The following is a 144,179-nucleotide window of genomic DNA, read 5'->3' on the forward strand; positions in this document are numbered from 1 at the left end:
GGTTCCCAGGAAGACATAGGTCAGATTGTTTTAGCCTTTAACGATCTCCACGAGAAAATTAATTTTATTCTTGAGAAGGAGTCGCCCAGTAGGACACCGAACTACTTAGATCTGACGGTATCTATAGTAGATAATCACATAGAATATGACATCTTTAGTAAATGTACGTTTTCGGATAATATTATACCTGCTCATTCGGCACACCCACTAGCGCATAAAAAGGCATTTTTTCATTCTAGTTTACAAAGAGCGATGTCGGTTCCTTTATCCGCGGGAGCCTTGGAACACGAACTGGTAACTCTTGAGACAATAGCCCGAATTAACGGATATGAGCCCGAAATTGTGAGGCGGCTCTATAACAAGAAAGTAAACAACAACAGAACGAAGACAGCTTCTACGTTACGTACCGTGCCAGATGTTACTCCGTCTGCCGTAGTACCTATTCCTTTTATAGGCAAAGTTTGGTAAAAAATTGGGCGTCTTTTGAAAAATCGGGGATTTAAGACAGTTTCTTCCACTAATAATAGTCTTCAGAAGAATCTGATTCATAGTTTAAAAAAGCCCAATAAATTTTCATTATCGGGAGTATACAAGATCACATATGGTGACTGTCCGAAATTTTATATTGGCCAAACAGGAAGAGCCTTATTAACAAGGTACAAGGAAATATTCCGACTAAAACTGGAGATTGCGCAAGTGGTTCGACATTTGCTGAACATTTAGTGCAGTTGGCTCATGCACCCAACCCCCCCCCCCCCCCCCCCAAACATTCAGGTCTTGCATTGTGAAGTAAAGGGTAAACGGTTAGACATTTTAGAGGAAATGCAAATTTTTAAACATGTACTACATGACAAAAACAACCTTCTTAACGACCGACTGCAGCTGCGAAATAGAAGCTTCTTTGAAGATTTACAACCATTATTTCATCCACCGTAATGTTAATGCGGGGTATGCTTTACCCTTGCCAACATATGTCTGTACTCCCGTAGGTTGAATAGCTAGTCATATTAGTTTGACATAGTAAAAAATTTTTGGACCCATCTATCAAGGTGTCTATTAGTTATAAAGGAATATTCAGTCACCGAATTAATATTTCATTATTATACAGGGTAGCAGAGTAAATGGTTAATCTTTGGCGTATTGTACACGTTGAACATGCACACAGATGGTCAACCGATATTCGGTATGAAGGTTCTAGAGTTAAGAACGGTTTCAACACTTGATTTAATTAGTGGATAATAACTTCGTCGGTCAATAGCATGTACGTGTAGTAACCGTAATGACGATCACCAAGTCACTACCCCATTATAGAATATAGGTGCTACCACATAATCCTTCAGTATGACCGATTGTGGTCAATATTATGTGTACATAATAGCAGTGATGCCACCACCTAGTCATACACAACTTTTTATTAACATAATTAAAGGCAGTCATATCCATATAAGTATCACGGGAGGGTAACGCCACCTTGCTACAATCTTCTGGATACGAAGTTTTGGTTCAGACTTAATGACGTTTAAAGATGTCGTTTGGAGCGTTGTTCGCCAAATCACATCATAATTTATTCATTTTCCCGTTATCTTCCCATAGTATAGACTAGTTCTTTAAGTACATATTGACCTTTGCAGGTCAATTATTTTAAGTGTGTTGACCGGAGCGATGTTCGCTAAGTCACACTTTAAATTTAATTCCGCTGTCATTCTCTAAGTTCAATAGCAGTGGTCACCAGGCCCGAATGAAGATGGCAGTGTTCCACACACAGTTCTTACAGTATGCGTGTGGATCACCTCCATGAAGACAAACTGAGTACCGCCATTGCCGCCACATTATCCCCTACTTAAGTGTTTTCTGTAACTCATTATCATAAATTCGTCATGAAGCTCAATCAGGCACGTGCATTGGTTTATTTTGACTTGATTCTTGACCATTTCAGGTCAGATATACTAATCTTGAATAATGACCATCTATTTTATATGACCCGTATTTCCGGATGTTACAGATTAGATGTAGACTTGTTCGTAAGTTCGTTCATGACCATTTGTGTGCTAAGTCAATGGGATGTTCATACGTTGTAACCATAGCTAAGCAAATGCTTAACTTTTACGTCTCAAAAAAAATTTTTACACCTAGACATAGTAATGACGATATTGGCTTTATATTATCCTCCCCACTCCTAAGTACTTTTAGGTGAGTAAACTTCGTGCTAAAGCACAAAATTTTCCTAGACAGGCCATACGTAGTAAGCACGTCATGTCTTCCTCATATAAGACAGTCGATCTAAGTACGTTCTGCACAGGGTAACATATACGCCCTTTTCCTCAGGTGTACCTTTCTTTTATTTCACTTTACTAGCAAATTCAAAGTCAGGAGTTAGGTTCCCGTCTTGTTCCAACAAGTACCCATCACACAGTTTATGCGCAGGAGCAAGGTATTGTATCCGCCTAGGCGGGTCTCATGACGCTACGGTCAGTTCCAGTACGGCATTCGTGGCTGCCGCATTGCGGTCGCGAAGTGCGGCCGAGGCAGTTTCACAAGGAGACGGCACGACGGTGAGGTGAGGAGGAATCTCTCGCGATGCTATGTTCATGTTTATAATTATTATATGTATAAAAATTGAATGTTTCCCAATAGTCTATGTTATTCTGATTAAAAACCCAATGTTCCTCCTCATATACTTTACAATGAAAAATGGAAAACCCACAGCCATGAATTGTATTGTTCGACAAAAAGAAAATAATTTTTATTCAGTAAAGTAGCTAATTTGATAAAGATACGTAGGTTTGGGAAATTTTCTGAACAATTGGTGGAATAACAAAAGAAAATGATACAGAAGAAAAAAAAGTGCCAGAGGAGGAATCGAACCCGAGGCCTCTGGCGTAAGACTCCCAGACTTAAACATTTACTCCGGGCGGCTGCTCGGCAATAGACTAATATTATATACTCATACGGCGCCTAAGAAACATTGGATCGATTTTTCTCGGGATTTCCCGGGTAGTGCGTCCTAATACTTTAACCACGTGAGGTGTTAGGGGTCGTCTTTCACCACTCAAAATTTCGGACAAATCCCCGACCCCACGGTCGTGCCGTCTCCTTGTCAGATAAGTTTTTACAGTCTGACGATAATGTATGGTCCGCAGCTCGTGGTCGTGCGGTAGCGTTCGCGCTTCCCGCGCCCGGGTTCCCGGGTTCGATTCCCGGCGGGGTCAGGGATTTTCTCTGCCTCTCGATGACTGGGTGTTGTATGCTGTCCTTAGGTTAGTTAGGTTTAAGTAGTTCTAAGTTCTAGGGGACTGATGACCATACATGTTAAATCCCATAGTGCTCAGAGCCATCGATAATGTATGGATTTGTTGTTTTAGCTTGACGATGTCCACTATGGACAAACGGTAGTTACTTTTATTCTGAAGAAGGTTGGATTATCCCGACTGAAACCTAGGTAAATCTAGGTAAACTTTGTACCGAGGCAGTTGGTTTTTAAAATTAAAATTAATATTTATACAGTAGCTGACAGGGCCGCGAAATGTTGAAAATATTTAAGTAAAATATTGTGGTTCCTGTATCTTTTTATGCCTTCGTTCCTTCAGTGTTAGTAATTTAATCACATGGACTGGAAATTTGCTAGATTTTCGACTCTGGTTTATAACAAGATAGATATGATGCCCTCAGCCGTACCTCCCCTTATCACCTTCCTTCTTAATCAGATCTATTTTTAGTGCGGCTCTGTCGACTAAGAATCACTCTACCTATCGAAAGGTCTATTTTGGCATGCTCCTCACAGAGGAAATCTGTACCAACGATACACCAAATCACCACACCTTCGACCGCCAGGCACGGGCCTAAGGTCGCCCCATTTCCCAAGTTCACTAATATTTGAGTCTGTATCCCGACATTTCTTGATCTTGTGCTGACTGCACTTACTATCTTGCAGTTATGTACAGCGAACACGGGAAGTTTCGATTGTTCAGGTATCTGTTCACACAAGCCAGCTGAGGTATCATTAACAGAAGCTCCTGAGTGTGTAAAAATGATTATGGGAAAACCTGTCACCTGGGCCTTTATAGTAGCTTATGGCACCATTGGGTATTCCTTTTGATATTTGTTTATATCTTCACATACAACATCTTGGATGTCACTTTCACCGCTGTACTGGAACAATCCAACATTCTCTTCACTGCCCCCAACATTGTGCATGTAGCTCCTCTGTAACACGGTGCTATCGGAATTAGTTTGACATATGGTGTTCGTTGACAACTTCTGTAATCACAGATGTCTGCGAGCTCTAGTCTGTGTGAACGGCCAGCTGTGGCGGTGAATTAGGATCCTGATTCATGGTGGACAGTTAGCACTGGAATTGTAGCCAAGGTTGACGCTCCACTGGTTTCTGTTCTGTCGATTACGATTAGTCCTGTTGTTGTTTCCATTTCCAACCTGCTTTTGGTTACCGTTTTTGTCGGGATATGCACCCTTGCCGTTATTTTGTGATGGGAAAGTTGCATTTCGTTGTAGCAGCTGTGGATTATGCACATGCGCAGTTACTCAGTTTACGTAGTTCTGGCTCTCACATTTCATTCTCTCCTATCAATAGCTCTTAAAGATGTTCATTAGATACATGAGTAACTTTCTCTCGGTTATTGATCCGCAGTTTTACCTTCAATTTTCGAAGAAGGTCCAGTTGATGTATTGGATCATCTCAGTATTTAGCCTCAGTAATGTGCTTTTTAAAACAGCGTCACAAACTACCGTTGCTGGCTTGAGGTTGAAAACCTTCTTTGACAAACATTCTCGCACTATCCGCAACAAGTAATTTGTGATGTATGTTTCACATGTATCCTTGTCGTCGGTAGCCCACATCACTCCATCATCATAGGTGTCTGTCCACGCATGTGACAAAATTACCTTGAAGCTTCTTATGAAAACTACTGGATTAACTGTCCTTTTCGTTGTGGAGAATATTAGATATATCGCTGATTAAAAAAGTTTCTCTTCCAGAACCATAGTTTTGTGTAAGATTGTGGTTGGAAGCGAGTCATGTGCTGAATTACACACGCTAACAAAAAATTTAATTTTAAATACTTTTTTACTTTGATAGCTGATCGTTATAGATTATTATGAGCTGAATCCAAATCTAGCCTTAGTTCTCTTGTATCACCCATAGGTTTCGAGCAATATGCTTTTTATTATATAGTATAAAATTCTATGCTATACGGTAAACGGGGAAATTAATGAAAAACTTTGTTATAACATAAGCATGGTTTATATTTACAGTAAGATACTTAAAACAATGATGTATATTAATAGAGATTTCACTTGTCAGCTGGAATTGGTTTGTATTTTCTGTCTCTGTTTTCATTGAATCTTCGTGTGTAGCTTTTCCTACGATGAGTCGCTTGCTGAACTTCTCGGTGATGTGACCAACCGTAGTCTCCCACCATGTTGGTGTTCCACCGGCCTTGATAGCGTTTTTGAACCACTTCAATGTCCTGGTGATAACGCTCTCCTTGCTCGTCACTAACATCATCCACTATTGTCCGGAAAGTATTCAAGGTGACTGTTCAAAAAGTGAACTTACAGGCTCGTTAAACATCCTAAAGTTTTAAACTTCTTTAACATTGTAGCTATAATAGAAACAAATTCTTGGTCTTTTTTATGTCCTAAGATCTTCGTAACGACTTGCTTGAATGATACCCATGCTTCTTTCTCATTTAAGGTCATTGTGGATTCAAAGTCAACATCAAACATCAATTTCTAATGTCAGGTCCGACAAAGACGCCTTCTTTTAGTTTAGCTTCTGAAAGGTGTGGAAACTTTTGGTTGAGATACTTAAAATGGCTCATCTTTAGGTAAAGACTTTACAATCTGTTTCATAGGCCTAACTTTATATGTAGAGGTGGTAGCAGTATGTTTTCTGGATCTACAAGTTTTTGTGTAGAATGTCCTTCTCACCAGATTTTAAAGACTCACTCACAGGCCAGTTCTTTCTGAACCAGTGTTGATCCCTAGCCCTACTGTCCCATTCACATGGGAATTTGGTACAGCCACCTTTTTGACCAAGGAGCATGCTTGTTACTTCTAGATCGCCACATATCATCCAATCATGAGCAGAAGAGCCTATTTTATTTAGCACTAATTCTAGGTTTTCATGATTTTCTTTCATATGTACAGAATGTCCAACAGGTATAGATGCACACATGTTACCATTGTGTGATAAAACAGCCTTTAAAATAGATTTGGATGAATCAATAAGCAGCCTCCGGTTTTTTTTTTTTATTCGATACCAAACTCATTCATCAGACTGGGAATGTCTGAGCAGTACACTAAATCACCTTCTAGTTGAAAAAACTTGGAAAATTGTTGCTCTCTCTTTCTATACATGTATATGCTGGTTACAACTGCCAATAAATTCTTTTCTTTTAATCTAGAGCCAAGCAATTCAGCTTTTTCTTTGGTTAAGCCCAGATCCGTAACCAAATCGTTGAGCTCGGTCTGAGTAAACAATTTGGGCTCTAGACATTCTGTATTACGTGGGAATTCATCATCGTCTGGTTCATCTAAATCAGACTGTAAATCAGAAAATACTACTGTTGGAATAGAATATAAATTATCTGCTGGTTCAAATCTACATCATGCCCTACTGGTCGGATGGCAGACAGAAGGTTAGGGAAGCTTATTATCTTCTTGTTTTTCGATTTATGACCAGTAATATCAACACTGCAAAAGTAGCAATCATCAAAATGATTTATTGACTCCCTCCATATCCCAGGAACAGCAAATCGAAAACCGTTTTTCTCCTTTTTGGACCATTTACTCAGATCTTCAACACACACATAACATACCTTATGTGGCGCCCAAGATTTAAATTTATCACCAAGTTTCAAACCAAAGTGTGATAGATAAACCTTTTTCACGAAGTCTGTAAAGTTTCCTTGGTGATTTTTAATCACAAATTCACCACAAATATAACAAAAACTGTCAACAGGGTTTTTACAACTTACAAACACAATTGGACATTGTATTGAGCACATGTAGAGGAAATGGAAAAGTGAGGTTAGGTTGACAGTAAACAAAACACCATCTCTTAACACAAAAATAGAGTTGACCTTTATTGCCTGTAAAGGTTTTTCAGCAGTGCTACCAGCGTTATCTACATTCATTACACCTCCTTTTTAAATTAATTTAACTATATAAAAGCTGTTAAATTCTTTAAAAATCGCTTAATTTAATAAATTTAACTGTGAAATGTGAATAAATGGTAGGTAATACAGTTTTTTAAGTATCATATTTGAATTTCCCACGCTAAAAGACATTAGAATAAGGAATTTTAGGCAACAAAGTTTTTCAATCGTTGGCCTGTGTTATTGTTAGCAGATGATTGACATACACTTCCTCTCTCAAAATATGTGTCGGAATCGATGACTGTTATCCGTGGAGACCTGGTAATCCATTCTGGCTGTGATTCATCACTCCAGCTCTTTTCTGGACCTCAATAACAGATTCCACGGTTCCCTTATGTCGTTATTTCATTTGACAAAGTCAGGTCCAACATTTTTCTTCATCTCATGCAAGTTTTGTTTTAACTGTGCATCTACAGAGAAACGAGCTGAAGACGAATATGCTATTGCCGCTTGAACACTTTCGTTTACGTTATGGTCAGCCTGCTGTTCCTTACAATAGTGCAGTGCCTGTGTTATTCTGGTTACGATGCAAAGTTCCTTTGGACTTGCTGGTACTGTGGCGACTGCGGCCCGGATCGAATCCGCCCGGCGGATTAACGACGAGGGCCGATGTGCCGGCCAGCCTGGATGTGGTTTTAGGCGGTTTTCCACATCCCCCCAGGTGAATACAGGGCTGGTCCCCACGATCCGCCTCAGTTACACGACTCGCAGACATCTGAACCCTTTCGCACTATTCCATGGATTACACTAGTCGCAGACAGTTGGAGTACATTAATTCCGTCCCGGGGAGTGCGGGGTGGCGGCAGGAAGGGCATCCGGCCACCCCTTAAACTAACATTGCCACATCCGATTAACCATGCCGACCCTGCGTATCTGTGGGAAAAAAGGTACCAGCAAAAGTACTGTGGCGACTGCAGCCTTTATGAAATATATTAAATGTATTCGCAATTGCAAATGACAACCATCAGCTGTAGAATGGAATGACGAAAATAAACATTTGTGACTGACCGGGACCTGAACCCGGATTTCCCGCATGGATGACATGTGGCAGTTTGGGTGTGGCCGTAGGTCGTGCACGGATAGCTAAATGGTAATGTACTGCTCGCGATAAGCGGGAAATGCGGATTCGATTCCCGGTGCGGCACAAATTTTCATTGTGGTTATTCCACTCTACAGCTGATAGTTGTCATTATTCGCAATTGCGAATACATTTAATGCTGTTCCTTAGATCTAAAACAACCATCCAAGTCTGCCTGAAAGTGTGATGTTCAACGCGCACAACTTCAAAGAAAAACTCTCCTTATTGGTACTAATATTACTGACTCTTTGCGAAAAATACTGTACTTTACTATCGGTTTGGTCCTGATTCTCTTTGAATTTCGCTAATTCAGTAAAAATAATCTGTTTGTTTAGGGAAAACTGGTCTTAAGCTTTTCTCATCTCAAGAAACTCTTCAGCTATTCCGTTTGCGCTTATTGTCATTGTATCTTGTTGGGTAGTTAAAGCTTCTACTTGACTAATTGCTTCTGTTAAGTCGTCTTTTTCTGGAAAAGCTTTAACTCTTTTCGATATTTCCGTTACATTAGTGACCATATCATTCTGCTTGGGAACTACACTCCTGGAAATTGAAATAAGAACACCGTGAATTCATTGTCCCAGGAAGGGGAAACTTTATTGACACATTCCTGGGGTCAGATATATCACATGATCACACTGACAGAACCACAGGCACATAGACACAGGCAACAGAGCATGCACAATGTCGGCACTAGTACAGTGTATATCCACCTTTCACAGCAATGCAGGCTGCTATTCTCCCATGGAGACGATCGTAGAGATGCTGGATGTAGTCCTGTGGAACGGCTTGCCATGCCATTTCCACCTGGCGCCTCAGTTGGACCAGCGTTCGTGCTGGACGTGCAGACCGCGTGAGACGACGCTTCATCCAGTCCCAAACATGCTCAATGGGGGACAGATCCGGAGATCTTGCTGGCCAGGGTAGTTGACTTACACCTTCTAGAGCACGTTGGGTGGCACGGGATACATGCGGACGTGCATTGTCCTGTTGGAACAGCAAGTTCCCTTGCCGGTCTAGGAATGGTAGAACGATGGGTTCGATGACGGTTTGGATGTACCGTGCACTATTCAGTGTCCCCTCGACGATCACCAGTGGTGTACGGCCAGTGTAGGAGATCGCTCCCCACACCATGATGCCGGGTGTTGGCCCTGTGTGCCTCGGTCGTATGCAGTCCTGATTGTGGCGCTCACCTGCACGTACATATAGAGAATATCTATGTAGTGTTTCTAACTGCTGAAAGAAATCATTAGAAACTAAATCTTTCTCTTTAATAGAACAAGATGGCATCTCTCCACGTTATCAGTGGTAATAAGTGTAGTAACATGACTTCGGACACAAGCGGGAGGATAGTTAAAAGTTATTGCATGATATTGCCTTTATTCCATGTGAGGAATTTTGTATGGCGGGAAGCCACAGCTATCAGCTACTGAGCTCGGCTAACCTCAAATTCCAGATGAAACGAAGTATAACATTTTCATTAATATTGTATAATGAAATTATAACACTATTAAAACACATTTGAATTACAACTAGGTCACTTATACTGTAACATTCTGTAGAATAAGTGAATTAAGTGTATTTTTACCTCTTATTCTGTGCTAATTGCGTATGAAGTTCAATTAGAATTAAAGTATATGTATTTCATTAAGAGTGCCTTGCATACTTCGCACATAATGTATTGCAGCAACCTAAGTAAGAACTATGTATGAACTCGTAATACCTTAAAGCTACACTAAAGTGTGTTCAGTGATCAGTCATTGCAGTACATTTAGTTCTTACTTCATTCTTCGCTTCCGTCTTCTCCTTCTTGACTGCAGTGACATGTTATTTCCTTGAATTAATGTTATATGAAAGTGCAGTAAGGGAAAGCACTTTTGTTACTTTTAAGGTGGCAATGAAGATGTAAAGTACGTGTAGAATATTCATCGGAAGTTGGACGATACCTGTCGATTTCAGCTTATTGTAGTAAAAAGAATAATCCTGATGAAAGAGTTGTACTCCCAAACGGAATTAAGAAAGGCTTGCAGCATCCACCATCCCTGTGTCCTTTCCATTTTGACGTAAACCGAGTTGAAATGTTCAGGGACGCAAACTGTTATTAGTTACGAGGGACGCATACCTTTCATAAATAGCGATGTATTCTGCAATAATCAGAGCTCAGAGCCTTGTCTTTTCTTTCACGAAATTCTCATTTTTCTGTCCACAGATGCAGCTCTACATACAGTGCAATTCGCATTTGTAGTATGTCGATTACACAACAATTAGTTTTCATACTACAGTCATATAGACTTAAGTCACCGAGAGCTAGTTACGAAGTCAATGCTTTCCCCACGTACACACTTTCTAGAAATAACTGTAGTGTTATTTCAAGGAGCTCCTACGGCCGCAGGCACTTTTCTGTACTGCACCGTTAAGCTGAGGAGTAGCGCTTACCGGAGTTTTTTGATTTCGTTTATGTAGCACACGGAACAGTCCAATATGGGGCTCTCTGTCGGCCCGGGAAGCGTGCACAGATGGTTAAGTGATTCAATCGACCGCTTGCGGTAAGTGGAAAATCTGTGTTTGAGGCCCGGTCCGTCACACTCGAGACCCACTGCGGCTGATGTCAAGAATTTCGGCTCAGAAAATAATTTGGAATAATGTGTCATATAGCTGCTGACAGTCAAATCGTATGTAAGTATCATAAGCCAACGGGCCAAATAGTCTAGATTCCTTATGGTGGTGTCATAAGTAGAGATCAAGTAATCTTGCAAGCTCACAAGAAGATGTAGATAAGACAACGAAGTAAGGAGAGGGAGAATGACATAGGGTGGTTGGTTTGGGCTGGGAAGCGGGCAAGGATAACCGAAGTGGTAAAGACAACTACTCGCTATAAGCTGGGAAACTGGATTCGAGTCCCGGTGTGGCACAGAAATTCATTTGTCACAACTTGGTATAAATCTAGTAATAGATTGCAACCGACATTTGCGTTTGGAATAATTAATCTATAATGTCTTAACTTAATGACCATTTATCCTATTTCTTACACTTTTATTCCATTTGTCCCTGGTTTTGTGGGAATCGTCATTTCTTACATTACCATTCCATTTCATTTTCAACCTCTTTCTGTAATTTAAGATCTTAAACTCTTCGCTTCTTTTCTTTTAAGGTTTTCCCACAGTTCATAATTCACTCCCGTGGATTGCTGTTTCCAAAACATACGATCCGCAACTTTCTTAACTTGAGACCCACACTTGCTAGCACTTCACTTCCTCTGTTTACCTCTATTAGCCTGTCTTCTTGAACAAATATTCCTTATTCGCACATTATATTGCTACAGAGAGGGGAGAATTTACCTACTTTGTCCACAGTTTGGAAGTTATGATTTATGCTGATCTCATTTCTGCTGCTCCTTGTTAGTTTCAATTCTCCTTCCATCTTCTTTGCTCATTAGACTGTTTATTTGTCAACAAACCTTGTAATACTTGTTCACTGATATCCTTTTACCTCAAATTTTAATTCACCTTCAGATCTTTCTTTTATTTCCTTCATTGTTCTTCGATTTACAATTTGAACACAAGGAAGTCTGCACCGCTGCATTACCCACTTTTTAAACTCATTATTTATCTTTGGGTTTCAATATTTATTGTTTCTGCATGGTTTTTATACAAACAGTTAATTACCTGTCTTTCGTTACGATGTAATCTTATCGTGCTGATGATTTTATGTACACACTAAGCGTGCCGTACACGTGTGTACTTGTTACCTGTCCTTTTAATGATGCTCTATATCCCATTACAACATCACAACAGTGGTAGATATAAGCTAGTGCTAGGATATTGCTTAGACACAAATCTAGTTATATCGCGGGTCCCAGCACGTACAGAACGATCGAACGTAGTATTTCACACGATTTTACAGTAGTGTATAATTCGTATGTCATCTTTTCCCAACATGGGTTCCTGTTCACTAGATTATCAACGCAGTGCCCCATGCAAGTGAAAGGCATTTCTAAGAATAATTTAGAAACTGCCTCAATAACACGAGTGGCTGATAGATTCTGTTTGAAGAAAAAGGAAAGGTCTGCAGATTTACCATACTTTCTCATTTGGTGAACGTTGAGAACAGCGAAAGCGACAGTGTGTCGGGTGTTCGCTTGTCGTTGTATCAGTCGAATATTGGCGAATGGTGATTTATTGGATTTAAAATGGTAAAGCATCTTGTAAGATCAGTTAGTTTGAGGCCCACAGGTAGGTAGGAACAGTTCTACAAAGTACTTAAATGAATCTGAGCCAGTGGAGAGGACGATTCATACGTATGCGCTTGATGGCATAAGAGCATTGAGGATATCCTGACTAGTTAATAGATCCAAGCCTTGAAGTGACCCACAAATATATTTCGTGAAGCCACATCTGGGAAATAGGCCAAGAAACGCAATTTCTGAGCAGAACTATAGCTCGGCGGTAATTTGGTCTAGAGAGGCACTACTGCGAATTACTTACGTGACCTTACTCATTGCTTGAAGGACGTAAAAGGAAATGATTGTCTCTTGAGGACTTAGGAGTGGATGAATATTACCACTGATTTCCTTGGTAATTTCTAATTTTTTCTTCAGTTAGCCAAAATCAGATTTCAGTGTTCTGATGTGCACAAAGTTAAATAAAAGGTAAAATGATTCCGAAAATCTTCGAGTAATAATTCAGTCCATCAACTAGGCGTAATATAGGTACAATAAATGTTAGTCCATTTGGTGGTCTACTAGTCTCATGTAATTCACGCAAATTATCAAGGTTGTTTTTAATCCATGCGACATTATTTGCTGGCCAAAGGAAAACAAATGAAGTTTTAGGCAGATACTCTAGGTTTTGTTATCGTTGATATATGTATTTATGTCTATTGCATTCAATATGTCATGTTTTTTTCAAGATCATGATTCATTTTAACACTTAACTTGCGATAATTAACCAAGATTTATGGACACCTCCACTCATTCTAAGACCATTCGTTAATTAGGAACTGGTGAGTTTCGGCACTCGTGACAAACCTTGAACGTCCCGTATCTCGTTGCAGACGGCTCCGCTAGAGTAACGTCGCCGGCCGAAGTGGCCGTGCGGTTAAAGGCGCTGCAGTCTGGAACCGCAAGACCGCTACGGTCGCAGGTTCGAATCCTGCCTCGGGCATGGATGTTTGTGATGTCCTTAGGTTAGTTAGGTGTAACTAGTTCTAAGTTCTAGGGGACTAATGACCTCAGCAGTTGAGTCCCATAGTGCTCAGAGCCATTTTTTTTTTTAGAGTAACGTCAGCTAGAGTAACGTCAGCTGTGTCATGTAAATATAATATTATTCCCCGAGCGCCCTAAGTTCTTAAAATCGAAAATAAGCCCGCTTACACCGCCAGGAGAGGTCCGGTTCCAACTTGAAAGGTTTGTTTTCGTAATAATGTACAGCCTCTGCAGTTGTGCAGTGTAAATGTAAATTCAAAAGTAATTTAGGAAAAGCTGCTTAATATGTGCTAAGATTCTTCGTCTTTGGGTAGATACACTTCGGCATACATCTGTTTAAAACAGTTAATTTTATCTACGAAAATAAAGCAATTTACGTAATTGTGCGAGATGCATATGACATGGAAAAGAGTTGTTGCTGTGTACTGTGCATTCCTCCGTTTATGTTACGTCACCTATTGTTGCTACTGTTTATCATCCGCACCGGTTGCGTCATATAGACTTCGGGGTTAACCTTTTGGATATTGAATTCGTTTACGACGAAACTAAATTGTTTTCAAAAGATCATTACTATTATCACAATTTTGTAAGGGTCTAATAGTATTCAAATAAGTTATCAATAATTGCTGTTTCTCAATTAGTAGCATTAATCTCTTGGTGGTTACAGGTTCCTCACGTAGTCCACCCAATACACACATATGTTGTGCATTGTTGTATATATTGCTGATGATAAAAGTGGGACATGTACGTAAGAAAAGCTAAATATCTGAAAACTCCATGTTGTAGATAGTACCTTCCGTCGTCAAGAAGCTGCTTCATTACTCGCTTCGAATCGAATAAGTAAATTAATTGACAGAACGACACAGCAGTAACTACATAAGTCTGTAAGCATTATTATTATTATTATTATTATTATACAGGTTACAGACGTAGTATTAACAGCCAGAAGTCGTCCAGTTCGTACCAGATCAGAAGTTAGGGATCCAGCAATCATATGATTCAGAAACAGTAAGCATAGTGCAAACATCTGAACATGTGCGATTTTAAATGGGGTTGCAGTATGCAGGTCAAGCAAGTGCCGAGACTGAGAGGGGTACTGCAGGGGAGGTATGTTTTGTAGCAGGTGTGTACCCTCACTGTGGATAATTAGTTCTCTTGTTGTGAGAAGGTGTTGTAGGTAGCATTAGCGACATTTTCCAAGAAAAGTCTTTCATTCTACAGTTCAGTTATCTGCTAAAGTCGGTCATAATGTAGGGAAACGGGTGAGTAACAGACGGCTGGCGGATGGGGTGAAGTGTGGTGGTGGTTCTAGCTAATGCCTGATTGCACTCAGGAGTTGGGAACCATTGGTCCTCCTCTTACCCCTACACGCGCAATTTCTGTACTAACTTCATCAAATGTTTGTAAAAAATTTTCTTCCTCCCACCCTCTCTCTCTCTCTCTCTCTCTCACGCACACACACACACACACACAAACACACACACACACACACACAAACACACACAATCGAGTGCACATGCACACAGAATGAATTAACCAATGCGGTACTATGTTAAATTAGGCTAGATGAACGCAGACCTCTCTAGAAATCAAACCAAACATCGCTTTCATGTACTAAAGTTTCACTTCTATTGAAAGTGGACAGACGTGTTCACAGGAAATACACCATCAGGAAATATTATTACATTTCTCTAGCGTTTGTGAGACTGCAAATAAAGTCAATATCTAGTGACCATTGTAATACTTTGTCTACAGGTAATACAAGAACACACTTCACAAGCTTGAACTGGTTTTTATCACTTATTCAAGAGTAACGTAAACTGTATTTTGAATCATCGATTGTCTCTTTAGAGCGAATCTCCGTAGCGTTTTATAAAATATCGTATTACCCTATTGGGTTCTGTTGTTTATTTGGTGAAGGAAGCTATACGGTAGGTAGAACGAGAAATAGTGAGTGCTTGCACGTAACATTTTGACTGCTGTACCTTACTGCATTTTTGTTGATACCATCTTGTTTAACTTCAGGTGGGAATTCGATACAGTGTCGTTCAAAGAACTAAATACAATATTAACGAGTATCGGATCAGTTTTGTGACTTAATTCAGCTGTTCCGGACGTGCGTAAAATTAACTTTGAGAGTATTCTAAAGGAGTGTTAAAAAACCGTACCAAAATGCAGAAAGAGCTGAATAAGACTGACTATTGGTGAAGGAACTGACAATTGAACCTTACCTACATACTAAAGATGTACCTGAAAACCTCTCTTATCTTGTACACGCTTCTCCAGAACCACTAGACGAAATCCCATGTGCTTTCTGCAAGTAACTTGAGAATAGGTTGGAGCATCATATAGGCTTTATTTTATCAAAATCGGGTAACGGAAAAAAAGATATCGTAGTGGAAAATGTTAACCATACTAATAATGCAAATGCGAAAGCAACTCTCTCAGTTACGTTCTCACGACCAACGGGCGGAAGCGATTCCGATGAAAATTGTTATAAAGATAGCTTGAACTCAGAGGAAGACTAGCCTAGAAAGTGTATAGCACAAATTACTTACTGATTAGTAGAATATTAAGCAATTGAAGGAAAAATATTTACGCTTTGGAAAAGCTATTTACTCTTTCACTTTTGATCTTCATCATATTTGTATAAATGCTTTTAATAGTTGATAACGACCGAGGTGGCGCAGTGGTTAGCACACTGGACTCGCATTCGGGAGGACGACGGTTCAGTCCCGCGACCGGCCACCCTGATTTAGGTTTACCGTGATTTCCCTAAATCGCTCGAGGCAAATGCTGAGATGGTTCCTTCGAAAGGGCACGGCCGACTTCCTTCCCTAATCCGATGAGACCGATGATGTCGCTGTTTGGCCTCCTCCCCCAAACAACCCAACCTAATATTATACACTCCTGGAAATTGAAATAAGAACACCGTGAATTCATTGTCCCAGGAAGGGGAAACTTTATTGACACATTCCTGGGGTCAGATACATCACATGATCACACTGACAGAACCACAGGCACATAGACACAGGCAACAGAGCATGCACAATGTCGGCACTAGTACAGTGTATATCCACCTTTCGCAGCAATGCAGGCTGCTATTCTCCCATGGAGACGATCGTAGAGATGCTGGATGTAGTCCTGTGGAACGGCTTGCCATGCCATTTCCACCTGGCGCCTCAGTTGGACCAGCGTTCTTGCTGGACGTGCAGACCGCGTGAGACGACGCTTCATCCAGTCCCAAACATGCTCAATGGGGGACAGATCCGGAGATCTTGCTGGCCAGGGTAGTTGACTTACACCCTCTAGAACACGTTGGGTGGCACGGGATACATGCGGACGTGCATTGTCTTGTTGGAACAGCAAGTTCCCTTGCCGGTCTAGGAATTGTAGAACGATGGGTTCGATGACGGTTTGGATGTACCGTGCACTATTCAGTGTCCCCTCGACGATCACCAGTGATGTACGGCCAGTGTAGGGGATCGCTCCCCACACCATGATGCCGGGTGTTGGCCCTGTGTGCCTCGGTCGTATGCAGTCCTGATTGTGGCGCTCACCTGCACGGCGCCAAACACGCATACGACCATCATTGTCACCAAGGCAGAAGCGACTCTCATCGCTGAAGACGACACGTCTCCATTCGTCCCTCCATTCACGCCTGTCGCGACACCACTGGAGGCGGGCTGCACGATGTTGGGGCGTGAGCGGAAGACGGCCTAACGGTGTGCGGGACCGTAGCCCAGCATCATGGAGACGGTTGCGAATGGTCCTCGCCGATACCCCAGGAGCAACAGTGTCCCTAATTTCCTGGGAAGTGGCGGTGCGGTCCCCTACGGCACTGCGTAGGATCCTACGGTCTTGGCGTGCATCCGTGCGTCGCTGCTGTCCGGTCCCAGGTCGACGGGCACGTGCACCTTCCGCCGACCACTGGCGACAACATCGATGTACTGTGGAGACCTCACGCCCCACGTGTTGAGCAATTCGGCGGTACGTCCACCCGGCCTCCCGCATGCCCGCTATACGCCCTCGCTCAAAGTCCGTCAACTGCACATACGGTTCACGTCCACGCTGTCGCGGCATGCTACCAGTGTTAGACTGCGATGGAGCTCCGTATGTCACGGCAAACTGGCTGACATGACGGCGGCGGTGCACAAATGCTGCGCAGTTAGCGCCATTCGACGGCCAACACCGCGGTTCCTGGTGTGTCCGCTGTGCCGTGCGTGTGATCATTGCTTGTACAGCCCTCTCGCAGTGTCCGGAGCAAGTATGGTGGGTCTGACACACCGGTGTCAATGTGTTCTTTTTTCCATTTCCAGGAGTGTATAAGTGCTACGTGATACGATTCAAAGTAATGGCCACAATGCTTATACAATCTGCCGCTTGTTTAAGCCATACTTTCACACTATTTGTTGCATTATGTTCAAATTGAATAATGCATAGCTACTTCAGTAGCATTATGCATAGTTGGGCACTCCTGCCCAAGCGAGTCTGAACGCACTGCTCGGCTGTGGTGCCGCGAATGGTAACACCTCATGTGTTTGGACAGCTTGGAAGGGGTAAAAGGGGAGTAGCGAGGTGCACATCACGAGCTATGCTTACCCGAACTGGCAGACGCGTGAGGGCAGCCGAAATTATTGCATGTGCAGTAGCTTACTCACCACCAGTAGTCATAACAAAACTACTGATAAGTCAGGCCAGCTGCATGTAGCGGGTGGTTGTAAATAAGTGTAAATTACAAGGAAAATCTGTTAGTGCTCAATTGCGCTACTGAAGTTAAATCACCCAAAAAGGTAAGGAACTTCAAAGTGTGAAGTAACTCTCCGGAAATATACGAAGTGGAATGAACGCGTAAAACTAGATGCATGAAAAACAGAAGCAAATCCTAGATTTCTCAGCAGACTCTCAGGGAATAGATACGCATCCATGAAGGAAATGGCTAACAAAACACTCGACCGCTTCTCGAGTATTACTTAATCGTCTATAATCCTTCTCACTTAGGTTTAAGGGGGGTAGGATGTCAAACGGGCCGACTTGGAGCAGGAGAGGCACCACAGGACATTTTAATTTCTACTGTCTATACTTTTGCAAATAAATTCAAAAAACTTTATCAGCATGACCAGAAAGGATTGAGGACTCACACTCATAGCAGTGGAAGTCCAAAAACGTAGCAAAATTCCTTTTTTTCACATGTGAAATTTCATCATTTTTTCTCTTACTAGTGGTTGCATTTTTTTCTGTAGGTACACTTTTCTTCCAAATTAAGAGAGATTCTTCGATGAATTTTGCACAGCATACAAGCAGTACTTACAGGTGTATGAAACTCTGGAATTTTCCAAATCTATTAAAAACTGTGGTAAAAATTGAGATAATTAACTATAAAATTTGAGTTTTTTCTAAACAGGAAATTTAAAATGTAACAGTTCATTAATTTTTTCATAAATTAAATAAACTCGAGAGTTTCAAGCACATGTAACTATAGTTTGTATGCTGTGCAAAACTCATCGAAGAATCTCTCTTACTTAGGAAGAAAAGTGTACCTATAGCAATAAATGCAGCCAGTAGTAAGTGAAAAAATGAATTTCACATGTAAAAAAGTGTATGTTGTTACGTTTTTGAGCTTCCACTGCTACGAGTATGAATCCTGAATGCTTTCAAAGTTTTATGAATTTATTTGTAAAAGTATAGACAGTGGAAATTAAAATGTACTGTGGTGCCTCTCCTGCTCCAAGTCGGCCCGTTTGACGTTCTACCCCCCTTAATGTAATACATTGTGGAAATCCAAGCATGAGAGATGCACTTCGTCGGGCTTCGTTTAGCAGTTCTGAGAACGCCATAACCGATATCCTCATCAAACTGGAGTAGCAAACGCAACAAGAGAGGTGTTACGTGTCACAGTGAAGTTTTACGTTAGAGTATCGAGAGAATTTGTTCCAAGAAGAGTCAGACCACACATTAATCTATCCCCATATACATATGTCGAAATCACCGTCAAAACAAACTTAAGAAATTTTTCGGAGTGTTTCCAGAATGAGATTATCACTCTGCAGCGGAGTGTGCGCTGATATGAGCGTTTTCGTCATTTATTCTTTCCAAGCACCATTCGGCTAAGGAACCGGGATGTGGGGAAATCGTAATGGTACAACGTACCTGAAGGTAGCTTGTAGAGTATAGGTGAGGATATGTTTGAAAAACTGTCACATTCCCTTGAAGCAGTAATGTAAATGTTTACCGAAACTGTTTATGGCAGGGAACTTTATGATTAAAGTAATGCACTATAAATTTCGTTGCAAGACTACTAAAGAGCTCATAGAAAGTGTGGGATGTAGAACAAAGTTTCTGTGGTGTGTTGGCACACTTTCTCAGCGTCTTACGTCTGTAGCAGGTGTTACCTATTTCGGTGCCTGGTCTGTGCGTGCAAATGAGCCGCCCAAACTGTCAGGGCCTACCTGCCACTCCTCAAACACAGCGCAGTGCGCACGCAATGATCGCCGAGATAGCGGCAAGGCGAAACCATTCACTAGGCTCTCTAATTGCAGACTCATTGCTCGTGAGCTATTAACTGGCGGCACGCAAACTCACTCAACAACAGCGGGGCGTGTTCACTGACGCGCGAATGGAGGGGAGAGAGTGAAAGGACACAGATAAACCCAGTCCGTCCATCATTCCCTTAATAAGATCGCTGATAAGGAACTAGAAGGAAATTAATTTACCTGCCACGATCGTGTTTCGTAGCCTAATGGTTCATGCTATAGCTGCTGATGAAGACGTTCAGGCTGTAGTTACATACATCCCGTCTTCACTAACGAGGACAATTTCTGCCAAGCTTTTACCTAGCGCAGCATTTTCTTTGTAGTATTTTGTCTCACATTCATCTGTACCTTATCTTGGAATACTACCATAAAAAATCGCACAAAAGCGCAACTCGTCTGAGTTCTTTGAGGAAGGAAAGAAGAAGGAAGGAAGGAACGGAGATTCGTTTTAACGTCCAGTCGACATCGAGGTTATTAGAGACGGAGCACAAGTTCGGATGGCGTCAAGGATGGCGAAGGAAACAGGCCGCACCCTTTTAAAGGAATCACCCCCGCATTTGCCTTGAGTGATTTAGGAAAATAACAGAAAACATAAAACCTGGTGCCCGAACACGGGTCCATTGTGATAATAACTTCGCCAACCCGGTCGGGCCTTTGAGGGAGCGAGAGTTGACATTACGCATGCTTAGAAGAAAGATAGTTATTAAAATCAACTTCCCTCAACTCAGTTAAAACGCAACTATTTGATTTTCATTTCAAATACTGGCACATGCTAACTACTAGGACCAGACTGCTCAGGGTATATTTGGACACTACACCATATCAAAAACATTTATATTTGATAGCACCTGGTCCAGCACTATCATAACGTCAAGCTCAAAATGGCAGCTAGAAGCAATATCCAGAGGAAAATAATCAGTGGTATATACAAATTTAAAACATCGTATTTTTCCTGCGCATGCAGTGATGTAGAAGGAACGTCATCAGTCTGTTCAGAAGTTCTTGCACCAGGAACTATAGACATGTATTTTAGCACACGGTGTACATCCAAACTACTGATGACACACAGGTAACTTTATGTAAATGTGCACTTAATTTTTTTTTATTTTTTATGGTTGCTAATGTAAATTTACAGTCTGAAAGACTCCTACACTCTTATGTTTCATCTGAGTACTTAACTGGTGTGACTTCGTTATCAATGGGCTGAAAATATTCCAATGCAGAAAAAGTTTTACCTATGAATGAACAAAACACGACTTGACTTCTCATGATAAAATATTGGGAAATAGGCTGAACTTTCATACAACACGGCAGTTATATGGGGATCTTGAACAAGTGTTTACGTAATTCACAGTTACAACTAATACATTCAAACCTCATAACACAATTCGAAATTGTAATGCGTTCTATCTTGTGGACGAAATGCTTGCTGTGCTGATATATACAGCACTTAGTATTGCATAAACGTATTCGTTTATTTGATATGTATGATATTTACTGCTGAAATTACTTAACCTGTATTTGAGAAACTGAAGTTGATACGGATGACACTGTAATTGTCTATCTATGACAAGAGACTGAGACGTATAGTGAAGACTTTCTGTATTTCACGTGGGAGGAGACAGAATGAAAATGTCCTAAACGGTTTAGGAAATGTTCAAGAAGAACAAGTTAGCTGAGTCATCCTGTATATTCTATACGAATCACTATAAGGTATGTGGCTGAGGATTATTTTGCTGTGCTACACATTATGGGCTCATACCTTTTTTTTTTTTTTGGTCATCAGTCTACTGACTGGTTTGATGCGGCCCGCCACGAATTCCTTTCCTGTGCTAACCTCTTCATCTCAGAGTAGCACTTGCAACCTACGTCCTCAATTATTTGCTTGACGTATTCCAATCTCTGTCTTCCTCTACAGTTTTTGCCCTCTACAGTTCCCTCTAGTACCATGGAAGTCATTCCCTCATGTCTTAGGAGATGTCCTATCATCCTGTCCCTTCTCCTTATCAGTGTTTTCCACATATTCCTTTCCTCTCCGATTCTGCGTAGAACCTCCTCATTCCTTACCTTATCAGTCCACCTAATTTTCAACATTCGTCTATAGCACCACATCTCAAATGCTTCGATTCTCTTCTGTTCCGGTTTTCCCACAGTCCATGTTTCACTACCATACAATGCTGTACTCCAGACGTACATCCTCAGAAATTTCTTCCTCAAATTAAGGCCGGTATTTGATATTAGTAGACTTCTCTTGGCCAGAAATACCTTTTTTGCCATAGCGAGTCTGCTTTTGATGTCCTCCTTGCTTCGTCCGTCATGGGTTATTTTACTGCCTAGGTAGCAGAATTCCTTAACTTCATTGACTTCGTGACCATCAATCCTGATGTTAAGTTTCTCGCTGTTCTCATTTCTGCTACTTCTCATTACCTTCGTCTTTCTCCGATTTACTCTCAAACCATACTTTGTACTCATTAGACTGTTCATTCCGTTCAGCAGATCATTTAATTCTTCTTCACTTTCACTCAGGATAGCAATGTCATCAGCGAATCGTATCACTGATATCCTTTCACCTTGTATTTTAATTCCACTCCTGAACCTTTCTTTTATTTCCATCATTGCTTCCTCGATGTACAGATTAATATGAGCACTTCGTTCTTGATCGTCCACTCTTATTATTCCCTCTTGGTTGTTGTACATATTGTATATGACCCGTCTCTCCCTATAGCTTACCCCTACTTTTTTCAGAATCTCGAACAGCTTGCACCATTTTATATTGTCGAACGCTTTTTCCAGGTCGACCAATCCTATGAAAGTGTATTGATTTTTCTTTAGCCTTGCTTCCATTATTAGCCGTAACGTCAGAATTGCCTCTCTCGTCCCTTTACTTTTCCTAAAGCCAAACTGATCGTCACCTAGTGCATTCTGAATTTTGTTTTCCATTCTTCTGTATATTATTCTTGTAAGCAGTTTCGATGCATGAGCTGTTAAGCTGATTGTGCGATAATTCTCGCACTTGTCAGCTCTTGCCGTCTTCGGAATTGTGTGGATTGTGGTGTCACCGCCAGACACCACACTTGCTAGGTGGTAGCCTTTAAATCGGCCGCGGTCCGTTAGTATACGTCGGACCCGCGTGTCGCCACTGTCAGTGATTGCAGACCGAGCGCCGCCACACGGCAGGTCTAGAGAGACTTCCTAGCACTCGCCCCAGTTGTACAGCCGACTTTGCTAGCGATGGTTCACTGAGAAATTACGATCTCGTTTGCCGAGACGATAGTTAGCATAGCCTTCAGCTACGTCATTTGCTACGACCTAGCAAGGCGCCATTATCATTTGCTATTTATCTTGTGATGCATGTACCGTCAGACCGATGTTCACCAATTATGGATTAAAGTTAAGTATTCCAACAGATACGTACTATTTTTGCTAGTCTCATATCCCTGACCTGTTCCAGACCTCACGCCATCCTGCGTGAGCTTAAACGTGTGCCTTTCGGCTACCCGTCATGGTGGATTGGCTGTCTTGCCAGTCCACAACATGGATGATGCTTTTCCGAAAGTCAGATGGTATGTCGCCAGACTCATATATTCTACACACCAACGTGAATAGTCGTTTTGTTGTCACTTCCCCCAATGGTTTTAGAAATTCTGATGGAATGTTATCTATCCCTTCTGCCTTAAGTAACCGTAAGTCCTCCAAAGCTATTTTAAATTCCGATTCTAGTACTGGATCCCCTATCTCTTCTAAATCGACTCCTGTTTCTTCTTCTATCACATCAGACAAATATTCACCCTCATAGAGGCTTTCATTGTATTCTTTCCACCTATTTGTTCTCTCCTCTGCATTTAACAGTGGAATTCCCGTTGCACTCTTAATGTTACCTCCGTTGCTTTTAATGTCACCAAAGGTTGTTTTGACTTTCCTGTATGCTGAGTTGGTCCTTCCGACAATGATATCTTTTTCGATGTCTTCACATTTTTCCTGCAGCCATTTCGTCTTAGCTTCCCTGCACTTCCTGTTTATTTCATTCCTCTGCGACTTGTATTTCTGTATGCCTGAGTTTCCCGGAACATGTTTGTACTTCCTCCTTTCATCAATCAACTGAAGTATTTCTTCTGTTACCCATGGTTTCTTCGCAGCTACCTTCTTTGTACCTATGTTTTCCTTCCTGTGATGGCCCTTTTTAGAGATATCCATTCCTCTTCAACTGTACTACCTACTGCGCTATTCCTTATTGCTGTATCTATAGTGTTAGAGAACTTCAAACGTATCTCGTCATTCCTTAGTACTTTCGTATCCCACTTCTTTGCGTATTGATTCTTCGTGACTAATGTCTTGAACTTCAGCCTACTCTTCATCACTACTACATTGTGATCTGAGTCTATATCTGCTCCTGGGTACGCCTTACAATCCAGTATCTGATTTCGGAATCTCTGTCTGACCATGATGTAATCTAATTGAAATATTCCCGTATCACCCGGCCTTTTCCAAGTATACCTCCTCCTCTTGTGATTCTTGAACAAAGTATTCGCTATTTCTAGCTGAAACTTGTTACAAAACTCAATTAGTCTTTCTCCTCTTTCATTCCGAGTCCCAAGCCCATATTCTCCTGTAACCTTTTCTTCTACTCCTTCCCCTACAACTGCATTCCAGTCGCCCATGACTATTAGATTTTCGTCCCCATTTACATACTGCATTACCCTTTCAATATCCTCATACACTTTCTCTATCTGTTCATCTTCAGCTTGCGACGTCGGCATGTATACCTGAACTATCGTTGTCGGTGTTGGCCTGCTGTCGATTCTGATTAGAACAACCCGGTCACTGAACTGTTCACAGTAACACACCCTCTGCCCTACCTTCCTATTCATAACGAATCCTACACCTGTTATACCATTTTCTGCTGCTGTTGATATTACCCGATACTCATCTGACCAGAAATCCTTGTCTTCCTTCCACTTCACTTCACTGACCCCTACTATATCTAGATAGAACCTTTGCATTTCCCTTTTCAGATATTCTAGTTTCCCTGACATTCCACGTCCCGACTAGAAGAACGTTATCCTTTCGTTGATTATTCAATCTTTTTCTCATGGTAACCTCCCCCTTGGCAGTCCCCTCCCGGAGATCCGAATGGGGGACTATTCCGGAATCTTTTGCCAATGGAGAGATCATCGTGACACTTCTTCAATTACAGGCAACATGTCCTGTGGATACACGTTACGTGTCTTTAATGCAGTGGTTTCCATTGCCTTCTGCATCCTCATGTCGTTGATCATTGCTGATTCTTCCGCCTTTAGGGGCAATTTCCCACCCCTAGGACAAGAGAGTGCCCTGAACCTCTATCCGCTCCTCCGCCCTCTTTGACAAGGCCGTTGGCAGAATGAGGCTGACTTCTTATGCCGGAAGCCTTCGGCCGCCAATACTGATTATTTATCAAAATTTAGGCAGTGGCGGGGATGGATCCCGGGACCGAAGACGTTTTGATTATGAATCAAAGACGCTACCCCTAGACCACTCATACTTATCCGTTGACAAATTGTGCGAAGGCAACCATCTGTGCCTTTATTACAAGTATTCATCGATGTAATCTGTGCGGTAAGTGCAGTGGTCCGTATTTATGATTCTGCGAATAGTTCTGTCTTACTGAACGGACTCGTTTTTAGAGGTTGGGAGTGGTGAGCTGAGATTTTAGTAACTGACGAGGTTGAGGTGACTAGCATTTATTGAAAAATTATTTTTGCAGCAGACACAGCAGTCTCGGAGGCTGCAGTGGAGATTCCGCCGTGGTTTGGGGACCCACCAGCTTCGAAGGCGACGTAAGGCACCAACGATGTCCAGCAATGGCCACAGATGCTTTCCTGTACCTGAGATAGATGTAAGAAATACTGCCCACTTACGATGTTAACACACTTTCAGTACTATGGACAACACAAGATTTGAAGTGAATCTCAAAAGATTGGATAACTTTATATCAAAAGTATCCTAAGGAATTTTTCGTTTAAAATGTCGTAAATTCAACTGTATAGCTTTAGAAAGGAAATTTAAAATCGACATATCCCCATTTAAAACAATATTTTTTTAAAACTGACCGCAAATGCAAGAGTAAATCAAAACGTTAGACCCTACTGATTTCATATCCACACTAAAAGTGAATGATTAAGATCAGTCCTGGAGTTTTCCTTTAAGAGATATCCACATTTAAATAAGGTAAGTGAATTCATAATTTATCTAAATCATGCTCGTCGACAAGAAATATCCACAATAGCATTTACGACGTGTGTAGCAAATAAGCAATTCAGTTTACCTTCACTACAAGAGACAACTCACTATACGTGAATACCATAGCCCAACCACCACTATAGCTGTACGATGCTACGTACTATGTTCTCTATACGCCAAAGCATCAGCAGACCAACTAGTTTATTGCATCAATGACCCTGTATACTATTGTTGTTGTTGTGGTCTTCAGTCCTGAGACTGGTTTGATGCAGCTCTCCATGCTACTCTATCCTGTGCAAGCTTCTTCATCTCCCTGTACTTATTGCAACTTACATCCTTCTGAATCTGCTTAGTGTATTCATCTCTTGGTCTCGCTTTACGATTTTTACCCTCCACACTGCCCTCCAATACTAAATTGGTGATCCCTTGATGCCTCATCACATGCCCTACCAACCGATCCCTTCCTCTAGTCAAGTTGTGTCACTAACTCCTCATCTCCCCAATTCTATTGAATGACTCCTCATTAGTTATGTGATATACCCATCTAATCTTTGAAACGTCCCCTTAAAACAATTCTACATGACTGTGCTTAAACTGACACACAATATTTTTTAGCGCAACGCAATCTGACTTTCAATAATCTCTACAAAAGAACGGCCCTGACTAACATTAACCTATACCTTTCACAAATCACTTACCACACAAAAATCTTCGTTACTCGAACTACTGCAATACAGCGAGCGCCACAACTGCCAGCTAAATAACAGATTCAAACTACGGAAGGCACTAACTACTGATAGGAATAGTTGGCAAATGAAAGATTTTGATAGAGAACAAACAATGTATTTACCTTAATAGTCATAATATATATAGCAGTTCATGACATCCAGTCTTACAAATTTCAAAACTCCGCCATTTCTCTCCCCCACATCCACCACTGCTGGCGGCTCACCTCCAACTGCGCAACGCTACGCGCTGTTCACATCCAGCTGCCCCACACTACAATGGCAGACAACAATGCAAACTAGCCACAGACTGCACACAGCACAGCCAGTGATTTTCATACAGAGCGATACGTAACGTTGCCAATAAGAAAACATAAACAGCCTACTTACATAGCCCCCATGCTCCCCACAAAAAAATTTTGCAAAATTGTTTTGGGCAGTGGCCAATAATGATTTGATAAAATTTTTCATAATTACAATAACAAAGATATCAAATGCACACACTTATTGATACAATGTTGGTCAAAAGCTAAAATTTTCTCACAGTCCATAAAGACAGTCCTGATCATTCATCACAGTATAATTGCAGTGTTTTTCTCAAAGTCTGAGCAGTAAAAGAAAATGCACACGGAAGTAGTGGATTTCCATGCAGTCTTGAAGAAGTAGTGTTGTCCTTCCAACGGAAAGACGGTGCTGACTCTCGATATGCAGATAGGTAATGCGCCACAACAGAGCAAACCCACCGCAGAGTCAGTCGAAGTTTTGAAGAATATTGGTAGGTAGGTTATCACAGAGTAGACCCACTGTAGTCCTGGTAGAGATTGCGGTATTGGTGGGCCACCAGAGGTGCAGACGCACTGCAGTCCTTGTAGAAATAATGATACTGGTGAGTCAGCAAAGGTGTAGACCCACTGTAGTCCTTCCATAAATAATGGTATTGGTGGGTCAGCAAAGATACAGACCCACTGTAGTCCTTGTAGAGATGGCCAGCAGCCATTTGTTGCGACTGTGCAGCTGCACAATCACCATCGAAGAGTCTTGCAGAGAATACAGCAAGTCCATAAACCACCACCTGTGCACGCACAATGTTTTTGGAATTGTTCTTAGAAGTCTTGCAGACAATATAGCAAGTCCATAAACCACCACTTGTGCACTCACCAAAAATTTTTTTAAAAATGTCCTTAGAACCAGCAATGCTGTTATCCAGTCCCTTGCTGAATTATCAACACACATGCAAGCACTAACAGTCCCATCTTCTCACATACTGTGCATATATTATGACCAACAGAAGCGTGTGCAGTGAAATGTAGCTTCCAAGTTACTTAATTTGATGTACTAGTGTCAATTATAATTTTATAACATGAGAATACAATCACAAAAGTACAAAATACATCATTAAAGAACATAACAATACAGATAACATTTGAAGTAAAACAGGCTTTACAAAAGAATAGAAATAAACAGATACATCAGTGTTACAGGAATTATGACACAAGTAAATATATAAAATAATGAGAATAGTTTTCGAAACATTAATTTCACACTTGAGCACAGAAACAGAACAGAATTAATAACGTCTAAGCACCTTTACAAAGTGAATAACATATTATTAATGCAAATTATATTTGAGGATAACAGTATTCCTCATCATAGTGAATGTACCTTAGTACTAGAAAAATTCTACAACATAAATCGTATTAGCTAAAAACATAAAGACAGGAAAAACACAAATATACAAGAGTACACAAACACATAGCAAAATAACACAGGGGGAAAGGACATGGTTTGTTTTACTGCAGTATCTTGCAAACAAAACTTTCTTTACTTCTTGCAGATCTCCCTTCGTTCTTCATTATTTCAAAAAGTGCTATCTATACCTGCTTTCTGTACTTTTTTCATAAAACTTCTCAATGCATATCTTCCAATTCATCGCAACTCATTCTCTTATATAGTCTACCCCCTCTTAAGCTAACTTAAATCTACTGAGCTCAGATGCTAAACTAAGGGACGAGGCAATGCAGCAGCACAAAACAATTAACACAAACATCAATGACAAAAAATTCAAATTGGCAAAGCAATTGTAATATTACAACTAATATAAGGCACTGTGCAGCAAACAAGAAAAATAAATCAGTAGTAAAACTGGCTTAACAGAGTAATGTAAAGTGAAATTTAGTAGCACTGTGCCTGGCAAACAGCAGCAGCAAATGCAATAACTTATATCTAAACATGACATAGCTCAAGCAGAAAAAATAGTACACTAAAGACAACAATGCATATAAGGGAAATGTATATTCACATCTTAATGTTCATGTAATTAAAGTGGTGCACCACAACTTATTCTACCAATAAAATTACCAAGTACTATTTATCGTCCATGTTTCACTTCCATACATGGCTACACTCCATACAAATACTTTCAGAAATGACTTCCTGACACTTAAATCTATACTCGATGTTAACAAATGTCTCTTCTTCAGAAAAGCTTTCCTTGCCATTGCCAGTCTACATTTTATATCCTCTCTACTTCGACCATCATCAGTTATTTTGCTCCACAAATAGCAAAACTCCTTTACTACTTTAAGTGTTTCATTTCCTGATTTAATTCCCTCAGCATCACCCGACTTAATTCGACTACATTCCATTATCCTCGTTTTGCTTTTGTTGATGTTCATCTTATATCCTCCTTTCAAGACACTGTCCATTCCATTCAACTGCTCTACCAAGTCCTTCGTATATATATCGTAATTATTAAGTACCTTACCGTGATCAAGAAAGTACTATAATGTAACGTACTGTTGTGCTACGAAAAAGACTGTCTCATTGTAGCTATACCACAAAAGTTACTACTAAAACATGTTTTACTTTCTAGAATAATTCAGAAAAACTGTGCAGATATAAAGCAGAAACACCGCAAAAGCAACAATGTAAATTGTGTCACACATTAGTAGCGTCGTGATATAATCATGTAGCTGTCAAAGAAACCAAATACTAAGTCATCTTTAATCTCACAAAAACTACTTCAAATAAGGAATGTCTTTTCAAGTAAACCAAAATGTTGCATTAAAATCTCATTAGCAGTATATGTTCTAAGTATGTAAGCCTTACAGTCGTTACGTAATCGTGCAACTAATAAGCAAGAATGTACACACACAGTAACACTGTGTCCTCTGTTCACTATCACAATGCAGTGGTAATATCTGTTTAAATAAGTTCTCTTGGTTCTTGACTGGATATTTAACTTCAGACATTGTTGAATGTTAACAGATTCTAAGTCTGACAAAGCATACTAGTAATGTAAAGTGAAAAATTTTATAGCCAAGACTAAGTTAAAAAAAACAACAGATTATCTTTCAGTAAACGGTTTTACATGTGAAATGTGGTGTAAACCTTTACTCTTCCTAGTACGCAGAGTTTCAACTTCAACGTAATTGTCATGTGGTATACGTCTGATTTTGTAAGGTCCATTGTAAACTAGAAAGAATTTGTGACTCAAGTGTTTCTTCTTATGTGACAATGAATGAGCTTTAATGAGAACTTTATGACCAATGTATAATTTCTTTGCATTTGCTTTACCATTTAGTTTTCTCCTTTTGTCTGCCGCAGATATTATATTTTTAATAGCCAAATCAATTATGTCTTTGTGTCGAAGTTTACGTGTATTCGGGAAAGGTACAAACTCTCTGATTCTGTTAGGTGGTTCTTCATTTTTCAGTACTTGAGTAGGTGGTAAAGCAGTGGAGTTATGAGGCATTTCATTCAGCACGTTTTGAAATAAGTGTAAATATCTGTCCCAATGCTGCTGCTTTCTGTGACAATAAATTCTGCAAAGCTTATTGATTTCTTTCATAATCCGTTCGGAGGGGTTACAATGTGGTGAGTACAATGAAATAAAAACAGGTTTGATTTTATGGTTCTGAAGCATGCGTTCCCAAACAGCAGATCTGAATTGCGGTCCATTATCTGAAATGACTTTACTAACGTGTCCAACTTCATGTAAGAAATTTTTAACAAAGGCGTTGGAGACAGATCGTCCAGTGGCTTTACGTAACGGAGTGAAAGAAACAAATTTTGAAGTAAGTTCAACAGCGACTAGAACGTACGAAAATCCATTCGATGTTCTGACAAGGGGTCCCAAGAGATCAACTGCAGCAAATTCTTTTAATTTAGAAGGAATGATAGGAAACAACGGAGCATGATGTGAGATAGTACATGGTTTCGCCTTTTGAAAAAGTTTACAAATAGACAAGACTCTTCGAATTCTCTTTTCCATATTGTTAAAATAACAAGTCGTTCGAAGAATATGATAACATTTTCGTGGACCAAAATGTGCGTAGCTGAAATGAATGTACCAAATGAGCTTATTAACAAAATCGTCTGGAATGCAAAGTACCCATAGCTTGTCATCAACAGTGCAGCGTTTGAAGAGTATGTTGTTTCTAACCAGATAATAATGCCGAATCTGAGTGTTCGTCTTTTCATGCCATTTACTTGTGATGTCTTTCCAAATCGGATCTTTATCTTGCTCATGAGCAATGTCCTTTACAGATGTGGTGATGAAGTTTTCAAAGGCGACTTTCTGAACGTAAAGAATACTGAAATTTTTCTCGAGGTTGTCTTCTGTGTTACTTTTCTCAAGCCCAGCCGGTGCGCGTGACAGTGCGTCAGCAACAATGTTCACCTTGCCGGGAATGTAGACTATTGTGATGTGGAATTCTTGCAGAAACAATGCCCAACATTTTAACCTGTCATGATTTAATTTTGAAGACATAAGAAATTGTAATGCACGATGATCACTGTATACTTTTACGTGCTTACCAGTAAGAAAGAAACGGAATTTGTTAAATGCCCAAACGATAGCCAAAGCTTCTAATTCAGTAATGCAATAAATTTTTTCAGATGTTGTTAGCACTCGGCTAGCAAAAGCAATGGTTTTCAGAACGGTAGTGTCATTTTCTATGGCTTTTTGAAATAAATGGGCACCAAGACCGACTTTAGAACAATCCGTGCTAAGGCAGAAATCTCTTGATAGATCTGGATGAGCTAGTATTGGCGCATTAAGTAGCGATTCTTTCAGAGAATTGAATTCCAACTGTTCTTGTTCGTCCCAGTTCCAAATAGTATTTTTTCCAGTGAGAGAACAAAGTTTTGGTGTAATAAGAATTTGCATATTCAGAAAACGACGGTAAAAATTTATGAGACCTAGAAAACTGCGGACTTGTTTTTTTGTGGATCTAACTGGAATGGCTCTGATTGCTTCTAACTTTTCAGGATCCGGCTGAATGCCTTCAGAAGAAATAATTTGTCCCAAAAACCTCACCTTTGACCAACCGAATTCAGACTTTTCCAAGTTAACTGTAATTCCAGATTCTGCAAAAATACGTAACAAACTGTTGAGGATGCGATTATGTTGTTCCCATGAAGCTTCTGCTATTAGGATATCATCCACATATAAGGTGATGTGACGTTTTAAGAACTCAGGTAATATGGAATTCAGCCCACGAATGAACGCTGCTTAAGAAATGTTCAAACCAAAAGGAAGTTTCCGAAATTGATAGCAAACGCCGAAACAAAGAAAAGCTGTGTGCAAACGCCGAAACAAAGAAAAGCTGTGTATTTTCTACATTCTGGATGAAGTTCGATCTGATAAAAGCTGGATCTGAGATCAATAGAAGACAACACTTTTTTACACCATTAAAATTTTGAAGAAGTTCTTCCAACGTTTGCTGCCTATCTGTTTCAGGAATGATGATAGTATTGATTTGTCTCGAATCTAAGACAAGCCTGATCGATCCATTTTTCTTCTCAACAACATGTAATGGATTGTTGTATGAGCTTACTGCAGGCTCAATAATGCCCTCGTCAAGCATAGGCTGTACTTCTGTTCTAACACGGTCCCTATAATGCGCCGGAATTACGTATGGTCTAACACAAAATTTAGTATGCTCACGAACACGAAATTGGTATTGAAATCCCTTGATTGTTCCTGTTTTGTGATTAAAAACTGTGGAATGTGCTTGTAAAATCTCAAAAAGGTCCCGCCTATCAGTGTCATTACAATTCTCAATTGTTTGAATTTTATTCTGAATTAACTCATTAGTATCAAATATGCCGTCGATATCATCCCTGTCAGTACTTGCAGAGTGATTGTTAGTGTCTAGTTCCGTAGAAAATTCCGAACTGTTGTCTAACAGAAGGTAAAGCCGATTAATTTCCTCGTCATGGTTTGAGAGCCAATCTTCAAATTTCAAAGCTATTGACTTACCTTCTTTCTCTAAACTTATTTCACCATCGTGAAAGTTTGCTTTGTATTCATTCAAAAAGTCTACTCCCAATATAATTTCCGTCGACAATAATGGAACAATAATAAAGTTCATAGAGAAGCTGTGGCTTTGACGAATTCTAAGTTGGTTTGTTGGCGTACATCTACACTTTTTCCAAAGATTTCACCTTGTAATTTAATCTTACGTAACGGAAGTGTGGGACAATCGTTCGATTTGTTGCATTTGCTAAAGGCTGTTTCACTAATTACTGAAATGGGACTGCCAGAGTCAAGTATTCCGTAAATTTTACGTCATTTACTGTAAAGTGAATCACAGGATATGCAATGTTGTTATGTTTTACGTCGTGTTCCTGGAGTAAGATGTCCCTAATGTCTTCCACTTTTATGTAATTACTAGCTACGGCAGCTGCGTCGTCAGTTTCATACGTACGTTTTGTGGCTGCCAGCGGTATGAGTCATTGCCTATTGTCTCTTTGTTGGCGCGCGTCGTTATTGGGGTTTGGAGACCTAACTTCAACAAATTCACCTTGTCGAGAGGGCCATGCCCTGTTTAAATCCCGCCAATTCTGATGCAATTCAGGTCTGTCGTTACGATCATATCGTCTGTCGTCATGTCGGTAGATTCCACAGTTTCTTTCTTGACAGTCACGTGGTGGAGAATTTCTCCCTGAATCGTAACTGCGCGCTGAACTGTTGCGTCTGATATTATTCTGTCTCCCTTGATAATAATAGTTCTGGTTACCATATTGTCTGTTTCTATGATTGTCTCTGTCATATTCATTACTACGGAAATGCGAACTTTCTCTGTAACTATTACTCTGCCAGTGGTTGTCATACAGGTGGTGTCTGTTTCGGTCACGATTTGTGTTGTGAGAATAGCCTCGTCGTTTCCAGTTATTATTTCTTTCATCGCGGAATTGCGACGGATGTGACCTGTAATTGTTATGTTCCTGTTTTCGCGTTCCGCGATTGTCAGTGTCAATTTCTAATTCTTGTAAGAGTCCCTGAAAAGCTTCAATGTCGTCTTTGCAACGTCCTGCCAAAATAATATGTCGTAAATGTTCAGGTAATTTGATTAAGCAAATGCGGATGAGTTCTGAGGGGCTGTATGGGTTTGACAGGTACTGATTCTTGTGCAACATGTCTTCAAAATATTTCACAAGACTGGAAAATTCGGATTGTTCGAAATGTTTCATCATTATGATGCTATGTTTTACTCGGTCTTGTGTAGCTTGAGACCAATATGCTGAGAGGAAGGCATGATAAAATTCTCCTTCACTGTGACAATCGTGAATGACCGATCGCATTCTTACAGCTGGTTTATTCTCTAAGTAGCCACACATAAATTCTGATCTGTGTTCTAACGACCAGTTGGGAGGAAAACAATGAGAGAATTGATGGAGCCATGCTTGTGGATGAATGTCGTTGCCAGAATTCTTAAATGTTTTGAATTTACGTGTAGTAATGAACAGCTTATAGTCAAAATCATCATGTCGGCAAGTCGCATGTCGGTCATTGTTACGTCGTTTCTGTGGTTACATCACAAAATTCGGTGTACCTTGCCAATTTCTTTCATAATTTCCGAAGTGCCCTGTGTTATTATTTTGTGGCTGTTCAGTATTTCTATGTCCCTCTTCCCGTATTGGAGCGCGAGTGTCCTCTGAAATACGTATTACCTGTATCAGCTGATCTTGTACTTCCCGGATTTCTCTTTGGTGTTGCGTATTAATTTGATTCTGATTTTGTTTGAATTTCCTAATTTGTTCACACTCTCCTGTGTCATTAAAGACTACCGGTTTTGTGTCATTCAGATTATCATCTACCTTCGTAGATAAATTATTTAGCTGATCCGAAAGTTCAACTACTTTCTCTGATAATGAACTAATTTCCTCCATGTGTCTTTCTGAACCAATTTTCAGAGTATCTACTGTGTCCTTTAAGTTTTCCTGAGTTTTTGCAAGTTGCGTAATCGAATCGGTAGATGCAACTGAGTCAATTTTAGCTTGCAAGGTCTCATGATTTTCATGATCAATAGTTTGCAGTTCTTTTATGGCTGCTTCGTGATTCTGTAATGCATTTTCATGTCGCGAAAAAATAGGTTGAAAATGCTCACAAATTTGTGTTTTTACGTCATTACAGACTTTTTGACATTTCGATTCAATGTTGTGGAACTCAGTAGTTAAATCTTCACGTGTTTGTTCGAGAGTTTGTTCCAATGAGTCTAACTTTTGAAGCTTTTGCTGTGTTTGTCTCTGATTTTGTTCCATTGTGTCTAACTGTTCCTGTGTTTGTCTCTGGTGTTATTCCGTTGTGTCTAACTTTTGAAGATTTTTTTCCATTGTGTCTAACTTTTGAAGATTTTGTTCCATTGTGTCTAACTTTTCAAGCTTTTGTCCCATTTGTTGCATTAATTGTAATAACAATGCACTGGTGTCTGAAACATGTTCCTAAGTGCTATTCAGCAATGCATTCGAACCGCCAATATTCGCATTTTGAAAAGCAGAAAATGTGTCTTTACTTATTTGAGAAAACGGCGATGACGCAAAACCTGAATCTACAGTATTTGCAAGATTGTGTCCTGTCATTTCAGATTCCTGAGGCTAGCTCTTGCCGACCGATCGAACGATAATGCTTCCCTGTTCACTAATTGTTTCACTGCCTACACCATTATTTGCAGCCCGCTCCATTTCCCTATGTACAATTACCAAATTACTACTTTGAACATTAGTTAATTCATTACACGGTGGCGCTAACACACTGTTTTCATCTTCACTGTCATTTCTCAGTTTACTTTGGAGCCTAGTATTACGTTTTTCACACGACACTATTGTCACAATATTTCACACGATAACACAGAAAAGCACAATTTGAAGAGCAAAAATAAGAGAACACATTAACATAGCACCGAAAATAATATCAAGTTAATTGCAGCTGCGAAATACTTGGTGCAAATCTACATGCATGCCAGAACTGCTTTACTGTACAACAATGAAAGACAGCAACTACAAAGGAAATTTTCTCTACAATTACGCGCTAGCAATAAACAAAAGCTACACTAATTACACAAACTACAAGAAAAAATCAGATGATTCCAGTGAGGTATCCTTGGCTAAGGGTCGACATATGAAACGTCCCCTTAGAACAATTATACATGACTGTGCTTAAACTGACACACAATATTATTTAGCGCAACGCAGTCTGGCTTTCAATAATCCCTACAAAAGAATGGCCTTGACTAACATTAACCTATACCTTTCACAAATCACTTACCTCACAAAAATCTTCGTTACTCGAACTACTGCAATACAGCGAGCGCCACTACTGCCAGCTAAATGAAAGATTCAAACTACGGAAGGCACTAACTACTGATAGGAATAGTTAGCAAATGAAAGATTTTAATAGATAACAAACAATGTATTTACCATAATAGTCATAATATATATAGCAGTTCATGACATCCAGTCTTACAAATTTCAAAACCCCGCCATTTCTCTCCCCCACATCCACCACTGCTGGCGGCTCACCTCCAACTGCGCAACGCTACGCTCTGTTCACATCCAGCTGCCCAACACTACAATGGCAGACAACAATGCAAACTAGCCACAGACTGCACACAGCACAGCCAGTGATTTTCATACAGAGTGCTACGTAACGTTGCCAATAAGAAAACATAAACAGCCTACTTACGTCTTCAGCATTCTTCTGTAGACCACATTTCGAAAGCTTCTATTCTCTTCTTGTCCAAACTATTTATCGTCCATGTTTCACTTCTATATTTGGCTGCACTCCATACAAATACTTTCGGAAACGACTTCCTTACACTTAAATCTATACTCGATGATAACAAATTTCTCTTCTTCAGAAACGCTTTCCTTGCCATAACCAGTCTACATTTTATATCCTCTCTACTTCGATCATCATCAGTTATTTTGCTCCCCACATAGCAAAACTCCTTTACTACTTTAAGTGTCTCATTTCTTATACTATTGTAATACCACCATATCAAAGCGTTAACTCAGACAACTCATCTGGTCCAGAATGAGATATTCACTCTGCAGCGGAGTGTGCGTTGATATGAAACTTCCTGGCAGTGTGCCCGACCGAGACTCGAACTTGGGACCTTTGCCTTTCGCGGGCAAGTGCTCTACCAATGAGCTACCGAAGCACGACTCACGCCCGGTACTCACAGCTTTACTTCTGCTAGTGCCTCGTCTCCTACCTTCCAAACTTTACAGAAGCTCTCCTGCGAACCTCCTGGTCCCGAGTTCGAGTCTCGGTCGGGCACACAGTTTTAATCTGCCAGGAAGTTTCAACTCATCTGGTATTCACAGTGAAGAAACTGCTGATCAGCGAACCATTAACAGTTTGTCATGTTATGCCCGAGCCGCACGACGCTGCTCCTGAGATGAACATGAAGGTCTGACTCACATCAAGGCACAGAGCTGACAGACAGCTCTTCACATGTAAAGTGAAGGTGGAGGGGGAGAAAGGAAAGGAAAGGGAAAGGATTATTGAAGTCAGCTGCATCGGGACATTATGCGGAATCAGCGGCGACGAGTGAAAATGTGTGCCAGACCGGGATTCGAACCCGGAATTTTGTGCTTATTAGGCAGTTGCGTTAATCACTGTTCCATCCAGGACACAGTGTTCATCACAACTGCGCCGGCTACCTCAGCACGACTCGCGGCGACACACACTCCCACCATGCGCCACCTACCTGCAATCCCTGTCCGGTTCCCATATGCTTCCTACTCTGAGATACCCACAGGAGATCGGACTTACATGTGCAGCCGCAAGGAAGAAGGCGGATCCATTGTCCTTCTAAGAGAATCAGTTATATGAGTACACAGTGTCTGTTCTTTCGGATGTATCATGCGGGAATCTCAGAGTAGCAAGCATGGAGGAAATGAGACGAGACTGCTGATAGGTGGCGCTCGGTTGGAATTTCGGTCGGCCGTGAGTCGTGCAGGCCGCGCAGTTGTGATGGACACTATGTCAGGGGTGGGGCAATGGTTAACACACGCCAAGTAAACAGGAGATACTGGGTTCGAATCCCTGTCCGCCATACGTTATTACTCGTCGCCGCTCATCCCCCGTAACATCGCGAAGCAGCTAACTTCAGTGATCCCTTCCCTTTCCTTTCCTTTCCCCCCTGCCGCCTACAATTTACATATAATGTATCTACATCTACATGATTACTAAAAAAAATGGTTCAAATGGCTCTGAGCACTATGGGACTTAACATCTATGGTCATCAGTCCCCTAGAACTTAGAACTACTTAAACCTAACTAACCTAAGGACAGCACACAACACCCAGCCATCACGAGGCAGAGAAAATCCTTGACCCCGCCGGGAATCGAACCCGGGAACCCGGGCGTGGGAAGCGAGAACGCTACCGCACGACCACGAGATGCGGGCACATGATTACTCTGCAATTCACTTTTAAGTGCTTGGCAGAGGGTTCATCGAACCACAATCATACTATCTCTCTACCATTCCACTCCCGAACAGCGTGCGGGAAAAAACGAACACCTAAACCTTTCTGTTCGAGCTCTGATTTCTCTTATTTTATTTTGATGATCATTCCTACCTATGTAGGTTTTTGCTCAACAAAATATTTTCGCATTCGGAAGAGAAAGTTGGTGACTGAAGTTCTGTAAATAGATCTCGCCGCAACGAAAAACGTCTTTGCTTTAATGGCTTCCATCCCAACTCGCGTATCATATCTGCCAGATTCTCTCCCCTATTACGTGACAATACAAAACGAGCTGACCTTTTTTGCACCCTTTCGATGTCCTCCGTCAATTCCACCTGGTAAGCATCCCACACCGCGCAGCAATATTCTAACAGAGGACGAACGAGTGTAGTGTAAGCTGTCTCTTTAGTGGACTTGTAGCATCTTCTAAGTGTCATGCCAATGAAACGCAACGTTTGGCTCGCCTTCCCCACAATATTATCTATGTGGTCTTTCCAAATGAAGTTGTTCGTAATTTTAACACCCAGGTATTTAGTTGAATTGACAGCCTTGAGAATTGTACTATTTATCGAGTAATCGAATTCCAACAGATTTCTTTTGGAAATGATGTGGATCACCTCACACTTTTCGTTATTTAGCGTCAACTGCCACCTGCCACACCATACGGCAATCTTTTCTAAATCGCTTTGCAACTGATACTGGTCTTCGGGTGACCTTGCTAGAGCGTAAATTACAGCACCATCTGCGAACAACCTAAGAGAACTCCTCAGATTGTCACCCAAGTCATTTATATAGACCAGGAACAGCTGAGGTCCCAGAACGCTTCCCTGGGGAACACCTGATATCACTTCAGTTTTACTCGATGATTTGCCGTCTATTACAACGAACTGCGACCTTCCTGACAGGAAATCACGAATCCAGTCGCACAATTGAGACGATATCCCATAGACCCGCAGCTTGGTTAGAAGACGCTTGTGAGGAACAGTGTCAAAAGCTTTCCGGAAATCTAGAAATACGGAATCAACTTGAGATCCCCTGTCGATAGTGGCAAAACTTCGTCCGAATAAAGAGCTAGCTGCGTTGCACAAAAACGATGTTTTCTGAAACCGTGCTGGTTACGTATCAATAGATCGTTCCCTTCTAGGTGATTCATAATGCTTGAATACAGTATATGCTCCAAAACCCTACTGCAAACCGACGTCAATGATATAGGTCTGTACTTCCGAAAGAACAGACACCACGCATTCATATAAACGGCTTCTCGCCTCTGTCGTGCTCCGCGTGTTCGCCACTGAGAACGCTATCACGACAGCCTAGAAGCTAGTTGCCAATCAGTGTTCCAGAAGTGAAGCGTCCGCCAAGCAGATGCGCCAGTTCACCGGAACGATGGACATCCGGCACATTACTTCATTGACTCCACATCGACAACGCTCCGCAGGAGTTCGTTATCGAACTTTCACCATAAATGACGCTTCTAGCGTACATTAAATGAAATATCACCGTAATTTCTTTGGGGTTCCAGAGTTCAATTTGCGAGAGCAAGATAGCGGGGCAGGTGGCAGAGTTTGAACTAACATACAACGTGCAGTATGTTACACCCAGCCACACACACACACACACACACACACACACACACACACACACACACACACACAACGCGGTCGCGCGCGCTTGCGTGCGCACGCACGCACACACAACGAATGCATGGACAAGCATCCCGCCGCTCTCCTTGCTGCAGCCCATCTGCTAAAGTCTGAGGAAAGGCTCTAATCCATTCATGGCCACGAGTGCTACTTAATTCGAGGCCTACTGTTGCAACAGTTAAACAGACTCGTCTCTACTTCATCATGGTGCATTAGTTTTCCAATTTCTAATTAATGCTAACAATATCCTTAGTAAAATTAAATGCAAAATTTGGAAAACATACGAGCCGTGCTGCGTCCCGCGTTGGTGCTGTCTGTAGGTTTCCGTCCTCTGATGGAGGCCAGACGGTATCGTTTAGTTGGCATGGTTGCGGTTGTTTGTCTTCTTTTCTTGTTGACTGGCGCCGCTCGGTTTCGCAAGCGTTGCCTGTCCGCTAGTGACGGCAGCGGCAGTTATCGATATGTAGTAAATGTTGCCCTGTCTTTGGGGCGCCGTCGTTGTTTATCCGGTTCGTGTGAGTGGGCCAGTTCGGTTGGGGACTCAGGAGGAGCCAGGTCCGTACACTGCCACAACAAGCCGGAACCACCGGCGGCACGCATGGACTGCTGGATGGAACGGCTGTGGTCACGAGGGTCTACGACCTCATCGTAAACCGGATCCAGCAAGCTTTAAGATGAGTTCATTTCAATCCAAGTAGATAAAGCTCCACCATTCTGATATCTCGCGATTCTCCAGTGACTTGGATTCATATTGCTACTCGTAGTGTTGCCAAGCCGAAGAGTAGCGAGTGGAGTGCTTGGGGAAGGCGGATCTGATTAGCTTTCCTCGACTTCTTATTACTATTTACTGCGTTCGTCTTGTTACAATTTGTTAAGTACAACCAGCGGTAAAATTTCTAGACTGGTGGGCACTAACACCCCAGTTACCTGTCCTGGGGGTTAGTGTATGTAACGGGCAGTGTACGTTTCCTCGCCTTGCCGCTGCTGTGCGGTAAGGTGTGTAGTTTTTACAGCTTTCTTGACTGTAGGCCGGTTATTGATTCTTCTACTCTGGTGGTAGTGATTCCTTTCCCGTTCCGGGCGCTGTAAACACAGTATTCTGGGGACGTAGTGCAGACCGCCGGTTCCAGCTTTGGCGCGTGGTTCCGTCGTTGCGTTTGGTTTATCGGACGTCAGGTAGCTTCAGCAAGATTATGATTAGTCATTCGTTAGAGTGCCACAAGTCTGAGTTACAATCTTGTGAAGTGAATGCAACTCTTGGCTGCCTATCTCATCGCTGGCGAAAGTGTTTGTTGCCGGACCATCTCAGAGGTCGATTCCTGAGCACCGTCTATGGCCCCTTGGTTCTTGTAAGACATGTGTGTTCTAAAAGGAGGTCTGATGGCCAGTAGTTCAGTGTAACGTTCCTTCAGTCCACGCCTTCTGCAGGTATAATCTCCCTCAGTACACTTTAAGGAACTTACGAGCTGGCCCTTGTGTTTTATTATTGTATTATTTATTGTAACGCCTACATTAAAGGTTATATATGTCTAATTAATAGTTCTGGTCGCCTTCTGGAATAAATCTAGCAGTGTAGTGTTCAGTGGATGTTAAGGGTTGTGTTACAAAGTCTACCATCATTTTATTTCACCAGTTTTTTGATCAGTCGCTCGTTTTTATAATTAACCTTTTATATTGTATTTGCTGTTTTACAGCAGGTTTCTAAGTTTTTTTATGTTATTGTCGTTCTTGGCGGGTAAGGCCTTCAGCCGTGATTGTGGTCATTTGCTTTAAAATTCTAATTTGGTATTTGTATTTTAGCAGTTTGCCTTAAAACTTTATTTACTGCCATTCCTGGCTTCTGATGCCTTCTACTCTGTTTGTGTCGACTAATCTTTAATATTTCAGTACCTGTAAGATGTAAATTGGAGTGAGTTCTTAAACAGTTCTTAATTTATTGTCATTCCTGGGGTGTAAGGTCTTCTGCTCGGATCACAGTGGCTTGCTATTAAAACATTATCTGCTGTATCTGTATTTAATGGGGATTTGATAAATTGTAACTCACTGAAAACATTATTATTTACACAGCTGTTTAAAATGGTTCAAATGGCTCTGAGCACTATGGGACTTAACATCTGTGGTCATCACTCCCCTAGAACTTAGAACTACTTAAACCTACTAACCTAAGGACATCACACACACATCCATGCCCGAGGCAGGATTCGAACCTGCGACCGTAGCGGTCACGCGGTTCACGCGGTTCCAAACTGAAGCGCTTAGAACCACACGGCCACACCGGCCGGCACACAGCTGTTTACTCCATCATTAATAACGTGTGGTATTTTTATTTTTTGTTGTGTCTGGAATTACTGGTTCAAAATAAATTGTGTGTACCTGTAAAAGGCAACCAATTGTAACTGATTACGACCCCGTCCACAATCCTGCCTTCCGTTGACTGCGAGGTTTCAACGTACTAATAACACATAAATTAATATCACTTCCCAACTTCTCCTACCAGATCAGGATCCTGCTTAGCATTATGCTTCTTTTGATCCATTTCAGCTCTGTACAGTTAATCCAACACATGCTGAGGTGACAACCTTTTGCCCGGTAGCAACTCGTCGTGCGTGAACGCAGGTCGTTGTAAGTCCCCTGCAGAAACACTGAGCCATACTGCCTCTATAATCGTTCGTAATTGAGAAAGCGTTGCGCGGTGCAAGAATTTGTCTGCAAACTGATGTCTTTATTATGCTCCATAAATGTTCGATGACTGATATCGGGCAATCTGGGTGGCGAGATCATTCGCTCAAACTGTCCAGAATATTTTTCAAATCGAACGCGAACAATTATGCCCGGTCACACGTTTGCATTGTCATCCGGACCCGCCAGGTTAGCCGAGAGCGCTAACGCGCTGCTTCCTGGACTCGGGTAGGCGCGCCGGCCCCGGATCGAATCCGCCCGACGAGGGCCAGTGTGCCGGCCAGCCTGGATGTGGTTTTTAGGCGGTTTTCCACATCCCTCTAGGTGACTACTGGGCTGGTCCCCACGTCCCGCCTCACCTAAACGACTCACAGACATTTGAAGCACATCTGCACTTTTCCATGATTTACACTAGACGCTGACAGATGGGGTACTCTGATTCTGTCCCAGGGGGCACGGGGTGACGGCAGCAATGGTATCCGGCCACCCCTTCACATTAACATGCAAAATCCGATTTAACCACGCCAACCCCGCGCACAATGCAGGACAAAGGCGCAAGCGGTAGAAAGTTAGACACATTGCATTGTCATCCATAAAAATTCCACCCATGCTTGGAAACATCATGAATGGCTGCAAATGCTCTTCAGGTAGCGGAACATAACCAATTCCAGTCAATAATCGGTTCAGTTGGACCAGAGTGCCCTGTCCATTCTATGTAAACACATCACACACCATTAGTGAACCACCATCAGATTGCACAGTGCCTTGTCGAAAGCCTGTGTCCGTGACTTTGGGCTATGGTTTTTCTGTCTTGTAGGGTCCAGCAAGTACGGTCATGAGCAGTAGAGGCACCTCAGGCCATGTTGTCCGTTGCCATACCCCTTTAACGCCAAATTTTGCTGCATTGTCCGAACGCATACGTTCTTCGCACGTCCCTCATTGATTTCTGCCGTTATTTCCGCCAGTTCTGCTTGTCTCTTAGCACTCAAAACTTTACGTAAATGCCGTTGCTCTCGGTCGTTACGTGGAGGCGGTCGGCCACTGAATTGCCCATGGTGAGAGGCAATGGCTGAAATTTGGTATTCTCTGCCCACTGTTGACGCTGTGGATCTTGAAGTACTGAATTCCCTAACGAAATGCAAAACAGAATGTCTTACGTTTGTAGCTCCAACCACTATTACGCTTTCAAAGTCTGTTGATTCCCGTCGCGCTGGCAACCTTTTCGCTTGAGTCACCTAAGTACAAATGACAGCTAAGCCAATGCACTGTCCTTTTACACTTCGCGCACGCGATCCTACCGCCATCTGTTTATGTGAATATCGTTGTCCCACGACTTTTGTCTCCTCATTGTAAGTTATCTATACCATTAACAATAATATGTATATCTTTATGGCTCTGTATCTTCTAAAGTAATTGCTATAAGAGGTTCAGGGTAGGCATATCTGTCTCCACGAGGCCTCTAATCTGATGTAGTTAGCCTTTTCATAGATATTGTGCTTCATGCCCTTTATACAGGGCTATTACAAATAATTGAAGCGATTTCATAAATTCACTGTAGCTCCATTCATTGACATATGGTCACGACACACTACAGATACGTAGAAAAACTCATAAAGTTTTGTTCGGCTGAAGCCGCACTTCAGGTTTCTGCCGCCAGAGCGCTCGAGAGTGCAGTGAGACAAAATGGCGACAGGAGCCGAGAAAGCGTATGTCGTGCTAGAAATGCACTCACATCAGTCAGTCATAACAGTGCAACGACACTTCAGGACGAAGTTGAACAAAGATCCACCAACTGCTAACTCCATTCGGCGATGGTATGCTCAGTTTAAAGCTTCTGAATGCCTCTGTAAGGGGAAATCAACGGGTCGGCCTGCAGTGAGCGAAGAAACGGTTGAACGCGTGCGGGCAAGTTTCACGCGTAGCCCGCGGAAGTCGACGAATAAAGCAAGCAGGGAGCTAAACGTACCACAGCCGACGGTTTGGAAAATCTTACGGAAAAGGCTAAAGCAGAAGCCTTACCGTTTACAATTGATACATGCCGTGACACCCAATGACAAAGTCAAACGCTTTGAATTTTCGGCGCGGTTGCAACAGCTCATGGAAGAGGATGCATTCAGTGCGAAACTTGTTTTCAGTGATGTAGCAACATCTTTTGTTAATGGCGAAGTTAACAGACACAATGTGCGAATCTGGGCGGTAGAGAATCCTCACGCATTCGTGCAGCAAACTCGCAATTCACCAAAAGTTAACGTGTTTTGTGCAATCTCACGGTTTTAAGTTTACGGCCCCTTTTTCTTCTGCGAAAAAAAACGTTACAGGACACGTGTATCTGGACATGCTGGAAAATTGACTCATGCCACAACTGGAGACCGACAGCGCCGACTTCATCTTTCAACAGGACGGTGCTCCACCGCACTTCCATCAAGATGTTCGGCATTTCTTAAAGAGGAGATTGGAGAACCGATGGATCGGTCGTGGTGGAGATCATGATCATGGTGGAGATCATGGCCTCCACGCTCTCCCGACTTAACCCCATGCGATTTCTTTCTGTGGGGTTATGTGAAAGATTGTGTTTAAACCTCCTCAACCAAGAAACGTGCCAGAACTGCGAGCTCACCTCAACGATGCTTTCGAACTCATTGATGGGGACATGCTGCGCCGAGTGTGGGAAGAACTTGATTATCGGCTTGATGTCTACCGAATCACTAAAGGGGCACATATCGAACATTTGTGAATGCCTAAAAAAACTTTTTGAGTTTTTGTGTCTGTGTGCAAAGCATTGTGAAAATATCTCAAATAATAAAGTTATTGTAGCGCTGTGAAATCGCTTCAATCATTTGTAATAACCCTGTATTGTGACTATGGTTTCAATATGTCCGTTAGACGGCCACATTGTGCCGCAGCAGACATAAACGTCCACGGACAGCACCTCTTGCTTCCGGTCCAATTCATCCTACCTCAACAAAGCAGACTGCTTAGAACAGGCATGTGAAGAAGACTTTCGTCTGGAACAGCAGCGTGCTACGGCCTCGCTCCTGATGTCTGACGTCTGTGCTCTCTGAAGCACACGCTGAGAAATCACGCCCATTAACTTTTCACACTCAGAAGTTCATTTGCCACAGTTTGGTGCCCAAAGCGCCGTACCGTGGACTATTCGGAAGGCCTTCTACATACAAAACACATTTCTCTATACCAGGCAATGCTACCTTATGTCTAGTGGTATAAGTCAGATATGGCCTCCAGGGTTCATGTCATGGTCGCCATATCTAAGAGGGAGTAGAAATGAGGAAGCGCTAATGAAAAAAAAGAAAGATCGAGGCAGATGAATAATGGAAATGAAGAAAGCAGGAAAGATGGCAGTGGTTCCAGACTGAAGCGCCTAGAACCTCTCGGCCACCACGGCCGGCGACAGATGTCAAACTAACTTTGTACAGGTAAACACCATTTTGCGAGCATGTAAATGTTTAGAGTCGCACTTCTCTGTTGACAGGCCAGTGTATTAGTATTGTTCGTGTTCAGTGTCTTTACCAGACCAGGTGTGTTATATGTGGAGCGCGAATAGCGTCCAGTGTTGAGTCATTACTGTAAGCGAGACGGAGATGCTGCATACTCGCATGAGGCAGTGTTATTAACAACTCACTAAGTTTGAAAAGGATGGGACTTGTCCGATGCTGGAGGACATGGGATCTTGAGGGTAGACATACTCATTGTCAAGGTTTCGGTCGACCACCTCTGTCCATCACAAGGGAGTGTCGCGTATTGTGAACCAAGTACATAAGCTCTTCACTTCCGTAGCATGCTATCCGAGAGCAAGTAATGGTCTCCCTGCACAATTCTGTGTTATCCAGCACCATTAGTCGAAGACCAGCAGCATCCCAGCTTGACTACTATCGTGCTGAGTGGACTGACGTAAGCGCCACAACACAAACGGTTGCGTTTGGCTTGATGCCGTGACTGTGGAGCATGAGCTGCTGGTCAGTGGCGGAAACATAGAACTTAATGATCATACTTTCGATGATCATACTGGGCGAGTATGGAGCGACATAAGGAGACATATCTTTCTTCCAAGGTTTTGGTAAGACACAGTGCTGTTGTTCCAAGTGTCATTGAGTGGGAGTCATCGGGTAAATTTGTTATGGCTGGTGGTGACTGAGGGAACTCTGACGGTACAACGGTACGTTAAAAAATGGTTCAAATGGGTCTGAGCACTATGGGACTTAACTTCTGAGGTCATCAGTCCCCAAGAACTGAGAAATACTTAAACCTAACGAATCGAAGGACATCACACACATCCGTGCCCAAGGCACACAACGGTACGTCACGGACATCCTACAGTTTCGTCGATTCCCCTCATGTGGCGGTATCGTGGTGCAATGTAGCAACACGACAGTGGCCCTACAGCCATGGCATGTGTCTGTATGAACTGCCAGCTTGATGCTGAGGTACTCCTCTCTGTCACAGGCAGAACATGTGGCGCACCAACTCGGCCGTCAACTCCGTCCCAGTCCCAATATGTAGGATATAAGGGATCATTTTTCAACATTTGTCGGCCGGCTTGCCTCAATACAGGATACAACCGCTTTATAATATCTCTCCCAAACGAATCAATGCATGCATCCAAACCTAGGGGGAGCAACGTGAAACTACCGAGTGTTCATACCGCCCTTTTTAAATTCAACTAGACATTGTAATCGATGAAATAGTGTCACACACCCTCTAAACCCTTGATCTTTCATTTAGTTTCCTCCTCCCCTTCTGCTTGGTGCACCTTTTTTGTCAGGAACAAAAATTGAAACTATAGTCAAAAGGGAACTCATTTGTTTTCACAACATTTAAACAACAAAAGAGTATTAGAATGTATATCTCTAACTGAAAGGCTCTTCAGAGGACTGTTTATCACTATAAAAATTAAAATAACAGGAACTCTGAGTATTTGACGCTGCTAACTTTTTAATTGCAATCACTTTAACAAGAATAAAATAAAATTTATCGAAAGTTTAACTATTTTTGTGTCTAGTGGCGATTAGCTTAGTGAATAACACTCTTTACATGCTTACGTTGCTGTAAATTACTTAATCACTCAGTGAAGACTAAATTTTAGGACTTGCTGGCTTTCAGTATTAGGCAGAGCAAGTTTACAGAACCTACTTTGTCTCACAGGTGCTCAGAGGTATTAAAAAATGAGCTTAGTTTACTAAAGGATCTCCGTAACTCAACTGTGGAATCCCGTGGTTTGGACAGTTACCCTTAAATTGTGGAAGACACTTTCATCACCGTATTTTGCAATGGATCGTAAGAATTCTACTGGTCTTGATAGACTGCTGGAATAACACCTTGGCCGGCCGGTGTGGTCGATTGGTTCTAGGCACTTCAGTCTGGAATGGCGCGATCGCTACGGTCGCAGGTTCTAATCCTGCCTCGGGTATGGATGTGTGTGATGTCCTTAGGTTAGCTCGGTTTAAGTAGTTCTAAGTTCTAGGGGACTGATGACCCCCGATGTTAAGTCCCATAGTGCTCAGACCCATTTGAACCATTTTTTGAATAACATCTGGACAGCACCAACCTGCAGTAAAACATTTTGGCGTGCTATTCTTAGACACTTACATCTCTCTAGTGAATACTATCAAATCTTTCGTGTTTGGTCTCCAGCTCTTCCTTGCTAACAATGTACCACAGTCGAGACGAAAAAAAAAACTGAGCTCTTCGTCTGTTCCATCCACACCATACATGGCACGAAAATCACGCTGAACAGCTGTTACTGACTCACACTGAGCAAAACGTAGAACATAAAACACTTTCTGTTGTCCGGACACCATTTTTACTAGAACTGAAGTTGGCGGACATTGCTGCTATCTAGCGGAAATCATGTAAGACTCAAGAGTCTGTTGTTTCAAACAGTACGTTGTTCACTCATGTTTACCTCAAATAACTTAATAGTTATGTTTCTTTTTTTTAAGCGAATGATTCTTTTTGATATACCATGTATGTCAGACAAGTGCGTATGCGAGCAAAGCCATGGGTAAAACGGTCATCTTGATCCTCTGCGAATATTTTAATCAAATTTAGTACACATGCTAGTTAGAATCTGGAAAGAAATACTTTAGGGCTAAGAGCCACCAGCCTATTCTTCGGGTGCATATTACAACTTGGAGGGAGAAGGGTGACGAGAAGGTGGACAAAGATGGGAAAGAGGAGAGGGGTACAGGTAGGTGGAGGAGGAGGTGGATGGAGAATGGAAAGAGGAGGAAATGAAAAGGGAGAAGGGAGGAGTAGGTAGACAGAGATGGACCGTGAGAGGGGAAGTAGGGAGATGGATGAGGAGATGGGGAAAAAGAGGGGAGAGGAGAAGGTAGAATTAGAGGGAGGAGAGGATGAACAAGGTCGGAGTAGGAAATGGAAGGAGAAAGGTGAGGGGAACAGAGAGAGGGGAGAGGAGGAGATCGGCAGAGAAAGAAAAGGAGGAGATGAGCAGGAAGAGACGGAGAGAGGGAGAGAGACAGAGAGATGGGGGAGATGGAGTAGGACAGAGTGTGGGAGTAGAGGAGGTGAGCAGAGAGGCACTGAAGGAGAAATGGATAGAGAGAAGAGGGAGGAAGGGCTGGACTAATAGAAGACTTGAATAAATACATACCTGGGCAATGCCGGATACTCGGATAGTACATAAATAAATATATTGGGAATTATCAGTAGAAAGTTGTCGTAGCAAATGAAACAAGCAGTGTAATGTTTGTGGCACCCACCCGACAGCAGTGCGGAATTTCTGCATACGTCATCAGCTTTTGTGCTGCTGCGTGAGAACACGATGTGTACCTGTTGTGGGAGACAGAGAGGCGGTCTGTGGTGCCGTGTCTCAGCTTACGTGAGCCTCAGCATCCGTGCTGAGATCGTGCTTTGGCCGGCAATCGAACACCGCCGCTTTTCCTTTCAGAGCGGCGACGCCTGTGGCGGCAAATAAATGGCGGGAAATGAAAAGCTAACATGATTAGTGCACACGGAAACTTCGGAGAAAGAGTGCTGAAATAACACAGATAGCGGAGTCCGCATCGGTTTGTTTAATTAACTCCGTTCTCGCTGCCGCGGGAGGGGAGAAACAAAAAAAAGGGGGAGAGAGAGGAAAGAGAGGGAGGAAAGGCAGCAGACAGAGACAGTCAAAAGCGTTCCGGTTGTCTGCCGCTCTTTAATTATACAATGGAATTCATTTGTTGTTCTTCCGCACAGTAAAAGGGACCTCGGCTGAACCACAGCAATGGCGGCAGAGCCCTGCCATGCCTGCAGGCTGGGAGCTGACCCTTTCCTTTAGTATACTGTTAGATGTTACCACTCCCACCTTCCACTGCAGGCGCTGTACATGGCGGGCTCGACCCGGAAACACAAACTACTGTACGTTCCACAGGCACATCTCCTAATTTTGCCATCCCTGAATTTAATTTAATAAATTCATATCTCAACTTTTCTACAGAGCGATGTACCTGATGTTGTCACCGGAAAAGCGAATGTTAGGAAAAAGGTTTTCTGTCTGCCATGGTATCAGCGTCGATGTCTGTAAAAGGGAGCAATTCCCAGCAAAAGAGTATATAATTTTTCGAAGCCGTGCCAACGGTCTTGGCACTTTGGTGACACCGTTTCCCGCCTGATCGCTGAAGTTAAGGAACGTTGGGGTCTGGCAAGTATTTGGATAGGTGACAGTCCGAGAGAGAACCAGGTGCCGTTGGTTCGAAGAACATACACTTTTTCGAGGTAGTCATGACGTGTAATGCATGCATCCTACCGCTTCGAAAGTGCGTGGGTACCTTGCAGGGGTACCTCTTGGAGCAAATGTTTTGGTTGTGAATGCTGCCACTTTTGTTCCATAGTATTCAAGTTTTCCTCGCTTCTGAAATGCTTGCCTCCAAGCGCTTCTATTCACCGTCCGAATACATGAAGGTCACTCGAAGCGAGGTCTTGTGAGTAAGGGAGGCTTTCGAATCAGTCACATTTCGTTTCGCCAATTGTCAGTACGTTTGAGTAGACAGAATGGGGTCGAGTTTTGTCGTGTGGCAGCACTAGATCTGCAGACAGAAGCGCAGGAGAGCAGCCATGGTGCATGCATGGTAGCTCAGCTTTTTCGGTCGAGAGGGGGGAGGGGGGTTAGTTGCCCTATGTAATAAAAAAAAAAAACTGAGTGAACTGATCAACGATGAAATTGAACAGGTGTCATGGAACGTTCGCCCCAACAAATTCAAAGAACGATAACAAACAAAATGAGATTTTATAAAGAAGAGAGGTAGAGGCTTAATTAGTGAGCAAAACGTCCTCGGTCTCTGGTATGAAACGCAACACTGCTTAAATTCTGATTAATAATCAGGACTGGCGGCCGAAGACATCCGGCCAAGAAATCACTCTCGTTCTGCCTACGTCTCTGTCAAAGAAAGCAGAGGAGCCGCCAGAAGTTCACGGCTAACTCTTGGACTTGGAATGGGCAACAGTCTCTAAAACGCTAAACAATCAACGATAATCAATAGTCTGAGGAGGCAGAAGGCACTTGAAACCACTGCATTAAATACTCGTAATGTGTATCTGTAGTACATGTGGGCAGTTATTCAAAAGGTGTCATGATAATCTCTCGACAGGCAAAAGATTCCGGAATAGTCCCACATTCGGGTCTGTAGGAGGGGACCGCAAGAGGCAGGTGACCATTGGAAAAAGACTGAATAACGAGAGGATAACGTTCTACGAGTCGGGGCGTGAAGTATCAGAAGGTTGAACACAATAGGGGGGATAGAAAATCTCAAAAGCGAAATGCAATGGCCCAAACTAGATACAGGAATGGTCAGTTAAATGGAAACGTGATAAGCATTTTTAGTCAGACGAGTATAGGGTAATATCGACAGCAGCAGAAAATGGTATAATGGGAGTAGGATTCGTTATGAATAAGAAAGTAGAACAGAGAATGTGTTACTGTGAACAGTTCAGTGGTAGGGTTGTTCTTATAAGACTGGACAGCAAACCAGTACCGGAAACGACAGTTAAGGTATACATGCCGACATCGCAAGCTGAAGATGAACAGATGGAGAAAGTATGTCAGGATATACAAAAGGTGATACAGTTCGTGGAGACGAAAATCTAACAGTCATAGGGGACTTGAATGGAGTTCTAGGGGAGGAGTAGGAGAAACGGTTACGGGAGAATATAGGCTTGTTACAAGGAATGAGAGAGGAGAAAGAATAATTGAGCTTTGTAATAAATTTTAGCTAGTAATAACTCAAGAATCACAAGAGGAGAAGGTATACTTGTAAAAGTACGGGTGATACAGGAAGATTTCAGTTAGATTACATCATGGCAGGCAGAGAGTCTGTAATATAGACTCAGACCACAATATAGTATTGATGAAGAGTAAGCTGAAATGTTAGAGGTTAATCAGGAAGAATCAGTACTCAAATGAGTGGGACATGGATGTAGTAAGGAATAATGAGATACGCTTGAAGTTCTCTAAGGCTATAGATGCAGCAATAAAGAATAGCTCAGTAGGCAGAACAGTCGAAGCGGAATGGACATCTGTAAAAAAGGCAGTCACATAAGTTGTAAAGAAAAAAATAGGTGCAAGAAGGTAACTGCGTAGAAACCATGGGTAACAGAAGAAACACCTCAGTTAATCGATGTAAGAATGAAGCACAAAAATGTTGAGGGAAATTGAGGAATACAGAGACACAAGTCGTTGAGGAATGAAATAAATAGGAAGTGCAGAGAAACTAAGACGAAATGGCCGCAGTAAAAATGTGAAGAAATAGAAAAAGAAATGACTGTCGGAAGGACTGGCTCAGCATATAGGAAAGTAAAAACAACATTCGATGAAATTAAATGCAATGGTGGAAACATTATGGGTGCAACGGGAAGTCCACTGTCGAATGCAGAGGAGAGAGCGGATACGGATAGGTAGAAAGACTACCCTGAAGGCCTCTATGAGGGGAAGATTTGTCTGATGTGATAGAAGAAGAAACAGGAGTCGATTTCGAAGAGATAGGGGATCCAGTATTAGAATCGGAATTTAACTTAGGAGGACTTAAATGCACATAAGGCTTCAGGGATGGATAAAATTCCATGAGAACTTCTAAAATCACTGGAGGGAAATAGCAAAAAGACGACCATTCACGTTGGTGTGTAGAATGTATGAGTCTGGCGACATACAATCTGACTGTCGGAAAAGCATCATTCACACAATTCGAGGAACTGAAATAGCTGAAAAGCGCGAGAATTATCCCACAGTTAGCTTAACAGCTCATCCAAGTTGCTGACAATAATATATACAGAAAGGTCAAGAGAATTGAGGATGTGTTAGATGACGATCAGTTTGGCTTTGGGAAAGGTAAAGGCGTCAGAGAGGCAGATCTGAGATTGCGATTGACAATGGAAGCAAGACTAAAGAAAAAGCAAGACAGGTTCTTAGGATTTGTCGGCAATGTAAAATGGTGCAAGATGTTTGAAATTTTGAGAAAAATAGCGGTAAGCTATAGGGAGAGACTGGTAATATGAAATACCTACAAGAAGCAAGAGGAAATAATAAGAGTGGACTACCAATAACGAAGTGTTCGGATTAAAAATGAGTATAAGAGAGGTATGTAGTATTTTGCCGCTAGTGTTGAATCTGTGCATCGAAGAAGCAATTATGGAAAAAAAGAAAGGTTCAGGAGTGGGATAAAATTGAAGGTGAAAGGATGTCAGTGATAAGATTCGCTGATGACATTGCTGTCCTGAGTGAAAATGAAGAAGAAATACATGATCTCCTGAATGCGATGACAATCTAAGGAGTACAGGATACTGATTGAGGGTAAATCGAAGAAAGACAAAAGTAATGAGAAGTAGCAGAAATGAGAACAGCGAGAAATGTAACATCAGGATTGAGGGTCACGAATCAGATGAGGTTAAGGAATTCTGCTACCTAGATAGCAAGGAGGACATCAAAAGCAGGCTAACACTGGCAAAAAGAGCATTCCTGGCCAAAAAGTCTACTAGTATCAAACATAGGCCTTAATTTGAGGAAGAAACTTCTGAGGCTGTATGTTTGGAGCACAGCATTTTATGGTTTTATGGTAGTGAAATATAGACTGTGGGAAAACCGGAACAGAAGAGAATCGAAGGAGTTGAGAAGTAATGTTAATAACTAAGTATATTGGTAAGGTAGGGAATGAGGACTTTCTTCAGAGAATTGGCGAGGAAAGCTGTATATGGACATGACTGACGTGAACAAGATGGTGGGTCATCTGTTAAGACATCAGGGAATAAGTTCCGTGGTACTAAAGGGAGCTGTAGAGGGTGGAAACTGTAGAGAAAAACGGAGATTGGAAAACGTCCAGCAAATAATTGATTCGTAGGTTGCATGTGCTACTATGAGATGAAGGGGTTGGCACAGGACAGGAATTCGTGGTGGGCCGCATCAAACTAGTTAGAAGACTGGTCATTTACTTCTGACGCAATGGTGAAGGTGATTTTTTAACAGACTTGAGCAAGAATTATTGATCACTGTTGCGCCCTTTAATGTAATGCTCTAACATCACCTTTTGCATCCCGAAAGAAAGTCAACTTGACTTTTCGTGAAGAGGGTATGTGCAGATAGAAATTTTTTGGTTTCGACGAAGAGCTATGGCGCCTACGTCACTGGTCGTTTTGGTTTCAGGTTCATTCTAGCACTGCCAGGTTTAGTCTCCTGTATCTGTTCATCGACTTAATGATCTCTCTATTCAGCAGTCAACTGACTTAGTAACAATGTGGCGGGGACTTTCTTCAATCACAGCAAATCTGGGATGTCTTGAACTACCACTTACATCTAAAATAGTGGCTGTTTTATGTAAGGGATTACTCCTGTCTTCCCTCACACAATTTTTACACTTTTTTTTATTCTTCCTTACACAGTGCACCCGACCAGGGCGTGGAGTTCTTCCACAGACGTTGCGTCTGCTTCACCAATCGCACACTTTCTGCTGGGACGCACCCGAAAGACAGTAATGTGCTTTTCACCTTGCGATGCCGGTTCAACAACTTCACTATTCGAAAAAGTGTCACAGATGGCTGTTCTAATGTGTGATGAGTCGATAAGGGGGTGAAACTCTTTGCATTGACACAGCTGCATTCTCTGTGATGTGACAGATTACTGTTAACTGTGGGTCAGTTGCCGAAAGGCAAGGATAGCTCTCGCCAGCTGCCAGACACATTTTAACATTTCAGTATGCACTTGAGAATAGCTACAAAGCCTAAATAATGATTGTGTAAGTAAATGAACAATTAACAATAAAATGGTGGAAATTTAATTCAAAATAGCTGGTGTATTTTTTAAGTATTTTATTCCATTTTTATGCTATTCGTTTCATCCTACTTGTAATGTAATTGCTGAGAGCGTACGTCTGGATCACACCATCGTTTGGTAGGGTCTTATGTACTTTGGAATGGCTGGAAAGGACAAGAATTGAAGTGTACGGCATTTGACAATGCAGAAGGAAGTTGTGAGTTAAGTGGCGTAATGCGAAATGAAGATAGTTCTCCGCAGAAATGAAGAGGAACGAAATGGGTGCTAAACACAAACTACAACAGAGGACAGAATGTCAAGGTATGTCTTAAGAATTCAGGGATAAATACGAGGTGTTTCTCCAAGAAGTCGTCTGGCATTTTTTCAGATGTTTCATCGGTATTTGCAGTATCGCTTTTGGAGTTGAACCGTGATTTATTTTCAAAGAATATTCTTAAGAATTTATGTTATTTACTAGCGATTCATCAAGAACATTAACACATTTAATCACACTATGTAAGCATGGAAGTAGTTGCCAGTGATTAACTGATGAAATCATAACCAAATTCTTTTTAACAAAGGGGAATTTTATTCACTTTAATCGTGTCTAAAAGCATTTTTTAAAAGAAACAGATTTGAAATTATAATCAGAAAGCACCCTCTAAATATCAAGTTACAGTTTATTTAGAGGAAGAAAGAAACAAGTTTGGACTATATGAGCTTTCGGGCAGAGGACCTTGCCACTCCCATTTGACACGGCTGTAGTTACGACTGCTCACAACAACCTCTGAAAGACTACACTGGTGCAAATTTGCAACACACCAGAATACTTTAAACTAAAAGTTTTAACAATTTACACAAGCACACAAACTATGCAGCCCCGTAGGAGGGATGGAAATGGTACAAAACACTAAAAATTAAAATATTAACTTTGCCACCGAAGGTGCAACTTGATTTTAAATTCTAAGAAAAGTCTTACGGTGAAAAGGTGGCAACTTTATGTACTAAAATGGTGATTTAAATAAAAGCCCACAAAATGCAATCTCATATAAAATTCTACAAGGTTGGCCAAACAAGTCAAGATGCTCTACAGTACACAGATACCGCCGCTCAAGATGATAGACAAGATCAAAACATATTTCAGGAATTAGGCCGTTACACTCCAAGCAATAAATTCGTTAACACACCAAATCCGACAAACATGACAGAGATAGCTCCGAACGACAGACGAACACTAACTGCCTAGCAAATGCGGACGAGAGACAGACGAGCAAGCTAGGGACGAGAGACTGACCAAGAAAACAAGTAGAATTTAACAAGAGTAAATCACACAACATATCACCAATCACTTAACTTCTAATAAGCTGCGATTTCTCGAGAGACCTGGCGCAGCACCCCCAAATCACTCTCACGAACCGTCCGCTGCCAGCCGCTTCAAAGGACGAGGAAGGCGCGCCGATCTCCAGTCTCACGGCGTCGCAGCTCGCAGCGGCCAGACTGATGTCGTGGGTCGACTCCTGTTGCTCTCGTGTCGATCGCGAAGCCACTACCCCTCGCTATGCGGCGCGGCCCACGGGACTCATGCGACACCCCCGGGATAACAAGGCCGTCCAGCAGTGTTAGTGACGTCAGACTAAGCGGCCCATAGCCGACGCAGCAGTCCACGGACACCTCCGTACAGACGCGCCTGATGTTAACGATCTTCCGTCCGTCATACAGAAAGGAGCGAACTATAATTCGAACCAAAGACCAAACCATATATATTCTTGTAAACAACATAAAGGTTCATAACGAAATACCGATTACATATACGGGCAGGTGTTTATCTTCAGTACCAGAATGAACATCAAATTGTCAGGTTTTCTAAATAGAAAAGCACTTTGTTAGTAACAGACAGCAATAATGAGACTTGCAGGTGGTGATTTCTACGTGGAAAAGGAAATAAGCTGTAGAGAGATTGAAAATAAGTAAAGAGAGCCTCAGCCTTTTGCTCACATTCTTACAAGTAATGCACTTGGTTGTTTTTCGTTTCCTTACCTTTCATAACATTTTTAATATTGTTTCAAGAAGTGTATCTTCAATAGCAGAGTGAACTTCAAATTGTCAGGCTTTTCTTAAAGGAAAGAGCAGTCCCTTAGTATCACAGTGCAAGACAGAATCTTGTGTTCAGTGATGTCTATGTTAAAAGGAGAATATTTGATATCTATCTTTTGTTTCCATTCTTTATTACTGGCGATACACTTGTAAAAATTCTTGAAAAGAGCTGTCACCATGAACATATGAGTAAATTCACAATAGTCATGTGTTTTATGAGACAAAGCGAACTCTTGTTACCTTTTTGTAAACGAAAGTTATGAGGGTTTTGCTATGTATGGCAGTGTTTAAGATAATTTACTTTCAGTGTAATAGCTTGAAAATGTTAAGTCCTGCTGTCCGTTGGCATTTGTCACCACCTGTATGCGAGTTTTAAAGCTAAGTAGTGTTCTGACAATTATAAAGTAGTGGCAAAGTTCCTCAATCGATTAAACTTATTCCTGCCCGTATATGTAATCGGTATTTCGTTATGAACCTTTATGCTGTTTACAAGAATATATATGGTTTGGTCTTTGGTTCGAATTATAGTTCGCTCCTTTCTGTATGACGGACAGAAGATCGTTAGCATCAGGCGCGTCTGTACGGAGGTGTCCGTGGACTGCTGCGTCGGCTATGGGCCGCTTAGTGTGACGTCACTAACACTGCTGGACGGCCTTGTTATCCCGGGGGTGTCGACTCATGTGGCGACGTCACATGGGCCGACGCTCAAGACAGGACAAGTTGTCTTGTGTCTCAGTGCGCGACCGACCAACCGATCGATCCAACCGCCAATGTCCATTGCCTGAGCAAACTCGAGCAGACAGGCGGCCTAACGCGCAGACCCATATGCAGGAACTAAGCCCCGACCGGACGACCACTAGCTGAGTTCTCTTACTGGCGGAGTGGAAAGACGCTCATTTTGCCGGCTTTAAAGGTTGATCCGAACGAAAGACGTACTAGCTGTGGTGTCATCGCCAGACACCACACTTGCTAGGTGGTAGCTTTAAATCGGCCGCGGTCCATTAGTACATGTCGGACCCGCGTGTCGCCACTTTCAGTGATAGCAGACCGAGCGCCACCACACGGCAGGTCTAGAGAGACTTACTAGCACTCGTCCCAGTTGTACGGACGACGTAGCTAGCGATGCACACTGACGAAGCCTCGCTCATTTGCAGAGCAGATAGTTAGAATAGCCTTCAGCTAAGTCAATGGCTACGACCTAGCAAGGCGCCATTAGCCTTACATAGCTTGTATCTAAAGAGTCTCACTTGTCTCATCAAGAACGATGTATACAACAAGGATGGATTAAAGTTAAGTATTCCAGAAGCTACGTACTTTTCTTTATAGCATTCATTACGTATCCTGTTTCAGACCTCACGCCCATCTGCTTGAGCTTAGCGCGTGCCTTTCGGCTTCCTCTCATTGTGTCTAGGCTGTCTTGTCTAGACACAACACTAGCACTCTGGACAACAGACAGACACTAACTGCCTCACAAATGCGGACGAGAGACAGACTAGCAAGCTGGGGACGAGGGACTGACCGACTGACGAGGTCATAGCGCCCCTTAAATGCACGTGAACAGGCAACCTTTCCGCTTTCCCACCAGAGGGAGACACCAAACCTGCGATTGCCACAGCGGCGCCACCGACAGAAATGGAGGGCGACTGCTTCACACTACGCGGTACGGCGCGCTCTTCAAAACAGCAATTTTTACCACGGCTCAGGAGTTTGTACCAGCAATCGGCCCAAAGAAATACTAATCATCATGTCTTTCATGCGACGTCCACTGTCAACGTAAAGCGTCGATTTGTTTCCCGACACCAATACAACGATTTTTAAAAGCGGAATGTTGCGTATCTACTCGATAGAGCCGTCCCAAACTAGTAAGGTGCCATTTTCGTTTTATCGGTATTTATTAACAGGGACAGTAAAACACAAAGAATAACCAGTACTCCAACAGCGACTCGCATGCTGCCTTGCCTTGCGCCGATTGCTACCGCCATGCAGCAGCGCTAGTCATTTGCTACTGCAGTACTCGTTATTTATCGTGTTTTACTGTCCCTGTTATTACGTACCGATAAAACGAATATGGCATTAGACTAGTCTGGGACGGCTCTATCTAAAGTGTGCATAGCATTCCGCTTTAACAATCGTTATTTTGGTATCGGGAAACATACTGATGCCTTACTTCGACACTGGGTGTCGCTTGAAAGAGATGATGAGCAGCATTTGTTGAGGATGACTCCAGCTACACATTGTAAAAACGAAATTTCAACCATCTGTCGAAACATGAGACAAAATGCGACAGGCAACATCTAAGAAGCGCCGCCTGGTGTAATTAAGGTTATCGATTGTAATACTCGATAATAAACCGACGGGTACGAGAGCAGAAATCGTGTCGGGGAGCATCATGTCGGTGAAGTGTAAAGAAACCCCCCCCCCCTTGCCTCTAAATAAAAAGTATAAAAATCTAGGAAAAATGGTTGGATCCACTACACAATCATCGGCATTGAATAACGTGTGTCTTACTTTTCATGCTTCCGCTAACAGTACGGTTCTTTACCGAATAGTATAGAACATGTACAGAACTTTGTCTCTACATGGATATTGTGCATTGTGCGAATGATACGATACCTTTCTTTTGCATCTTCCGCACTATGTAACACACTAACCAGATCTTTTTCCTACCTTGACACTACAGAATAATCTTTGATTCCCATTTGATGGATGTGAAAGAAGCATTGCGGAGATTGGCACAGTTACCTAACAACACAAATTTTTGGCACATTTGGACAAATCAAGTAACGCAGGTGTGGAGCTAGATTCACTGTTCCTAGAAAACGGAAACGCTATCGAAAGTGTACCACATCAGCAATCTGTAATCACTGTGTGATCATACAGGGTGCCTTCTCAGATTTCTGTTGACTGTATGAGCTGTTGACTGAAAGAATACAGTGCGTTACACTGGATGGACAGTCTTCAGTAGTAGCAGAAGTAACATCGGGGGTGTCTCGACAAAACTTGATATGATGTCTGATGTTTTAAATACGTATAATATATTTATATATTTTTAAAGAGGTTGTCATTACTAGGCTCTTCCGCAGATAACATATCGTCGTCTAACGATGCGACACTACAAATGCTACCTGCCCTGTCTGATAAAGGTAGGATCAGTAGCCCTAACGTGATAGATTTTCTCACCACAAACTAACACGGCGTATTCTGATTGACGAACAATATGATGATTTCATTTAATCTGAACATTGTACATTTCTTTTATTTGCTTAAATGTAAACGAAATCAGTGTAATCTGTAAATATATTTTTGTATACAATTAATACATAAAGAAGAAAGCGTTGGGCCCATTGTAGAGACCTAATTGGCGCTTATTTTGTTAAGATCGATGCGCAAAATGAAAGCAAGATTTCTAGAGCTGCGACTTAACTGGGTCGAGGTGGGCGGAAGGGAGGTGTCGCTCTGTTAGCGAAAAAAGTGATAATTTTGCTGAAAACAAATCATTTCTTTGTAGTAATTTTCGGAGGGTGTAACGTGAAGAAACTAATTGTAGTACAGCGACACCGTAAGCGCTTTCAGCGTGCAGAGACAGATGAAACAAAGCAGTAGCCGGAAAATTTTCATAGAAAAATTGTTTCAGTGAAATAAAAGATTTAAGATCAGACCACATTTCTTTCGAAGTTATCAGGGAAAGACAGAAGACAATTGTGCAGGAAGGTGCAAGAATTTAAATTCGGCAGAAGGTCGACCCAGGACAGGAGGTTATTACGGCGAAGACTCAAGACGTTGAAAGTAATCATAAAACGCAAGTATACGCTACACTAGGAGAGACTCTATGTGACGTAGATAAAGGCGTTGATTCCATTGGGAAAAGAGGAGATACTGTGAACTACAGCCGTAGTGTGGACTATATTATGAAAGAGACTGTTTGTTCGTATCAGTGTTTAAGAAGACGTCCTGTGAATAGATAAACAGTTGTTAATTTGTTTACTGCGAGGATCAAAGCAAGTGCTGTATTTAACAATGAAATATTAATGAACTGACTGTAAGATAGTCAAATACATCGGTATGTGTTCGTTCATTGTTGTGCTTCGAACTGTGTCCAGATGTCGACCCAGGACGTTTCATTCCCATTTCCCTCGGAAGGATTTTTAAAAAGTTTTATCAACAAAGTTTATGAATCAAGAAGATTCACCGAAGCAGCATTTAGTCATTGGCGTTTTGTAATTAATTTCTTCATTTATGAGTTTTGTCATTGCCACCTTCTCGCAGAGTCGGAAACAACTTCCATAAAATCACTGACAGTTTATCTCAGAACTAAACATTCTGAAGATACACAAACTGGTGGTAGACCACAGTAAAAGATACTAAGCGTAGGGACACTGATATATGGTAATAATAATGAAACTAGGTAAATGTATTGCATTTTACATTCGAACAGATTCTCACTCGCAGCTGAATACTGGGCAGGCTTAGTTAACTAAAATAGGAGAATTTTACCAGTCCACTAGCATTGCTTACGTAGGTTCTGAAGAAAAATTCGTGTTCAGTTCAATCAAGACACACTGCGGTGCTTGTTAGTTAGACAATCAGCCCGTTGCGCGCGGATATACAAGCGGTATATTAGAGGTGGTTCACATAACAGTTGCTCCGCTTGGTTTCCAAAGTCCAAACGAGAGAGTGATGTAAAAATTGGATATGAGTTGGCGGTATGCCTCGAACCCGAGCCAAAGTCTGAGCAGTGTTGTACGCTATCATCTGTGCTATGAGAACAACGGACTAACAGTATCTGACGAGCCGCTTGAATTTGCTTGCACAGCGGCCTGATTGGCTAACCTCAGTGCTAACTCGGAAACGGAACTACTTACCAAAATGTTTTTCTTAACAATTATTCTCAGCACAAATTACCCTAAAACACCATTACGACCCTTTCACCCTTTTTTTGACCATCTCGTATTAACATCAGCACAGGGCAGCAGTAAACCTACGACAGGTGCTTCATGTTAGTTTCTGAAAAGTCATTACATTTATGTTCAAATAACTCAATAGAGTCAAAATATTTAAAACAGTTAAACATTTTTAGTTTTAAACTACAAACTCTGCTTTAGCTATAATGACGCACCAACGTCCAGTTAAGACCGAGAAGTAATTTTTCGATTTAAATAGTTATAGAAATGTTACTGCGATTCGTTATTTGTACCAACTTTCATGTACGTGTGACTGTGCTTAAGTGTATATGTGTGGAATGAAGTCACCTGTCGGAGACCAGAGATGAAATGAGGCTAGGTGTGAGTAGGTCAGGAGGGAGTACTGAGTTACTTTGAGAAAGACCAGCAGTGAAAGCTGTTCATTCTGTGTGTGTTCACTGACAGTGAACTCTGTCCCATTGTATTCAAGTGGGCTTTAATATACTACACGTCTACTTTTACACTACTGGCCATTAAAAGTGCTACACCACGAAGATGACGTGCTACAGACGCGACACCTAACCAACAGGAAGAAGATACTGTCATCTGCAAATGATTATCCCTTCAGAGCATTCACACAAGGTTGGCGCCGGTGGTGACACCTACAAAGTGCCGACCTCAGGAAAGTTTCCAACCTGTTTCTCATACACAAACAGCAGTTGACCGGCGTTGCCTGGTGAAACGTTGTTGTGATGCCTCGTGCAAGGAGGAGAAATGCGTACCATCACGTTTCCAACTTTGATAAAGATCGGATTGTAGCCTATCGCGATTGCGGTTTATCATATCGTGACATTGGTGCTCGCGTTGGTCGAGATCCAATGACTGTTAGCAGAATACGGAATCGGTGCGATCAGGAGGGAAATACGGAACGCCGTGCTGGATTCCAACGGCCTCGTATCACTAGCAGTCGAAATGACCGGCATCTTATCCGCATGGCTGTAACGGATCGTGCAGCCACGTCTCGATCCCTGAGTCAACAGATGGGGACGTTTGCAAGACAACAACCATCTGCTTGAACTGTTCGACGACGTTTGCAGTAGCATGGACTATCAGCTCGCAGACCATGGCTGCGGTTACCCTTGACGCTGCATCACAGACAGGAGCGCCTGCGATGGTGCACTCAACGACGAACCTGGGTGCAGGAATGGCAAAACGTCATTTTTTCGGATGAATCCAGGTTCTGTTTACAGCATCACAGCATCGTGATGGTATGGGGTGCCATTGGTTACACGTCTCGGTCACCTCTTGTTCAAATTGACGGCACTTTGAACAGTGGACGCTACATTTCAGATGTGTTACGATCCGTGGCTCTACCCTCCATTCGATCGCTGCGAAACGCTACATTTCACCAGGATAATGCGCGACCGCATTTTGCAGGTCCTGTACGGGCCTTTCTGGATACAGAAAATGTTCGACTGCTACCCTGGTCAGCACATTCTCCAGGTCTCTCACCAATTGAAAACGTCTGGTCAATGGTGGCCGAGCAACTGGCTCGTCACAATACGCCAGTCACTACTCTTGATGAACTGTGGTATCGTGTTGAAGCTGCATGGGCAGCTGTACCTGTACACGCCATCCAAGCTCTGTTTGACTCAATGCCCAGGCGTATCAAGGCCGTTATTACAGCCAGAGGTGGTTGTTCTGGGTACTGATTTCTCAGGATCTATGCACCCAAATTGCGTGAAAATATAATCACATGTCTGTTCAAGTCTAATATATTTGTCCAATGAATACCCGTTTATCATCTACATTTCTTCTTGGTGTAGCAATTTTAATGGCCAGTAGTGTACATCATACTCCGCAAGCCAACCTAATGGTTTGTGGCGGAGGGTACTTTCGGCACCACTATCAGATCCCTCCAACCCTGTTACACTCGTAAATAGTGCGTGGGAAGAATGATTGTGCGGAAGCCTCTGTATCTCGAATTTTCTCCTCGTAGTCAATACGCGGGATGTATGTGGGGGGGAGGGGGGGGGGAGTAAGTAATATGTTGTCTGACTCCTCCTGAAAAGTGCTGTCCCAAAATTTCAATAGTAACTCTCTCTGTGATGCAAAACGCCCCTCTTGTAGCGTCGTCTGCCAGTGGAGTTTGTTTAGCATCTCCGTAACGCTCTCTCGGCAGCTAAACGATCACATGACGAAACGCTCCGCTCATCGTTGGATTTTCTCTATCTCCTCCATCAGTCCTACCTCGCAGGGATCCCAGATAATTATCAACATTCAAGAGGAGCCTTATAAGCCACTTCTTTCGTGGATGAGTTACATTTCCTTAAGATTCTTCCAATTAATCAGAATCTGAGGTCTGCTTTCCCACTATCTGTTTTATACGGTCATTTCACTTTAGGTCGCTCTGTATCTTACGCCTAGATATTTTATGGCCGACATTGTCTCCATCTGTTTGTCATTAAAAGTGTAGCTGTACAGTAGTGGATTTCTTTTCCTATGTATGCGCAATATGTTACATTTATTTACGTTCAGGGTCAGCTGCCAGATCCTGCACCAACCATCAATTCTGTGCAAGTCGTTCTCCAAATTCTTGGTATCTTCTGGCGTTCCTACTTAAGTATAGACAACTGCATCATCTGCAAATAGCCCGAGAGAGCATCCAACGCTTTCTACTACATCATTTATATATATTGTAAACAGCAACGGTCCTATCACACTACCCCGTGGTACCTTTACATCCGTCGATTTTGTTCTGTTAAGAGCGACATGTTGATTTCTGTCTGCAAAAAGGTCTTGGATTCACTAGCCTACTGGTGATATCTAGGCTCTCGGTCGGTATTATTAATCTCATAAGTGTTATCCAGTTGTACAGACAGACACAATTAATCATATAATTAACTACATTTTGGAAAAGTTGAGAAGTCGCAAACAGACAGGTACTGGTTGTCTTTTGGTGCATTTATTCCTAATGACATGTTTCGGGCTCTGCACTTCATCAGATTTCCTGGTGCAAACAACATAACAAATAACTAGTTACACATTTTTTCACACCAAATGTTTACAAGAAAGTCCCAAATCGAACTAAGTGGTAGAACCAATACGTACCATACTTTGACAGCTTGCTCCCTACTTATACGGTCATGAACCAAATGGTGTTACATATAATTTAAACTTGGAAAATGGGAATGTTGGTTAATGGCTACGAATGTTGAGAATGGCTACGAAAAAATGCTGCTTCAGTGCGCTCGCATTTGCTAGGTAAACCACCCGATGACTATTCTTCACTGTATTTACTCTTTGTAATGTGTATAATTCCTTAATTTTATCAGACGGAGTATGCAAAAAAATTAATTGGGACTTTGACAGGCGTTCATCATCGGGCATATAGGCATACACAATTTATGTAGCTTAATTTGATATTTCAGGATAGGTGTTTTAGGTTTCACTATAGTAACTTGTTTTTCTTCCAACTTCTCACGACCAACATTCCAGTTTTACAAGTTTAAATTATGTGTAACGCGTTTTGGTTCATGAATGTATAAGTAAGGATAAGGTGTCAACGTTATTTTTGCTATGAAATAGTGTCCTATCAACTGTACGAATAATAACGATGGCATACCACTACTGGTAGTTTCACGCCGACATAAGTAATACAACTGATCATTTTACGACCATTTTATTGCGACTATCAGGCTGTTAGTTAACGCTGCTGTTGTCTTCAGAAGTGTCCCGTTATGACAACCCTCCTCGAATGTCTATAAATACATGTTTCAGCCTAAAACGTAGAGAAAAAGTATTAAACCATTTTGTAAGATTAGAGGCTAATTTATGGTGCTCTTCAGAATTAGTTACGGTAAAATAAACGTTAAGTCTGTTGGAAACATTTTGGCATCTAGACTGTATCGCCAAATAAAGCATATAGAAAACGGTAGTGAGATCAGTTCAGGAGTATTGCTACAGCCTATTGAGTCCTTATGAAGAAGGTATCGCAGCAAATACCGCACGAACACAAAGAAACGCTGCGAGGATCATAACACAACGGAAACATTCATACTAGAGTGAAACAGAGATACTTGGAAAACTTAAACTAGAATATTTGTAGTAGGCCGATGTAGTGCTAATAAAAATCTGTTCTGTACATTTAGGGAACCAGTATGCGAGCAAGACAGTGCCGAAATTCCACTACCATACCGGCATATTTCGCGTAAAGATCATGAGGACAAGATGGGAAAGGTTTTGGGCGGGTGCTGAGACATACTCAGGGTATTTCAGACATGCCACGCAACCAGTAATTCTCGCAAGCAATGCATCTGATGATTTTGGGGTGAAATGAGTTTCAGACAAAACTATCAAGCCAAATAGAATGGTCAACAATAAACTCCCGAGAGGCTCCTGGAAAACGGAGAGCACGAACTCAGTTTCAGAATTTCGAAAGGGGCTACAGAGTGGAGCAGCAGCTATCGTCGTAGGAGAGATGGAGAGGAATAGAAATGATTAGTGAACAAGTAACATAGCAAACAAAAGATTTAGTTAAGTTGTGTTTCTCCAAACGTATGAAGACTCGTCACAAATAATGCATCCAGAACTGAAGTCCATCTCTCAGTGTAGACATGGATGAGATTTTCTGCACTACGGCACGAACTACGGCGTCAGAGCCGTGACTGGACGGGGTCTGTGTAGCGTCACGTCGCTATGTGGCTCTGAGCGCGAGTGGGCTGGGTCGCAGCCGCTGCCAGTTGGCGTGTTCCATTGGGTTCACCAGATCCCGCATGACCGCTATTGGCGTTGGATGGAAACTTGCAAAAATGGTTCAAATGGCTCTCAGCACTATGGGACTTAACATCTGAGGTCATAAGTCCCCTAGAACTTAGAACTACTTAAACCTAAATAAGGACATCACACACATCCATGCCTGAGGAAGCGTTCGAACCTGAGACCGCGCGGTCGCGCGGTTCCAGACTGAAGCGCCTTTAACCGCTCGGCCACACTGTCCGGCGGAAACTTGAGTTCCGTTGTCAGCTGTGATACGCCAGTAGGGTAATATTGATACGTAATACCATAACGTTACTTAAGATACTTAGTCCAAATAGGTTTATTGAAATTTACGGATTTTTGGAGAAATCAGTAAGAAATTCTTTTTGGAACGGACAAATTGAGCAACATTTAAAAGCACTCCGTCTTCAGGCCACTAGTGGCCTACCGGTACCATCCGACCGCCGTGTCATCCTCAGCAGAGGATGCGGATAGGAGGGGCGTGGGGTCAGCACACTGCTCTCCCGGTCGTTATGATGGTATTCTTTACCGAAGCCGCTACTATTCGGTCTGAGTAGCTACTCAATTGGCATCACGAGGCTGAGTGCACCCCGAAAAATGGCAACAGAGCATGGCGGCCCGGATGGTCACCCATCCTAGTGACGACCACGCCCAACAGCGCTTAACTTCGGTGATCTCACGGGAATCGGTGTATTCACTGCGGCAAGGCCGATGCCGAACAACATTTAAGGTGAGAGGAATAAAGTTGGCATAATAAATATTGTGTCGGCTACTGCGGAAGTTAGCACTGACGCAAACAAGGAAGGTTCAAATGGCTCTGAGCACTATGGGACTTAACATCTGAGGTCATCAGTCCCCTAGAACTTAGAACTACTTAAACCTAACTAACCTAAGTACATCACACACATCCATGCCCGAGGCAGGATTCGAACCTGCGACCGTAGCAGCAGCGCGACTCCGGACTGGAGCGCAGAGAACCGCTCGGCCACAGCGGCCGGCTGTGACTAATAGTGAACGTTGTGGATGCTTGCCTCGTCTCCAGACATGGAAGCAGCTTCATCAGTCGATAGCATTAGAGTGGTGAAATTTTTGTTTTCTAGAAATTATCTTCATTTAACGCCTCGTAATCAGGGATACTTTGTGAAAATAAACAATCGTCTGATTATTTACAGCTGGTACCTCCACTCATTCTGGAGACCAGTGCTATTCCTCACGTAGGAAGACGTGAATCGAAACTATTTATAGAAAGAATATCTTCTGTCGTCTCCAACATTACATCTTCTTTCTTACGTCTAACGGTCGGTAACATCTGATGACTATGGCGAATTCGTGTCTCCAATCGCTGAAAAATACTGCGTAACCGATATGGGCGATCTTAATATCTCTCTGTACAAACCTGCTCGGCCCGTAGGTAGTTCTGGCCACAATTTTAAATTATCGTAAGTATACCAAATTCTCCTCAGTTATAGTATTGCGTTACTGCATGAATAACATGAAAAATCTTTGAAAATCCATAAATTCTTATAATATTGCATAGAACTACAATTTTTCGACCTGAGAAAGGGTTTTATGTTTTCGTAGTGTAATAGTTGATCATGGCGCAACGAGTTCCCACGTAAGTCGTTAACTGTAGATCGTCTTCGTCGGTACACGTCAGTTTTGACGGTCTCCCAAAGGTAATGTCTATGTCATCTATGTCTGTCAACTCAGGAGAGCTGATGGGTGAACAGTAGGAACTTTTCGACTAGTCCACCGTCCAGGTGTAGTGTCTTCCGGGTACGATATGATATCTAGAAGTAAGACAATTGATCTCCGGGCAGGCTTCGAATTGTAGGTAGAATCTTTGTCCGAAGCATTTCAAGGTACGTCTGTTCAGCTATCGTACCCTTGAAGAAGAAGGAGAAAGAACTAATCAAATCAAGTGACGCAAGACTAAACAATACATTATGACACGGCGGATACACTGGGTTGTCAACATAAACGTAGGGATTTTCCGGAGTCTAGTAATCAAAATTATGGCAACCTACAACAGCGTTAAATCTGCACTGCGCCTCGCCACTACTTTTCCTGAAAATTGCCGAGTTTCGCCAACCGTGTGATCAGCCCAATCTCAGTATTCAGTCCTTTGATCCAGGTCGTCAGGATTCATAACGTTTTAGCATTCTCGGAATGAATACGTTCCATTTTGCACACAGAAGGAACCATCTCGCTTACGATAGCTCCCTGGCCGTAGATTCTTGCGGTTAGAAGATAAAAAGTTATGCCCCCACAGCACTGGAATTTTTGCGGTTCGTGACCGGCTCGACCTTGTCTTGAGAACATTTTAGAGAGTTCCATCGGTTTCCAATTTATCACGACAACAGGCAGCAGTTCAACATGTTATCGTGTTACATATTCTGCCATTGCCGTTGTAACTTGGGAGTACTCTCGTATTTATTGAACCAGTTTTCAGTACAGCCCTTTTTTCCGCAAATGATGTCCTCTTGCCAGCCATTGTCTTCTGCTGTATTGTCTCGCAGTGCCACCCCCACCACACACGAATCAGGGGTGCTATTTGCCAGCGCCGCCTACGCAGGATATACCTAATTGTTGCAACACAGTCTCACATGAGATTAGCAGGTGGAGTAATTTTGTTTCTAAATTACTGAATTTGTACATTTCTTGCCTCCTCATCTCATCCACTCCCTCTCCTTCTCCCACTCCTGTCACCCTCTGTATTTATCGATACATATATGGAGAGTCCTATACACACTCATGATCATAAATTAAGGATAACTACAGAATGTGGTGCCACACAACGTGGCACTACACAAAAGTGGCTCTAATAGCATAGGGACATAGGGAACACACACGACACTGATCTGTAAGTCCAGGGTATTGGTGATAAGTTGACAAAACCGCCCCGAAACACATGTGCCACAAAACGCCACTGTTTCGTGAGCATGTACCCCGGCATCAATATGGTATATGATCACCATGCACACGTACACAAGCTGCAAAACGGCTTGGCATGCTCTGGATCTGGTGGTCGAGCAGCTGCTGTGGTATAGCCTCCCATTCTTGCACCAGTGCCTGTCGGAGCTCATTAAGTGTCCTAGGGGTTTGAAGACGTGCAGCGATACGTCGTCCGAGAGCATCTCAGACGTGCTCGACGGGGTTTAGGTCTGGAGAACAGGCGGACCACTCCATTCGCCTGATATCTTCTGTTTCAAGGTACTCCTCCACAATGGCAGCTCGGTGGCGCCGTACTTTATCATCCATCAGGAGGAAGGTGGGACCCACTGCACTGAAAAGGCGGACATACTGGTGCAAAATGACGCCCCGCTACACCTGACCTATAACAGTTCCTCTGTCAAAGACATGCAGGGGTATACCTGCACCAATCATAATCCCACCCCACACCATCAAACCACGACCTCCATACAGGTCCCTTTCAAGGACATTAACGGATTGGTATCTGGTTCCTGGTTCACGCCAGATGAAAACCCGGCGAGAATCGCTGTTCAGACGATAACTGGACTCGTCCGTGAACATAACCTGGGACCACTGTTCGAATGGCCATGTACTGTGTCCTTGACACCAGGCTTTACGGGCTCTCCTGTGACCAGGGGTCAGTGGAATGCACCTTGCAGGTCTCAGGGCGAATAAACCATGTCTGTCCAGTCGTCTGTAGACTGTGTGCCTGGAGACAACTGTTCCAGTGGCGGTAGCAAGGTCCAAAGCAAGGCTACCTGCAGTACTCCGTGGCCGTCTGTGGGCACTAATGGTGAGATATCGGTCTCCCTGTGGTGTTGTACACTGTGGACGTCCGGTACTGTAGCGCCTGGACACGTTTTCTGTCTGCTGGAATTGTTGCCATAATCTAGAGATCAGACTTTGTGGGACACGGAGGACCCGTGCTACGACCTGCTGTGTGTGACCAGCCTCCAGTCGTGCTAGTATTCTACTCCTCATAACGTCATCAGTGTGTATGCTTTGAACGATTTTCAACACACAGTCACCATTAGCACGCCTGAAAACGCCTGCACACTTACTCGCTGCACCGTACTCTGACATGCACCAACACACCTCATTGTATGTGGACTGCTGCCAGCTCCACCGTGCGACGACCGCAGGTCAAATGCTCCGCATGGTCATACTCTGAGGTGATTTAAACCCGCAAACCGCCCACCAGAGCGTTGTTTCACCATGTATCAGCATTTTTCTTAGTTTATGAACACGAGTGTAGAAAAACATACGGCCAGCTTCCGTTAAATCAGAGATGATATTTACAGATCTTAATATAGCACTTAATGCTTGAAACACATTGGAACAAATTGTTTTTAATATTGCTCTTGGCCTGAAGCTTAGACTATAATTGTACAACACATCAACTTAAATGGACAGCCTCAATAGATAGATATATTTTGTAAACATCTAGTAAGAGCATCAATTCCACTTCCAAAAACAGATTTTCGCAGTAAATTCCTTCCGTTTACGTTACTTCATACGAGTACAAAGACAGGTAAATGTGCAGCGCTGGCGGTTAGTGTTGAACTTAGAGCAGGATGCAGTCTCGCTACGTTTTACGGGTACTGACTCGGCGTAGGCAGGCTCCATTAGGCGGCGTTGTACCGCCCCGAGCGGCGGAAGGCGTGGTTTATTAAAAGTTGGCCTCCCAGCGCCATCTCCTACGCGCTTTTCAATTGGTCGTGACAGTAGTCGATATATCGAGTCAAAAACTGCATTAAAACTTCAGCGGCCTTCACCGCCCTCAGGCGCCGAAAGCTAACTTCATTATTAATTACTAGACTACATAATATTTTCGCAAAAGTTTCACGGCAAATTTCATCATTTATGTCGAATCCGCCAAGAATTTCTGCTTACAGAGAACTGTCGTCCCGAGTTCTATTTATTCCGAAGAGATGAACCACCGAAACTTCGACGTTATTCATAATCAGAGCCAACAACAAGCGAGTTTGAGAATTTAACCAAGAGTTTTCTTTTTGAGTCGCTGATGTCGTGTACACACTGGGTACATTGGAGAATTGAAAATAGATGGCAATGTGAGATTAGAACTGGTGCACTGAGGGTTCTTTTATTAACTTGATGATGGAATGTAAGTAGTTCATCGGCACATGTGTACATGGATAGGTTTTGATATGTGATTTTGCGAGTGCCAAAATATGTACATAAATGGCACGATCTTCTGACTGCGTTGCCTTAGAAGCTTACGCCTTTTACGCGACCAATATACTGTAGACCTTAGTATTTGACAAATTTGGAATAGGTAGGCCTACCAGTTTCTAAGGGTAAGAGGTCTTAACAGACGAATTTACAGTCAAATAACAAATGAAAAAAGTGTGATATAACTACGCACAAAAAAATTCAAATTTTTTTCCTTGGCTTGTATTCCGAAATCATTCTTCTTACCGAATTTTATGTTTCCAGGTCAACAGGAAGTACGGTATGGGTTTTTACGAGTGAATTTGCGCATAACCAAATATGTGACGTAAAAGGCCGTACTTTTAATTGCATTGACTTAGAAGCTACGGTTTTCCACACCATCAAGGGACAATTACTTTAAAAGTATGTTGCATAAATTTCAGCTTGATATACGTACCCGTTCCTGAGAAAAAGGTTTCATAACAGTCGGATGGACAGACGGCCAGCAAAGTGATCCTATAGGGGCTCCGTTTTTACCGACAGAAGTACAGAACTCTACAAAGCACGAGCATTGTCAGTGGAGGACGATCATCATGAAAGGAGAACGTAGATCCTGCCTTAGCTGTACTTAGCCTACTGCGGCGTTACTAGTACCAGGCGAATAAAACCATATTCATGTGGTAGGGCGGCAAGTAAATACACGAGTAAAATGGAACAACTGTAAGGCCACTACAAAATCGGCCGGCCCTAGTGGCCGTGCGGTTCTAGGCGCTACAGTCTGTAACCGAGCGACCGCTACGGTCACAGGTTCGAATCCTGCATCGGGCATGGATGTGTGTGATGTCCTTAGGTTAGTTAGGTTTAATTGGTTCTACGTTCTAGGCGACTGATGACCTCAGAAGTTAAGTCGCCTAGTTCTCAGAGCCATTTGAGCCACTACAACATCCAGTTATCTAAAAGTATATACATACTTAGCTTCTAATAAAATTCGGTCAAAACTCACTTTTCTATTGTTAAAGACCAGTCACAGGACTGAAATACATTGAATGAGTCAAATATACGAAAACAATTAGGAATTTAAAGTGTGTACATTGTAAAAGAGTGGAGACGTAACATTGGACTTTCACGAGAATGTCATCCACATAGTCTTTGTAAGTCCTTCTATATACAAGATGGCTGCGGGACCTTGACTGTCCAGTGTAAAAAGTAAGATCACAACACTTTCAGTCGTCTAAACTTTAGACGGCTGAAGGTGTTCTGATTTGATATTTTACCGTCCCTAAAATATCAAAGCCACGTAAGTACGAGTACTATCAGCTTACATCCTAAAGCATGCAAGTGGCTGGCAAGAATAACATAGAGAATCACGGCAATGAATATTGGAGATGTGTTAGAAGACGATCAACGTGACTTTAGGAGTGGAGGCACCGTCACAGGCAGTTTTGACGCTGCAGACAGCAGGACTTAAGAGAAGCCGGCCGCGGTGGTCTAGTGGTTCTAGGCGCGCAGTCCGGAACTGCGGGACTGCTACGGTCGCAGGTTCGAATCCTGCCTCGGGCATGGATGTGTGTGATGTCCTTAGGTCAGTTAGGTTTAAGTAGTTCTAAGTTCTAGGGGCTGATGACCACAGCAGTTAAGTCCCATAGTGCTCAGAGCCATTTGAACCATTTGAACTTAAGAGAAACCGCCGTAACTGAATTGGATTTGTTCACCTAGAAAGTGTTTCGACAGTTCAGAACTGTGTAAGATGTTTGAAATGAACAGAAAAATATTCATAAGCTACTAAGCTACACAGGAAGACGGGCAACGTGTAGTATGTAAAGCAAGGAAACCAAAGCGCAGCTCCACGCTCTAGCCCTCAAATGCCTTCCAGCGGCTACGTCTCAATCAAGTAGCTACGTACTCGGCAGGGTGCAGCCCGGTCCTCCACGTAGCAGACAAATGTGCTGATCACTGAGCTAGGGAGGTGGACATAACACACAGGGTACTCCATGAGGTCTGAGCCATGCTGCGGCTCGCGTTGGTGCTGTTTGTAGGTTTCCGCCCTCAGTTGGAGGCCAGACGGTATCGTTTAGTTGGCATGGTTGCGGTTGTTTGTCTTCTTCTCGTGTTGACTGGCGCCACTCGGTTTCGCAAGCGTTGCCAGTCTGCTAGTGGCAGTAGCGGCGGTTATCGATATGTAGTAACTGTTGCCCTATCTTTGGGGCGACGTCGTTGTTTTTCCGGATCGTGTGAGTGTGGGAGTTTGGTTGGGGACTCAGGAGGAGCCAGGTGCGTGCAGTGCAAGAACACGCCAGGAGCGCTGGCGGCGCGCATGGACTGCCGGATGGAAGGGCTGTGGTCACGAGGGTGCACGACCTCGTCGTAAACCGGATCCAGCAAGCTTTATGATGAGTGGAAGCTCTTTGAAGCCGATGACGTTAACGAAAATAGATTTGTAGTTTCAACCTGACGTGGGACGTGTTGTTAATTCTTGGCTTTAATGCTGCACAAGTGTTAAAGAATAAGTACTGTGTAACAGTATTTACGGAATACGGGTTCGATTTTACGCTTTGGCGTATTGTTCCACCGTTGCACTTGGTATATCGGACGTCAGGTAGCTTCAGCAAGATTATCATTAGTCATTCGTTGGACTGCCACTAATCTGAGTTACCATCTTGCGAAGTGAATGCAACTCTTGGCTGCCTATCTCATCGCTCGCGAAAGTATTTGTTGCCGGACCTTCTTAGAGGTCGATTCCTGGAGCACCGTCTGTGGCCCCTTGTGTTAGAAAGTTTACCATCATCTTATTTCACCCGTTTGGTGATCAGTTGCTTGTTTTATTTAATTAACCTTTGCTATTGTATTTGCTGTCTTACAACAGGTTTCTAAATTTTTTATATTACTGCCGTTCCTGGCGTGTAAGGCCTTGAGCAGTGATTGTGGTCAATTCCCTTAAAATTCTAATTTGGTATTAGTATTTTAGCAGTAAGCTTTAAAACCTTATTTACTGCCGTTTCTGGCGTCTGATGCCTTCTGCTGTGTTTGTTGTCACTTACATTTAATATTTCAATACCTGTAAGTTGTAAATTGCAACGAGATCTTAAACAATTCTTAATTTATTTCCATTCTTGGTGCGTATGGCCTTCAGCCGTGATTGTGGTCACCTGCTTTAAAATTCTAATTTGGTATTTGTATTTACACAGTAAGCCTTTAAAATCTTATTTACTGTGTTTTCTGGCGACTGATGCCATCTACTGTGTTTGTGGCGACTTGCGTTTAATATTTCAATACCTGTAAATTTTAAGTTGCAGCGAGTATTAAACAATTCTTAATTTATTGCCATTCCTAGCGTGTAAGGCCTTCTGCCCAGATCACCGTGACTTGTTTTTAAAACATTATCTGTTGTATCTGTATTTAATGGTGATTTGCTAAGTTTCAGCTCTCTGGAAAAACAATTATTTGCGCAGTTGTTTATTCCTTCATTAATAACGTGTGGTATTTTATTTATTGTTGAGTCTGGAATTACTAGCTTAAAATAAATTCTGTGTAACTATAAAGGGTCACCAATAGTAATTGATTACGGCCCCGTCCAGAATCGTAACCGAATCCTGCCTTCCCTTGACCTCCAGGTTTAAGGGTAAATATTCAGGGATATGATAGCAAAGCTCACTTGAAAAAAAAAAAATCATGTGGACATATGCTCTATTCCGAATGGTCTCCGAGGAAGAAATTTAACCCAATTATTACAAGGATTTTTTGTTTCACTGAGTACCATTGGATACATAAAGATCTCATAGGAGATATTGAAAGTATTTTAATGAAGTATATAAACTGATAAGCGAAAACATTGAGACCACCATTATAACCAGCAGCTTAATAGCTTGTTTGTCCGTCTTTGGAACTGTTCTGCGCATCAGGGATCTGACAGTTTTTTGCTAGGTTTGTGGATGTATGTGACATTAGATGCCTAAGCACAGGTCACGTAATTCGCGTGAACAACCGGCTACGAATTTGCGGTGACGGCGCCCCTTAGCGACACAGATGGGTTCCACAGATTGCTTCTCAAATCCTGTAGCACAGTTCTGACTCCAAGACACCGACAATTATACTGCTGAAAGATGACATCGGTGGGGGGACATCAAGCATGATGGGATGCAGTTGGTTCGCAGCTGTAAGAATGTCTTCGATTACTACCACAGGTCCCATAAAATGGCAGGGGAATATCTCCCACAGCATAATAAAGCTCCAGCCGGCCCGCGCCCGTGGTGCGCTGCACTTTTACAACCACCGTTCACCTCATGACGGCCTTTGTAGAGACCACCATCGACCTAGTGTATGAAAAATGTGACTCACCAGAAGATCTGATACGTTTCCATTGACGGTCGAATCGCGATGGTCCCCTGCCCAGTCGTAACTGACGATGTCGTTGGATAGGCATGTGAACACATAGGGGTGGTCTGCTGCGGAGCTCCATGTTCAACAATGTACTGTACCGTACGTCGAACGATGTGCTCCAAAACGCTTGTGCGTGCACCATCAATTAGCTCTTTCGGTAGGCATGCCACAGATCACCACCTATCAGTTTATAGAACAGATAAGCCTCCGAGCCCCACGTTCTGTGAAGAATCGTGTGCGTCCAACCATTTTGCGGATAGTGGTAGTTTCACTGTCCTGTCTCTTTACGTAGATGCTCACGACATTAGGACGTGAGCATTCGATCAGCTTCACCGTGTTCGAGATTCTCCTGCACAGGATCTGCGTAATAAGAATCTGCCCTTTGTCAAAGTTGCTTATCTCAATGGATATCCGCTTTTGCAGCTCATGTCTTCACTAGGATGTCTGCTCAGTTTATTTACTTTTGCTACCGCGTCATGGGCCTGCAACGCCACCAGGCAACATTCAAATTCGCGGTGGGCTCATCAGCGTAAAAAATACATAATACCTGTTCATTGTGATAGTTATTCTATTTTAATAAAAGTTATATTCAATGAACGTAATGAAAATTAACCTGGGGTAATACTGACCACAGTCGTACACAGGGTAAAAAACGATGAATTAACTTAACTGTGTTGTAAATATAAAACGGAACATTAGAAGATAAAAATGAATCAGGAGGAGAAATTTATATATTTTAAAGATAATATTTTTTCAAAATAAGGGAGATATATTTCCATTGTTGTTAAGCTGTCTTATTGACCCCAGTGGTACTAGGAAACGTAGAAGAACAGCCGTGGAAAGAACACTAAAAATAGATGTAAAAACAAGCTAGAAATAATATTTTCTTCGTTGCAGGAGTTTCGTATAAGTGCTGATAAAAGTAAAACTCATCATTCTATATCGATGAATGTTACATTCAAGAAACAACAAACAATTTTAATTGGGGTCATATTGACCCCAGCTGCATTCAGTGCAAAAATAATGAAAAAATTTTAATGTATTGTAAATATAAAACTAAACAGAATGTCATTGGACAAAATGACTCGGAGACGTAGAATGATATATTTTGAAATTAAGTTTATCTCGTACAAAACTAGTGTGTTAACAACTGCCCTACATCATAAATCTATGCGGACGATAGTTATCTTTTTCTAAGGTCAGTCTGACGTTGACCATGAATATCGAAACCAGTTACTGAACTGAATAAGTGAATTTCCGATCGAAGACTGTTTTGGTTTCCATTTAATCACATACAGTAAATCGCTGTTGCCTTCAAGGTGACTAGTTGCATGCAAATGGCATTTTGTACATTACTGCTTACAATAGATGCGAACACAAACATAATTGTATATTTTTTAAAGTTTGTAAATACATTTCCACTCAGTTTTGTTAATTTTACGTAAAGAATATGTATTAACCAATTTAAACACTTTCTCTGCCGGCGATATAAACAGACTCTTTGGATCAAAGTGTATTCTCTGTCCTTTGTTTGGCTATAAGAGTAATTCTAAGCAAGAATCTTGTCTAGTCAGTTGAAGATGTTGGACATGATTCGTGCAGACTTATTGAACAGTCGAAGTTTTATAGCTCATTTGAGAAGATGAATACCATATTATTGTGTAAGTTTTGACGATGATTATTTGAAAATAGTGTTAGTTATCCTATTCTTTCACAGGTCACCCGATTCTGTTGTAGCGTTGTAAAATAACTCAAACATTGCGTAAACTCCAGAGCATACAATAATCTACCAGATGTAGACTGGGATCTATATTTATTCACTGCTAGGGGACAGACAGAGTGTCTTGAGACGTAGCTGTGCACGCGCTGTCTGAAATCTGTCCTTTGGGTAAGTCTATTTCTAGTAACTTCATAAATGGGGAAGAGACACACTGTTTGATAAAAACAAAAATCCAGAAAAGGCAGAGAAGACGGTTCCGAAAATAGTGCTGATGTGCCAATAGGGAAAAGGTAGTAAAAGTTCGCCCACCTGCAGTGGGAGCAATGGGATACGCAAAAAATTTCCTCCAACGTAAATAGAGAATAATATTTCGGAGAATCATAGCAAATCATGTTCCTACGTAAAATCGCTAAGCAGATCGCGAGCTTCTATGCAGTCACTCGTCATCAGTCTGGTACTAAAATAGAAGATGGTACAAGGAAAGACCAAGCCTAAAATTTGGCATTCACGCAGGAAGTAGTACAAAATTATTACCGGTTGATGGCAGTATCAACTCTGAAATAGATGACAGACAAATGAGTATCCTTGCCGTTCAAATGTCGCTGAACGTCGGTGGGAAGGAATAATGCACCAGAATATGATGGAATTTCAATTCGTTTTTACAGAGAGAACTCATACACAATGAACTTGACACAGTCTTCATATCTACACCGAAAATTACGGAGAATGGTCGACGCAAGAGAAACGGAAAAACCAACGTTCAAAGAAACAGCTATACTGATATCAGATATTGATATAGGACAACGGGAGAACGTCCTCGACGTGCTCGTCTGGAGGACAGAATTGTATACAAGCGTGACGTGGACCATTGGGATAGAAACAGAAAGTGGATAAGCTTGAAACGCAGTGTTACGAAATAATGTGAAATATTAATTGGTCAGATATATAATGAAGACATACCAAAAACGAATATGTGAGAAGTCATCTATGAAATAAAGAGAAAGTTTATTGGGCTTTTTTTTTACATTTTTAAAATTTTATTTAATTTTTGGTGTCATCTGTCTCTTTTCTGGCAGGTTCGATGCGTACAGTATGACTTGCACCATACGTCTTCAGCTATTTGTTGGATGTATTCTGATCTCTGACTTCCCCTACATCTTTTATCCTCTACAACTCCATCTAGTCGCATGGAAGTTATTCCAACCCCTCAGGACTATTAGATTTTCATCTCTCTTTACGTAATGACCTCCTATCTGTCCAATATCCTCACTACCTCTTCATCTTCGGCTTGCGACGTCGGCATGTATACATGAACTATGGTTTTCGGTATAGGTTTGGTGTCGATGTTGATGAAAACTACCATATGACTAAACTGTTCACAGTATCACAGTATCTGCCCTACATTCCTGTTCATAACGAATCGTATTCGCGTTATACCATTTTATGAAGCTGTTGATATTACCCTATACTCACCTGACCAGAAATCTCGTCTTCTTTCCATTTCCCTTTACTGGTTCTCACTGTATTTAGACGGAACCTTCCGTAGCATTTCCCTTTTCAGATTTTATCGCTTCCCTACCACCTTTAATTTTCTGACAGTCCACGCCCCGACTCATAGACACTTATCCTTCCGTTCATTACTCAATCTTTTTCTCATGGTTATATACCCCTTGGCAATCCCCTACCGGAGATCAAAATGGGGGAATAGTTCGGAATCTTTTGCCATTTGGGAGATCATCATGACAGTTTTCCATTACAGGCCACATGTCCTGTGGATACACATTACGTGTCTTTAATGCAGTGGTTTCCACTGTCTTTTGCATTCTCATGCCGTTGATCATTTGTGATTCTTCACCTTTAGCGGCAGTTTCCCACTCCAAGGACAAGAGAATGCCTTGAACCTCCATCAGCTCCTTGGCCTTCTTTGACAAGGCCGTTGGCTGAGTGAGGGGTGATTGTTTATGCCGGAAATCTTCGGCCGCCACTGCTGATGACTTTTATTCAACATTTAAGCGGTGGCGGGGCTCGACTCCGAGACAGAGAACGTTTTGAATACTAATCAAAGGCGCTACCCCTAGACCGTGGGTACTTACCATTATAATTACAGTAATTCGAGTTCATAGAGAGGCCAATCAACAATGCTGGTTCTCGTGTAGTATTCACGACTGGAACACGAAAGTGAGGAAATGTCAGTGGTTCAGAAGGAATCCTGCGTCACGCACGACATGATACCCAACTCGGGGTAAATACTGTATCAGTGCGAGACCATGTAAATTATTTACAGAAAATACATTCTTGATTTGAGTTAAAATATCTCGTTTATCTGTTCGGTTCAAAATGGTTCAAATGGCTCTGAGCACTATGGGACTTAACATCTGTGGTCATCAGTCCCCTAGAACTTAGAACTACTTAAACCTAACTAACCTAAGGACATCGCACACATGCATGCCCGAGGCAGGATTCGAACCTGTGACCGTAACAGTCTATCTGTTCGGTCTCTTAGTAGGTATCATTTACACCTTTCATCTACTTTTTTCCTGCCTCTTTTAAAAACAATTTCATGGTCGTGTAGTAATTCAAATGCTTCTTTTAAAATTGCATTCTGTGACAATCCCGGTGTGTGGTAATGTATAAAAAAAACAAAAAAAACTATTTAGTTTCTAATCTACAAGCGTTTATACATATGTCAAATGGTTCAAATGGCTCTGAGCAATATGCGACTTAACTTCTGAGGTCATCAGTCGCCTACAACTTAGAACTACTTAAACCTAACTAACCTAAGGACATCATACACATCGATGCCCGAGGCAGGATTCGAACCTGCGACCGTAGCGGTTGCTCGGTTCCAGACTGTAGCGCCTAGAACCGCACGGCCACTCCGGCCGGCTATACATTTGTCCTCCACGTTTTCAAATGCTTTAGTATATGATTATGAGTAAAAATATTCTTCATGATTCAGAGTATTCAACTTTCCCCATATAACTTCAGAGCCATTACAATCTTTATCACTTACATCAAAACCATTCAGTTAACTATAAAGCTTATTGTCTATTTCAAGCTGAGGATTTTTTCAAATATTTCCTATTCTCCATATAATCATGATTATAAACACCTTATCTCTGCGGTTTATTATTTTCAATTTCATGCTTTGATAATTCTGGTGATATACTGCATAAAATTAAAAACATAGATTTTAGATGTTACCCAATTGTTGCGTACTACGTGGCGACAGAGTGTGTAAATGTAACCGGACAAACTATTCATTCTTCAGTTTCAGATTACAGATATTGTGTCGGGGTAGCGTCATTTGGATAATCAAAGCAGGTGAGTTTGTCAACTGATGCGTGATTCTTCTGATATATTTAATATATTCCAATGACATTCTTTTTAAGAGCATGTTAGCTCCTCCTATGAGTATTTATTCCACTGTGCGTTATCTTACAAGATTATTCAATGAACATCAATGTAATATATACAGCTTTGTTTTTAGACCATAATTTTGTTCTGTAATACAGCCTGTACGACTGACAAAAGGTTATCCCTTAACTTTAATAGAACACAGCGCATGAAATGAGTGACACGAAATTCTATGAAAGCTGTTTTAGCTACACAAGATAATCAGCAAACGTTTGAATTCTAGACGTACTTGAGTGACTTTCTGGAAATTATTAGATTTATGATCGTGTGCAGAACGACATGCTGACATATGAGTGGAAGGCCAGGAACGAAGCGCTCGTATTAAAAATGTTGTAAGACAGGGATGTAGTCTTTCGCCCGTATTGTTCAATCTATTCATCGAAAAAGCAATGACGGAAATAAAAGAATGGTTCAAGAGCAGGATTAAAATTCAACGTGAATGGATATCGATAGTAAAATTTGCTGATGACATAGCTATCGTCATTGAAATTGTAGAAGAATTACACGATCTGCTAAATGGGATGAACAGTACAGAATATGGTTTGAGGGTAAATCGAAGGAAGACGACAGTCATGAGAAGCAGCAGAAATAAGAACAGCAAGAAAATTATCAGGATTGGAGATCACGAAGTAGATTAGGTTAAGAAATTATACTAACTGGGCAACGACATAACCCAAAACGGCAGAGAAAAGAGGACATAAAAAGCAGACTAGCACTGGCCAAAAGGGCATTCTTGGCCAGGAGAACATCAAACACAGGTCTTAATTTGAGGAAGAAATTTCTGGGAATATACGTTAGGAGCCCAGCATTGTGCAGTAATGAAACATGAAGTGTGGGAAGACTGGAACAGAAGAGATGTGCTGCTACACACGATTGCTGAAAAATAGGTGGACTGGTAGGTAATAAATGAGAGGATTCTTTGCAGAATCGTTGAGAAAAGGAATATATGGAAAACACTCACAAGAAGAAGGGACATGGTGTTAGGACATCTGTTACGACATCCGGGAATAACTTCCAGAGATGTAGAGAGTAAAAATTGTAGAGGAAGACGAAGACTGGAATAAACATAGCAAATAATTGACTACCTAGTTTGGCAGTGCTGCTGTGAGATGTAAAGTCTGGCGCAGAAGAGCAGTTCGTGGTGGGCCACATCAAACCTGTTAGATGAATGATGACGCAAAAAAATAAAAAAGTTAGATGAATGAAGACGCAAAAAAAAAGGTGAATTCCACCAAGTTGTGCTCTTGGTATGAAAATTTAGGACACCTCTGGGAACTGACAGAGTTATTGTGGCCCGTAAAAGATGATAAAATAATGAAGCAGGACAGTTTTCTAAACTTATGCCGACTGATGCTCTACTGTCTCAGTATTTTAAGTGAAGAACTCTTGTTGTTGTTCTCCATCACGAGAGTCGTGGTCAGCTAATCGGGGTCAATCAGAAAGGAATTGCAGCATTCACTAAGGGACAAATAGACAGAAGGAGGAATATAATTTCGTTGTCTTCATTAACATTGTACCAGAATACATGAAATGTATTCAAAGTTGCGAATATGGAAAAACATCAGCTGAATAATGAAATGACTTGTGCCGGGCCGAGACTTGAACCAGATTTTCCCTTTTATTGCGGGTGGCTATCCGAACATGACTCACTGCCAGACCCAAATTTCCATGTCGTTAACCATATGTCTAAAGCCTGTACGCGTACATCCATTCTATATACTCCCGCAAAGGACTTCAAATTCGCTTGCCCTGTGTCGGCGGATTATTATGGTACTGCAGTCCCTGTGTTTTTCCGACTGCAATATCTACAGTACTAAAATGTGACAACTATTCTGAAGTGAGCTTTTCCATTACTCCCGGACAATTAAAAAAAAAAGAGAATGATTATCATGAGTTTTCAAAACGGGGTTGAAAGAATTGACAGCAATTAAAACAAATCGAAACAATTCGATGAATTGTGTATATAGTCACTCTTTCTAGGACGAGTACCTTCAATTCAGGTGGTACAAAGAACCTGAAACGAAAATGTAATTTCGAACCACCAGATATTTTACATTTCGGTTCCATGAAATTACGCAAAAAGAACAAAACACTATTGATCTATGAATGGAAGATAGCAATTGGCACTAGAGATGATCACGTTTTTCTGAAGTTGTTGTGCAGAAAACCATCAAATGCAAATCATCTGCATAGAAAATGTTCGTCTGAAAGCAGGACACCAGACTTTCGCCACGTCCACAATGTAAGAAAATGAAATCAATTAAAATCCATACAAAATGTATCTGCATTTACCTCTGTTCTGTTTTAAATCCTACTGACTTAAAGTAATAAGCACTCAAGGAATTAGTTTGTCTGTGTTTGTTTGTCTGTATACAAAGACATATTTTATCACTACTGGAAGTGAGAAATAAAAATTTGGAGCACTTTATCAAATCGACGAAGAATTCTAATTAACTAGCAAATTTCATTTTGTTTGAAGCTAATAATACGCTACCGTTAAATTAGGGCAGTAGTAAATACAATCATGTCCCAGAAAACAATGAGTGCTAAAAATGAAAGTCCCTGAATAAAACGGATTAACACATAATGATAATTAGGAAGCAAACCAGGCCAAAACGAATTATTACTCGTGCAGCTACAAGTTCTAAGGACTATCTAAGTTGTTGATCTTACGCAGACGATGCCAGCGATGATTCACATATTTATTTAAAGGTTCCATGGAACCCCGTGAGCCAATTCTACTTGGTCAGAGAACGAGTCAGTACAAACTACACAGATTGCTGTGTAGAAAATTTATAAAAAAAATCACATTATTAGTAAATCTTGATAAATCGATATACGACTAAACGACACATCGCAGACAAAGTTCACTGCTACTGCGAGACACTTCTGCAGGGAAAACAAGTTATGTTTCACAGAGAAACCAACTTTGATACCACTACTTTGGAGCTATCAGTTTTTTTCAGTTTCTGGCAGTCCACTAAAAATGCAACCTGCTGCCGGCCGGGGTGGCCGAGCTGTTCTAGGCGCTTTAGTCTGAAACCGCGCGACCGCTACGGTCGCAGGTTCGAATCCTGCCTCGGGCATGGATGTGTGTGACCTCCTTAGGTTAGTTAGGTTTAAGTAGTTCTAAGTTCTAGGGGACTGATGACCTCTGCTGTTAAGTCCCATAGTGCTCAGAGCCATTTGAACCATTTGCAACCTGCTGATCTGTTCAATCTTTCCTCTACAGTGTTTAAAGAAGTCCAACAGTAGATCCGCCTAGTGTTCACTGAAGGAATCTTGGGGTTACGATATTGCAGTGCCTTTGTTAAGATGAACGATGGAATGTTCCTTCGGACATGAATGCTTATGACGCAGGAACGGCGACATTTAGATGTCTAGGCCTGGCCGTGGATCGTGCACGGATATTGAAAGCGGTTAAGGTGACCGCTCGTGCAAAATGGGAAATCCGGTTTCGAGTCGTATAACGGCACAAATATTCATTGTCGTTATTCCCTTGTACAGCTGATGGTTGTTCGTGTTTACAAAGGCGAATACATTTCGTGAAAATGCTAGAGATTATTCTGAATCACTATTGTCAACAACAAATCCCGCGGTGGGATACATGTATCCAGTCAGTCCAACAAGTTCCGATACTGGATTAATACAACCAGAGAAACGTTAAGATGGTGGTTTCAACGATTCAGGTGTCCTACATAGCCTTCCCTCACATACGTACAACGCGCGGAACGTTCACATAACCATTTAAATAAAACTGTGAGAAAAGTCCCTTTTTTGGGATGTTCAACTCAAAGCGTTGAGATCTCGTGTGAATTTCTGTGCTATGTCGTTTTGTGGCGGATTTGTATTAATAACTTCGTCTCAGCCCTCCCGATGATTTTTTTCTAGAAAGGAATTTTTTGTGTTTTGCATTTCAGTACTGTCACGGCAGATATCCACGCGCCGTATTTATTCCGAAGTCATTGTGTGCGGGGCATAATTTGAACACACACATTTGATTTTGGTCCACTGCGATTTGTGATAAAACAACTTTGACACCATAAGGTCGAACATCCAGTACATAACACTGGCTACTAGCACCTATTAGCACTATAACAGTGGTCCACACCAAGTTCGCGTAATGACTCCGCCAATCAGTCTACCACACCGGCATCTGCGAGATTAAGCGACCAACAATACCGTGCTTTGTGCGTTAAAGCGCCGCCCGGGATTAGCCGAGCGGTCTGAGCGCTGCAGCCATTGACTGTGCGGCTGGTCCCGGCGGAGGTTAGAGTCCACTCTCGGGCATGGGTGTGTGTATTTGTCCTTAGGATAATTCAGGTTAAGTAGTGTGTAAGCTTAGGGACTGATGACCTTAGCAGTTAAGTCCCATAGAATTTTACAGACATTTGAACATTTTTTTGCGTTAAAGCAAAACATTGTCCTTCAAGCGATACGTCGGTCTCGTCCCTGATTGACTCGCTGAAAATCTATGCCTCGGTACAGAATATGTCTTTGCAGGGTGTTTGCGATTTACGGACAAATGGAAGAAAGTCAGTACTGGAAGTTATGAAAGTGACAGACAGCTTTCGACAGTAGAAGTGGGTCTTGTTATTTCTCTCAGCAACTGACAGACAAAGCATTCTGTTATGATTTAGCTATCGGCTGTAATGGACAGGCGCGGGTAACGATAGCTGAACTGCAACCTGAAAATTGTAATGCATCAGAAAAAATGTGTAGATTGTTCCAGTCTCTTGCTGACATGGGTTCATTCGCAACAAGCACACAAGATGACAGTATATGAAACAGCACTATGATTGAGTCTTTTCACTTCACATTTCATCCTATTTGAATATTAATTTTGTATGCGAGACCCTCTTGCGCACTTTCTGATTCAGTTTTCAACGGTTTTGCGTTCTGATTGCATGAGTGATTAGAGGTAGCTTGTAGCAACGTGGGGTAAGCACCTCTGCGTAATTCATTTCATTATTGTAGCAGTTTTTGCCATTAAAGGCGTCTAATCGTGACCATGAGAACTCATTTTCGCTCGGGTAAAAACAGGAGATATCACTCGCTTTGATAGAGCTATCGGTCACTCAGAAGCCAGTTCCTATGGTAGCAGACCGCACATACGGTCAGATGGTCTTTTTAAGGATTGTTGTTCTAGCTCAGCCTCCGCAGACAAAGAGCGGCGGAATGTAAGACTGTTTCCTCTGTAGCAGAACTGTAAACTACTGGGGGAAGGGGTGAGAACTCTGCTTGTTAGTAACGTCTGAGTCGTCAGCTGTTCACTTGGCGTTACTTGCTGTGTGTGGTTTCCAGACGCGTTTCTTCAAGAAAAAGAAATAGCCACTCGTGTTCCTGCAGCTTTCTGAACTGTATCTTTCTCATAGGAACGTTGTGAGAAGTCCTAAGTTTCCAAAATCTCCTACAAACAAGTCTGAAGGTGGGAACATTGGTTTCCCACTTCCTCATGCACATATATCGTTTATGGATGCAGTTTAACCATATGGTAGGAACTAGGGAACGGCCTTCCAGATCCTTTGGAGGACCACTTAGGCACTTTCTGGGATTGGCTGGAAAAGATGATGTGGGGTGTCATTCCGAGATCTGGAGGAGAGCTACCAAAAGCTAAGAGAGGCATTCGTAATCGTATTCGCATTGGTATGTGTTTTGTGATTCGAACTTCTACAGCCGGCTGGAGTGGCCGAGCGGTTCTAGGCGCTACAGTCTCTGCGGTCGCAGGTTCAAATCCTGCCTCGGGCATGGATGTGTGTGATGTCCTTACGTTAGTTAGGTTTAACTAGTTCTAAGTTCTAGGGGACTGATGACCTCAGCAGTTAAGTCCCATAGTGCTCAGCGCCATTTGAACCATTTGAACTTCTACTTGGCGGTGATACCCTGGACTCCGCGCTCGTATTATGACTTTCTCTTGACTTCGGCCCTGAGTCAAGTGTTCGAAATTTCACTTTGAACTTACTCAAAAAATGGCTCTGAGCACTATGTGGCTCAACTTCTGAGGTCATCAGTCCCCTAGAACTTAGAACTACTTAAACCTAACTAACCTAAGGACATCACACACATCCATGCCCGAGGCAGGATTCGAACCTGCGATCCTAGCGGTCGCGCGGTTCCAGTCTGTAGCGCCTAGAACCGCTCGGCCACCCCTGAACTTACTCACACCGTGGCCAGTGATCAGGATGATGATGAGATCCGCCATTCGCAATCACACCACATCAGCTGAGCCCAGCAACAGCTAGCATCTGAGACGGAGCACAAGCTCAGATTGTGTCAAGGATGGGGAAGAAAATCGGCTTTACCCTTTCAAAGGATCCATCCCGGCGTTAGCCTAGAGTGATTTAGGGAAATCATGGAAAACGTAAATCCGGATGGCCGGACGAGGGTTTGGACCGTAGTCCCCCCCGAATGCGAATGCAGCTTGACTTGACGGGAACCACCTCAATGGCAGTCACGATAAGATAGCATCTGCAAAGCACATTTCCGACTTCGGAAATCGTGTTCTATTATGTATAAAATACATATTCACGTATTGATATGCAAGATTTTCTGCAGTCTAATGGTTATTCCAGAGGCGATTTTTCTCGTGTCTGTTTAGCCGATGAGTTAACTCATTGGGTTGGGTTCGGTTGTTTTGGGGAAGGAGACCAGACAGCGAGGTCATCGGCCTCATCGGATTTGGGAAGGACGGGGAAGGAGATTGGCCGTGACCTTTCAAATGAACCATTCCGGCATTTGCCTGCAGCGGTTTAGGGAAATCACGGAAAACCTAAATCAAGATGGCCGAACGCGAGATTGAAACGTCGTCTTCCCGAATGTGAGTCCATTGTGCCTGCCACTGCGCGCACCTCGCTCGGTGTTAACTCATTGGAATTCACCCGCCTAGTGATGTTTTTTTCTGATCCTCCATTTATTTATTGGTCTCTTGTGTATACCATTGTTATTCATAACAATTTTGGGTAATTTTAAAGTTTTTCAGCCACGGTTTAAAGCTTAATTCGTGTCCTTCATTTGGCTGAACACCATCACAACCGTAACTGCCCATCATGCTGGTTGCGAACCTAACACTTATTCATATCCTTATCATTGTTCTATTTTAGTTATGTAAATTCATTCTTTAATTTGGTTTATAACTTCGACGTGTGTATGTCCTGAGTAATTTTACACGCTGTCTGAATAAATATTATTTTACCAGATGAAACTCTACAATTCAGCAAACATTAAAGTAATTTAATGAGCTGGAATGCGCAGGTCCTACAAACATAAACTATAGGCGAGGCCTCTCACAAGTTCAGGAACTTAGTAAATAACGTTTTCCGATGAGTGCTTCAGCTAACCTTTCAAGTAGCCTGTTAGCTTCACAGGGTAATCTATCATTTTATATGACTTGAAGTGACAGATTCAGCGTCAGTCTCATCGGCACTCCCACGGAGCACCTGACGAGCAAGAGGTCATGTTCACAGAACACCCGACTTCTGGCATGTAGATCACGCGAAGTTCCCAAGCCGGACATGGGGGAGCGGTGTAGTGACAAATAGAAGACGGCACTCAAGTGTGCAAGGAACTCGAACGGCTTTAGGTGCAAACTGCGTTCCTGTGTTGTCTAAACTGCAACAACATTCAATTCACAAATAGTGCTACAGCATATGTAAGTTTTTAGGCATTATACCTATCGCCATAGATTCCAGTTCTGGCGAAGAGCGATGAAGATTTGCAGTTCATAGCTTGGATTTTGTTTACGCTTGAGGCGAGATTCATCGTAGTGGAACAATACGCTGCTACAATAACCACGTGTGGGCCGATGCAAATCGTTGTTAGGCACCATGTGTGGGACACTGCGGTTTACGAACCCGTAGAGAATAGACACTTCAGCCTGTAAATTAACACAGTCAACCTTCAATGGGTCAAATTAACCGCGTTACTAGAGTGCATTACTCTTGGAGACAAGTAACGTATGTGGTGTATGCACCACCAGACGCTACCACATTTTATACCACTCGTTTGGAAGTACCCGTTAAGAAATTTAATGAGATATGCAGAGGTCGTGAAGGTGCGCTAGCAAGACCTGCCCATTCACATGAACATACTATCTCAAATTTCTCGCTCTGGTAGCCCAAACCCGAAGGCAGACAGGTAAGTTCGCACGCGATCGAAATCCTTTCAGTTGGAGAAATGAAAGATATGTAAGCCGTATCGAGCACCTCCAGCAATGTCAACAGGTGACTGTCAGAGGACACTTCGGTCAGTATCTCAGTAAATATTTCCACTACAACAAAATTTTTGCCATGACCACAGTTCTTATTGACTGTGTTACACCTCGCACGTTTCACCGTTACGCCATTTTCAAACGATCTCCATTAAAGAGGGTTTACATGAGAAATCTGTGGTGGTATAAAATAATAGTAAATACACGATGACAAACGAATGAAAATTATCGCTTACCAAATACGTGACACACAATGTTTTGTGGCCCAACAAATAGCAGGAATGAATCTACCCTACACGTATAGATACACGTGTGTCGTCAGTCATAATGTTTTGAGCTATACGTGCAAAATGATTAGAATGTACTGACCAAAGCCTTAGGCCGAGAAGTCCGCCAGATGGAACTTAACGCATGACGGTTGTGATATATGATATTATGGCATTTCAAAAATAATTCATATTTGGTGTTCATCATACAAGAGTGAATAATAAATTTCCAGGTATCAAATTTCTAATAATATAAATACAAATATTACTTAAATATAAGGCTGTAATCGGTAGATGTGCAAGCTGCAATGAAGATGGCGGTTGTGTTTGTTGATGTCTGTAGTGTTAGTAAAGTATGGAAAGTTTAGAAAATTATTGATCGTGCGTAAAGTAAGTAGAAAATATATATAGTTAGAAGTCAATACACAGGTCAGATAAAATACCTGTTGTACACTAAGAAAAAAAAAATGCAAAGTTGCAGTTCTGAAACTTTACGCCGGGTTGTGTGGAATGAGCGCACTGTCAGACGCCAATCAACTGTATTTGCAATTCGAGTGTTAGCAGACATAGGCGACAAAAAAATACCATAATGTCATATGGTATAATATTTTGGGGTAACTCTTCAAGTCAAACAAAAGTTTTCAGAGTCCAAAAGCGGGTAATACGTATTATTTTTGGAGTAAATTCACGGACGTCCTGTAGAAACCTCTTCAAAGAACTGGGTATACTAACTACTGCCTCTCAGCATATTTACTCCTTAATGAAATTTGTCCTAAATAATATATCTCTTTTTCCAACAAACAGCTCAGTTCATACATACAATACCAGGAACAAAAATGGTCTGCACAAGGACTTAAAAGCACTTACTTTATTTCAAAAAGGGGTCCACTACTCAGTAACACTCATCTTCAACAATTTGCCAGCAAACATAAAAAATTAAGTTACAAATAAAGATCAGTTTAAAAGGAGCCTGAAAGACTCAATAGTGGCCAACTCCTTCTACTAAATTGACGAATTTTTTAATAAAAACAAATGATGTATTGTATATATTCATACTACTAGTGTTGTTATTTCAGCTTTAAAAAATTGACATGTTCCACATCCACGAGGATCTCCTCAGCACGGATCTGTGGAACGAAAAAGTAATCTAATCTAATCTAATATAAGGCTTCCGTGGCCATTGTCACTTTGTGCTGAACAGGAGAAAGCCCTAAGAAAGGCCGTTTGCAAGAGTAGCCGAAACGTCGGACAGTTTTATATAGTGATCATGCAGTCAACAGCCCAGATGACTTTTATTGACAGTCAGTCAGCTGGTAGCTAATAATAAGGACATAAGAACAAAATTGTAGGACTGTGCATGTCAATGAAACCTAGTTACTGGGCACGTAAATGACAAAATAATATAACAACCTCCATTCACGTTCATAAAGTAAGACAGAAGTAGTATGGTATTCAAGAAATTTATTAGTCAACCACAATGTTACTGCACCTCCGAGTGAGGTCACTTCTATCGGTTTATCGTGAGTATTTATCGTGATATTTCAGGAGGCCACACTGAATCACTTGATGGTATAGGCGCAACGGTCTTGAAATGCTTTCCTAGGTCACCACTGTACTTGTGTACCCTAACGTCACTGCGTGTTTCGATAACGGCCATGGGAGGCCAAGTGAAATAATGTCGTGGTTAGGTAGTACGAGGAGGTTTACATAAACACTATTGTTTACGTAATAATAACATCAGAAAAATAAAAAAGAACTAAAAAGGTAACAGTCTGTAAATATATGTTTGAGTCAGTAAACTGTTCCAAGTGGAACTAGGTTTAAAAATGGTCAACCTAAGGAGTGACGATGTTACAAGCTTTCAGGGATGATGGAGAGGAATAAAAGTATCAATCTTCCATATGGTACCCGGTTTTGGAAACGACCAAGTCGGAAGTCATTAGCGAAGACCGTTCTGATACTTCTGACAATGGAATACATGTACCGATACTGTTGCTAAGATTGGAGGGTACGGCATTCAGAGGTTGTAGTGCGGACCCAAATAAGACAAAAAAAAATCTAGTAAACATGGGCTGTAAAATGGATACCTTAAGAGCTATGAGCCCTTGTTGATCTTCGATGGTGTGAAAAACATCTCTTCTCTTGGAAGCTCTTTGGTTCCCATAATTTTGAAGTAGCCACAATGTACGGAGAGAAGATAAAAATTTCCAACAAATATGAGGTTTAAAATGCATACTTGAAGAACTGTGGGCACATGTTCAGTATGAGAGATGTGTTCCACAATAGCGAAGATGAGCAGCTGCTCATGGCTCTTAAGTTATGCATTTTAGAGCCCATATTTACTGGACATTTTTTCTTGTTTTGGTCCATACTACCACTTCTGAAAGGTGTCTAACCTCAAAATCTTAGCAACAACATACCTGCAGATCCTTTCGACGGTCAGAAGTATCAGAACGATATTCGCCTGTAACTTTCGACTCGATCTTTCCCATGGCAGAATCTTAACCTTAACTCAAACTGATACATTTACCCTTCCCCATCGTACCTGAAAGTTTGGAACATCATCACGGACTTAACACTGCATAATAATGACACCTGTGTACCAAATAATTTTATTTTTCTAGTGGAAACAAATAGCCGTTGATTATAATGTACAAAGGGTGCAGGCAATTATGCCTGCCGACACAGTAGGCAATGAACGCCATAAGCTGTCAGTCTTTGTAATTATTACAACGATAAGCGATAAATTTGTAAACATTATTGCAAAAGTTTTCATACTAACAGATTTATAAAAATAATTTGTTTGCTGTCTATCGACAAGAGAAGAAGAGAACTACGGTTACCAGGTATGTTAAAGCTTGTAATGAACGCAATTAGTATGAGTGTCATTATTCAGTCGCTTTAAAAAATGACAATAAAATTTGATAAACGTCAGGTAAGAGAACGATAAGCTTCACTGAGATGGAAAGACTGGTACAAATTAACAAGACGAACACAAATCTAATCAGTTTGCACTTGTGTCTCACGATATTGAGACTGACGAGTACTGTTGGTCCATAAAACACTGAGTGTCATATTAGGCAAGTGTAAATTTGTATTGCCTTGTTTTGGTGTATTTACAGTACTATCATTTGATGCAAGCACATATTTCTCATGTATGCCCAATTTGTTGTAGATCCTTCGAAAATCCCGTGACACCGAAACGTGTAAGGTGTGAAAAAGTAAAAAACTGTGGTTAAGATAAAACTAAATGAACGCTGATCCTGCAAAGCATCTATGCAGTGTATCTCAACAAATGATGTTTTTGGTCATATGTTTATAGTACCATTTCTTCTTCCATTTTAACAGGTACTCCTTTAATTATGTTGGGCAAATTATTTTAAGCGGCGTGTATGCAGACCTAAGGTTTAGAAAATGTCTGTACAAATTTGTCAGCTTAATGTGACATTGGCCCTCATACATGAAACTTAATCATTTGAGTTGGTTTGGTTTCAGTTCTAATGAGAAATATTGGATATCTAAACTGTTCAAAACAACTCACTCCTTTCTCCGCCATTCCAGTCATGACGAATATTAAAGTTACAGAACGCAATGTGCATGTAACTATCTGAGAACATATCTACATCTCTTTCCTTCCTAGCATTTATCACGTCGGAGGACGCTCGCTGTTTTCATGATCTGACAAATGTATTTTAAGTCACCTCAGACTTCAGTTAACCTATACCAGCGAAGTCATTTAGGTCATCTGTCTAAGAACTGTGTAGGGTTCATTCTTTGGGTTACCGCATTTTGACTGTGTATCGAACTTTTGAGACGGAGATTAGTGTACAGAAATTGCCCAAATGAGCGTGGAAAACCGCCAAATTACCATACCGAAGCTGACAGATGTACCAGACCACCAGTCCTTAATCCCCCTCTTGGGTTTGTAGTACGTAAGGTTCACGACCGTATCTCGTAGGCTAGCGTGTGGCGCATTATTAAACTATTCGAGCACGTCTGAGCACCCTTACTTACGCTCTTTCCAGTTCGCTTCGCTGGCCCCTACAACAACTGCATTCGACAACTACATTTTTTTTCTTTCTTCCTTCTCTAACTCACGCAGCCCTCATTTTGTTGGATGTTACCCTTCCGTTCTTTATTCAGTCTTCTTGTAATCGAGATATCATCATAATATTTCTACATTTACAGTCCAAATTTTATGTTGTTATTAATTATTTGTATACAATGAAGTGATGTCCGTTTCATTAGAAATGACTTTATACTGTTCTTTCCTTATTATCTGCCTCGTTTGCAGCTTTCACCTACATCCCAGAAGGATACCCCAATCTTCGATCAACTCTTTGAAAAACGTCATGATTACCTCCAATATTTTATGATAAAACTTTGTTGTTTAACAATCAGTTCCGATCCACAGACCGGCATCAGGTTAATAAAAGCACTTGCCTCATCACATTAGGCGTTATAAGATCATTGGTGTCAGATGATAAAAAAAACCATAAATTCGTCACTGCTATCACATAGTAATACAAACTACATCGTCACTGTTGTCCCATTGTTATATAAGTTACATAATCACTGCTGTAACATCCAAACATATTGTAAAAAAATACATGTGTGTGTGTGTGTGTGTGTGTGTGTGTGTGTGTTTGTGTTTGTGTTTGTGTGTGTTCCTGTTAAACCACAGCATCGATTTCAATCAAACTTGATACAAATATACCTCACCGTCAGGTAACAATCACTGTTCGGCAAGAACCACATACCTGTAGTAGTTCAGGAGATATGACGTCATAAAAATGAGATGTATGAAAAACTGCCACATGATGCATGACATTTGAATATATTACTTTTGAGCTACCAACTATCCTCGCAATAAATTTCACATGCAGTAACCAAATATGCCACTAAATCCACCTACAAATGTATATCATAATGCCACATGCAGATATGACGCCGTAAGCACTGACGCGCATGAAGAACTGCCACATTGTGCATGACGTTTTAACTAACTGAATTTTTTCTCCTAATTCCATTTGGAAAACACTTTCGGACAGTATTCACAGATGCCGAAGAATGTACCCACAGAATTATGTCACTGTATGACATACAGATCAAGAGATATGACCTCAGAAACACTGAGATGCGTCGAATTGTGGCGTATCATGCATGCAGTTTTAATACATTTATTCTTTACTATTAGGACCCTCGTAGAGTCGAATCAACTTGCGAAAATCCATGACACCTGTAAGCGCTTTTCACAGCTTTCAAATTCGAAGCGCAAATGGCTGCAGGCGAAAACGATAGTAGTCTATACAACTATGAAGAGGCGTTGCCATAGAGACGCTTCCAGAATCGCATTAGACAAACGAAGCAATAGCACCGAGCACACAGTAACTGTCTGGTATCATGATTCTTAATCTGGATACTGTACTTACACATTTCTACACTATACATTTTCTTTGTATGACTGTTTCATAATTTTAAAGGTGTTTTTTTCGATAATTCCCTCCAAATTAAGTTCATTTCTTTGTTTTTGTTCTTGATAGAAAAGTGGCAAAATGAATACCCGGCCAGTGCCGGGTTTGCCAGCTAGTAGTAATATAATTTACATCTTCAGTCACAGACTGTACCAGACAGTGCACTTATTCACGCTGCATCAACCGTCATCATTAGCGCTAATGCCGAAATAGTCACTTAATACTTGGCAGCAATGTGAGCGAGCAGAGGCCCGTCGATTCCTCAATATAGCTGCTCCAGACATCACCGAACACCACGTAATGTTTCACTTTTAGGGCTTATACTTAGAAGATGGAAACTCTGTGAAAAAAATACTTGCAACGTATTAAAGGGCCGGTCGTTGTGGCCGTGCGCTTCAGTCGGGAACAGCGCTGGTGCTACGGTCGCAGGTTCGAATCCTGCCTCGGACATGGATGTGTGTGATGTCCTTAGGTTAGTTACGTTTAAGTAGTTCTAAGTCTAGGTGACTGATGACCTCAGATGTTACGTCCCACAGTGCTCAGAGCCATTTGAATCTTTTGGAAGTATTGAAGGCATTGCACAGGTGCCTCTCGTGGTCAAATACAACAGCTTAACTTGGAGTCTTGGACAAGCGCTTTTCGTGGTCAAATTCAGCAACGCAGCCTTCATGCTTGGCTAGCACCTCCATTAACATGAAGCTTGCAATTCTCAGGATGTTTTTGTCTTTTGGTCTAACCGTCGTAGTTTCCCTGCAGTGGTTTTATCCTGTAATGCAACGAAAAAATTCATAACTTATACCTTATAGCAACTCCTCCCTTGAAGCGATCAGTATCACTCTGTGTGAACAAAATCTTTTCCCTCTCAATACTAATTATTTCCCCCCATTAACCATGGACCTTGCCGTTAGTGGGGAGGCTTGCTTGCCTCAGCGATACAGATAGCCGTACCGTAGGTGCAACCACAACGGAGGGGTATCTGTTGAGAAGCCAGACAAACGTGTGGTTCCTGAAGAGGGGCAGCAGCCTTTTCAGTAGTTGCAAGGGCAACAGTCTGGATGATTGACTGATCTGGGCTTGTAGCAATAACCAAAACGGCCTTGCTGTGCTAGTACTGCGAACGGCTGAAAGCAAGGGGAAACTACAGCCGTAGTTTTTCCCGAGGGCATGCAGCTTTACTGTATGATTAAATGATGATGGCGTCCTCTTGGGTAAAATACTCCGGAGGTAAAATAGTCCCCCATTCGGATCTCCGGGCAGGGACTATTCAAGAGGATGTAGTTATCAGCAGAAAGAAAACTGGCGTTCTACGGATCGGAGCGTGGAATGTCAGATCCCTTAATCGGGCAGGTTGGTTGAAGTTAGATATAGTGGGAATTAGTGAAGTTCGGTGGCAGGAGGAACAAGACTTCTGGTCAGGTGACTACAGGGTTATAAATACAAAATCAAATAGGGGTAATGCAGGAGTAGGTTTAATAATGAATAGGAAAATAGGAATGCGGGTAAGCTACTACAAACAGCATAGTGAACGCATTATTGTGTCCAAGATAGATACGAAGCCCACACCTACTACAGTAGTACAAGTTTATATGCCAACTAGCTCTGCAGATGACGAAGAAATTGAAGAAATGTATGATGAAATAAAAGAAATTATTCAGATAGTGAAGGGAGACGAAAATTTAATAGTCATGGGTGACTGGAATTCGAGTGTAGGAAAAGGGAGAGAAGGAAACATAGTCGGTGAATATGGATTGGGGCTAAGAAATGAAAGAGGAAGCCGCCTGGTAGAATTCTGCACAGAGCACAACATAATCACAGCTAACACTTGGTTTAAGAATCATGAAAGATGGTTGTATACATGGAAGAACCCTGGAGATACTAAAAGGTATCAGATAGATTATATAACGGTAAGACAGAGATTTAGGAACCAGGTTTTAAATTGTAAGACATTTCCAGGGGCAGATGTGGACTCTGACCACAATCTATTGGTTATGACCTGTAGATTAAAACTGAAGAAACTGCAAAAAGGTGGGAATTTAAGGAGATGGGACCTGGATAAACTGAAAGAACCAGAGGTTGTACAGAGTTTCAGGGAGAGCATAAGGGAACAATTGACAGGAATGGGGGAAAGAAATACAGTAGAAGAAGAATGGGTAGCTTTGAGGGATGAAGTAGTGAAAGCAGCAGAGGATCAAGTAGGTAAAAAGACGAGGGCTAGTAGAAATCCTTGGGTAACAGAAGAAATATTGAATTTAATTGATGAAAGGAGAAAATATAAAAATGCAGTAAATGAAGCAGGCAAAAAGGAATACAAACGTCTCAAAAATGAGATCGACAGGAAGTGCAAAATGGCTAAGCAGGGATGGCTAGAGGACAAATGTAAGGATGTAGAGGGTTATCTCACTAGGGGTAAGATAGATACTGCCTACAGGAAAATTAAAGAGACCTTTGGAGAAAAGAGAACGACTTGTATGAATATCAAGAGCTCAGATGGAAACCCAGTTCTAAGCAAAGAAGGGAAAGCAGAAAGGTGGAAGGAGTATATAGAGGGTCTATACAAGGGCGATGTGCTTGAGGACAATATTATGGAAATGGAAGAGGATGTAGATGAAGATGATATGGGAGATATGATACTGCGTGAAGAGTTTGACAGAGCACTGAAAGACCTGAGTCGAAAAAACGCCCCCGGAGTAGACAACATTCCATTGGAACTACTGACGGCCTTGGGAGAGCCAGTCTTGACAAAACTCTACCATCTGGTGAGCAATATGTATGAAACAGGCGAAATACCCTCAGACTTCAAGAAGAATATAATAATTGCAATCTCAAAGAAAGCAGGTGTTGACAGATGTGAAAATTACCGAACTATCAGTTTAATAAGTCACAGCTGCAAAATATTAACACGAATTCTTTACAGACGAATGGAAAAACTAGTAGAAGCCAACCTCGGGGAAGATCAGTTTGGATTCCGTAGAAACACTGGAACACGTGAGGCAATACTGACCTTACGACTTATCTTAGAAGAAAGATTAAGGAAAGGCAAACCTACGTTTCTAGCATTTGTAGACTTAGAGAAAGCTTTTGACAATGTTGACTGGAATACTCTCTTTCAAATTCTAAAGGTGGCAGGGGTAAAATACAGGGAGCGAAAGGCTATTTACAATTTGTACAGAAACCAGATGGCAGTTATAAGAGTCAAGGGACATGAAAGGGAAGCAGTGGTTGCGAAGGGAGTAAGACAGGGTTGTAGCCTCTCCCCGATGTTGTTCAATCTGTATATTGAGCAAGCAGTAAAGCAAACAAAAGAAAAATTCGGAGTAGGTATTAAAATCCATGGAGAAGAAATAAAAACTTCGAGGTTCGCCGATAACATTGTAATTCTGTCAGAGACCGCAAAGGACTTGGAAGAGCAGTTGAAGGATATAAGATGAACATCAACATAAGCAAAACGAGGATAATGGAATGTAGACGAATTAAGTCGGGTGATGCTGAGGGAATTAGATTAGGAAATGAGACACTGAAAGTAGTAAAGGAGTTTTGCTATTTGGGGAGCAAAATAACTGATGATGGTCGAAGTAGAGAGGATATAAAATGTAGACTGGCAATGGCAAGGAAAGCGTTTCTGAAGAAGAGAAATTTGTTAACATCGAGTATAGATTTAAGTGTCAGGAAGTCATTTCTGAAAGTATTTGTATGGAGTGTAGCCATGTATGGAAGTGAAACATGGACGATAAATAGTTTGGACAAGAAGAGAATAGAAGCTTTCGAAATGTGGTGCTACAGAAGAATGCTGAAGATTAGAAGGGTAGATCACATAACTAATGAGGAAGTATTGAATAGGATTGGGGAGAAGAGAAGTTTGTGGCACAACTTGACCAGAAGACGGGATCGGTTGGTAGGACATGTTCTGAGGCATCAAGGGATCACCAATTTAGTATTGGAGGGCGGCGTGGAGGGTAAAAATCGTAGAAGGAGACCAAGAGATGAATACACTAAGCAGATTCAGAAGGATGTAGATTGCAGTAGGTACTGGGAGATGAAGAAGATTGCACAGGATAGAGTAGCATGGAGAGCTGCATCAAATCAGTCTCAGGACTGAAGACCACAACAACAACAACAACTAATTCTTGATTTCGATTTCCTCTCAGTTCTTAGTTTCTGTTATCATTGTCTTTAACCATGTAGATAGTACAGACTTTCACTGGAAGAGTTTAAGTGGAAGAAAATCCTTAACTGGAAGACGTATATTACTGCGCATCTCAAACAATTGAGTGTAGCTAGTTTTGCTCTTCGTTTAATAGCTAGTCTTGGTAACAGAAGAACCAACCTCGCAACATATTCTGCAAATTTCGTCTCTCTACTGTCTTGTGGAATAATTCTCTGGGGTAACTCACAACTTAGAAAGAAAGTATTGATTGCACATAAGCGACAAATAAGAAAAATATCTTGTGTTAACCTGCGTTCGCGATGTACGTAAAATTCATCGTAAATAATCCACAAGTATATGAGTGTCCACATATACACACCCTAGAGGAAGTATCACGTTTATTTCCTGTTATTAAAGCTGTCGGTAACTCAGAAAGGAGTTGAGTATGCAGCAACAAAAATCTTTGATTATTTGCCCAATAACATATCTGACTTGTTAGCAAAGCAAGTTTTAAATATAACCTAAAATCATTGCTTCTGAACAACTGCTTCCATTCCAGGGCCTGAAAAATCGTTTTTGAGTGTATTTACACGTGTAGGATTAAAAATGTGTACCTTAATGTCAACAGCAATCATGTTTACATATCGTGTAAACTGAGACAGTTCGCATGATCTCGATGGTAGCATCGTTCAAATGATGCATGAGACATGTGTCTAACTTCATATTTTACGAGTAACTGACAGAAATTTTATTTCAACTTGCACGTATTTATGGTTTTCACATTCAAAGATTTGTCTCATAGAAGACGCGTGTGTGTAGCGTAAAAAGTAGGGAAAGAAAAGTACTCCTACTTGTTGAAATGGTGCAGCTGGGAGCTGAGAGTATTACGATGCTGAGCGTACAGGACAATAATCTTTAAAAGTATTTGTCTACCACAGACACCAAATTTGAAATTTCAGTTTCTATATTGGGACAGATAATTTGAAACAAAAACAAAATCTTAGAACACTATAACGTTAGAATATCGCCTCAGAGGTATTTACTGACTTTCTCAATAGTTTCACTGTTAGGAAACCGATATTACCAATCCAAAATGCGAATACAATAGTCATTAACTGAACTTTCAAGAGAAAAGAATATCCAATGTTACATATACTCCTACACAGGCTTTAAAATAAGAAAGTGAGCATTAGCAAATCAACAAGTATTATTAACTGTTCATAAGAGCAACGATGGATAAATTCAAAGCAAATGAAGGGACAGAAGCGAATATTTTAATCAACTTACGGTAACCAGCACAAGCTCAGGACACGCTGCTATCGTATGGTCTACTAAGTGCAGATCCTAAAACGTACGCACAGAAATACATTAAATTTACACAAGATATAAATGACAAATGGCCCCCAACCATGACAGTGGATATGAGGGCAGAAACTGAGTCTATTTCACTCACTGCTACTTGTGGTAAACACAGAACGTTTCACGTAACTAAATAAAGTACAGAATGCGCATGGACCTTTCATCATTAACTGACAATGGAATATATTGAAGATATGTAAACTCGGAGAGTGTGCGCACCATTAGTGCATGCAAAGGGCAATGATTTTAGATCAGTGTTAAGTGAAAATAAATAACTTTAAAGGTATCTTAACCGGAAGTGCACTATGGAAAATTTTAAAGATACCTTAACTTAGAAATTACATGCACCAGTAGCGCACAATGAAAAATTTTAAAAATACCTAAGCCTAGAAATCACAAACACCAGTAGTGCAGGTAAATATCGCCGTTAACCTCAAATGAACATTATTGATACCTCTGTCTAGAATACATATCCATCAGCAGTGAGGGTAGGCAAAGAAAATATTTTAAATGTGCATAAACCTAGAAAACTCGCACATCAGTACGGCAGGTAAGTTTCCATACAAACATGTAACTTTATAACTCAGACATTTCCTTTTTGTAGGGATGCTGATCCACGTTAAGGGCTTCGGCCAAAACAACAGCCAGCAGATCAAGCCACATCAGATTATGACAAGAACATCAAACGAACTTCACTAGGAGAGCACAGGGGTTTCCACAAACCGCAGTGGAACTTTACGGCACACGAGAAATGGTACTTACCGTCTTCCTTCGTCGGGTCTAGGAGATTTGTGGATTGTGTGTGTGGCCACGTCCTCCAATCATGTGAGCCAAAAACAGACCCGACCGATCTACAGTGTATGGTACGCTTCCGGACAGTCTGAGGGAAGCAGCCGTTCTTCAGTAGGAGAACGCATACACCAAAAAGTAAACATCTGCCACCCAAACATGACGAGAAGACCTCCACGGTTATCACGGTCAGAATTACTCCCACGCAATCAGCTGCTAGCAGATATCCCTCTAGCATGAGCTACAGGCGCGCTTCAATCCTGCTCGAGGCGTCGCAGGGGCACAATCTACTTAGATGCCAAAGAAACAGTAGCTAGGTAACAAATCTGAACTACGTTCCGCAAGCAACCGTATCGTTATCAGCACGTGCTCGGCTCAGTTGTATCTACAAAATTCTCTGATATTATGTGCAGTCTGACAACACTTGAACTTTTGTTTACTAAATGCTTCAGATGACCAGCATGTTTGAATCACACTCACTCTGAAGATGGCTAGACGGTATACGGCCGAAATATTGGAAGAAGTGAAATTTATGCGGCTGCACGCCCTAAAATTTTATGGAACACATGATTGTTTGATTCGGAGGGAGGGGATCAAACAGCGAGGTCATGGGTCCCATCGGATGAGGAAGGGTGAAAAGGAAGTCAGCCGTGCCCTTTCAAAGGAACCATGCCGGAATTTGCCTGAAGAGATTTAGGGAAATGACGGAAAACCTAAATCAGAATGGGAGGACCCGGTATAGAACCGTTGTCCTCCCGAATGCAAGTCCAGTGTTTACTTGTGTTAATAAAGACAGTTTTTCCTTTTTTTTCGTTTGCAGCATTTGTAGGCAGAAAGCGGTAATGATTGTATATTAAAAAGTGATTGTGCGAAAAATGAACGAATGTTCACAATAAGTCAATCACTGATGTCTGTAAACCATATATTGCTTTTCCATTCAAAACTGCAAACATACCTGCATAAATACACATTATGCTGTTCAGTTTCCTACGTTTATAAAGTGTTTTTCAGTATGAAGTTACGAGCATTGGCACACAAACTTGTGGCAAATTGCTCAGCACTTGCAGGATGGTTCAGCTGCCCCAAGCTCTGTGTTTTATGCAACCCGCAACGCTCTCAAATACCACATACAAGATTTTCATATTCTCTCTCTCTCTCTCTCTCTCTCGCTCTCTGTCTGTGTGTGTGTGTGTGTGTGTGTGTGTGTGTGTGCAAGCTGTTAGTCCTACACAAAAAAAATGAACAGCACCTTTTGTAGGAAATGTAATGCAGTTAATATTTATGCTGGCTTACTTTCTCACTGGAGACAGCATGTTACACGTTATTCAAGAGAAACGCGTCCAAAGGTCGCTTCTGTATGCTCTTCATGAATAATTCGAAAACCACGGTATCAAGCGAAAACGAATCACAGTAAAAAATATTTCCCATAAAAACTATAGAGCTAACAGTTTGCACATACTGAGTGAGAGAGCATGATAAACTTGCACTTGGTGTTGGAAGGAGTTGTGGGCTGCAAAAACGCCAAAAGTAGCGGTTAGTGATCCATCCTTTATACAATGCTTGAAAGTACTAGCACTTTGTGAGTAGTAGAAGAGTAAAGGGAGTACACAAATATTTACAGTCCGTGTTCCATATTAATCAATATTCACGCCGCTGAAATGTAAATTTCTCAACACATGAACAAACGTTAATACAAGACAGCTGGGAGAATTTATTCTAGGTGTACTACCCGCAAATGTAAACAGTCACCGTCGAGCCGCAATCTGCCATAGTGTTCAAGAACGATTCATGTGGCAGCATTACATTATAGGTGACGCATTTTGAGTCAATGGTGACAGCGCCATTCTGTAGAAGATGTAATGTTGTTGCATTTTCTACCGGGATACGTTAAAAACTATGTTTTTCGAGTGACTCAAGGACAACTTGTTCGAAGGTTTTGCAGGTTTTCCTTAAATAATTCTAAAACTATGGCCTTAGCAGGAAAGCATCCCATTAAAAAATTTAACTACATTAAATTTAGTAACGTCCGGCTCATTTTTTTCTGTAGGACTAATAGTTTGCACATAGCGAGTCAGAGAATATATTAATCCCACATGTTGTATCTGAAGGCGTCGCAGGTTGCATAAAACCCAGCGGTAGGGGCAGCTGATTCACCTGGTATGTGGCTCTTGGAAGTATTTTCCAAGTAGTAGACGAGTAAAAGCTGTACACAAACATACATAGGGCGTGCACCATAGTATTCACTATTCATGCTATCGAAATGGAAATTTCTCCACACGTGAAGAAATATTAATACATCTACATCTGCATCTACATTTATACTCCGCAAGCCACACAACGGTGTATGGCGGAGGGCACTTTACGTGCTACTGTCATTACCTCCCATTCCGATTCGAGTCGCGTATGGTTCGCGGGAAGAACGACTGCCGGAAAGCCTCCGTGCGCGCTCGAATCTCTCTAATTTTACATTCGTGATCTCCTCGGTAGGTATAAGTAGGGGGAAGCAATATATTAGATACACCATCCAGAGACGCACCCTCTCGAAACCTGGACAGCAAGCTACACCGCGATGCAGAGCGCCTCTCTTGCAGAGTCTGCCACTTGAGTTTGCTAAACATCTCCGTAACGCTATCACGCTTACCAAATAACCCTGAGACGAAACGCGCCGCTCTTCTTTGGATCTTCTCTATTTCCTCCGTCAACCCGAACTGGTACGGAACTCACACTGATGAGTAATCCTCAAATATTGGTCGAACTAGTGTTTTGTAAGCCACCTCCTTTGTTGATGGACTACATTTTCTATGGACTCTCCCAATGAATCTGAACCTGGTACTCGCCTTACTAACAATTTGTTTTATATGATCATTCCATTTCAAATCGTTCCGCACGCATACTCCCAGATATTTTACAGAAGTAACTGCTACCAGTGTTTTTTCCGCTATCATGTAATCATACAATAAAAGATCCTTCTTTCTATGTATTCGCAATACGTTACATTGGTCTATGTTAAGGGGCAGCTGTCACTCCATGCACCAAGTGCCTATCCGCTGTAGATCTTCCTGCATTTCGCTACAATTTTCTAATGCTGCAACTTCTCTGTATACTACAGCATCATCCGCGAAAAGCCGCATGGAACATCCGACACTTTCTACTAGGTCATTTATATACAGGATGTTACAAAAAGGTAACGGCCAAACTTTCAGGAAACATTCCTCACACTCAAAGAAAGAAAATGCGTTATGTGGACATGTGTCCGGAAACGCTTACTTTCCAAGTTAGAGCTCATTTTATGACTTCTCTTCAGATCACATTAATCATGGAATGGAAACACACAGCAACAGAACGTACCATCGTGACTTCAAACAATTTGTTACAGGAAATGTTCAAAATGTCCTACGTTAGCGAGGATACATGCATCCACCCTCCGTCACATGGAATACCTGATGCACTGATGCAGCCCTGGAGAATGGCGTATTGTATCACAGCCGTCCACAATAAGAGCACGAACAGTGAAATGATAATTAAATAGACACCCTAGCTGCAAGCAGGCGTTGATACACTTCATTGGGGACATGTTGAAAATGTGTGCCCCGACCGGGACTCGAACCCGGGATCTCCTGCTCTCACGGGGAGCGTACAAGGGATAAGTCCCTGCAGATGCACTATCCTCTGTGCCCGCGGTGGCTCAGATCAGTCGGCTTTCAGCCGTGATACCGTGCGGACGGGCTCGGCGCGCCGGGCAGTGCTCCGCAGGTGTTGTTGTTTACCCGCTAGCGCGCGGTCGCGTCGTTGTCTTGCCGTATAGTACCTGTACCGACCCGACATGGCGTTCTCATATCGAAAAGCTACAATCAAACTAACGTTCAACGCAGCGTACACGAGACCGAAGGCCCATGAAATTGAACGGTTTGTACGAGACATCATGCACATAGAACCACAAGAACTGATAGGAATTCATCTGTCTATTGTAACCAGCACAGTGTACCTCAAACTGATTGATGAAGCGGCCTGCGACAGATTACTCCAACGATCTGCAAACGGCTTTCGCTTCTGTCACGCAGACGGTAACGTGAGTGTGGTAGGAGTTGACCATGCTGGTCTGGGGGTGCGTACCGTGCGCATCTTTGAACTACCGTTCGAAGTTCCTGCCAACCTAGTCGTTGATGCGCTGCGGCCATACGGCACAGTTCTGAGCCACACAGAGGAGAAATGGAACACATTCCAAACGCACCATGTCCGTAACGGGGTACGACAAGTGCGCATAGAACTTAAGAAGCACGTTCCATCATATGTTTTCGTTGGTGGCTGCCGCGCAATTGTTATATATGATGGACAACCGAGGACCTGCTCGGGTTGCGGCCAGGAAGGCCATGTTAGAACTGAGTGTCTGCAGCGCCACCTCGTTCAGGTGCCCCACAATGAACTTCCCCAACGATCCACTATGACCTCTCTCCCGCTAACGTACGTGGAGGCGGCACGACATGATGTGATGGATGATCAAAACCTGCTACCTCCTCAAGCCGCTGCCAGCTCCGTTGGAGAGTCAGCGCCGTCGACGACGCCGCAGCCCAACGGTGCAGAGGTTCCTATAGCCTCTGCCCACCGCAGCGTCGTGGGCACCCAGCCACCGTCACTGTCGGAATCGGACACAGTGGTTCCTAGCGACCGAGACTGTGTCGAGCCCCGCCCTTCAGTGGATGTCGAATCTAGGACCCGAAAGCAAAAATCGCCCAAGCGACACAAGAAGAGGCGATTGTCAGCTGAAGAACAGGACAGGGATGTGAAGCCGGCGGAAGACATCGACTTCGTTGACTCGTCCACAATTGCAACGGCCTCCAGTGGCATCATTCACCAGAAGGTGCCTGAAGACAAGGAATACTCTCCTAAATCTGGTGGCCCAGAAAACGAGACGCATTGCGTCGACTCCCAAAATGTGGGCTCCTGTGAAACCGACCAGCCCCCAATGACATCACAATCGTATCTTGGTGATTGGGCAGACGATATGGAGGCAGATGATGCACAGCAAACATTGATATCTCCACCAGAGCCCATGGCTGACATTGAGCCCGGAGGGCTCTGCCAGTCAGGGACTCATACGGCACAGCAACGCACAGCATGCAGATGGATGGCTGTGTGGTGTGTGAGATCACTGTGGGCTTGCACCGGCACACTGATTCCGCCACCTGCTATGTCTCAGTCATACCGTGTGGGAACAGTCAATGTAAATGGTGTCCACTCCACTGTCAAGACCCGCATGTTACACGACATGATCAGAGCGGCAGACTTGTACATTGCCCTTCCCCAGGAGGTCCGTCCCGAGCTGCGTTTAGACCTATATGGCTACACCACCTACAGCCTACCCTTAGGTGATGGTGCAGGAGGAACGGCCATCCTTCTCCGAGATGGCATAGACGCGACGGACGCGACGTACTTGCCGAACGGGTGAGGCATCGCACTCACACTTGGCGCAGTCCGCCTCATTAACGTCTACGCTCCCTCTGGTAGTTCGCACCGTGGTGACAGGCATGTCTTCTATTCGGAGGAGGTAGCCCCACTTTTGCAAGGTAATATGGACCATTACATAGTGGGCGGCGATTTTAACAGTGTTCTGCGACCCGAGGACCAGATACCGCATTACGTCCCATGCCCGGTTCTACAAGCATTGATACGTGACCTCGCGCTCCACGACACATGGCTCTTACATCATGGGACCCAGAGTGGATATACGCACTTTACCAGCCATTCTGCCAGTCGTCTGGACCGGATATACGTCTCGCGTGCCCTCCGCACAGCAACCCGTGATGCAGAACTTTGGCCGACGGCCTTCACGGACCATCTCGCGTACATCTACACTGTCACCTTACACCGACAACTCACAAGACGCAGCAGGGGCCCGTGGACGCTGAACGTCTCCCTCCTTCGCGAGGAAGCGTGTCGGCTAGCAGTCACTGACACGTGGCGTCGATGTATCAGGCGCCTGCCCATGTATGCTTTCACGTTGCTGTGGTGGCTGGGATGTGTCAAACCTGCACTCCGAAAGACCTTGATGGCCTACGGGCGTCACAGATCGAACTGGCAAAGGGCAACATCTGAATTTTACTATACAGCGTTACGTGAGCTGGCGACGCAACCGCCATCTCCCGAACGTCAGATGTCCGTACAACGCATCAAAGCTCGTCTACTTCGCATCAGGACCGAGCAGCTCGAAAGTGTCCGCATGCGTGCGCGAGTGCAAGACTGAATCCCCAACGAAACAGCGTCAGTGTATCACATTGTGCGCGAGATGCGCCACCGCAAACGTCAGCTCATTACGGCGGTAAACACGGAGGAGGGCGGCCGCGCAGTGACACAAACGGACATCGCGAACACGTTCGCCAGACACTATGGGACCTTGTACATGGAAGATCCGTGAAATGTACGTGATTATGACGAGCTGTTGCACGATTTTCCCGCCCCTCGGGACGTGGCACCCGATGATAGTCTGCTGTTGCCCATTGCACCCGACGAGCTGACATCGGCCTTGGCACGTGGAGCACCGAACAAGTCGCCGGGACCGGACGGTTTACCCCTGGAATTCTACCGCACTTTTTACCACCTTATGGGTGACAAGTGGCTCCAAATGTTTCAAGACCTGATCCGCCCTGATTTCACTGTCGCCTCAGAATTCACAGAAGGCATCTTGAACTCAGTACCGAAACCGAATGGTGGTTGTAGGTGGCAGGACTTTCGCCCACTCACACTCCTCAACAACGACTACAAGATCTTCGCCCGAATCCTCCGCGCGCGTCTCCACACCGCTATCGGGAAGCCATCCACACCGATCAAACATGTTTAGGTGGTGTCAGCAACATTCATGCGGCGTTAGGAGCATACCACGACGTAATTGCTTTGACGGCGGCCTGCAAAATACGAGGCGCCCTTGTCGCTGTAGAATTTGACCACGCATTCGACCGCGTCGACCACGGCTTCTTACGCGCAGTTTTGCAACGCATGGACCTCTCTCCGGAGTCTGCACAGGTGGTCCTTCGACTGGTCCACGGAGCGCGCTCCCGCATGATGGTCAACGGTTATCAGTCTGGTCACATTGTTGTTGGACGGTCAGTGCGACAAGGGTGCCCCCTGTCGGGTATGTTATTTGCTGCAGCGCTTGAACCAGCTTTACATGGTCTACGACAGCGATTAACTGGTATCTCCTTGCGGGACGAGACCTTTCGTTGTGGTGCATTCGCCGATGACGTGGTGTTCCTGGCCAGATCAGAGGATGAAATGCATATGGCGCTACAGTGGCTTCGCCAGTATGGGGCGGTCGCTGGGAGCGTCATCAACGTGAAGAAGACAAAATACATGGATGTCGGAGGGGGGCTTTCCCACACAACGGCGGTGCCCTTTGACAAGGTGCCCGTACTCAAGTGTTTAGGAGTGCAACTCTGTAGCAATGTCCGCCGCACGGCGGCGGCTACGTACTGCCGGCTCCTACACCAGACACGTGTTCTGCTGCAGGACAACAAACTACGTCGCTTGGATATGCTTCTCAGAACACGTTATGTCAACACCTATCTTGTCTCAAAACTGAACTATTTTGCGCATATCCTTCCCTTGACGGCTACGATGGCCGACAGATTTCAAGCAGCATATGGACATTTCGTAAGCACCGGTCTGGTTTTTAAAGTCCGATACGCCACCCTGACGCTGCCGCAGCGGGCGGGCGGTATCGGTGCTGGCTACTGACGCAGCGCATGCTGGCGTTACTCTAGCGGCGATTGCCGGAGTCTATCTCCCCTGATGAAGTATTGCGCCCCGACAGCGTATACTTTCCATCAACCTGAACGAACGCCGTTAACTGGCTAAAAGGCATGGCCGTTTACTACATATTTTACGATGCTCCCAAAGGCACACTCGACTTTTGGTCCTTATTGATGACGACACATTCAGCTTTCAGCCACCACCCGAAGTACAGAACTCGTTTCGCAAATTATTTAGGTTCATTATTTGCGGATCCTCCTGCTCACTGGGGCGTTCCGGGTATGAGACGCTGAAAATGAAGAATCCTGCAGCATATTGATCCTCTACGGACGGAATAGGGGGGAACCCCTCCCAACAGACGAGAAGACGACTCGGACGCACGGCTACTGCAGTTGTAGGATCTTTCTTTGTAATGAAACAAAAATAAATCTATAAAAAAAATGTTATAAAAATTAAAGAAATAAATAAAACAACATCGACAAACCCACTGCATCCTCTTCCTGATCCTTCGATCCTCGAACTCGAACACGTTGCTTGGGCGTGGCGGCAGGATGGCCAGGCTTCGGGTGTCGACCCCTGCCCTACCCGTCGTCCTGCTCCTGCAGCGGTTCATTAGATTAAAAAAAAAAAAAAATAAATAGATAGAGCGTCTGCCATGTAAGCAGGAGATCCCAGGTTCGAGTCCCGGTTGGGGCACACATTTTCAACATGTCCCCAATGAAGTGTATCAACGCCTGCTTGCAGCTAGGGTGTCTATTTAATTGTCATTTCATTTCTAGCAAAGCTGCATGGTCATCCACGGTAACTGTTCTTTCGGGAACAGATACTACCGTCATATATATAGTTAAGCACGAACAGTCTCTACGTTGGTACCGGGGTTGCGTAGACAAGAGCTTTCAAATGCCCCCATAAATGAAAGTCAAGAGGGTTGAGGTCAGGAGAGCGTGGAGGCCATAGAATTGGTCCACCTCTACCAATCCATCGGTCACCGAATCTGTTGTTGTGAAGCGTACGAACACTTCGACTGAAATGTGCAGGAACTCCATCGTGCATGAACCTCATGTTGTGTCGTACTTGTGAAGGCGCATGTTCTAGCAGCACAGGTAGAGTATCCCGTATGAAATCATGGCGGTGAATCGAGGAAGTGCAGTACATACTGACGAAACTAAAATGAGCTATAGCATGGAAAGTAAGCGTTTCCGGACACATGTCCACATAACATGTTTTCTTTATTTGTGTGTGAGGAATGTTTCCTGAAAGTTTGGCCGTACCTTTTTGTAACACCCTGTATATTGTGAAAAGCAATGGTCCCATAACACTCCCCTGTGGCACGCCAGAAGTTACTTTAACGTCTGTAGACGGCTCTCCATTGAGAAAAACATGCTGTGTTCGGTTTGCTACAATACACATCAGCTATCAAAATTTGTTCTAGAAGTTTTACTACTCGTAAATGAAAATGGACATCGTCGAACTGTAGCCAGTCATAACGTTTAAGAATTATTAATGTGCCAACATTAATTAATAGGTGACGCGTTTCGAGCAATTGTGGATAGTGGTTATTGTAGAGAGAGAGAAAGAGAGAGAGAGAGAGAGAGAGAGAGAGAGAGAAAGACAGAGTGTAACTCAGAATGGCTTCCTGACCCAGTCGCCAAAAGCCACCTTATCGACCGCATCGCGGCAGCATTTCCGCCGCGCGAAATGAATTTCACGCCGACACCGAAATCGATGATGTCCGGTAATTGCATTTCTGATCGCCCTCACCGCAGAACTTGCCGCTGCCGGGAATGAAAAAAATAGGCAATAATAAAAAAAGAGAAGAATGAGTTAGGCCGCGTCGCAGCCACGGCCATAATCGAGTCAAATTATGGGAGCAGGAGTCGCCGACCGGAAAGGACAGTCGCGGTAGGAAGTGGCGCGCCGGATATAATTCCGTTACTTATGCATATAAGCGGGCAGGGGGCCGGGGGGCGAGTGACGCGCACACGGGAGTTCAATCTGAAAATCCACCTACATACTCGGCTGCTCATACATAGGAACACACGCACACACACATTTGAGAGCGGATATCCGTAAGTGCAGTGCTTGCAGGGGCGTCGGACTCGGGGTGCGAAACACTTGGGCGGCCATTCGTATGCATTACAGATCGCAGATAGCCGCTCGGCGCTGCATTTGCCATTCATGAGAGCGGCGCGCCGGCTAATCTGCCGGGAAAGGCTTTGCGAAACAGCGCCGCCCTCTTCGCCAGCATTAAGCAAATGTTTCCCATTCAGCGACGTCTGGCGCGCGCTCTCGCTCCCTTTGTAGCGGCTCCCTGTCCTATCGCTGACGTAATTTCGCAGAAACGCGCAGGCGGGCCCCGTTCTCTTCTTTTTTTTTTCCTTTCTTTCCTCCCTCTCCCCTCCCTCACTCTCACTATTCTTCCGACTCTGTTGTTTCTCACTCAACAGCTCGAGTAAACAGAAATTACAGAAATTAGCGAAATTTGCGGAAAGATGGGTTCTCGTCACCGCAGGGTACCTCATTCAATTATTTTTTGATGTGTTCGCGGAAGCCCCCCGCCGACATTACTGAGATAATTATTCCTATGGGCGACGAGAAGAAATTAAAGACGAACTCACGGGTCTTTTCCCTCGGGTCCTCCAGTTATTTTCTTAAATTGCCATTCATTCTCCAAACCTTAAGCTGCAGGCCGGGGCTTAGCTCTACCACGTAATTAGGTGACGGTTCCATTGCGAATTATTACTTTTTTTTATATTAACCGGCACTGTTACATGCATAGGCAGGGTGTGGTAATATTCACGTTCTCGAGACTATCATCGATGTTTTCCAACATATCTTAGAGATTTAATCATATAAGCAAAAAATATGCGCATAATGGGACTAACAGCACCTTTGTAACGCCACAGATCAACGACGCCGGCCGGTGTGGCCAAGCGGTTCTATGCGCTACAGTCCAGAGCCGCGCGGCCGCTACGGTCGCAGGTTCGAATCCTGCCTCGGGCATGACTGTGTGTGATGTCCTTAGTTTAGTTAGGTTTAAGTAGTTCTAAGTTCTAGGGGACTGATGACCTCAGAAGTTAAGTCCCATAGTGATCAGAGCCATTTGAACCATTTAGTTCAACTGCCGTCAGTATCATGATTGTTCTCCGTATTTGTTTCCTGAATGGCAGCGACGTCAATGTCGTAATCGTCTAGATCTTTTTGCAGGACATCACTCTTTGCCCTGCTTATTACTTCTATATTTAGCTGGCCAATCCTGAGGCAAGATCCAAGTTTTCTTGACAGAGGGCCATGAGAATGCAATTTCGATTTGGATGTGCTATTAAGTAGCCAGGAGATCAATAAGTACATACTTTCATAAATGGAGATTAGAGCCAAACCCTTACAAAAACCGAAACTACATGTTTCCATCTCAATAATAAATTAGCAAGCAGACAACTTGACGTTCGTCCCGAGGGAAATCGGCTCAGATCTAATGAGCAAAGGACCTTGGAGTCACTTTGGGCAGAGCGCTCACTTATGAACGACATCTGGAAAATACTACAGCCAAACTAAAGACGAGGAATAATGTTCTCCAGAAGCTGTGCGGCACTACTTGGGGCGCCTCGGCTGACACCCTAGACACGTCGGCACTCGCACTGGTCTACTCGGGCGCGGAGTACTGCGCTCAAGTCTGGATGAACAGTTTTAACACACACACACACACACACACACACACACACACACACAAAAATCGACGTGCAGCTGAAGAGCACGATGCGAATTGTCAGCGGAACCATATGATCAACCCCAACACATTGGCTGCCAATTCTGAGCCACATACCACCTGCGGACCTACGTCGGAAGAATGATCTTCTCCGGGAATATAGGAAGATAATCGACAACGCCCAGCTCTCTATACACTTCGACATGCCTGACCTGGAAAGAAACAGACATCGGTCTAGACATCGAACGATGATAACAGCCTAGGAATTGCATAGTATACACTTTAATGCAACAAAGACCTGGAGGGAACAATGGCGAGAGGTGTGCCCTGAGCATTGTCAAGCCATTCCCTGCATCACTGAGAGACAGTCCGGATACGAACTACCGCGTAAGGTATGGTCATTCCTTAACAGAATACGCACAAATCACAGGAGATGTGCAGATACTCTTTACAAATGGGGAAAAACACCAACTCTCATCTGTGACTGCGGAGCCAATAGACAGACCACCTGCCCTATCGTCCAAGAGTTCGACATAAGAGCATTCAGTGGCAAGTTCAGCGATTTTCGGGAGGCAACAGACGCCGCAAAGGACTTTATACATAATCTTGACGTTTGTATTTAATTGTATTGACCATATATAATAGTGATGTTTGTATTTAATTGTATTACCCGTCATCTGTATGTTTTATACTTCTTTTATATCATAGCCTTGTGTAAACATTTCTAAGAAGCATAAAATGATGTCCGTCACCATACGCTAAGTAAATAATAATCATGCTTGCTATTAAATTAAACATACAGGGTGACAATTATTGAACTAAATGAAATAAAACCATCAGAACTTCTGAACGGTTTGCGTTACGACGTTCAAACTGCACGGTAGGCTGCTGGGCATTGTGGGAATTAGTAGTTGCTGTACGGCTTGGTTTAGCGACGCAGATCACATTCATTTTGATGGAGTCGTCAGTAAACAAAACTGTCGCATCTGGGGGACTGAGAATCCGCATTTCACGATCGAAAAGTCTCTCTACCCTCAACGGGTGATTCTGTGGAGTGCAATGTCCAGGCACGGAATAATCGATTTGATATTCCTTGATGGCACGGTGACTACCGAACAGTACGTGAAGGTTTTACAAGATGATTTCATGCCCATTATCCAAAATGACAAGATGTGGTTAGTGCAAGGCGGAGCTCGAAAAAAGTGTTCAAATATGTGTGAAATCCTATGAGACTTAACTGCTAAGGTCATCAGTCCCTAAGCTTACACACTACTTAACCTAAATTATCCTAAGGACAAAGACACACATCCATGCCCGAGGGAGGACTCGAACCGCCGCTGGGACCAGCCGCACAGTCCATGACTGCAGCGCCTTAGACCGCTCGGCTAATCCCTCGCGGCGCGGAGCTCGACCCCATCGAAGCAGGAGAGTCTTTGATGACCTGGAGGAGCACTCTGGGGACCGCATTCTGCCCCTGGGGTGCCCAGAGGCCACTGGGCCTCGATTGGCCGCCGTATTCTCCGGATCTGAACATCTGCTACTCCTTTTTGTGGGACTGTCTTAAAGACAAGGTGTACAGCATAACCTGAAAACCATTGCTGAGCTGATAACAGCCATTCAGGAGGACATCGACAGCATCGATGATCCGACACTTCAGCAGGTCAAGCAAATTTTCGCTATTCGTCTGCACCACATCATCGCCAATGATGTCAGGCAAGTCGACCACGTCATAACCTAAATCCGAAAATCTATAGTGACGTTTACATGTTCAATAAATTGTGTGCACGCTGTAGTTTGTAATAACTTACATTTTTCCATGTTGTTCAATAATAGTTACCCTCTAGATACAAATAGAGCAACCTCTCAAAAGCTAAAAATTTAGATTTAATCGATACTAGTTATCAAGGACCGAAATTTTAATATCAAGAATTTCGTGTACAAACCTGAGGCACTCGAAACAGGACGATAACGGGACGATGTTCGTCAGGTGTAGAGGTATTTTCCACTGTTTTTGTATTTCAGTAAATACTAAATACACTAATGTTCACGACCAGACCCAGAGGACCGCGCATTGTCAATAGATCTCCGTTGTCAGCCTCTGCCATTTAACGCCATTCATATACTGTATGGAAAGGATTGGAATCAGTACACCGGCCATTTCGCGTTTTCAGATTTTTCACTAATGTAGCTTCTCATTCGACATCCTTAACTGTTGGAGGCCACGTTAGCTAATGTCACTCTGATTTCTTGGTAAATTTTCCATTCGCATGACTGGTGTAACGTAAGACGTATTTATGGCTGGTTTGATAATTGACGAACAGTCCGAAATAGGTTAAAAATAAATAACTGTTCTTCCTGTGCAAAAAGAATGGTTCAAATGGCTGTGAGCACTATGGGACTTAGCATCTGAGGACATCAGTCCCCTTGATCTTAGAACTACTTACACCTAACTAACCTAAGGACATCACACACATCCATGCCCGAGGCAGGATTCGAACCTGCGACCATAGCAGTCGCGCCGTTCCGGACTGAATCGCCTAGAACCGCTCGGCTACCGCGGCCGGCTCTTCCTGTGCAACCTAAGACGGTTTTAGTAATGGTTATTGTGATAACACCATATGTGACACCGGATCACAACAGTATCATATCACGCTGAAGAGCCAAAGAAACTGGTACACCTGTTTAATATCGTATACGGCCCCAGCGGGCACGTAGAAGTGTCGCAACACGACGTGACATGGACTCGACTAATGTCTGATATAGCACTGGAGGGAATTGGTACCATTAATCCTGCAGGGCTGACCATAAATACGTAAGAGTACGAGGGGCTGTAGATCTCTTCTAAACAGCATGGTGCAAGGCATCCCACATAAGCTCAATAATGTTCCTGTCAAAAGTGTGGTAGCCAGCGGAAGTGTTTAAACTCAGAAGAGTGTTCCTGGAGCCTTTTAGTGGCAATTCTACACGTGTAGGGTGTCACACTCCTGTTGTAATTGCGCAAGTCCGTCGGAATAGACAATGGAATTGAATGGAAGCAGGTTTGGTTTGGTTTAGTTTTTGCTTTAGGGCGCAAAAAAGCAACTGGGATCATACACGCCGAGTTCAAAACTATAGAACACGATGACAGAGAGGGAGTTTAGAAACGACTATACGTCAGTCCCAATTGACATAATAGCTAAACACAGGCACGTGGAAAAAGGGCCAAAAAAGACGCTTTACAGAAACGGAGGTCCAAAACTAAAAATTAAATGGCCTTCGCCATATTGCTTTGGCGGATAAAAAGTAAAACGCGGTCGACGGCCCGCGCGTCATTTGCTAAAACGGCCGATAACTCAGACGGAAAACCCAAGCAGGAACGTAAAGGTTAAAAAAATGGGCTTTCTATCAGTAAGTGGCGGACTGTTAAAACTTGGACGCAATGTGTACAAAGTGTTGGGGTTGTGCCTCTTATCAAATGACGAGACAGGATACTTACGTACGCGTCACCTGTCAGAGACATATCTAGACGTATCAGGGGTAACATTTCAGTCCAACTGCACACGACCCACTCCATTACAGAGCCTCCACCAACTTGAACATTCCTCTGCTGACATGCATCGTCTATGGATTCATGAGGTTGTCTCCATACCCGTACAGGTCAATACAATTTGAAACAAGACTCATCCGACCAGGCAACATGTTTACAATCGTCAAGAGCCCAAAGTCGGTGTTGACGGGCCCAGGCGAGGCGTAAAGCTTTGTGTTGTGCAGTCATCAAGGGTACAAGACTGGGCCTTCGGTTCCGAATGTCCATACCGATGATGTTTTGTCGAATGATTCGCACGCGGACACTTGATGGTCATGCACTGAAATGTGCAGCAATTTGGGGAAAGGTTGCACTTCTGTCACGTTGAACGATTCTCTTCAGTCGTCGTTGGTCCCGTTCTTGGAGGATCTTTTTGCGGCCGCAGCGATGTCAGAGATTTGAAGTTTTGCCGGATTCCTTATATTCGCGGTTCACTGGTGAAATAGTCGTACGGGCAAATCTCCACATCATCGCTACCTCGGAGAGGCTGTGTCCCATATCTCGTGCGCCGACTATAACACCACGTTCGTACTCGCTTGACAACCTGCCATTGTGGCAGCAGTAACCGAGCTAACAACTACGCCAGACACTTGCCGACCACAGCGCAGTATTTTCTCTGTTTACATATCTCTCTATTTGGATACGCATGCCTATACCAGTTTCTTTAGTGCTTCGGTGTATATGAACAGTTGCCCTGGCAAGAATATGAACACTGATGGCTTCAAATGGCTCTGACCACTATGCTACATAACATCTGAGGTCATCAGTCCCCTAGAACTTAGAACTACTTAAACCTAACTAACCTAAAGACATCACACACATCCTTGCCCGAGGCAGGATTCGAACCTGCGACCGTAGCGGTCACGCGGTTCCTGACTGAAGCGCCTAGAAACGCTCGGCCACACCGGCCGGCGACCACTGATGTAAATTACCTTCGGAGAAATACACTACTGGCCATTACAATTGCTACACCACTAAGATGACGTGCTACAGACGCGAAATGTAACCGACAGGAAGAAGATGCTTTGATATGCAAATGATTAGCTTTTCAGAGCTTTCACACAAGGTTGGCTCTGGTGGCGACACCTACAACGTGCTGACATGAGGAAAGTTTCTAACCGATTTCTCATTCACAAACAGCAGTTGACCGGCTTTGCTTGGTGAAATATTGTTGTGATGCCTCGTGTAAGGAGGAGAAATGCATACCATCACTTTTCCGACTTTGATAAAGGTCGGATTGTAGCCTATCGTGATTGTGGTTTTTCGTATCGTGACGATGCTGCTCGCGTTGGTCGAGATCCAATGACTGTTAGCAGAATATGGAATCGCTGGGTTCAGGAGGGCAATACGGAACGCCGTGCTGGATCCCAACGGCCTCGTATCACTAGCAGTCGAGATGACAGGCATCTTATCCTCATGGCTGTAACGGATCGTGCAGCCACGTCTCGATCCCTGAGTCAACAGATGGGGACGTTTGCAAGACAACAACCATCTGTACGAACAGTTCGACGACGTTTACAGCAGCATGGACTATCAGGTCGGAGACCACGGCTGCGGTTACCCTTGACGCTGCATTATAGACAGGAGCGCCTGGTGTACTCAACGACGAACCCGGGTGCACGAATGGCAAAACGTCATTTTTCCCGATGAATCCAGGTTCTGTTTACAGCATCATGATGGTCGCATCCGTGTTCGGCGACATCGCGGTGAACGCACATTGGAAGCGTGTATTCGTCATCGCCATACTGGCGTATCACCAGGCGTGATGGTATGGGGTGCTATTGGTTACACGGCTCGGTCACCTCTTGTTCGCATTGACGGCACTTTGAACAGTGGACGTCACACTTCAGATGTGTTACGACCCGTGGTTCTACCCTTCATTTGATCCCTGCGAAACCCTACATTTCAGCAGGATAATGCACGACCGCATGTTGCAGGTCCTGTACGGGCCTTTTTGGTTACAGAAAATGTACGACTGCTGCCCTGATCAGCACATTCTCCAGATCTCTCACCCATAAAAAACGTCTGGTCAATGGTGGCCGATCAACTGGCTCGTCACAATACGCCAGTCACTACTCTTGTCGAACTGTGGTATCGTGTTGAAGCTGCTTGGGCAGCTGTACCTGTACACGCCATCCAAGCGCTGTTTGACTCAATGCCCAGGCGTATCAAGGCCGTTATTACGGCCAGAGGTGGTTGTTCTGGGTAATGATTTCTCAGGATCTATGCACTCAAACTGCGTGAAAATGTAATCACATGGTAGTTCTAGTATAATATACTGTATTTGTCTAATGAACACAAGTTTGTCATCTGCATTTCTTCTTGGTGTAGCAATTTTAATGGCCAGTAGTGTATTTCTAAAAATTACATAAGAATTGCTGTACATTTACTGAATGACCAAACAAGCAGTGGACGTTAGTACGTGCTGTGACGATTTTGGCGCATCCAAAATGAGTTTCACTGGGTTCAGATCGAGACTTGCCCTTTGATGTATTGCCTCAAAGATACTACTTTCTGGCACGATACACTATCATAGAGATACAAACAACAATCATCTTTTAACTGTTCCAGTACTGTACGCAATACCCAGGGGTGTAAAACGTGTTCACATCCTTTCGCATTTAGCGTTTTCTTCAGCGCCACTGCGGGACCACACGCTAACAGCGAGAAAACCCCTATATCGTAACAGCACCTCTTCTGTACTTCACTGTTGGCACTAAAAATTGTGGCAGCTAAAGTCCTCCAGTCATTTGGCAATCCATACCCTCCCACTGCGTTGCCACAAGGTGTGATGTAATTAACGACAGCAAATCATTCGTTTACAGTCATCCACTGTCCGAAGGCATCGTTCTTTACTGCACCTCAAGCGTCTCTTAGCGCTGTGTGTCTCATGAGGAGCTGCTCGACAATTGGGCACCATTCTTCTTCACATTCAACTTTTTAACATGGGCAGCGATTGCGGTAGATGTTCATGGTAAACTGGGCTTGAATAAATAATCAGACAGCTGTTAATTTATGTTTATTCAGGCTAGAGGCTTCGCTGCGTTAAAGCAGCATTTTCAGGCGATAAGGAAAGCATTCTTATACCCTACATCATTAAAAAAATTAAGGACGGCCGATAAAAACAAACCTGAAGATATGGCTTTCGTGGGACAAAAGCCTCCAAATGTTTAATGAAACATTGTCTCTGGTAGGTTGCACTGTACTTTACTAAAAGGGGTATTTTACTTTATTAAAAGTGCTATTAGCTAATTTCGGCTGTGAGTCATTATCAAGCACGATTGCTACGTACTGTATTACATATCGTGCTCAAGAGCACTCACAGCTGAAATTAGCTAACAGCAAGATTTTAATAAAGCACAATACAACCTACCACGGGCAATGTAGTCTTCTGTAACCTAAATGAACAGTACATGCAGTAGTCTCATATAGATAACTAATACGTAATTTTTTCTTAATTCATTAATTATATAGACTGCAAGAACGCTTTACTTTCCATGCAGTGTCACCTGATGTTCCTGCCTTATCGCAGCGAAAGCGGTCGTGTGAATAAATAATCAATTAAAACCTGTCAGCTATTTTATTTTAGTGCAATTTACCCATTCTTTTTAACACTCTACGCATAGTCATTGTGCTCGCTGGGCCACTGGTAGCATTTTGGGACTCACTTCACTGATTTCATGTGAATTTTTACCCTCTGCAATGCTCTCGGTCCTTTCCCGCCAGTACATGGTGTCTGGGTACTGTTGAGCAGAAGGTGTACACCGCATAAAAAAGTCAGTGTTCCTGTCTATATAATCTTGTGTGTAAGTGTATTTATTCGAATGCTATTGGTCCATTTCCTCCCTCCCCCCCACCCTCTATCAATCTCCTCCTCCCGCTCTCGCTGTTCATTATCTTCCACAATCTCCCTCTGTTTTTCTCCATTCCCTCCTCACCCATCTCTCTTCTCCCTATTCTGTCCATCACCCCTATCTCGGTAAATCTCCTCCTCTGCACCCTCTCGCTGTGTATTCCTTCTCCACACTCTTCCTGTCCATCCTCCTCGCCCCTCCCACTGTTCATCTCGTCCACCGCCTTCACTCCCTCCACCTACTCTTTATCTATCTACGATACTATAGAACATATCTCTTCTACTAAAAGCCATTGGTTTCCTTCTTTTTGGAGAAGATAGTAAGCTCTCAGGACAGTAAATATAAAAAAACAGTAAATACAGGTTCTAATGCACTTCTTCAGTAGAAGAGGTGTGTTTCATAGCATCGTAGATGAACAAGTATTCACAGCTTTTTAAGGTATGCATTTCAGGGCACATTTTTACCAAATGTTTTTTTTCTGGTTTTTGTCCATAGTACCGCGTCTGAAGTTTCCAACCTTACAGTTTTAGCAACAACAGTACCGGTACATGTATTCCATTGTCGGAGGTATTAGAACAATTTTCCTTTGTAGCTTACGACTCGATCGTTTCTAGACCAGGATCTCCTCCCTCAAATTCTTACATTTATCCTGCTCTATGATCGCCGAAAGTTTGTAACATCATCACGGAATCACATTGTATATTGCACATGTATGTGTCTAATTCTCTGCCGATTTACAGCTCACGACTCCAGACAGTATGTTAAATTTATCTGTGTTGCTCATCAGTGTGGCCTTACCTGAGGTCCCACAACACGTTGGCAGAGTTAGGCTAGGGTGATACATTGTTCAGCACAAATAAGTGACATTTTGCGCTTCATATTTTTAAAAGTATTCCAATGAAATACAGGAAACAAATTATTACGTCACCCCTTCTCATCCACATCTCGATCCCTAGTAACAGTGTGGAATCCAGCTACCACGCTAATTTTCACAAATAACTCACCAGCGAAAAATGCGCATGTTCCTGTTTATTTAAAAGACTCACTTAAAAGTAAGATACCAGCGGCCTCATTCTGTCTTCCTCATCACCTTTTAAATTTTTCCCAAAAATTTTGCCATGCAGACATATTCTTACTTTTTTTAACGTGCAGATCACCTGAAACCCCGAAAGAACCTCTACCTGTAACTCATTCATGTCCATAGTCCATAGTTGAAAGTCGCTCGTACCCGAGTTGCCCTTTATCACTAACTAATTCAGCCCAACTCATCTCTCTGAACCTCTCCGTCATCGTCTGCTGTGTCACAGCCACAGTCAATTTCCTTCTGTCCTACTACTACACCCTCCCGTCATTGTCACTGTCTCCCTCTTGCTCTCTCTTGCTGCTAATATCTCATTCCTTCTGCTGCTGTACTTCCCACTCTCACTACCTCTCTCTTCTTCGTTGTCATTGTCATATACTCTGTCTCTCATTATTCTGGTTCTCACCCACTTCCACATACTGCTTCATTTTATTCATCCCTCCTGGTGCTTTCTCCTTCACTCTTTTCCTGTAACACTGTCAGCTATGTTCCACTGCCACTGTGTACCTCTCTTTCCCTCGGGCTGTCATTTTCTCCTTCGCTCTTTCTGTTACATAACCAGTGTCTACCATCCTCCAGTATTTATTACTTTCCGTCTCTTTGCCACTGATAAAGTCTTCTTATGTCTCAGCATGAAACAATGGGTTATATTTTCGCATAAAAAAATTTTAGGGGAAAATTTTTAAACGTGCTGAGAAACGTAAAATGAGGCAGCTGGTTCCCCACTTTTTAATCAAATTTTATCTGCTGCAGCAGTGCTTGTAACTCTTGTGAAAAGAAATGTATTGGTCAATAAAATTTATGTAGGTTACTTACGCGAAGCTGAAATAACGCAGAACTAATTTTATGTATCAGATCCGATTTTACGTGCACAAAATTTTTGCGTGTGTTTCAGTACTACAGCAGAGGGTTTCCAGATGATAACGGTGTCATTTTACAGCATATTTCTCCATGCCACGTCACTTTATAAACTACGTTTTCACTGACAGCGGATTGTCTCTTCGTATTTTACGTGTGCAAGTAGGATAAATTGGAACCTATGTATCACGGGAACGGATAAAGATATGAAGAAACTTTGCAGGACGGTTCGATATCGGGATATTAGGAATACATCACAATAATTACAACCAATTGCTGCGCATTTGTCTCGGAATCCGCGGCTGGGTTTTTGGTACCGCAAAAACAAGTTTTGGGCGTTGCTCTACAACGGATAAGGATATTTGGAAACGGGAAGGTGGCACTTCTAGATAAATTCTTAGAGAACATACCGTTAAAATTTGAGCAATTTGCTGTGGTTATTTATTATTTAAATAACTATTCATACCATATTTTATGTGTAGACCTAACGTAAATTTTAACTGCTGTATTTTAGGAAGATGCACCCGTAGTCTAGTCTTTAACTAGTAATCAAAATGTACTAGGCCCCTAGTTAGAAACACGTCACCGCTGAATTTTTTATTAGTAATCAGCATTGGCGGTCGAAGACATCCGGCACAAGAAGTCAGTTTAATTCTACCCACGGTCTTGTCAAAGAGGGTGAAATACCGGACAGAGGTTCAGGGCACTCTCTTGTCTTTGGTGTGGAAAACTGCTCCTAAGACGGAAGAATCAGCTATGATCAAGGGCCTGGAGATGCAGAGAGCTATGTAAACCACTGCATTAAAGACACATTACGTGCATTCACAGGCCTGTAACTGAAAATGTGTCATGATGATCTCTCCTTCGGTAAACGATTCCGGAATAGTCCCCCATTCGGATCTCCGGGAGGGGTCTTGCAAGGAGAGGTGACCATGAAGAAAAGACTTAATAAGTAAAGACAGGAAACTTCATACAGAGTCGAGGAGGGGGGGGGGGGGGGGGGTTGGTGGAATGTCAGAAGCTTGAACGTGGTAAGGAATCTAGAAAATCCGAAAAGGGAAATGCAAAGGGTCAATCTACGTGTAGTAGTGTTCGGTGAAGTGAAATGGAAAGAAGACAAGGATGGAGTAATGTCAACAGCAGCAGGAAATGGTATAAAGGGAGTAGATTCGATATGAATAGGAGGGTACGGCAGAAAGAGTGTTACTGCTAACAGTTCAGTGATAGGGTTGTTATTATCAGAATCGACAGGAAAGCAACAACAACGACGAGAGTTCTGGTACACATGCCGACGTTGGAAGTTGAAGGTGAAGAGATAGAGAAAGTGTGTGAGGATATTCAAATGGTAATACAGTATGTAAAGGGGATGAAAATTTAATAGTCATGGGAGACTGGAATTCAGCTGTAGGGGAAGGAGAAGAAGGTAAGGTTACAGGAGAATATGGGATTAGGACAAGGAATGAGTGAGGGGAAAGACTGAGTTTCGTAATAAATTCCAGGTTTTTGTTTTTTCTCTTTTTGCGTCATCAGTATTCGGACTGGTTTCATGCAGCGCCCCAGGGATTCCTCTCCTTCATTCCAGAGTAACACTTGCAACCTATGTCCACAATCATTTTCTGGATGTATTCCAATCACTCTCTTCCTGTACAGTTTTTGCCTTTTACAGCTCCCTCTAATACCACGGAAGTCATTCGCTGATATCTTAACAGATGTCCTTTCATCTTGTCCCTCCTCCTTGTCAGTGTTTTCCACATATTCCTTTCCTCTCTGATTCTGCAAAGAACCTCTTCCTTCTTTTCCTTTTCAGTCCAGCTAAATTTCAACACCTCATCTCAAATGTTTCGATTCTCTTCTGTTCCGGTTTTCTCAAAGTCCATGTTTCACTACCAGACAACGCTGTGCTCCTAAGGTACATTCTCAAAAGTTTCTTTCTCAAATTAAGGTCTATGTTTGATTCTAGCAGACTTCTCTTGGCCAAGAATGCCCTTTTTCCAGTGCTAGTCTGCTTTTGATGTCCTCCTTGCTCCATCCGTCACTGGTTATTTTGCTGCCTAGGTAGCAGAATTCCTTAACTTCGTCTACTTCGTGACCATAAATCCTAGTGTTAAATTTCTCGCTGTTCTCATTTCTACAACTCATTATTACGTCTTCCTTATCTTGTAATTCTTCTTCACTTTCACTGTGGATAGCAATGTCGTCAGCGGATTGTATCATCGATATCCTTCCACCTTGAATTTTAATTCTGCTCCAGCATACTGCTTTTATTTCCATAGCTGCTTCTTCGACGTACTAATTGAACAGTAAGGGCGAAAGGCTGCATCCCTGTCTTACAACCTTTTTAATCCGAGCACTTCCTTCTTGGCCGTTTACTCTTATTATTCCAGCCAGTAATAGCGATTACACTGTTCAAGAAGCACTAGAGGAGCAGGTATACTTGGAAAAGTCCGGGTGATACGGGAAGATTTCAGTTAGATTACATCATGGTCAGACAGAGATTCCGAAATCAGATACTGGGTTGTAAGGCATACCAATGAGCAGATATACGCTCGGATCACAATTTGGTAGTGATGAAGAGTAAGCTGAAATGTAAGAGACTAGTCAGGAAGAATCAATATGCAAAGAAGTGCGACATGGAAGTACTAAGGAATGACGAGATACGCTTGACATTCAGCAAGGTTATAGATACAGCAATAACGAATGGCTCAGTGGGCAGTAAAGGTGAAGTGGATACGACATCTCTAAAAAGGGCAATCACAGAAGTTTAAAAGAAAAACATAAGTACAAAGAAGGTAACTGCGAAGAAACCACGGGTAACAGAAGAAATAGTTTAGTCGATCGAAGAAAGGAGGAAGTGGAACAATTTTCAGGGAAATACAGAAATAAAAGTAGTTCAAGAATGTTATTAATACACTGGTGACAAAAATTAAAGCAGCAAACCATTATTTCCCCGTCCTGTGTTTAATTCACGATATAATCATACAAACTGTCGACAGATGTCCTTACAATCGCGTCCTGCACGGAAGATGGCATTCTGATCGACGATGACGTCAGTGCACCTATCAAACGGTATAGTGCTCGCCCGGTATTCCCCTATCCACAATCGCTGAGTACACAGTCACAGACGGTACAGTACGGTACAGAGAAGACGCCCATCAGGCTCTCTGCGGTAGAGGGCCACCGAAGAATGGAAGCAGGATAGTCGCAAACTGATGTGAGTCGTTCTGTTGTTTTTCTTATGTGGTGACGGTTAATAGAGATCGAAACAATATAAGATCAGGTCGGGGTCGACCACGTGTAACATCAGAAGGAGAGAACGGTTATTTGGCTGCAAGGGCATGTTAGTACCGCCTCAGCACTCCACGGCAACTGGAATCTGACCTCGCAGTATCCACTTGGCGTGTTGTGGCGAGGCAAACGGTGTACAGAAGGCTTCAGCAGAGTGGTCTTTATTGTCGGAGACCTCCTGTATGTGTATCCCTGAAGTGTCTTCACAGAAGGGAACGTTACACTGTAGCCGTCAACATGCCACCTGGACGGTTGAAAAGTGGGCCAATGTTGTTTTCACAGATGAATTCCGATTGGTCTGGAGAGTGATTCTCGACGCATTCGCATCTGAAGGAAAGTGGAATACGATTTTGGGACCAGAACATTGTGGAAGGAACCCGATACCCAGAAGGATCCCTAATGGTGTCAGCAGGGATTATGCTGACCACTCAAACACCACTTGAAGAAATTGTGCAAGTGAATGTTCAAGGTATAACTGCTGTCAGGTATCGTGACGATGTCGTGGGACCTCATGTGTAGTTGTTGGGATGTGTTGTGGTCTCAGACTTGGTGTTGCTGGACGACAATGTATAGTGCACGCGTCGTTGATGTTTTCCTGGAAACTGAAGATACTTCACGATTGACGAAACCTGCTCGCTCTCCCGAATTGAATGCCGTAGAGTATGCCTGGGATGCACTAGGGAGTCGGGTTGCATCACGTCAACATCCACCAACCACCCTCCAAGACTTGTGGGCAACTCTGCAGGAAGAATGGGCGTTATTAACTCAAAATGAGATTGATGACATTCAGAGAATGTCCCGCCGTTTGTCAGGTCTGTGTTGCTGCCAGAGGTGGTCTCACAACCCATACTGAGCGTACTAACCACTTGTCGGACTGTGTGCGTAAATCCGTTAAAAAAAGTTGAGCAAAAACGAAGAACATTTCTGTCTACCTTTATGCATTTTGTACTTATTTACGTTCTGTATTCCTTACACTCTTTCTACTTTATTGTCACCTGATTATACTGTTTTGTGGCAAAATAAACGCAAAATTTCGGTTTATTGAATTAATTTTGGACAATAGTGTACGAAGTGCAGGGAAGGTAAGACGAAATGGCTACTTGAAAAATGCGAAAAAATCGGAAAAGAAATCATTGTCGGAAGGACTGATTCAGCATATAGGACAGACAAACATCCTTCGGTGAAGTTCAAAGCAAAGGGTGTAACATTAAGGGTAAAACGGGAATTCCACTGTTAAATTCAGAGGAGTGAGCTGATAGGTGGAAAGAGTACGTGATGGCCTCTATGAAGGCGAAGATTTTTCTGATGTGACAGAACAAGAAATAGAAGTCGATTGAGAAGGATAGGATTGGAGGGCTTAAGCTCAAATAAGGCAGAAGAGATAGATAAAATACCATCATAAATTCTAAAATTATTGGGGGGAGTGGTAACAAAACGTCTATTCACGTTCGTGTGTAGAATGTATCAGTCTGGCGTAATACCATCCGACTTTTGTAAAAATATCATCCATACAATTCCGAAGACTGCAAGAGCTGGCAAGTGCGAGAATTATCACACAATCAGTTGAATAGCTCATGCATCGAAGTTGCTGACAAGAATAATGTACATAATAATGGAAAAAAATTGGTGTTGGATGACTAGCAGTTGTGCCTTAGGGAAGGTAAAGGCACCTTGAGGCAATTTTGACGTTTCGGCTGATAACGGAAACAAGACACGTTCATAGGATTTGCCGACGTGGATAAAGCGTTCTAGAATGTAAAATGGCGCAAGATATTCGAAAACCTTGGAAAAATAGGGGTAAGCTATAGGGAGAGACGGCTAATATACAATATGTACAAGAGCCAAGAGGAAATAATAGGAGTGGACGACCAAGAACGAAGTGCTCGGATTGAAAAGGGTGTAAGACAGGGATGTAGTCTTTCGACGCTATTGTTGAATCTGTACATCGAAGAAGCAATTACGGAAAAAAAGAAAGGTTCAGGAGTGGGATACAAACAAAAGTGAAAGGATATCAATGATACGCTTCGCTGATGAAATTGCTGTCCTGAGTGAAAGTGAAGAAGAATTACATGATTTCCTGAATGGGACGAACAATCTAACGAGTACAGGATATGGACTGAAAGTAAATTGAAGAAAGACAAAGTAATGAGGAGCTGCAGAAATGAGAGTAGGACTGAATGTCACGAAGTAGATGAAGTTAAGTTCTACTACCTAGGCTCCAAAATAACCAGTGACGGACGGAGCTAGAGGGCATCAAAAGCAGACTAACACTGGCAAAAAGGGCATTCCGGGCCACGAGAAGTATACTAGATCAAACACAGGCCTTAATTTGAGGAAAAAATTTCTGAGAATGTACGTTTGGAGCACAGAATTGTATCGTAATGAAACATGGACTGTTTGAAAACCGGAACAGAAGAGAATCGAAGTACAGAGATGTGGTGCTGTAGACGAATGTTGAGAGTTAGGTTGAGTGATAATGCGAGGAATGAGGAGGTTCTTAGCAGAATATAACGAATATACGCAGAAGACTGACAAGGAGGAAGGACAGGATGATAGTAAATCTGTTAAGGCATCAGGGAATGACTTCCATGGTACTAGAGGGAGCTGTGGAAGGGGAAACCGTACAGGAAGAGAGAGATTGGAGTACATCCAACAAATAATTGAGGATGTAAGCTGCAAGTGCCATTCTGAGATGTAGAGGTTGGCACAGCAGAGGAATTTGTGGTGTGTCACATCAAACCAGTCAGAAAACTTATGCCCCCCCCCCCCCCCCCAAGGAAAAGTCGTTCTGGAAAGGTATGAAGATATCAAGAAAATTTCCAGGGCTGTTCGAATATATCATCAAAAATTCAACCATTTATTATTTGTAGTCGTCTTCGAATCCTCAGCCAGGTTTTGGTCCGCTGGTGATGGCGAAAGTGTACTAAAGAGCCTGTTATAGCGTTTCCCAATGAACCACCGATGAACTAATACTGCCTCCCTCAGTCGATTTTCTCCCTTTGGCTAAAAGGAGGGTGTGTCTAAGATTCATCCTTTGGCGATGTACTGTATGACAGTGACTAAGATGATCCCTCTGTTGGGTATACAACTGGTCTGTAGCCCAAGGTCTATCCAAAACCCTTGACTCTGCCGTTTTATCGCCGGTAGGACCTGAAGTATGAGCATCCCATTTTGTATGTATGGCCTTCTTGGAACATGTTATGTACACATGGTGTCGCATGCATACCAATAATTTATGTTAAGTATTTAAAAAAGGAAAATTTTAGAAAATGTTTGAAGTTTAAACGTTGTCGAGAGTCGCTAAGAGGTCTCATTGTGATATTCTCACTGAATGTGTTCTGGGTATTTGCACAGAGTAAGTTAGGTTTGTATTTCACCCCCATCTCTAGCACCTTTGAGACGCAGGAGGTATTTAGTCGCACAGCGCTTCCTTCCAGATAAAAAGTGAAGTGTGTACTGTGTTTGGCTGAAATCGATCCAGCGGTTTAGGAGGAGATTTGGGACATAAATGCATACAAACATAAATAATTAAATATCTACTTTTCATATAACATTGGAGAGTGTTAGGGTTGTAAGTAGAGGAACTACGATTGACGACTGTTGACAGGGCACTGAACAATATTACATCACTGTTTACTTCATTTGCAGACTAATAATTGCAGCTATTACGTATAGTATGTTTCTAGGTTGGTTAGTATCTTCAACGTTTAGCTTCCCTGGAGCAGCAGGTCACGTATTGGAGTGTAGATGCGTGGACATGTGACGGACAGTCTACATAGACAGGTGTAGTCCACTTCATGCGGCACTTACGATCGAGCAGAAAACATCAGGTAGTGAACTCAGTGATGTGTTTGCAGGACAGACACAAAGAAAAAATACTAACACTCAGAGGTGGGTGCATGTTGAGGTACCATTTACCAAAATAACTGTACCTATACCACTAACAACGTATACCGAGATTTGTCAAAGATTTTTTACATTATACCGTGGTCCTGAATCAGGTTTTAGCTTAACAGTGTTGACGTCTGCTGGAGATTTAAAACTGTGCCCGCGAAGAGGTCGGCCTTACGGTGGAAAGTAAGGCGGAGCCTCTGGCCTGTCCAGCGCCACAATGCAGCTGTCGCGGCAAGTTGCTCGCTGAATAGCCGGCCCCTGGCTGCTAACTGTAGCTTCCTCGCTCCCTCGCGCCATTGTCACGCGCCGCGGGCGTCGGCGCATTGTTCTGCTACGCAGTGCCGTCGTGCGGGCAGCCCGCGTCACAGGCGCTCTCGAGGCGGCCGGCTCGCTAGGCGCCAAGTGGTTGCAGCAGAAGCGGCGGCGGCTCGCCTTTGTTTTCTCGGCGGGTGCAGCCTCTGCCTCGCGGCCGTGCTGCTCCGCTGTAAATTCGGGCCGAGGCGAGCCGAGGTACCACCCCGCCGTCTGGAGTTGCGTGAAACTTTAACGGCGACGAGCAACAACCGAGGAACCGGCCCGGCTAATTTGGCTGCGCGCCGCCAGACTGCGCGGCGTTGCCGTCAGAAGGCGTTCCGCGCAGCAGCAGCGGCTCTGACGTATGGCCTTCTGCCCGCGGGCCGAGAGAAATACTCCCGCGCGCAGCTGGCTTAATTAATTCGCGATAAAACTGCAGCTGAAACGTTGCCCGGGAAGGACGGCCGACATAATTTCGACTCACTTCAAGGCGGCCGTTTCTTATCCTGTTAGGGCGGCGAGACTGTCAGACAGCGATACGGAGGTCGTACGTTTCGGCGGTAATTGCCTTGCTCGAGTGTTAGCCCTGCTCTGCAGAAGAAGATTCGAGTTTCCACTACGCCACTTAGGGATCTCTTGTCCCACTTCTTGGCGAAAGCCACAGTGAAGCGAGTACATGCTCTTTTGCTACCAAATGAAAGTCTCTCTTGTCTAGCGTTTCTGCCATCTAGAGGTTTGCTGTTTTTCTATATTTTTCTAGCTTAGCGTCCGCTGCTCAGATTCGTTTTGTTTTTCTCTAATCCAACCTATACATTAATCGGAAATATGCAGCACCTTCGAAAGTTTTCACACTAATTGATATCACAGAATCATGATTTTTTTCTTGATGTACTTATGACCAAAAAGAGATCCAGGGTAAAAAAAACGAAAGTAGCGTATGGCACCGTGGGCCGGGAGACCCCCACTCAGGAAAGCTCGTCTGCCAAGTGCAAGTCTTATTTGATTCGACGCTACATTGGGCGACTAGCGCGCCGGTAATGTGGATGAAATGATGATGAAGACAACACCCAGTCCACGAGCGTAGAAAATCTCCAACCCGGCCAGGAATCGAGCCCGGGCTCATATGCATGGGAGGTAAGCAAGTTACCACCCAGCTAAGCAGGCGGACGGAGTCCAAGGCTTTTGTTAATCATGCCTATTCCGTTCTTGCGGTGATATTTCCATAGAAACGTTGCTCCCTGACACATGAATCTTATGTATTACCGAGAAGTGAAATACAAATTTCTAAGTTTTAGTTTTAAAAATGCTTTGGAATTAAAATATTTTCATGAAACATTTCAGTCTCTATTTGAGCCCACTTAACGGTTGAATTTCGAAAAAGTAGTAGAATGTGCATTTTTTTTTATTTCCAGCAAAGAAGCCAAATACAATTTTCAGGAATTGAAACATGCTTTCATACTGAAATATTTCCATAAAAACTTTAATCCCCCATTTTACTCTGTAGGGGTTGTATTTCCAAAAGCAATGGAACATATTTTTATTCTGAATTTCCAACCAAGAAGACAAATTCATATTTTGATAGATTTAGATTTACGAATGATTCCGCAATGAAACTGTTTCTTTAAATAATTCATCCTCTTCTTCACCCTCATAGGAACTGAATTTCCAAAAACGCTGAAACACCTTCAATTTTTTGGTCCTGTCCTCCTCAGTTGCGCGTAATACTACGGTATGTTGATGATTTTCACTTATGGACCGTCTGACAGCAACTGAATAAAACACAATTTTAGTGCCATACGCGTTTCGCCTTTATTTTCTTCAAGGCATCATCAGTGGCCTGTAATATGTACATATGTTAGCTATTTTATTTACATTTTTTGTCACTGTGCCTATAGGTTATAAACAGTTCTGGCGGTTGGTATTTCCTATTAAGTAGTAATGTTTTGAACTGTACTTACAGGTTGCGTAGAAAGTTTCTTACATATTACGCTCCTGTTGCATTTTTGGTCTTGTTCTTCTTCCTATGAGCGCCAATTTGCTGTTTTTTCTGCATTCCACAGCACTATGCACTGAACGCTTTTTTTAATGCAATGTTTTGGTTTCTGTTGCCGACTGTCAAAAGTTTTTGCCAAAGATCGAATATTACTGCCAAACTTATGAGTGTAACTGAAACACCTATTTTCTAAATTTCCAACCGAAAAGTCAAATACCAATTTTCGTAGTTGTAGCTTCAAAATTGTCTTAATACCAGCGTTTTTTTGAAAGAAAGAATCTTTCATCCCGTATTTCATCTCTCCTTCATCTCTCAGGATTTGAGTTGCCATAACTGCTCATATATATATATATATATATATATATATATATATATATATATATATATATATATATGAGCAGTTATATATATATATATAAATACCTTAATAACGACATGGTTTCGCAAAGCCTTTCATCCTCTATTTCACGCCCTTAGGGATGGAATATCGGAAAATCCATTCTTAAATGACGCGTACAGTATAAGATTAAAATGCGCTGCAAATTTTAATTTTGTATCCATTGTGGTTTGGACTTGGCGATGGCGATTGGGGGAATCAGTCAGTCGTCATATAGCGTTTTATATTTACGGAAGATTTATACATTTTATAAATAATAATCTGTAGTAGGCAGTAACGTTATATTTATTTAATGTTTTATCTTGCTATGAGGTGCGTAAATTATTAGTTATACAAGCGATGCATGCAGAAAATGTAGTGCTTTTCCGTGTTGGTTTTACGAGTGCTTGACAGTGACAAGTAGTCGAAATTAGCTAATCGCACGGTTAAATAAAAATCAAGTTACGGTCTACTACAGACTATGTTTACGTTTATAAGCATCTGGAGGCTGATGATCCCCACAAATACAAAATTTATACATTTTTTTTCATTGGAAAAAATTAGATATTATCAGACATCCTCAATAAGTCAACACTGCAGTATATGTGGTACATGACATACAGGTTGAGTCGCTTAAGATGTGACACCCCTCTCATTTCGTGAATGGTTTAGAATACGGAGAGAAAGTTATCTACAAATCATAATAGACTATTAATTTTGATATCCTCCAATCATATTATTGAAGAAAGTCCCGAGATGTCGTAAACTGATACAGAAAATAGCCGTTTCGTTCAGACTGGCTTTATAGTCATGCTGTTGTGGAGCACGTCCTTTCTTTGCGGACTGTCCATGTGGTACAACTGCTGAATGGCCAACGTAAGATCTAGGGAGTATCCTTGGCCCTGCAGCCTAAAAAGCTGTTTGGCTGGTAAGGTTAGACTGCCCGGTAATGTGGGCTGCAGGATGTACGAGTACTTTCTACCACTAGAGGTCGCCGTGTCTTCACCGAGGCAATAAAACTGGTCGGGACACGCTCGCAGTACGTTCTGATGCACGTTCTCATCTGTGCTGTTTGGTTTTGAGGTTACCTACAAGAATTAGCGTCTTAGCTTGGCATGTAACACCTCAGTTACTTCAGAGTTATACTTTGTCTTTCTCTTGAGTGAAACATTGAAATATTACTTGTCTGACAAGAAGGTAAAGCGGAGTTATTTTAATGATGGGAGCAGAGACGGTAACACAAGATAACAATTTTTTTTAAAAAACCTTGTTTTTTACTTTGATAGATGATCTTTATAGATTTTTATGAGCTGAATCCAATTCTAGCGTTAATTCTTTTGTATCACCCATAGTTTTCGAACAATATGCTTTTTACCATATAGTATAAAAATCCTATGCTATACGGTAAATGGGGAAACTAATGAAACGCTTTGTTAGAACAAAAGTGTGATTTGTATTTACAGTAAGCTACTTAAAACAATGAAATGTGTTAATAGAGGTTTCACTTGTCAGCTGGAATTGGTTTGTATTTTCTTTCTCTTTTTCTTTGAAGCTTCTTGTGTAGCTTTTTCTACGACGAGTCGCTTGCTGAACTTCTCTGTGAAGTGAGCAACAGTTGTCCCCCATCATATTGGTAGCGTCCTTGAACCACTTTACTGTCTTGGTGAAAACGCTATCCTTGCTCCTCACTAGCATCCCCCGTATTGTCTGGGAAGTAATCAAGGTGACTGTTCAAAAAGTGAAATTTCAGGCTCATTAAACATCTTAAGGTCTTAAACTTTAAAACTGTAGCAATAATAGAAATATATTCTGGGTCTTCTTCATGTCCTAAGAACATTATAACGACTTGCTTGAATGATATCGATGATTCTTTCTCATTTAAGGTCATTGTGGATTCAAAGTTAACATAAAACATCAATTTTCTAATGTCAGGTCCGAAAAAGAAGCCTTCTTTTAGTTTAGCTTCTGAAAGGTGTGAAAACTTTTGGCAGAGATACTTAAAACATGGTCCATCTCTAGGCAAAGCCTTTCCAAACTGTTTCATTAAGCCTAACCTTAGATGTAGGGGTGGTAGTAGCACGGTTTTGTTTTTTGGCTCTACAAGGTTTTTGCGTAGAATGTTCTTCTCACCAGATTTTAAAAACTCCCTCCCAGGCCAGTTCTTTTTGCACCAGTGGTGATCCCTAGGCGTAGTGTACCATTCACACAAGAAACATGGAAATTTGGTAAAGCCACCTTGCTGACCAAAGAGCATGCATGTTACTTTTAGATCGCCACATATCATCCAACCATGAGCAGAATAGCCTGTTTTATTTAGCACTATTTCTAGGTTTTCATAGCTTTCTTTCATATGTACAGAATGTCCAACAGGTAAAGAGGCATACATGTTACCATTGTGTAATAAAACAGCTATTAGGCTACTTTTGGATGAATCAATAAACAGCCTCCAGTCTTCCTTTTGTATTAAATATCAAACTCATTCACCGGACCGGGAATATCTGAGCAGTACACGAAATCACCTTCTTATCGAAAAAGCTTGAAAAACTGCTGTTGTCTCTTTCTACACAGGTATATGCTGTTTCCAGCTGCCAATAAGTTTTTTTCTTTTAATCTAGAGCCAAGCAATTCAGCATTTTCTTTCGTTAAGCACAGATCCCTAACCAAATCGGTCTGAGTAAACAATTTGGGCTCTAGACTCTCTGTATTACGAGGGAATTAATCATCATCTGGTTCATCTAAATCAGATTGTACATATGAAAATACTTCTGTTGGAATAGAATTTAAATCATCTGGTGGTTCTGGAACTGACATATCTACACCATGCCCTGCTGGTCGGATGGTGGACTGAAGGTTAGGGTAGCTTATTACCTTCTTGTTTTTCGAATTATGACCAGTAATACCAACACTGCAAAAGTAGTAATCATCAGAATGATTTCTTTGCTCCCTCCATATCATAGGAACAGCAAACCTAAAGGCTTTTTTCTCCTTTTTGGACTACTTTCTTAGATCTTCAACACACACGTAACATACCTTATGCAGAGCCCATGATTTATCTTGGTCACAAAGTTTATATCCAAAATATGATAGATAAAAAAATTTTCATAAAGTATGTAATATTTCTTTGGTATTTCTTAATCACAAATTCACCACAGATATAACAAAAACTGTCAGCAGAGTTTTTACAACCACTATTAGCCTTTGTACTGAGCATATGTACAGGAAACGGGAAAGTGTGGTTAGCTTAATAGTGAACTAAACACCATCTGTTAACACAAAAATAGTATCGACCTTTCTTTGCCAGCAAATGTTTTTCAGCCGTGCTACCAACGTCATCTACATTCATTACACTTCCTTTTTAAATTATTTTAACTACATAAAAGCTGTTAAATTCTGTAAAAACTGCTTAATTTAATTAATTTAACTGTAAAATGTGAAGAAATGGTAGATGATAGAGTTTTTTAAGTATCACATTTGGATTTCCCACCATAAAAAACATAAGAATAAGGTATTTTCAGCATAGAAGTTTTTCTATCGTTGGCCTGTGTAATCAGCGTAGTCCGTAATTGTTGCATTACTGTTAAGAGGGTGACGCGTGACTGTGGGAAGAAATACCAGTATTTCGATGCCACTATCTTAGTAACACTGCATTGCGTCTTTAAAAGGTACCAGAATTAGTAAAATTAATCGAGAATAAATGCAGGTTGCTTTATTGAGCATTCAGGGCTGCAGCAATGGCGGTCGATCAATAGCATCACTCCAAATTTCGTTCGTCACTCATTGTTACATAGCTGTAAAAACATTTCAAATTAGTTTAGGACAAGGAATAACGATAATACTATGTGTAGGCTCTTGGCCACTCGTCTCGTATAGGATGCTAGAGGGATGTTGCGTTCTCGGAATGCCGTTCAACAATTCAAACAAATAACATTAGTAGTTTAATTTCAATAAATCAGATTGACAATACTTAACTCTGGAGTTACATCGGTGTTGCAAGCGATGCGCTACATGCAACCAGTAATATTCTTCGCTATAGACAAAAGTCCAAACAAGCAACGGATATGGACCACTAATAACTGTTCTCGTAGCACAGTATACTAAGCCGTGCTAATACTCTGCGGATACTGTCCACTAGTGTTCGGTCGAGGTTGGCAGGAGCGACGCTTATATTCCCTTCTTGCAGAAGTCGCTACTGCGTGGCGCCGTTCTTGCCAACTGGCTATTGGCTGACGTTACCTCACCGCCTTCTCTGGTCTCCCGTTCTTCCTCTTCGTTCCGGCATTTGTGGTTGCTCCAGAACAGTCCTCACCCCCAAAGCAACGGCCCATCGTGGTGTAGGGAGTTGCGACCACGGCGGGGGATGCAAGAGTGTGGGAGCAACGTCGAGATGGAAGCTGTGGTGCAGGGGACGTCAAGCTTCCGACCGTACCACGCCATGTGGCCTGGACTCAGGCAGAAACGTCCCCCTGAAAACCAACAGTAGGGTACGCTTCCTCCTCCAGCTGCCGTGTACCAGAAGAAGAAGGCGGCGACTGCTGTGGTGTGGGAGGGTCCAGCTCCATCGGTAGGATGTGAGAAGGCGGAGGAGGCGAAAACTAATGAGAGAAGGCGGAGGAGGCGAAGGCTCCGTCTCCATGGGGTCGTCCCGCAGTGTCGTGATGACACCCTCCGGCGGCTGCTGTGGCCACGCTGTCCTCTGAGCCCGTGAATCTGGGGGAAGAGAGACTGAAGTATCATTGGGTTCATGACAGGGGCGAAGTTGATTTTGATGGCGGCGCTCCAAGCCATCTGGACCTGAAAGAAGACATATGCAAGCGCCAAGCCGAAGGACAACCTTTCCTCGCACCCATCGTCTGCTGCGACAATATCATGCGGCGCGAAGCGATACCTGCGGCCTTCCGTCGGCGCCGGATGCTGACGAGAGTGGAGCAGGTAGAGCAGCGTGCGATGGCAGCGACCGTGAATCATTTCCGCCGGCGATGGTCCATCTCGTGGGTGCGAACCATATGAGGTGAGAAACAATAGCAATGCCTGGACCCTGGTGTGTGTGGAGCGAACTTTGTCCATCTGCTGCTTGAATGTTCTGACAAAACGCTCCACTTCGCCGTTTGATTGTGGGTGGAACGGTGCCCTGGTTAAATGCTGCATGCCACTGCCTTCACATAATGTTTCATATTCAAGTGCCGTGAACTGGGGGCCGTTGTCTGACACTACTACTTCAGGCAAACCTTCTAGGCAAAAAATCGATGACAACACCTGAATTGTGCTTATTGACGTTGTCGAGTTCATTGGCACAGGTAACTTGCTATATGAGTCAACCACTATCAACCAGCGAGTGTTCCAAAAAGGTCCCGCAAAGTCCATGTGCACACCTTGCCAGGGCGATTTCGACATAGGCCAAGCAAAGAATTTTTGTGGCGGAGCGGGCTCATTTTCCGCACATGCGTGACGCTATGACGTCATCTGTTCCATTTGGGCGTCCATATCCTGCCAAGTCAGTGTCGACGCGCTGTTTCGTACGAACAATCACCCAGTGTACTTGGTGAAGTAACTGCAACACTTCTTTTTGCAAAGCTTTAGGGATCAACACAAGTGACTGTCCACTGTCATGTTGAACAAGAATTACACCTTTCTGTACAGCTAGGCTATGCCGACGTGCAAAGTATCGGCGCAGTGCAGAGTCCTTTATGCTATTCAACGAGTGAGGCCGAGATGTGTGAATGCATGTGAGCAACATGTTCAAATTTAGATTAGCTTCCGTGGCCTGCGCAACTTTCTCATAGTTTAGCGGAAAAGACTAAAGCAATTCAGAATCCTGAGCATCGATGTGACAACAAGATAAAGCAAAAGCGACAAAGTCTGTGTCAGGGCCAATCGGAAGTCGTCAAAGTGCGTCCGCATTAACATGTTCGGCCGTCGGACGTGCACAATCACATACTGGTATTGAGACAACAACAAAGCCAATCTTTGCAATATTTTGGCCAGTTCGTACAGGAACCGGTTTCGTCGGATAAAAGAGGACTGTAAAGGCTTGTGATACAAGTAGAGTTTTGGTTCAAATGGCTCAGAGCACTATGGGACTCAACTTCTGAGGTCATTAGTCCCCTAGAACTTAGAACTACTTAAACCTAACTAACGTAAGGACATCACACACATCCATGCCCAGGCAGGATTCGAACCTGCGACCGTAGCGGTCTCGCGGTTCCAAACTGCAGCGCCCAGAACCGCGCTGCCACTTCGGCCGGTAAGTAGAATTTTCTGACATATAAATAGTGGTAGAATTTGATGACACCATACACAATAGCCAAAGTCTCTTTTTCAGTTTTTGAATAACTACATTGAGCTTTGGACAACACTTTTGGTGCGAAAAGAATAGGCCTGTCTTTATCACCAATTATGTGCGAAGGCACTTCACCGATTGCGTAAGAGGAAGCGTCAACTTGCAATACAACTGGTTTTTCAGAATCAAAGTGAACTTAGCATCGATCACTGAGATACACAACCTTAATTTTTTTCAAACGTTACGTGGCATTCATCCGTCCAAACAAAGGGGTCATTCCTGCGATGCTGACGATGCCATGGAGCCCCTATTTGTGCAGCATTCGGTATCAACGGAATATAATAGTTCATTTTCCCTAAGACTGAATGCAATTCTGTGACATTGCGAGGAACTGGCAGAGAGCGTAAGGCTATCAAAAGACTGAAGAGGATGTACACCTTGACTGTTTATGACATGAGTAAGACACAGCAACTCAGGTTTAAAAATGCCACACATATCCAGTCTCCACTTTTGCCCTGCATTGGATAACACAAGAAACAAGGCACGTAAATTTGCAATATGTTTTTCAGGTGTACGACCTGCTACGAGAATGTAGTCCAAATAGTTGTATCAGTTTGGCACTTCAGAGTCAGCTGTTCCAAATACGGTTGAAAAATGGCGAATGCGGAAGCACTGCCAGAAGGTAAACGCAAATATTTAAACAAACCCATATGAGTATTTACTACACACACTTTTTGAGATTCTTCTTCGAGCGGTATTGGAAGATGCTCGCCGCGCAGATCAGTTTTTGAGAAGTACACTACTGGCCATTAAAATTGCTACACCACGAACATGACGTGCTACAGACGCGAAATTTAATCGACAGGGAGAATATGCTGCGATATGCAAACGCTAGCTTTTCAGAGCATTGAAGAAAAAATTGTTCAAATGTGTGTGAAATCTTATGGGACTTAACTGCTAAGGTTATCACTCCTTAAGATCACACACTACTTAACCTAAATTATCCTAAGGACAAACACACACACCCATCCCCGCGGGATTACTCGAACCTCCGCCGGGACCAGGCGCACAGTCCATGACTGCAGCGCCGTAGACCGCTCAGAGCATTCACACAAGGTTGGCGCCGGTGGTGACACCCACAACGCGCTGACATGAGGAAAGTTTCCAACCGATTTCTCATACACAAACAGCAGCTGACTGGCGTTGCCTGGTGAAACGTTGTTGTAATGCCTCGTGTAAGGAGGAGAAATGCATACCATCACGTTTCCGACTTTGATAAAGGTCGGATTGTAGCCTATCGCGATTGCGGTTTATCGTATCGCGACACTGCTGCTCGCGTTGGTCGAGATCCAATGACTGTTAGCAGAATAAGGAATCGGTGGGTTCAGGAGGGTAATACGGAATGCTGGATGCCGACGCCTCGTATCACTAGCAGTCGAGATGACAGGCATCTTATCCACATGGCTGTAACGGATCGTGCAGCCACGTCTAGATCCCTGAGTCAACAGATGGAATCGTTTGCAAGACAAAAACCATCTGCACGAACAGTTCGACGACGCTTGCAGCAGCATGGACTATCAGCTCGGACACCACGGCTGCGGTTAACCTTGACGCTGCATCACAGACAGGAGCGCCTGCGATGGTGTACTCAACGACGAACCTGGGTGCACCAATGGCAAAACGTAATTTTTTCGGATGAATCCAGGTTCTGTTTACAGCATCATGATGGTCGCATCTGTGTTTGGCGACATCGCGGTGAACGCACATTGGAAGCCTGTATTCGTCATCGCCATACTGGCGTATCACCCGGCGTGATGGTATGGGTTGCCATTGGTTACACGTCTCGGTCACCTCTTGTTCGCATTGACATCACTTTGAACAGTGGCTGTTACATTTCAGATGTGTTACGACCCGCGGCTCTACCCTTCATTCGATCCCTGCGAAACCCTACATTTCAGCAGGATAATGCACGACCTCATGTTGCAGGTCCTGTACGGGCCTTCCTGGATACAGAAAATGTTCGACTGCTGCCCTGTCCAGCACATTCTCCAGTTCTCTAACGTTTGAAAACGTCTGGTGAATGGTGGGCGAGCAACTGGCTCGTCATAATACGTCAGTCACTACTCCTGATGAACTGTGGTATCGTGTTGAAGCTGCATGGGCGGTTGTACCTGTACTCGCTATCCAAGCTCTGTTTGACTAAAAGGTGGTTGTTTTGGGTACCGATTTCTCAGGGTCTATGCACCCAAATTGCGTGAAAATGTAATCACATGTCAGTTCTAGTATAATATATCGGTGTAGCAACTTTAATGGCCAGTAGTTAAGCATCCAGCGCCTATTTCGTCCATGAGATCGTGTGGGCGTGGCAGTGTATAAGTAGCACTCTCTACTAGGCCGTGCTAATACTTTGCGACTACTGACCACTAATGTTCCATCTGAGGTTGGCAGGAGCGGCGCTTATATTCACCTTTTGAAGAGGTCGCTCCTGTCGTGGAGCGGTCCGTGTCAGCGTTCTAATGGCTGATGTCACCTCACCGCCTTTTCTTGCGTTCTTCCTCTTCATTCCAATGCTTGTGGGTATTTCAGAACATTGAGTAAAGGTATAGTAGTTTTAAAACTGATGTAAGTAATCTAAGTCACACAGAAATTAAACAATATCACGTTCTGCTTTCCGTGTTTTTATTAAATCAAATTCATAACGAAAAGATTACATATATTATTCTCATACTATATATATTTCCAATATTATCTCAGAACTTGGGAAGCTGTGGATGCATCTTCATAATGCTCCTTTACAACGTTCTATTATAGAGTCATTTGTGTGTATAAAGTTGTAAGATACACTTGTCACAAAGCCCATAGGATGGCGGAGAAACCCAATCAGAGCAGTATTAGGCAACTATTGGGGGCTGCAACTCCGGTAGCGGGGAATGGGCGTAGGAAACTGGTGGTGAACAGATAGTGTACCACTACTAAGGACGCAAGGAGGCCTATTTTCATGTTTTCCAATTCATTAAAGTTTGATGTACTTCTGTTATTGCTGCCTATGTGAATTCTACCACAGGTACAACTACCTCCTTCTACTTAGTATTTCTGGTGACTCACAAGTAAATGCCGGTCACCGTGACCGAGCGGTTCTAGGCGCCTCAGTCCACAACCGCGATGCTGCTACTGTCGCAGGTTTGAATCCTGCCTCGGGCACGGATGTATGTGATGTGTTTGCTATCCTTAGGTTAGTTACGTTTAAGTAGTTCTAGGTCTAGGGGGCTGATGACTTCAGATGCTAAGTCCCATAGTGCTTAGAGCCATTTGAACCATTCACCAGTAAATAAAAGTTGCTGTAATCTTCATAGAGTACTGTTTTCACTTTCTGATGTGTGTAATCGTTAATATAAAATAGGGGATGTCAAGGATGGAAGCTGCCATTCCCACCAGCTGTTTAATAGATTAGCTAACCCACTCGATGGTTGCGGTCCACTCACCTCCTGTACGATTCTTCTGTGCAAAGGAAAGAGTACTTACTTTCTGCCTTGTACATAGCACTGCAACAGGTAGCACGTAATTATCCCAATCGCTGGAACTGTGCTCATATGCAGTCTGTTCTTCGGCCCGCTTGCACACCACGCCCAATTGTACACTCCTGGAAATGGAAAAAAGATCACATTGACACCGGTGTGTCAGACCAACCATACTTGCTCCGGACACTGCGAGAGGGCTGTACAAGCAATGATCACACGCACGGCACAGCGGACACACCAGGAACCGCGGTGTTGGCCGTCGAATGGCGCTAGCTGCGCAGCATTTGTGCACCACCGCCGTCAGTGTCAGCCAGTTTGCCGTGGCATACGGAGCTCCATCGCAGTCTTTAACACTGGTAGCATGCCGCGACAGCGTGGACGTGAACCGTTTGTGCAGTTGACGGACTTTGAGCGAGGGCGTATAGTGGGCATGCGGGAGGCCGGGTGGACATACCGCCGAATTGCTCAACACGTGGGGCGTGAGGTCTCCACAGTACATCGATGTTGTCGCCAGTGGTCGGCGGAAGGTGCACGTGCCCGTCGACCTTGGACCGGACCGCAGCGACGCACGGATGCACACCAAGACCGTAGGATCCTACGCAGTGCCGTAGGGGACCGCACCGCCACTTCCCAGCAAATTAGGGACACTGTTGCTCCTGGGGTATCGGCGAGGACCATTCGCAACCGTCTCCATGTAGCTGGGCTACGGTCCCGCACACCGTTAGGCCGTCTTCCGCTCACGCCCCAACATCGTGCAGCCCGCCTCCAGTGGTGTCGCGACAGGCGTGAATGGAGGGACGAATGGAGACGTGTCGTCTTCAGCGATGAGAGTCGCTTCTGCCTTGGTGCCAATGATGGTCGTATGCGTGTTTGGCGCCGTGCAGGTGAGCGCCACAATCAGGACTGCATACGACCGAGGTACACAGGGCCAACACCCGGCATCGTGGTGTGGGGAGCGATCTCCTACACTGGCCGTACACCACTGGTGATCGTCGAGGGGACACTGAATAGTGCACGGTATATCCAAACCGTCATCGAACCCATCGTTGTACCATTCCTAGACCGGCAAGGGAACTTGCTGTTCCAACAGGACAATGCACGTCCGCATGTATCCCGTGCCACCCAACGTGCTCTAGAAGGTGTAAGTCAACTACCCTGGCCAGCAAGATCTCCGGATCTGTCCCCCATTGAGCATGTTTGGGACTGGATGAAGCGTCGTCTCACGCGGTCTGCACGTCCAGCACGAACGCTGGTCCAACTGAGGCGCCAGGTGGAAATGGCATGGCAAGCCGTTCCACAGGACTACATCCAGCATCTCTACGATCGTCTCCATGGGAGAATAGCAGCCTGCATTGCTGCGAAAGGTGGATATACACTTTACTAGTGCCGACATTGTGCATGCTCTGTTGTCTGTGTCTATGTGCCTGTGGTTCTGTCAGTGTGATCATGTGATGTATCTGACCCCAGGAATGTGTCAATAAAGTTTCCCCTTCCTGGGACAACGAATTCACGGTGTTCTTATTTCAATTTCCAGGAGTGTAGTAAACCATCAGAAATATCTCAATTTAGCCAGTGAGTCCACAGAGGGTGGTATAAGCGGGGTACAACAAAGCTGGCCGTGCTTTTTCATCCTAGTTTTGCTGAGATTAAGATAATCCGTCCTTGGACTGTAGTAATGAAAATGGTTCAAATGGCTCTGAGTACTATGGGACTGAGGTCATCAGTCCCCTTGAACTTAGAACTACTTAAACCTAACTAACCTAAGGACATCACACACATCCATGCCCGAGGCAGGA

Source organism: Schistocerca piceifrons, chromosome 6 (genome assembly GCF_021461385.2).
Source record: "Schistocerca piceifrons isolate TAMUIC-IGC-003096 chromosome 6, iqSchPice1.1, whole genome shotgun sequence".
NCBI classification, from domain to species: domain Eukaryota; kingdom Metazoa; phylum Arthropoda; class Insecta; order Orthoptera; family Acrididae; genus Schistocerca; species Schistocerca piceifrons.